This window comes from Lagopus leucura, unplaced genomic scaffold (genome assembly GCF_019238085.1).
Source record: "Lagopus leucura isolate 7727_CA_CO unplaced genomic scaffold, USGS_WTPT01 Super-Scaffold_810, whole genome shotgun sequence".
NCBI classification, from domain to species: Eukaryota; Metazoa; Chordata; class Aves; order Galliformes; family Phasianidae; genus Lagopus; species Lagopus leucura.
Genome location: NW_024962261.1, coordinates 9,720,323 through 9,863,176, shown reverse-complemented (window position 1 = coordinate 9,863,176; position 142,854 = coordinate 9,720,323). Strand labels below are relative to the sequence as shown.

The window sequence follows — 142,854 nt, the reverse complement described above, 5'->3', positions numbered from 1 at the left end:
TTATCTTAATGGCAGGTTTTTCTGTGGAATATCCATTTTAAAAAGTTGTTTTTAATGCTATTTCCAGTCTGATGAAACTTAAAAAAAAAACCCACAAAAGAGGAAAAAAAAAAACCAACAAAAAAACCCCCACAACAGTAAAAGCATTTCTGCAGTACTTTACAAATAATCATCTGTACCATTATTTGTATTCTTGTAGTACCCATTAAATCAAGCCCTCATTGTGCCAGCTGCTGTGTGTAATAGGACAGTCCCAGTCTGGCCGAGAGGGGATGGATTGGGTAGGAAAGTAGGAAATGCATGTGTACAGGAAATTGGGCTCTGAAGTGGCATCGAAGAGTTTCCTGGTACCTGAGACATGCAGTTCTATACTCTATCTGTTGACTTACCTTGGATAGCCCCTACTTTCATATGTCTTTTCCTCCTGAAATAACAGAACAGAATAAATAGCCATGGCAAAGGAGAACTGCATTAATCTATCTTCAAAGTATCAGGAAAACATTTTAAAAACATATTCACATGCTTTTTATTCTGCTTCCCAGAGATGTTCTCACATGGATCAAATACTTATAAAACCTGTGATTCACTTTTTTCTCACAAAAGGAAATTAAAAGCTTGGTCATACAAGTAGTCCAGGCAGCTCTAATAGAGTGCTAACTCCTGATGTGAATAAACTGCAGTGCTCTATTATGTATGCACAATCAGAGCCCTCTTACAACATCATAAACTACAAATCTGTGCTAGCCAAACATGTTTTAGACTCAAAGGCAAGATCTGAGACATAAATTCTTGTTGCTTAGCTACCAAAGTTCTCCATTAAAAACAAAACAAGCAATTCCAGCAAAAACAAAAAACCCTATGCAGTGTCTGTCAGTCAGTCCTTGGCACTTGTGTCACCTGCACCCCAAGTATTCAGGAGACTGACTAAAACCGTGAAATATGAAAATGGCTTCTGAGGTCCAATGGCAGAAGATGCGCAGAAATAGCTCATGAGTCTTCCATTCCCTGCAGAAGCAGCACTGTGATACTGCAAAAAGCATCATGAGCTGTTCTCTAATGCTCCCTCTGCTGATACCAGAAACCGTAACTTGCTGAAGTGCAGCGCAAAATGTGAGTGAGAATAAAATATCCTGAAAAGTATCAGCCATTCACCCTCTTTGAGTCACAAGCCTGTCTCCCCCAAAGCTCCAGTTCCTGTTGTTAGCGAGAGGGAGCACTAGAGAACAACTCGTGGTGCTTTATTTCCTGTGGATATAAAAGCTGCTTGGATGATCCCAATGGAAGGTGACAGACAAACCTGCTGAAGCAGGTCCTGTGGCAAAACTGAATGTAACCACACCCACACATGTCCTCCAAGTAGGACTAATGAACCATGGCAGACACACATCAAGTTGGTGATGCTAACACTAGCAGACGGAGATTTTTAACTGAACTCTGAATAATGCCATGCTTGCCGTGAGGGCTGCAAAAGGATTACATTTAGCTAAATGCAAGTGGACATAGAGAGTGATAGGAATTTGCTTGAGGGTATTGACTTGTTCATTCAGGTGAAGGAAATGATAATAATCTATTTTATTTTAGTATCCATAGGCGTTCTGAGACTTACCTGCATGTAGGACAAACCTAATCACATGCCTGAGTCTTGTGAAATAGTCCAATCACATGCTGGGGCAGAAAAGAAGAAAACAAATGCATAGGAACTCAAGCTTGCTGCTCATGGGAACTCTGGAGTTTATGGTAAAGCGCCTCTTCTTCCACCCACCTTGAAATGCATACAGAGGCACTGGACCTGTTCTGGCATTCCTCTGTCCTGGCAGCTGCAAAAGGCTGTGCTGGAAAAGAGAAAGTTATGCACTGTAAAAGAAATCCCAGAATGAATGTGTGTGAAACAGAAAGGTGTAGAGAGGCCATAGCTAGATCAGATCTGACCCCATTATTTTTTCTTCTTTTATTTCTTTTTTTTTTTTTTTAATTACAATAAGAATTTCTAAACTCATCTCAGCATCAGGGCAGTGCAGTGGTGTCTGCTATGCTTTCCACACTTCTAATTCCCTGCCTGCTGCTCTTCCAAGTTTAAAAATCAGCAGCAATCCCCAGCTGTATCAATGCAAATACACTAGCAAGCCAAAGGGCACAGAGGAGACCTTCCCAGCTCAATGTTTGGCTGAGGTGAAGACTAGGATTTAGGTCACAGGACCGTGGGGTGCGACAGGCTGAATAAAGCGGGTGTAACCAGTCTCATCCTCTCATCCTGTTTGGATTCAGCTCCTCTTTCCCCTCTGAGTTTAGCCTTTGGACTACAGCTTAGCCTCAAGCTTACAGTGTTGGAGTGGCAGTGCCTGTGGCACTGCTGTAAACAAGCAGCTTTCAGTTCCCAGAGCAGGACCCAGTCGCTGGCTGCAGGACTTGCTGAAAGGTTCCCTGGCACCACTCCGCCAGGCTAAGCAGCTGAGCCTCCACAAGACAGTTCTTTCAGTCGATCTGTTGGTCTTGTTTGTGTTTCAAAAGGCAATCCTTCCAGTTGGCATGGAAGATCACATGGTGAGAAAAAGCTGTACAGGCTGCAGCTGTTATCTTGGTTTGGTAAGTCTCTGCATCAGAAGTGCTATTGGAAAATGTCCCCAGGAAAATTAGGGTGAAAATCTTGCCTGAGATCTGGAAGTAGAAAACACAGTGATTTAAAAGCCACTCTGTTTCCACACTGCCTTGTGTGCTGCGACTGCAAAGGAGGTGCTTTACAAGCTCTAGGACACTGAAGTAGTTCTAGATTTCACAGCAGAATGGAAGATGAAGACATACCAGCATTGTGCTGGTGGCATCCTGTTGGCCCACCAGTCCCTGGCAGCACTTCTAAACAGGCATTGTGAGGTGGTCCTGCTGATAGACTGAGGAGAACTACAAAGCATGTCCATACCTGGGCTGGGCAGCCATGCATACCTCCGATAGGAAGCACAGAGTGCTGCGGACACTGAAAAGGCCAATAAGCTCTGAGTAAGGTTTTCAGTAACACTGAAACAGCTTTACAACTTGTCCCTTCTTTGCTTGGCAGATTGCTTATGTTTGCACCTAACAACGAGGCCCTGGTTCCAAAGAAAAGCCAGCACGTTTCAGAACCCAGCTGTCTCTTGCCTATTTTGGCATATATTGCCATGCAAACCAGATGCTTTCTTTAGTTGATATCTATTGCAGAAAGAGGAATTTTGCATTTCCCTATTTCTCTGAGTCACGGCAGGAAGATCTGGTTTTGCCGTGCAGCCTCTTGCAGCGCATGCCATAATGAAAGAGCTCTTTGTCGGGTTACTGCAGTTCAGAGCCACTTGCCAAGCAGTGCTGTTCCATCCGCAGCACAGCCGCTGCTCTCCTGACACGAAGGAAGTGCTTCTGCAGCAGAGCACAAGAGAGTACCTGAGAACAGAAGATAACGGATATGAAATAGATAAACAGTCCAAGCATGGGAGGGTAACAGCAGCAGTGGTACTCTCAGAACTGACAGCACTGCTACGTCAATTTATTTACAAGCAGATGGCATCCGGGGTTCCCTTGACAAGAATCAGGAAAGGCCAAGCCAGCTCAGTAAAAATAAGCAGCCTCCTTGCAAATGAGAGCTCCCAGTCCTCTGGGAAGGCCTGGGGAGATCAGAGATGTAGCTCAGGAGCAGACATTTGCATGTTACATCAGTGAGGAAGAAAATGGAAGCATAGCTGCTTCTAAATCAGCAGGCACATAAAGGTCAGGGAACCAGCAAGCTCCCGGCATGCACTGATCCTTAATGTGACACATTTTGTGACTGCCTTGAAGGCCTTTGGTAAGAGCTGAAGATAATGTGGCTGAGCAACTGCAGTTATAGTACTTGAGGGAAAAGGGAGAGTCTTGCTTCCTTCACTTGATTTCTGGGTAGTGCTGAAGTAAATGGGCACCTGGGATGAGCAAAGTCACAGCAACATGACTGGTTCCTTTATACCTCCTCTTCCATTTATTTCAGTTTGGTTCTCCTCCATATTTCTCCCATTGAGTGCTAAGGGAGATGTCCCTGCAGATGCAGGACTGGCAAAAAGAAGCAGCAGATACCTCCAAGAGGCCATTGTAAGCCCTTTCTGCACTGTGCTCGCTTGAGATGGATTGGTGCTCTCTGCAAGTTCTGCATCATGGACCAGGGGTAGGCTGAAGAAAAACTAGTGCAGGTTCTCTCCAGGCTCATACCTGTCAGGTCTCAAATTTTCATAGCAAAACAAGATAAAAATTTTACAGTTCTCCAGAATCAATCTGCCCCTGTGAGCAGTTTGTAGGAATGTATGTTAAATCCAGAAACTGACGACGGTGGTTCCACTGTGCTGAGCTGACCCAGGTGTGGTTTTGGAATCTGGTTCACCCATTTGGATATCACAGAAGACAATGAGTTCCTTTAAATTCTGGTAAAAAGCAGATGACCATTACTGAAAGTGGTGTCTTGCTGCAGAGTTGTCACAACATAGAGAAACTGCTTCTGACATAAAAAGGGGACTGTGTGAAAACAGGGCTGTGGAAAGGAGGGATATGTTTCCCCCAAGGTAAGAGGTGCTCAGCTTCATCCAATTGGGTAAGGAGTATTTTTGCTACTACAGCTGTGTTGTTACTTCTAAGCATGGTGAGAGATTACAGCGCCTTTCTCACATTTGCCGCGTGTACAGGAGCTGCAGACCTGCAAGAGCTTATCCGAAGCACATGTGGCAGATGCATGACTCATCCGGTTTTTGCTACAGAATTAGTTCTGTGCATGGCTTGTGTCAGCCTGTTCTGTGAAACCACTTCCTTAATTTACTTTGTCTAGATGTCATGGCTTAATCACTTAGTGTTGAAACCAATCTGGGGTTACAATAAGTCATTCACCTTATGTCTGAATGCAGGCTGTATGCGCAGAATAAATTAGAGGTAAATTTTCAGCCTCGCATCCATATGACTTCATCAGGAATAATATTCCATGTTGCAGAATACATTCACATTATGTAGGACAGGTTTGTTTAACAGCTTAGCACTAAGAAGTTCCAGAGAAATAAAATTGCCATGTTCTCCACGCAGCTCAATCCCCACTGATCCATGGGCACTGGCATGGCTGGGTAAAGGCATGGAGCTGTGTCAGGGGAGGATTGGAAGGGTTAGGAAAAGGTTCTTCCCCAGAGGATGGTGGGTATGGAACAGGCTCCCCAGGGCAGTGGGAATGGTCCCGAGCTACCAGAGTTCAAGGAATGTTTGGACACTGCTCTCAGACATGGGGTTTGTATTTTGGGTGGCCCTGTGTCAAGGCAGTGGTTGGACTCGATGATTCTTGTGGGTTTCTTCCAACTCGGGATATTCTGTAATTTTGTGATTCTCTTCTCATAATGCAGGGGATGAGGAAGATAACTTCTTCCTCAAGCCTAGCACTGCTGAGAGGCCTAAATTTTCCCTTCGTGAAGTATTCTCCTGAGCACATACTTTCTCATGCTTTTCCAAACACTGTCCTGTAGTTGCCTGGCTCCACTGTCAATGTGAAGGACACTAACATGGGTGTAGCTCATTCTCACATTCCAAGGGCCTTCCCAGCACCAAAACTTGGATAAAAGCCCTTTGTGTAAATAAGATCTTGTGGTATGACCGACTTGCAAGTACTGTGAAGGAGCAGGCTGGGAAAGAAAGAAAAGCCCTAAGAGGCATTTAGCAGCCTGTGATTTGGTTCCTAGGCTCAGAGGCACAGCTTTGGCCTGAGGGCACTGGGACCCCAGGAAGGGGCTTGAGGCAAAATTAGGACCTGAGAAAGATGGCTGACCTGTGGTAAACCGAGCAGCTGGCCTTTGCATATGTGGTGAGAAAGCAGGAAGAACTTGTGGCCTGTAAAGCCCATGGTCTTGCAACAGCTGTGGGCAATCTGTGACAGATCCAGTACAAGCACATAAAACACAGTCAACTAACCCAAGCTTTCAAAGAGTTTACCTTCAGGTGCCAAAGCGAGCAAGCATCAGCTTATGGAGCAAGTCTTATTTTTCCAAAGGAATGAATCAACAATTTCTGCAGATCATCTGGAGGCTGACTCAACTCTGGTCCTCCGTGAAAGGGCTTGAAAGGGGCTGATATGTCTGTAAATAGTGGCCTTCTTTAAAAGAACAGATTTGGGACTGGGTGGGCAAGGTGGGGGTATGGGTAGGACAGTGAGTACATGGCACATTAGTGACACTTTCACATGCACAGTGCTGTTCTCCTGACCTGTGTGGTTCCTTCAGCTTGACCCACGGACTATCCAGTAGTGATTATTTGCCTCTATTTGTGCCGGGGAGGTTCAGGTTGAATATTAGGAAAAAATTATCCACAAGAACAGCGATGCCCAGATTGGTGGTGGAGTCACCGTCCCTGGAGGTGTCCAAGAACTGTGTGGATGTGGCACTGAGGGATGTGGGCATGGCGGGATGGGCTGGTGGATAGATGTGGTGGCCATAACAATTCTATGATCTCAGTCACTTAATTGTCAGTGGTATTTTCTCACAGTTTCTACACAGTTTCTCACATTTTCTACACTGCTGAGTAGGACTAGCCTTTGTCTCCACAAAGAATACTCAGAAAGCCTGTTTTCAGAAAATTCCAGTACCTGATTGCACATATTGCTCTGTTGTCCTGTTCCAGCCTCCAATAGCAGGCAGAAAGAGCAGCAATGTTCCACTTCAGAAGTACAGTTTATAACACTGCAGTTCCTAACAGCTGGATTTTTAATACCATATGAGGAGAGAAAGCTCCTCTGTTACCCACTCTGGTGAGAATTCAGCCATGGGTCCACGCAGCACAGCAAAGAGGGTGTTTGGAGAGGAAACTGTGGTGCACACAGCACATAACAGCCCAACACAGAACAGCAATGCATGGAAATGTCTTCCATTCACCACTCAAGCTGAGCTCAGCATCAGCCTCCACACCGTTAGGATGAACTGTGAACACATGAAGCCAGAACGTATTCGTAAGCAGTTCTGCTCAGTCTCCATCTGTGTTGAGGGCGCTGTGTGACAGCAGTGATGTTTTCTCAAGGATGCCATTATCCGGCTGCTTTCACAAACACGGAGGTTTTGAAATAATACATTCTTCCCAACTCGCTCCATATGAGATGCTCTGAAGGTTCACATCAAACATATTTGTCCTTCTCCGTTAGGACACACCGGCATCCTCTCTGCACTGCTCTCTGTTCTGTTCTATTTTGCTCTGTTCTGTTCTGTTCAGGCTGAGGGAGAGCAGTTCTGTGACATTAGATGCATTTACATGCAGTGGTGGGCTGCTCCAACCACCTGTGCCTGGAATGGCCACTCTTGAGCCAAAGCATTGGCACAGATTTCAAGAGATAACAGCTGAGTGCACAGGGGGCTCTTAGTGAGGGACAGAGGGGATGAATGCAGACAGTTTCGCTGCACTTAGAGGAGGAAATGGATGCAGCTCATGTTCATGCAGTTCAGACACAGAGCTGGGACATGCTGTACTGAGCACTGTGTTTTCTCTATGTTATTGTTGTAGTTGCCACACTTACTGCAGCCTATGGCAGATCAGTTGAGCCAGGTGATGTCCTCAGATTCAGTAAAATCAATGTTTTGAGATTAAATCTACTGATCTCCTGTTCACAAGAGACGGAAGTGGTGATATGGTTTTCATTAGTGCAGTCCTGTGTGAAGCACTTGCAGAGCTCCTGGCACCACACTTCTGCTCCACCACAATGGCTGCCACCCCCACCTCTTAACCACGGTGTGTAGGAATGAGATTCCAGAGAAGGGAGAGGGGATGAGTATGGGGACACAGCTCTGCTTCTGCCGCAGCCGCAGAGCCTCAGGGAGCGGAGGAGACATCACGAGGATGCAGCAGCACTCACTGATCATCCCGAGGGAGAGACAGCTGCAACTCCCCGGGCTGTATTAATGGTACCGGGGCTGCTCTGCAAGTAATGCCTCCGATTGTATTACGCTGGCTTAGTTAATGGTAGTTACTGTGTGGGAAAACAGCGTTCTGCAGCCGAGAATTTGTTCTACCAAATAATGGGGTTGTGCTTTTGGTGTCTCTTGAAGTTTCCGTGGAAATAAACAAGAGGCATTACTTTTGGAGCGACCACTGCGGAACCTTCCCCCCACCCCCGCCCGCCTCGGGCCAGCAGCCGCGGGAGGGTGGAGGTGGGGGGGAGAGAGGGGGAGGAAGGAAGCGGATCCGCGCATGCGCGGGGCGCAGCGGCTCTTCCTCAGGGCGTTGACACAGAGTTACCTCTCACCTACTTCCCGGCGCCGCGTCCCGGCGGGGTAACTAGCGGTCAGGCGGCGCGCATGCGCAGTGACGGAATGCAGCGGGAGCAAGGCGGCCACTCGCCCTTCCCCCCTCCGAAGCCCCCATAGCACGCGTGGCCCTGCTGCAGACCCGAGCTCCCCCAGCCTCGGGAGGGCCGCGGAGGTTGCAGCCCGGTTGGCGGCGTCTGTCGGTGCCGTGGACCCGGCTGGAGGGGGTGCGGCGTGCTGCCGCGCCGGGGTTACTGCCGGTCATCGTCCCCGGCGCGCTCCCGTAGCGCGCTCCCGCTGCCGGCGGCTTCACGCGGGCGGCGGTGGGAGGGTGCGCTGCCGGATTACTGTGGAGCTATGTTGGATTCAGAGGATCGAGGAACAAAGTCATGGAATCGTTGGAGTTGGCAAAGACCTCTAAGATCACCAAATCCTACCATCATCCCATCCCCACCGTGCCTGCCGACCACGTCCCTCAGTGCCACATCCACACGGTTCTTGAACACCCCCAGAGACGGTGACTGCACCACCTCCCTGGGCAGCCTGTGCCACTGCAGCATCGCTCTTTTGGAGAAGAACTTTTCTAATCCAGCCTGAAATGCAGCCTGGACACAGGGCTTGTGCTGGTGCAGTGGGAGTTTCAGCAAGGAAGGACTAATTCTGAGGAGAACTTTGAGCTCGGGCCAGGCACAGAGCTCAGGAGGGATTTGGGAAGCCTCCAGGCCAGCACCAAAATGCTTCTTCTGAGCTGGGGCAGTGCATGATGAGGGAAGGAAGGCAGCTGGAGTGTGTTCTCTGGCCATTTTCTGTAGAAGCAAAGTGAAATTTGCACACTCGCTTTGGAAGAGCTGTGTAGGTTGCTGGTAGTGCTGTTCCTGGCACACATGAAGCTCACACAGCAATTTTTGAAAGAGAAGAAGTGTAGAGAATGTCAGTGCAATATACAAAGCCTGACCTGCAGGACACAGCTGCTATGTGAACGTTGTCTTTGAGTCAATAGAGATGCAAGCCACCCAGGCTTCATAACAGCCATCTGTATTCCAGATATTCATCACATGGCTGTTGCCCATCCAAATGGGTCAGCAGTGACCTGAACCCACTGGGAAACTGATGGTTTGGGTCGTCCTAGGTTGGTCCTTGGGTTGTCTGTTTGTTATATGTGGGTTGACCCTGGGTGGTCCTTGGGCTATCCTTTGGTTGTCACTGAGTTGTCCTCAGGTTGGCCTTGGGTGGTCTTGGATGGTGTTTCGGTTGGCCTTGGGTTGTTGTTGATGTTGTACCTTAATTTTAGGAATGTTTTTAGTATGTTTAACAGCAGGATAGGCCCCCAAAGTAATCCTCCCACTGAATAGCAGAGACCAAAACTGAAGGAGATTCAGTCTTGCAAGAATAATAAGATCCGTGTTTGCTTTCTACTGCTCCATAAAAGCAATTGAAATACAGCATAACTGTTGTTAAATAGCTGCAAAAGAGGTGACAGAAACACTTTCAGAGACTGTGCTTTGCTCCTACTTAGCTTCTTAATCTATAGCGCACACTGACATAAATTACAGAGCATTGTACAGCAATGTAAAATCAAAGCAGTAGAGGATTTAGGAGGAATGTTTATTTGCTATTAGGAGCAGCTTTCCCCACGTAATATCTTGTGATTTGCTATAAAGTTAACTGCTTTCGTTGTTGTTTTTCCCCTCTTTGTTTTTCTGCGTTTTCCCTGGATCCACCGCCCTCCCCTTTCAGACTTTCTCCTGTTTCCAAAGCACTGATGGATTTCTTTCTCTCAGCATTCTGCTGCTTACAGGCTGCTAGGTTGAGTTGCTTACTGATCATCCCTGTGCTGGACAAAGGCACAAGTCAAAGGGAAATATTTAGATTGCAATGGGAAGCAAAAGGGAAGTTGGAGCTATCATTTATCACCTTTACAGCTTTAAAGATACTTTTCCTTCCTCTCTGCCCCCCATCAGATTGCCCACACCTGTTGATGTGGATTTTCCACTCATATTTGTTATCTTTCACTTCAGGTATATTTAAGGGAAATGGCACAATTGCTGTTTTCTGAGTACAGAACTGTCTGGGGGCTCATTATCCATACCAGTGGATCCTTTGGCTTCCTCACCTGCCTGTGAGCTGTGGGAAGCTGGAGATGAAGTACGCTGAAGAAACACTGTTGAAGACAGTTTTACAAATGCATTTTATTACTTGCACAAGAAACTCTCGACAGGGGCCAAGTGCTTTTTTCAGCAAGTTTGCTGGTGAGAACCAAGAGGAATCCACGCAAAATAAAGTCCATGATGAGAATTAAATTTTCTAAGCACTTTCTGTGCTCCCGTTCCCCTCTTCCTGGTTGTTTCCTGTCACTCTAGCCCAATGTCCTCTCAGCTGCAGCCGCAAAGAAAACTGTGCTCAGGGCAGCAGTGTCTCCTCTCCTTCCCTGCCTCATGCTGTCTGCATTTGCTAGCAGCACTCCTGTCCTGCTGTGTGTTAAGATAGCTTTACAATAACTTGCCACCTGGAATCCTGAGAGGACTGTTCTTTAGAAGGGTATTTTCTGCCCTAGGTAGAAAGCCCATGCTTTTGCAGCGCTTCAACAAGACAGGTCATGTCTTTCCAGCTGGGAAACTAAACTGGGGCCTGCTGTAAACTAAGTTCCTTTAAAAATAGCATGGGGATCCAAGTGAATTTCCTTGGAAGTGTAATTGGAGCTTTGTTTAATGGAATTTTCACTATCTGGCCCACGAAGTCAAGAACTCGTCTTGTATGTCGAGATGTCCTCACAAGTCCAATACACTCAAGACAGCAGCTAGGAACTTCAAGTGTTCATTTCTGTCTTCCCTTTTGGAATCAGAAAGCATATCTGTAAGGAACTAGAGTTATTTCATCTCACACTAGGGAGTTTTTGGTCAGATTTGTTTTCCTCATTAGCAGGAATATCGCAGAATCATAGAATCATAGAATGGTTTGTGTTGGAAGGGACTTTTCGGATCATCTAGTTCTACTGGGACACCTCCCAGTAGATCAGATTGTTCAAAGCACCATCCAGCCTGGCCTTGAATGCTTCCAGGCAGGTGGTTGTTATGGTCAAGTTAAGACTTCGGCCATCTAGCAGGGATTTCATGAGTAGAGTTCCAGAAAGATTTAACCAAATTGTACATGTGATGAAGAAGATGGCTATTAAGGGAATTATGTGAATTAAGGGAATTAATTTATCGCGAGATGTTCACAGCATGCACAGCGAGCATACACAGTGGGCCAGGTGTGTAATAATGTTTCTATGCTTCAGGAACTGTCTTCATACTCGGTTTTAAATAGAACTTAGAGGACTATTTGCCAAGTTACTGGCTAGAAGTCTTACACATTACTGCAGTACAAACATCAAAATGTAGGAATTGTCACAGGCAGTAAATGATAATGATAGTAAATGCTTTGTGTCAGCTGGAGATAAGGTCCTGAAGCAAACTATCACTAAGAATGCAAAGTCAAAAAGAGGAGAAGTGGAAATTAGTTGTCGTACCACAAGCTTCTCTCTCCAAGCAATACTGACTTCTGAGCTTCTTTGTTTTCAAGTGGATGTTCAACATATCTTAAAGTAAGTGGTGAACATTTCTGTGTGTGAGAGAAACCTCGTATTTTTCTCCTTCTAAATTCTTGCTAAATAATCAGCCTGTGTCCCACAGTGTGCACACAGGTACTGAGAGGCTCACACCCATGCAACCACATGCACTTGATTGCAAGGAGAGGGGATTTCAAGCCATCTCTGGTGGTCCTGCCCAGTACTGCTTGGGGATTGTCAGCGCAGTGGTCAGCACTGTATGTGTCTGAAACAGCATTCAGCAGCAGAAGTTTGGCTGTGAAAAGTGTTCTAGCAAGGCTGTGCATCTTTCTTTTATTTTTTCCATTCCAAAACAGTACCACAGAGCGTTGAGCATAATGAACAAAATGAATTCTCTGGCACCAACAGTTCCTTACAGCTTACGGATCTACGCTGCATCTAAACAGCCTTGTGCTGCGAACAAAAGCTTTCCTATTGGAGAAGTAACTCCCTTCAACTTCAAGAACTGCGCTGAACTCAATAATCTCTTCCTGTTCAACATCTGAGGAATTGAGAGGTTTAATATTAAAAAGAAAACAAACACCAAGATATCTACGGCAGGGCAATTTAGAAGCAGATAGTTCTATGTTGAATCAAACGTGGAACAGAGCCTTCTTATCTGGGGAAGTGAGCAAATTAAATTTTTGTTAGTGAGAGCATGATTATTGCTTTCCATCACATGCTGCTTATTTCATTTTCCCTTCAGAGCCTGTAACATGCTCTGGGCACTGTGGAAATAACAATTCTTTCTGTGCAACAGAAGCACATTCCTTTCTTTACGTGTAATTATCTGTTAGCAATAACTTACAGTTTTCTGCCTGGGTCTGAGTTTTGGCTTTATAACTGCAGCTTGTTGAAGAGACGAAGTAGCACGTAGACAATAAATGCAGCTATCTAGGAGTTAGAAACATACAGGAAATCACTGGGAAATTTCTACAAGAACTTTCTACAAGAATATTTTCCTGAATAATCCTTCTGATTGCCATAACAAATCACAAATGTGACATTTTAGTGTGGAATTGAATAAAACTCTAAATCATATGGCTGAATCCCTTGTTCCTGGACTTCACACCAGAGCCTGCACTACAATGCAGGCTGAATCAAGCAGCCCCATGCCTTCCCTTTGTTTGCCTGATTTCTATCATGGTGATTCTCCTGTGAACTCACTGCAGCTTCTCATATCCTACCAGAGGTTGCATTAAGTTCAGCCATTTCCAAGGGAAATAGTGGAGAAGGGAGATGGAGGGAGAATGCCCATACCTCAGACACACGCTTTGAATTTATAAGATTTATGGGCTTAATGTTCCTTCCTCCTTTTTCTATTCAGTTGACATGGGGAGGAATACATGTCGTTCCAGCTTTTACATGACCTCATCGTACAGCCCATGAATCCTAAGCATGCTGCTTGGTGCAGTCTGGGGTAGGTGTTGTCCAGGAGGACTGCTTTATGTTTTCAAGTTGGTGCCATTCAGTGAGTGTGCAGTACATGCATTTTTCCAGACATGATATTAACAGTAGCCAAGATACAAACCCCAGTGCAAACAGGCTCTGTGTTGGACTGCAAAACTGCACACACATTAGAGAGATGCTCTAATCATGAGTAATTGTTGAAATTCTCTACTTATTATTACTTGAGAATTTCTTTGAATTGGTCTCTAACCTGACAGGAGGAGTCACAGCCAAGAGTGGAAGGAAAGTTTAGAATTGTGTACCCCCCCGGGGACATCTGGGTCATTTTGCAGGGTGCAATGATAAGTCCTTCTTCTGGAGGGAAAAAGAAGAGGATTTTGTGGGAGTCTTCCGCTATCAGGGAAACCTGTCTCATCCTGACTTGCTTTTCCCGTGATCACTGACTTCTGGCTGTGGATATGGGTGACACTGGTTACAAATGGTATCTGTCAGGCTAATTCACTGCTGACAAAAAGTTTTACTTCTGGTTTGTTAGTATCCATACACACTTTGAAAGAGATGTTATGTTTTAACCATAGTTTTACACCATTAGGGTATCTTGAATTAAGTGATGCCCATATCTTCAGTGGCAGTTACCCTTAGCATTTTACAGCCTGACAGTTTTGGTCCATACACACACCAGACAAAAGCAATTAGGTCCTTTGGTTTGCATATCTCTGCTCAAGTCAGGAAACATTCAACCCATTTCTGCCGCTGTGCTGTCAGAATAACAACAGAAAAGGTTGTTAGAGGTAAACAAAAAATCCCACCACGTGTCCTTTCATTTCTTAATTTCTTCCCATAACTTATTTGGAAGAGTTTCTTCACATTATTTTTAAATTTCCTTTGTTGAGCCTATGCAAAGTGTTCACTGGAGCAAGAGGGGGCTAAGGGTTTTTTGTAAAGAAGAGACCCAAACTTCACGTTTTACACAGTGCTGGGTGATCAGCACTCTGTGCAAAGCTCAGTTTGTGTATGGCTTTTGTGGCAGAAAAAAAATTGTGTGTTGTACGTCGTAATTTGTAACTGACAGCTCCTTCAGACAGTCTTCCTGCATCTAAAATTACATGAAAATCCTGGAAGCACAGGAGCTCAGCCTGACATATACACTCATGTGATGGATATGCAGGGACAAAAAATGTGATGCCAAAGTTTCTGCTAATTTAAAAAAGCTGTGACCTAATATTGTATACATTTATTTGGATTTATCTTCAGCTGGAAAGGGGATATTCTCAGAGTACACTGCTATGTCTCAAAACAACCACCCTCCTACTGAGAAGTGCTTCTGCTTTGTGGCCTGGTTTCACGAAGGCTTAACTTTCTTTCTTCGTCAGTGCTAATAAACAGCAGGGAAGGGTAGAAAAGTAGAGGAGAAAGAACTGTATGTTAAATAGGGCAGAGTTAGGAAGATCTGATGGGGAAAACATCTTGGTTGAAAATAGAAGAGCCAGGCCAGTAAGAAGAGGCTTGTTGGTAAAGACCTCTTGGGATAAGTTTTAGGAGAAGGATAGAAGACAAGAGGATTTTTCAGTGCAGTACAGAAAAGGAAATGAAATATCAGGGAAGTTTCATTTTCCTTTTAAAACGTGATTGTTTGTTAACAGCTGTTACAGTAAAAGGAGAAGTGACCTGGCAAAAACTCTTTAAATGTTACAGAATCAGAGAGTGTAGGGATTGGAAGGGACCTCTGGAGATCATCGAGTCCAACCCCTGCTGATGCAGGTTCCCTATAGCAGATTGCACAGGAAAGTGTCCAGGTCAGTTTTGAGCATCTCCAGAGGAGGAATTTCCACAGTATCGCTGGGCAATGCGTCCCAGTCTCTGCCAGTCCAGCTCTGTCACCCTCACAGTGAAGAAGTTCTTTCTTATGTTTGTGGGTAACTTCCTGTGTTCCAGCTTGTGCCCACCGCCAAAAGGAGACTGGCTCAGTCCACTGGACACCCACCCTTCAGATATTGATAAGTGTTGATAAGATCCCCCCTCAAGCTTCTCCAGGTTGAACAGTCCCAGATCTCTCAGCCTTTCCTCGTACAGGAGATGCTTCAGACCCTTTAATGGACTCCCTCTCGTAGTTCTCTGCCTTTCTTGAACTGGTGAGCCCAGATTTGGACACTGGTGCTCCAGATGTGTCCTCACCAGGGCAAAGTAGAGAGGGAGGATCACTTCCCTGATCTTGCTAATGACACTAGGGCTATGCTATAGTTAGAAACAATGTGTTAGCTGGCAGTCTCCGTGAAGACTCTAAAGACAAGACCTAGCAAAAATATACTGGCTTACATGCAGGTGTAATAATCTCTACAGCAGCTTAAGCTGCAGGCCCAGAACGATGGCTTTTGGGACTGTTTTTGGCTTGATTTCTGTTCTAGAGGCATGGTGTTTGTTCTCTACTGTGGCCAATCTTCTTGTGGTTTTATACAAGAAAATCAAACGCAAGTGGGAAAACAATTACATGAGCCTTTATTCAAAGACCAATACAAGGCACATATGAATGAAGATAGCCTTTATCCTGGCATTTCATCAGTTTTGAGTGCTTGACTTTTCCACCATCACAGTTTTCCAGTGAGGACTTGTGTGAGCATATTTGTGTGATGCAGTGAGATCCTTTGCCCAGGAGATGAGGAGTTAAACCTCTCAGCCAGTAAAGCACTGGACAGCCCTTCAATGAATAAATAATTCCTGGGCATATATTCTCTCAAAGTTTGGCCAAATGGTAGTTTACTTCATGCACACTGTGTGTGTCCATGTTGTAAATTTGTTTTTTTTCCTTACAGTGTAGAGCAGCTCTAAGTCATGTTGAGTTTGAAGTGGTGATACAATGGCACATGGAAAAGGAGGGATGTTTTGCAGTAATTAGTCGTATTTAAAACATGTCCCAGCAATTCAGCAATCTGAAAAAGCAAACTTCCTGTCTGTATGTGCCAGGCTTTCATCATGCTCTTGCACTGGTGTAACCTAGCTGGGAGCATCACATATGCCCTAGTTTATTCCATGACAGATCTCAGCTCAGTGAGAGCAGGGAATGTTAGTACAGGCTGGGGATGGTGAGAAATAAAGGTTGTCTTCTTATGGGAAGAAGTAGGGAGGAAAGGATGAGAGCAGATGAGGTTTGAACTGATATTAACACTAAAACACAGTACTTATTCTGACAGTATTTTTCTTTCATTCCAGCATGGAAGCTCATCGATAACTCCTTTTTACTATAGTTTTTCCTTGGGACAAATATGGATAAAATGGTTTAGAACCCAGTCTTGTCAGAGAGAAAGAGACGTAACAGTGCACTCCAACTAGATTCTCACCCTTGTATAACTTACATACTTTCATTAAAACCAGCAGATGAGGATTCATCCATTTGCTTAAAACTCATTGTGTTTGGGAGTAATTAATTAAGCTTGTGAGAATTTGAAGAGTGCAAACTTCGCTATGAAGAGCAGTGTGATTTCAGTCACCCTGATGCTGCCTTGCAGTCTGGTTGAAGGTGTGCAGGACTTAGGTGCGATTTTCATGTGGTAGAGGGGTGCTTCTCACATAAGTTTTCCTAACAGAAGAGTTTGGCAACATTTTCCTTTAGTACTTGCATGCAGGGCCCTGGTCTAATGCAGTTCCATATAAATTGTTAGTGTTCCTGGAACTGCTCTAACTGGAATCTTTGATTAGCAGAAAGTACAGCCATCTTGACCTGTGATTACATAAAAAGCTGAAATGAAGTGTCCCCTCCTTCCTTTTACCATCTGCTCTTGAACTGATGTGGGAGGAAAGATGAGGACTGATTATGTCCTATTCGTTACTGAGTACTCTCCTTTATTCTGCATTTATATAGAGCTGAAAAAAAGGCTTTGACTGTAGCCAGTCTCCACTGATAGAAATAATCACTCATCTTATACACAGCAGTAGGGAGGAACTTGAGTCAAAGGTGAGTGACAGTGATTTGTGAAAGTGCCAGCAGTGGGGTCATTCTATGTATTGGTTTGCAATGCCTCTCTTCTATACCATTATTTTGATGTAGTCTTGCATTCAGCCTCTACTTCATGGTCATACGCAGCCCTGAGTCAGTCTGCACATCTTAAAGAACTGGGAAAGGCTGGCCATCTGCCGTGTACTGCTGCTGCCAAGATTCCTTGGAATATTAACAGCGAGACAAAGCCTAGCTGCCGGCAGTCTCCATCTAGGAAGCACCAGGGAGCACAAATGAAAAGATGCAAATACAGAAACGGACTCTGCAAATCAATGCCAGGAACAAAAAACTGAAAGGGACGTGATTCTGAGATTCTCAGGAAAGTATGATTCAAATAGATTAGGTTTACATATGTGGTTCTGATAATGCATGGTACGGAAGGCAACATGCAGTTAGGTGGGAGCCTATTACTGTTGATATGTAAAGGCATGGGTTAAAACTAGAGTTTAGTTTCTCTTTTTCATAAAATCAGCTTTGCTTTTTCCTTGATTGTCTTCGATTGTCTTCACTGCTTTTCCTCAGCAAATGGCTTAGGTGCACAGGCCCACATACTCTCAAATCTTAGACGCATGCCAGAAAAATGACTAGTAAGAATGTTCTCTGAAAGCGCAGTATAAATTGCAAGGGGATATGTTAACTGTGTCTGTCCCACTCCTTTCACTTGCCAATTCCAAGGAGAAAAACTCCACGCTTGAAACATCTTTTTGTGCATGTAACCTATCAAACAGGAAGCATATCTACGGACAGCGGTGAGTCATTCAAGTCTCCAGAGCCTGTTCCACTTGGTAGAGGAGCCAACAACTCCTGCCCTGCTGGGATGTCTTGAGACCTGAAATGCAGAAGCTTGCACAGAGCACTAGTAGTGGTTATCGTATGGGCAGTACACTCACTCTGTCATTTCCAAGATGGCTTATACTGTGCAAAAGGAAAAAGCGCCTGAAAATTCCTCACCAGTGGACTTCTTCCAAGCAGCTACAGCATGATGGGATCTCCTGTGAGAGCAGGGCTCCAGCAATGCTTTATAGGGCCCCCAAGCCCTTCTGCAGCTTCCCTGTGGCAGAGCACTGCGGTGTGTGCAGCTGAGCACACTTGCAGCCCAGATCTGTGCAGGTATGCTTTACAGCTCTGTTCCTTCCCTTCATGGGGAGAGCAGTGTGGAAGATGGTGCGAAAATCCCTTTGGAAGTCAGTTTTTCCACCTAGGATCAACGAAAATTTAAGCTTTTCTTAACAGGATTCTGCATTAAAATGCCATGGGTTATCATCCAGGAAATTAAAGGTGTATCAGAGTAAAGATATCATGTAAATCAAAATGGATTCCTGCTTCCTGCTGCCATTCACTGGTAGGTTGTGCTCAGTTTGTAAGTTGGTGTGTAAGAGAGGTTATGTTCCAGCTGCAGCCCACAGGGACACACCTGCACTGGGGCAAGAGCAGATAAGCTGCTTAATGCAGACAGGATCCTTAATTCTTAAAACTGACCCAAAGAAACCCCTGAAAGAACATTTAGTTTTTTTTCCCTCTGGATGGAATTTGTTCTTGTGTAGGCAGGAGGAGAATGCATCCACAAATCACTGCTGTTTTTTTTGTCCATGTGTAATGAGCTTTGTGGTCAGAGAGAACTGATGAAAACATTGATAATTATGCTTTGATTTATGGTTGGTACAAAACTGAAATGTTTGTATGTTTTATGTGTTTGTTTAAAGACTTAGATTTTTTTTTCCTAGTTCTTCCTAGCTTTTATTCATTGTCTTTTAACTTCAACTGAAAGAATGGTAGCAAGAGCAAGGGAAAGAAAGAACGAAAATAGAGTACTTTTGTGTTATAGTTTAGGTTAAGAAAGTATTTGTTTTTTATTCTGTAGACAGCAGATGTTTTCATTTTTATTTTGATAGGCCAATTCTGGAGACAGAAGAGTCTAAATGACTTTACCAGTTAGCTCTCCAACCGTTGCTCCATCCATGCAGTCTCAGATTTCTCAGCTATAACGCCCTTCAGCTCGTGTTGCTACATATGATCTGCTATGCAGGAATCCATCTTGGGCACAGTATTTCTTTATTTACGCAATGTTACTTGCATACATCTCTCTTCTCTTCCCACTGCTCGTATGCCTGAACTGTAATTGCATAGAGAGGAGTTTGCATAAGCTTTCTGCCTGTAGAGATTTATTTATCATGAATACTGAAGCATATACAAACAGACCATTAATACGTCCTTCAAACAGTACCCTAATTATTGTGTGCAATGTTTAGAAGTAAACAAGGATAACTGGTAAGGTGTTGTAACTACAGACCTGTCACTGCTGTGTCCCAAAGACATTTTAGAGAGTACTGGCAACTTTGAAGGTAGTGTGTGAGGAGCTGACTCAGTCGTCCATTAAAAAGGACAACAAAGTAGGAAAATCAAAACTGAAAGACAAACCCCAAAATTTCAAAGGCAGTCTTTGAGAAAATTTGAGTGGATTATTTAAAGTTGCTTCAGAAACTTGGGCAGCCACTTAGCTAACTTGTGGAGTCCAAGAGCAGCTTTACCTCCATGTAGAACATGCAGTTGGACTGCACCAAATCTCTGTCAGAGATAAACAGGGAAAGCCTAATCAATAGAGGGTGAATCTGAAGAAGGCTGAACTTCTTCTGTGGAAGGAATCTATTGACGATAAGCATTTATTGTAAACGAGATCTCACCTATTTGTTAATAGACATCCATATAGTTCCTTGGCTTTTTAAGACCAAAAAGTGGTTATGTGGAAAGGAAAAGAACAATGATCACATATGCCTAGTTCTCAGTGAAAAATTATTTGCAGAGAAACTGTATATTTGCAGGGGAAATATTGTAGTACTCAGTTAATGAACCCAGTGTATTTACAGGAAATACAATCCTGCATGAATGGGTGAGACCTGGAACCCCTCAGATTAATCTCCAGTGACTGCAACCAGATCTCTTACAGCATATGAACACTGACATACGTCTACAAAGATATATCGGCTCCTAACTCCCTATGATTATAGCAACATGTAATGACTGACCTACTAGAAGCACTAATGGAAAAAATGTTTTTACAGAAATGAGATAGTGTATGTTTCCTATATGGTTTTTCTGATGGCAGCTTCTTAGGAGTTAGTACCATTTTGGACTCCTGCACTGCGAGAACTTGGCAAGGTGATATGTATTTTAATAATAATTAAGAAAAAAAAAAATCTACCAAAACTTAAAATGCTTGTTGATCTGGTGGTAAACTGTGGGAGGGCTTTAAATGATAGCATATGTGTTAAATTTGCCTTGCAGCTACTTGTATCTTCCCCTTCCTTTAGTGTGCCATATGCACCAGCCTTCTATTCTTTTACATAGCTCTTTGGCAATTAATATTTTTGGGTGGATTAACCAAAATTGACGTGATTAGGAATCATTTGCACAGCAGATTTCTTTTTGGTAGGCTACAGTGATTCCTTATCCCATGCATGAACAAAGAGCAGTCCTGGAAATCTCAGTCAAAACATTTGTCCCTGATCATCTGGGATACCAAAGTCAGAGTTTTAATACTGGACAGTAGACAGCATTTCACACTTGGGCACACCATGTGGGGATAAAGAGGAAAACTATCTGGGATAATAAGAGAGTATGTGGATCATGTTCTAGAGCCCTTCTGGAAATGTGCCATAGATGTTCCTCCAGCAGCCTCCAGGAAGGTTGCTGGTATCTTGACCAGCAACTGCACAGTTGCTTGTACAAATACGAAAAGCAAGTTAGAAACAGCACTTGCAGCAATAGGACTAGTCCCTACAGCTACCCACTCACTCAGTAACAGAGAGGGGTGCTCAACACAAGCTTAAGCTCAACTATTCCCTCTTGCTACAGATGCTATTGAGAGAATTAAGAGGCAAGGGGGGATAAATACCTTTCTATTCAGATTCAGACCAAACAATCAGGAACTGACTCTTCTCAGAGCCAAGAAGGAGACAGTGTCTGCAGCACATGTTGGCTACACCCTAGATCCGGCCCCGGATGCCTGCAAGTAGCTAGAGTATGCAGAGGTCAAGCCTGCTGCCTTGATAAAAGAGCTCAGAACATTCAGAAAGTGAGGCTACTTCAAAAGGGCAAAATATAATGTCAGAACTTAAAAGTGGCCCTGTTTTTGTTTTTTTTTTAATGTGGAAGCACAGTGCAGAGTGCTCAGCCCACGCTGAGCAAGCACATAATCTAGTGAGAGGAAAACAAGTTAGGCTGTACAAAGCAGACTGCAATGTCTGTCAGTAAGTGTGGAAGTCAGCTGGACATTCTGAGCAGCTCTGGAAAGATATGGGTTTGAATAGAGATCCTTCATTCTCCAATGTGACTTCAGCTTGATGTCCAGGGAAGTGGCTGAATTGAAAAAACTCCTTTAAGGCTCAATTGCAGGAGGTGCTTCTCCAGATGGATGAACAGAAGTAAAAGGTAGCCTCCACTCTGTCTCTGAGAACAGTTGCCCCTGGAAAAGGAGGGGTAGGAGAGGTGTCTCTTGTCTCTTGGAAAGCAAGACCCCTGCGGGATGGCATGGATGCTCAAAAGTTTGCTAAAACTGGGTACTTATGGGCACTTAAAGGCAGAGGTGTGAAAAGGGGAGGAAACAGGTCTGACAAAAAATGTGATTTCTTCTTCAAGGGTGCTGAACTTCATAGCAAGCAAGAATTCTGTTCCCTTCACAAAGACATGAAGACACTGTCAGGTTAAGGAGTGAGGCACTTTTTCAGCTCCACGCTGCAGGTTTGATGGGAACAGAGCAAGCTGGAAGAGGCTGTTGTGAGCCTAAAAGCACGACTCTTCTTGGGTGGAGGCCAAGGGGCTTGCTAGCCTATATATTGAAGTTCAGCAAAATAAAACCTGCCAGGGTCTGAGGATGGCCTGTTCTGTGTATAAGTCCTTTGAAAGGACCAGAGCCAAGGTATGGCGTGCGTTCCTCCATGGCCTTTTGTTGCTGAAGCGGGCAGAATGGGTATGGGGCAGACCCTCCTCCCTTTCCTTCTGGTTCACAAGGTGGGTTTCAACACTTGACAGTGCCCTTCCTTCTCTTCTTGAGTTTGTTATCTAGTGAAGGAAAAACCTCACTTCCTGAGACTAAACTCCCCACCACGAGGACTTGCAGTGAGTGCTGTGGTCTGCAGCTCCAGATCATGGGAAATGTGGTAATCAGGGACTAACCTGTCTCCACTTACAGCTTAGAGGGAGCACCGGTGGCTTCTGCCATCAAATTCCCAAATGCACATCTCCACTGGCTTATGGAGGTGCCCTAATACATCCTCCCTATATAAAGGGCAGAATCTCTTACAGCTCCAGTTCAGGAATCCTTATCAGGCAAACAGTTCACTGAGCTTCCTGAGCACTGATTTAAATAAAGATTTTTGATCATCCAATTCTTTATCTCTCTACAACTAATATGAAATAGCATTTGGCTGGCCACAAGGAAACATTTGAAAGTAACCACTTTAACTTATATTTCAAGGGCTAAGTTGCTGAAGTTTAAACCAGTTCATTGATTTCACATAAGTTAAGATTTGTCCATCAATTTCGAAGCCATATGTCATCCTTTTATTCAGCTTTCTTTGCATTTGACTTGGTCCTGTATCTGCTAGACTTCACTTCTGTTTTGTGATGGAGCTTGGCTTCCTTGTTCTATCCACTGAGGATGTTACTAGAATGAACATTTTTCCCTGGGTTGAAGCACAGAAATTTTCAAGCATGGGCTTTGTTCACATTGCATTTTTATGCTGTCCATAACTAACCATTCAATTGCATTAATTACACAGAAACACTAGCTTGTACAGGCCAGACTGTCCCTATGGAAGTTGTATGGCGATGTACACGTAAAGCCCTCTGAAGCATTTTTCTGAAGGAATAGCATTTGTTTGAAATGTGGACAGTTGCACAAAGGAATACTGAAACGTTAACAGAAAAATGTACACATGCTGCTTGCCATTATAAGGTGTACCTCTGGGGAATATGAGAAAGGAATAAACTTAGTATAAAATTAGAATCGCTGTGTCAGGTATATTTTAGTTGGCATCACTATATATTTTCTTTGCTCTTCAAACTATAGGTTAGACCTGTGATTTGGGAAAATCAGCTTGTTTTTGGCAAACTGAAAGATTTTTACCACTAAGTATTTGGCCGCATGTATATTTTACATCCAAAATGTAGTAATTTTGTTAAGAGTGAATCTCACGCTTCTTTACTGTGTATACAGATAACTATAGATGTAATTTTGCACGTGCTTGTATTTAATGCTAAGCACTTATGAGAAATGGCAAAGCTGTGTTTGTGGGAATGGGACCTCTTCTTAAAATAACAGCAGTAATTTGGCAACTAACCTTTGCCAGAGACAGTTTTTAAATCACCCTTCTTCAACACAAAATATGTTGCATTAAGAAATGTTACTCATACTACTTCAGTTGTGACTTGGATTTGTCTGAGATTCAATATATTTACGTTGTACTAAAAAGATTTAGAAATATCTTATTAATTACTGAAAGCAGATCGAAACATACGTTTATACAGAAGGATAGAGAGAAGGTTCTGTCCTCCATCAGGCACTGGAACAGCCTGCAGCGTACTTTGTTCAGAGGGCACAGTCTTCCCAGGTTCAGCACTTGATATGGTACAGATAAGCACCTCAAGGCTTCCTCCCTGCATGGTGGAGAACAGACAGGTCATTAAGCCTTTGCAGGTGCTTTTCCTTCTTTCCAGCTGGAACGGTGTGTCTTGTAGACTGAATATTGCCTCATTTTGTGTTAATAAGATGAGGGGAAAAATGAGAGCATAGCAGGATGCACTGAAAAGCCTGATGCAGTCATTTGTACTTACTGGACTGTAAATCAGGCTAGAGTGACTAACTCCCATGTTAGGAAGTATAAATTGAAGATGAGATGCTCAGTGAGAGTTTAATTTGCTATAAAATAATAACAGTGCAGCTATTTCTTACTAAAAATTAGGAGTCTCTTTCCAGGAAGGCCTTATGAAAACTGTCACCTCAGCTGACTCAGATACTGCTAATCAAGGGAAAGAATAAAACAACACAGAATAGATGCTTGAAATGCTGACTAACCTTCACTGTGTACCCCAGAAAACAACACAGAAGATTCTGGAAGCTAATGTTGTGCTCAAGAAGAGGAGATCAAAACTCTTCAAAAAGTACGCTTTTTAAACAGACATCCTACTAATCTGTTATCTTCCCTCCTTCCTGAACTAAGCCTTAACTAGTTCACCTGGATTTAAAAGATTTCCAGGTGAGATGTTTCATCTCAACAGCTGGCTGCAAAGGGTGTATCAAACAGTGGCATTCTTTATTTCTGAGCTCTGCCTTAGAGCTCTTGTGTTCACAGCAAGGCAGTTCTTGGTGTGACTGGCTGAATCGTCTGTCTCCTCTAGCATCTAGGTGGCAGAGCCATCAGTCTTGCAGGCTCAACAATTGTGTTTTGCCTTGTAGAAGTTACCAGTAAGGAGGAACAACTTCCCCTCAGCAAGAACACAGCATGTTCTCAAATTTTCAGTTCCACCCCTTCATTCCACTACAAGTTATCTTTTCCATGAAGAACAATTTTCAAGTTCTTTGATTTCTTGTTGTGCCCCTCTGTAGCCTTTTCCTTGCACCCAACCTTGGACCAAGTATGAACTGCCTCTTCCGGACCTGCAAAAAGAAGATTGCAGTGAAAGTGAGTGAGAAAACTAGCCTCTGGAAAAGAACAGGTCATGTGTGATCTGGAAAGGCATGTCATGGGAGCTGTGCTTTGGGCAATATTGGCACGCTCTGAAATGGCTGATGATGGGCCCTCAAAGGTCTGCTGGCTGTGGAGGACCCATAGAGAAGCTGAAGAGCAGTGGAAGGCAAGGAGTGGTGGAGGAAGTTGAGTAGAAAACAAGGGGCAGTAGAAAGAAACAGTTGCACAGAGCCTAATGTCCCTCATTGCCTCATGGAAAGAATTGAGAAGGACTGAACATAACATTAATGGAAAGCAAAAGGTATTGGGGCTGGAGAGCAAGTAAGAGTGGTGTTTAATTGGAACAGGATTTGTGGAAAGGTCAGGAGGGTGTTCCCCAAAGTGTTTAATTGTTTATAGTGACTTGACTCTGCTGTCAGACAACCAAGAAAATGTAAATTTGATAAATGCTGTCCAGTGGCACACAAAGATGCTTTTGGACCAGGTATTTAGCAAACTCAATTAAGTACTCCATTTTCTTCCAATGCTTTACTGGAAGATGGATATCTAAATGCTTTAACAGTTGACACAGATGCTGATTTCCAAAATTAAAGGAAGTCATCCTTTCTGATGATGTTCAAAACACCAACTCACTTTCCCTGGAAGAATCTGATTTAAGGAGCCACCATCACCAGGACAATTTCCAGTCCGTTTTCAGCACTCATATGAGCAGTAAGGCCACTAAGTGTTTTGAAAGCCCTACCCAGTGTGCTCCACTCTGTTTCAAATGCTTCATTGCATGGGATGAGTCCTAACATCCTGCTGATAATTAAAGTAACTATACGCTTCCTCCCTGTGTTCTGAGCAAATATGCTGAAATTATGCTACAATTTAAAGCTATGATCCAGTAAATGTTTGGAAAAAGTGCAAAGATTGAAAGCTATAGTATATAGTGAAATCTGTAAGCTGCACTTACCGATTAAAGACCTACAGATTAAAGACCTAGTGCTTGTTTCAGTTTTGTAACCAGGTGAATGCATAGCCAGTATATGTCTCTTTCGATCAGTGCAGTTGGGCAGCAGCTGCACTGGGGAACTTCGGATCAGAAATGGGGTCTAGTTTTGTGTTTCCAGTCCAAAGCTCCTCATTATGATGGTGGTTGAGGGAAGGAGCATCGGTTGCTGTTGAAATGAATGTCAGCTTCCATTCAGTGCAGAAGGACATGCATTGTTAGTCTGAATATTTTCTGCTGTATAAGACATTCCAGTGAATAGCATTACTTCAGATCACAGTCAGTCCAAGATCTCTGGAGGTTGATGTCAGGTATTCCTATTTCTGTGCTCCTCTAAGAACATGCAGTTTCCTCAGTAACCGTGGATCATCCAGGTTGCTCGTAATGAGGCAGAGCATTAACAACAGCATGTTCAATAACAGAATTGACTTCACTGTGGATGAGCAATGGCAGTGCATTATGTCCTCAGAGGGAACCATAATTGTCTGTCTTTTGTGCATTGTTGTCATTCATAGAGTGTCTTATGCAATGGAAATGCACTTCTATGCTTTCATAGATTGCAGAGCAGAGCTTCCGAGTGCCCTTGACATGTACTGAGCAGAAACTTTAGAGTGGGTCCAATGAAGGTTGCTGTTTTTCTGGGAAAAGAGCCCAGCTGGGAGGACAAGGAACCTTGAAATTGGTAATTGCATATGCTGCTTCTCAGGTGGCCATTTGTGTGTTCGTGATTGGAGCAGGTGCAGTTGGGCAGTGCGAATGTTTAAGCTGGGATCAGCTTGTTTTTTTAAAGTTTGTGAACTTACTTTGTCCAAGAACTGCCTCAGAAACTGACTCTTGATGGATGAAAAATCAAGCATCCACTTTCATGGTTCCTTGCTGTTTCCTGACCAAGTGACACGGACCAGAAGTTCTGCTTCTCCTGAAACTGCTGTTGCTGGTAGTGATGTGTTAGCTGGGCACCTGAGGATGCAACCAGTGCCCACCTCGTGCTGTCTGGGGGCACCTGATGCAGGGGCCAGTGCAGGTGAGGAGCTGAGTCTGGTGAGAGCACAGGGCTCTCCCTTGGCCTTTGTCCTCCCTTTCTCTTTGAATGTTAGCAAAAATTCCTTCTCCCAGAGAGCGGTGCTGCAGTGGCACGGGCTGCCCAGGGAGGTGGTGGAGTCACCGTCCCTGAGGGTGTTCAAGAACTGTGTGGATGTGGCACCGAGGGCATGGTGGAATGGGCTGCTTGTTGGACTTGGTGATCTTAGTGGCCTTTCCAACTCTAATGATTCTGTGATTTCCACAGACCGGTTAGCAGCCGGCCGCGATGTGCGGGAGCCGCACTGACCCCAGCCCAGCAGTAACCATAGGGGGTGCCGTGCAACCCATGCCTTGCCGTGCGTCCCCCAAGCAGCGTGCGGTGTGAGGCGGGCACAGCACCGCCGTTTGTTTTCGGCTGCAGCGAGCACACCCACATGCAAATCGACGCGACTCCGCCTCCCAAACATTGGCGGCGTCCCTTGCTGCGGGAGGAGAGTGAAAAAAAAGAAGGAAAAAGACGAAGGAGACGGGAAAAACAAAAAGTGGAACGTGGAAGGTCGGGGGGAAAGAAAGAAAGAAAGAGGAAAATAGAGAAGAGGGAGAAAAGGGGAAAGGAAAAACGATTCCAGGCGCTGCCCGGCTGTGGAAGGGGCGGGTGGTAACGCCCCGCCTCGGGCTGCCCCGCGCCGCCCTATAAAGACACGTCGAGGGACGCGGGTGCTCGGGAGCGGGGCCGGCGTCGGGGCCGGTGTCTGCTCGGTGCGTGGCAGAGCTGAGCTCGGTAGAAGTGGAGCGAAGCGAGGCGAGGCGGCTCGGCTCGGTGCGGGACCGAGGGCGGCTGCCCAGGGCTCCCCGGCCCGGAGGTAGGCTCGGCACAGCACGGCAGCGGTTGCGTTGGGTTAGCGGCACCGCTCGTCCGCGCTCCGCCTGGAGCAGCGTCACGGGGCAGGGGGGAAAAAGCGATTAACTTTTTTTTAATTCTTTTTTTTTTCTTTTTTTTTTTTTTTCTTTTTTTTTTTTTCCCCCTTAGTGTACGTAACTTTACTGGGAACGCCTTGAGGGGCGGTAGGGGATCGGTAGAGGGCTGATGCGTTTTGTTTGTTCCCCCCCTTCTCCCTCCAGAGTGTGTGTTTATAATTTTGTCGTTATTTTATTCTAGCTGATCCGAACAGAGCAGCTCTGTCTTGGCAGCGCTCGCGTAGGGCGGCTCCAGCGACCCGCCGCCCGCCCCAGCGCTGGCGGGTGCCGGAGACTAGCGGGGGGCTCCGATCCCCTTTGCACCTACGCAGAAATCGATGTCGCTGAGCGGGGAGTGGGGAGCGGGTGTGTAAAAATAATAACAATTCGATCCCGCTGCTTTTGTGATGGGCAGGAGGCACGACTGCATGCAACAGATCTCACCTCTGCGTGCCAGGCTGTTGAGAAGCTTGAACTGCTTCGTTACAGCCTATCGTCAGCCCCCTGCAAAGCGCTACTGCTTGGTTTTGGGCGTGCGTGACCGCTCGGATTCTTAGGTCCATCAAGAAAGATACTCTGATTATAAACTGAAAGTTCCTATTAAGCGCTATTTCTGTCTGTCTTAAACTATTCATCGCATGCCCCTCTCCCCCCCCCCCCCCCCCTCCCCGAGCTGTTAGGCATGGAGACTTCATGGCTGTGTAGATCAATTTGGAGGATCAAAGGCTGAGCTTTAATCTGTTGGAATAGATGTTACTGGAGCCTGAGAGATGTAAACCTGTGCTTACGCGCCTAGCTGAATTTGAGCTGGTTTTGAAAATTACTGGTATAGATTAATACACTAAGGTGCAGTTAGGAGGCAGCATGCAGAGATATGTCCGTGCTTGTACAGCAGGGAACAGCCGTGTCTTGGGCATGCTCCATTAACAACAGATGGCCACGCTTGCTGTCTTGAGGCTTTTCCTAAGTGAGCAATCCTGCTGAATTTTGAAGAGGAGTAATGTAATTAGACACATGGTGCGGGTGCTTTCTGTTTGTTGTGCCACGGACTGGAAGCAGTGTTGTGTGCCGAGATGTTCTTGTGCAGCACAGTGTGGTTCTGCCACGTCCCTGCAGGCTGAGGAGCTCAGCCTGGTGTGGTCTGCTTGGCCAGCAAGGAGCCCGCTGCCTTCACTAGCAGTGCTTCACTGCCTTGTTTGTCTGGCACTTGTAGTTTGGGTGGGTTGGTTATGGGGCAAGTGTTACAGGTCCGCTCATTCCAAACTGTGGGTAGAGGATTGCCTGGAAAATTTTTTTGATTCTGCCTGGAAAGCAGAAGTTGCATGGTAGAACTCAAATTGAACTTTAGAATCATTGAAGCATTAAGGTTGGTAAAGACTTCTGAGGTCATCTAGTCCAACTGGCCGCCTACCACTAATATTGCACACTAAGCTGTGTCCATAAGTACCATATCTACACACTTCTTGAAAACCTTCATTCTCCCACCTCCTTGGGATTACGGAGAGGGAGAGCTGTTAAGTCTTGCTGATGTTAGCATTATCGTAAAGACTCCTAGGGGAAGAGGGGCAGAGGCCACCATGGACCTCTAACAGCTGGATAGTGGAAGCCTTAAGGGCCCCAGGCTTCAATACTTTTGTTTAACTTTGGAAGTTGGGAATATCTCATGCTAGAAGATGATAAAAATATGTTTGTTGGAGGTGTTCTGTGGGGTATTTGCTATTTTTGAGAGATTGTGGCTGTCCATGTTTGCAATTGCAGTGTTGTGTCTGGCCCCAACTGCTCGCAGTAACTTCCCCTTGATGCATTATTATTGAAGCTCACGTGCCTGAATAGTATTTTGTGTGAAACAAGCACCTCAGGTGCCGTTCTTTGTAAGACTGTGGCGTTTGCAGGAGTCTTGGCAACGTTTGGCTATCAGTCTTGGCTTTCCTCCAAACTGAGCAGCGGTACAGGCAGGCATGGTGAGAGCCTCCTGGTGGTCTCCTTACCCAGTGGGACTGGGGTATGCTTATAGATGAGTTTGTCATGGGCTGATGCTGGCCAACCTGTTTGGTAATGCCAGTTTTGTCTTCGGAAACCTCTTCAGCTCGATTCTGCTGATGTGAGCAGAGATCTGGTCTGGCCTCTCTCCATCCTGTATCACAGGGTGAGTGGGACTGGTCCCTGGTGAGGTGCTGAACTGCTGAAGTTGGAAAGACTTGAGCTTATTTTCAAAGATAGAAAAAGGACAATGTTACTGTGGCCTTTGTTCTGGAAATAGCCTGTTCTCTACTTCCTGGGCCTCACCCTCACCATGTGAGCCTAAAGCAGTCCACAGATGCTGTAATAACACCTCTGTGGCTTGAGGAAAGCAGCTCTGGACCTTCTGTGTAAGTGACGTACACAGTGTCTCATGTGTGAATCAGGTGTGATAGGTACAACTCGGGATGTGGGTTCTCCCTTGCCTGCCTCCCTGCAGAGCTTGCTGGCAGAGGGGGGCCTGGAGAACCAGGGCAGGAGCAAGGCCAGTCCCCAGCCTGTCCTCTTGCTGGATGGGATGAGCTCTACTTCTGTTTATCAATGCAGGCTGCACCAGGCAGGTACAGTGCTCCTTAGGGTGTGGTTTCTTCAGAACTTTAATCTGGTGTAATTGGGGGTTGCTGCTGAGCTGCTAATGGCCCTACTTCACCTCCTCCAAGAGCTGGGTCTCTGTCTGTCCATGTTTTGTTCTCTGGGCTGATGCTAAAGTTCACCAACCCAGGGTGACCAAGCTTAAAATTAACTTTTCTTTCTGAACTTCCAGATGAGGGAGTTCTTTCACTGAGGGATGGAAGGGTTGAAAACATTTTTAGCTAGGTGATTCTTTAGCATCCTGTGCTCAGATTGTGGGTTCGTGAATGCTGGTGCTGGCACAAAGATGGTGACAGGAGTGGAACAGAAGGGGAATCAGACTACTAATTTGTTTAAGTAATCTTGGAGCAGGAACCGTGGTGTCTGTGTAGGTCTCCTAGGCTGGGTGGCGCTCCAAATCCTGAAATAAGATTCTTTCTCCAGGTCTAACATGGTAGAAAGTTGCTGAATTGTTGTCTTTGAGATTATCATTTTTGTATCTGCTGAATATTTGAATCCTGAATTCTTGAAAGTTTGCTATGCAGTTATCTAGAACAGTTGTGGTTACTAAGGATAAGGATTATAAATACCGTGATAAGACTCTACTTGTGGTGTTGAGATGTTCGTCTTAACAACTCAAAACATTTCGTATTCTGTTGCTGTATGTCCTATAATGCTGCTGGCTATAGGAGGCCTGTACAGATCAGCTCAGAAGAATTAGCATGAATTGAACCACTGACCAGAATACCCTCTTTCTCTTCATTTTTCGGGTCTCCTTTTCTAATGAAAGGTAACAGTAAAGCCAGACCTGTCTTTTTTTATCGCTTGTCTTAGGGCAGGAAAGATGTGAGTTTGCCTCAAGGAGTGAGGGTGAGACAGAGTAGGATGGAAAGCTGTTGATGCAGCTTTTCTCAGACAACAAACTAATGCTGTAGGGAAAAATAGGAGCATTCAGATCTTAAGATTTATTGAGTTATTAGTGAAAGGGCTTGATCATGGATTATAAGAAGAATGTACATCAGTCTGAATGGTATAAACATCCATATACAAGCTGACCTTTTTCCTCTTCTGTTATTTTCTGGAGGAGTATTGCTTAGCAGAGCTCTATCTAATCCAATAAGAGATCCGTTTGTGTTGTGCTAACTTTGTTAGGGAATGATTGTCCTTAGCCAGAAAGAGGAGAGCAGGAGAGCCTTTCCAAGACTGTTCTGGTTTGAGCTAGATAGCAAGGTCAGTCTTTTGGAAAGAGCAAACAAAGCCAGAGCCTCTGACCACACGGTTCAGAGATCATTCTGGAGGTCTGTCTTCCTTTCTATCAGGCAGAAGGCAGGCAGTGTTGCATGGAAGATAAAGAAGTGGCCCAAACCAGCCACCACCCTGTTTTCTTGGCTCTGAAATTTTCTGAAACAATCTGAAATTTTATTTGCCCATTTCCCAGTGAAAGGCTATTACTGGAAGCTGGAAGTCAAGCTGTGCAATTAATATTCATTAGCATTCTTGGCTGTTAGTTTAGTAATAGCCAAAATTAAGCTATGTGTAAGGTCTCAGAGCAACAGTGGTGGCGGTCAAGGTGACCAACAAGACCCAGGGACCAGGATAACCTGTTTTCTAGCAGCAGCACCTGTCTCATGATGACATGCTTCTGTTCCCTGATTCAATGTTGTTATAAATATGAGATCATAAAAGCTTATATTCCACAATGAAAAAGTGAAAGTGTTTTTTTTTTTTCTTCTCAGCTGCAGCATTTTTATTTTTTGGTAAAGACTATTAGCTGAGTTGGTCACGTCAGCAACCAGATTTAAAGCCCAGCTTTTTAGATGTTGCTGCTGCATTTGCAGGTGCATTCTTATGCCTTCAGAAGAAACAAACAAATTATTATACATATATTTTCTCTGAGAGATGTATTTGTGGGGAATATGTTTATGGATATGTCATTGGCTCTTTTTCTCTTCCCTGTATTGTAATTATGCTGCCATAACAGGAGTCCAGTATAATTGCTAGTGGAAAGCAGAATTTAGAATCAAGTTTGATTGGATTTAAAAACAACAACAACAACAACAAAAAACCAACAAATCTCCCTTTGCTCACACAATAAAACAGCAGCAAGCTTTGGTGTGTGCAGTATGGACATTTCTTTCTGGTGGAGTCAAAGTTCAAAATCTAGTTCTCTTCTAGGTGAACTAGGTGAATTTGAACAGACAAATTTGGTTTTAAACCAAATTTGTTAAACTAAATTGATCTTGCATTTCAGAATTTATGCTATCACTGAGTAATGTACTTTTTATCTAATTCATTTGTTTTAAAGTATTTTTGATATTTTAATTGTTCTTTACTCTGCTAAATTGGAGTAGCAGTTCCTACAACCTTGCTTACCAGGTCTCACAAACCTATGGAGATATTCCTTCTAAGAAAGTAGTAGGTATATTTGGAGGAATTTGGATTTATTTCCTCCAGAAATAAATATATATATATAATACATGTATATATTCACTTGTATACCAGCTGTCACCAGATTTCTTCAGATCTTGTTTTTCCCTTGTTTTTTTCTTTTTTTTTTTTTTTCCCATCCCCCCATTACTGTGTCTTCCAGAGCTTTGTTCACAGCTCTTTTAACATTAGTCTTAGTCTTCACCACTGTAGCTGTCTTCCCAGTTGTGTTCACATGTAAAACCAGACATAACTTCTGTCGAGTGGATTCTCTGTGGGAATGTGCTCTGAATCCAGTGAAACTTTCTCTGCATCATTTAGGACTTCATAAGCTCAACAGAAAATGTATGGCTTGGAACTTACATCCATTAACAACTTGCAGAATTGTTTTGTTTACACTTCTCTTACAAGCTTACTCTCTTCCTTCTGGTATTTAGTGCCACTTCTGCACCCTCCCAAAGCATTTTCCATTCTGAGTGCTTTTGCCTGAAATTGAGTAGACCAGTTCTTCACTTTTGTGCTTAGTCCCTTGATATTGTTGGAGCAATCTAGTGGATCTCCATCCTGAAGCCCACATGAAGAAGTGTAGCTTAGGTTTGAACAGATTGTCACCATTAGCTCATTCCATCAGCATGTGTGATGTTAAAATAACCACACTGTAGCTTATTTCACATTTGTTCACTAGCTTGTTGACCCTTATGGGAGTATGAGTTGAACGATTGGAAGTGAACAATATAATCTGTGTGGAACAACTTGTTTCTTGTGGATTAGGCAAAGAGAGAGGTTTGCACACAGCATTCTGGCAGCACACCCAGCTAGGTGCCCAGTGCCACACCTGTCACAACAGGTGTGCTGCTTTCATTCTTACTGTGCATGTCAATTATTTTTGTTTTGTTCTATGAGTAACATTAGAGATAAGTGGTTATTGAATCTTATCATTTGCCAAGATTGAGCAGAAATTTATTTCTCTTTAAAGTGAGCAGTCATTACTTTCAAAAGCACCTGGATTCCTGTTTACTCCTGTGTTGCAATACTAGCTTTTAGGTCTGTGCAGTTAGGTGGTTAGCAGCATGAGAGCTGAAGCTGTGTTTGGGTCTGCCTATTGTAGAGTTTCAAGGATTAAACTCTACTCACACTGACATAAAATACAGCCTTTGCCAACTTTCTTCTGACAACATCATTTCCTTGCATTGTGCTGCAGGCTTTTTCTTGGCTGAGGCTTTTCTGCATAGTTGAGGGGTATTTCTGTCGTTTTATCTTCCATAACCTGTATCTATGAGACATGTGTCAGTGCAGTTGTGTAGATATCAGGCTTCACAGTGAGCTTATTCCTTATGGCAGAGAGTCTTAAATACACCAGAAGGATATTTCACACAGCAAAAGCCATATTGTGTTCTGTTTTGTTTTTGGACACGTGCTGGTTCATGACGTGCTGGTCCCAGATGGCAAAAACTGAGAAGAGAATAACAGTAAAATTTCCTTGGATGGAGCAGACATACATCTCAAATTACAGTACCAATCTTTGCTGGGTTGCTTACATCCTTACCTTCCCCCAGGACTGAAGAACAAGCTAGAAAAATAAAATATAGGTAAAGGCACTCTTTGGCAAATCAAACAACCCAAAAAACTTACAGAAGTGATGGCAAAGCTGTGAGGCATGGTACCCTGGCTCCGGAGATGATACAAGCACCCCAGTGATGTCCCAGCCATTCCATGATGGGAATGTGCATTGCCTACCGGTGTACACAGTCGTAAGCCAGATCTATGGCTGATTCACATAGATGAAGTAATTCAGTGATCAGGGTGCATGGAGCGGGGGATGGTGGTCAAAAGTTTTTCTAGCTAACACCCTCTGAGCTCATGGATTTCCTTTCCCAAAAGCTGAGAAGGGTGATGACTTTCTTGAGGGAGCTCTGTGTTTCTTCTGTCCTTGGAGGCAGCTGCCAAGCAGAAAACCGTCTTCTGTAAAGTGAAATGCTTAATCCTTTTTCATGTTTGAGAAGATAATGTCCATAAACAGGATGCATCAGCAGGAGAAAAAAGTGGCTGATGCTGTGCAACAGAGCTTTTTGCCAACTGTGCCGACAGTACTACAGTTGCTCAGAGATCAAAGCCTAATGGCATGGAATTGAGCTTGAATGTCACAATCATTATTTTAGCAGGTTGTTCTATTACTTCCAGATTCCACAGCAGAGAAAAGCTCATTCTTTGGGATTAAAAAACAAAAACACCCAACAACAGCAACCAAAAAAAAAAAAAAAACCACAGAACCAAGCAAATACGGACTATGGATCTTGGACATGGGCCGTGATAAAGTAAATCATCTTTTTTTGTGTGTGTGTGAGAGAAGTAGAGATGCTTACTGTAATAGGAATATCAGAATGTTTCATGTGTTTCAAAGTCTTCCAGTGGAATTTAGTGGTGTTTTTTTTTTTTTTTTAATATTGAAATAATTGGCTGCATTTCTTCTTAAGTGTTATATTTGACATTTGAGTAATTCCTCTTGCTGAAGTGCGTGACACAATCTCTTGCCCATGCCCTTCTTTGAATCAGTCCAGCTGTGGCACATGCAAGCTCAAGTTTTTCTATTGCAATGGAGCGCACGTGTTTTCACCATTTCACCTTCTGAACGTGCTAGAATTAATGAGAACCAGTTGTTGTGGTCATTCTGGTAGGAAGGCATGCTCCAGTGTGAACTGGGACAGGTTTTCAAAGCAGCTTGGCATGTTCTGTCACAAGGGAAGTTTCTAAACATCGTCCCTTTCTGAAAATGAGGCACTGCTGACTGGAAAAATGTAGTCCTATTTGTATTAAGGAGTACCTGTAGGCTGGTGCTCAGGTCTTTGGGAAACTATCTCTTGTGGTTTATTTCTGATGCATTGCTATGCATCCACCTGTGCCCCACAAATGCATTCTGGGGCCTACGCTTTGTCAGAAGGAGGAGATGAGAGCTGTTGAAGAGCTCGGGGCCAGCATTTTTAGTGCTCTTGATACTCATTCTGGGTATGACTTTCGAAATGGTCTCTGCTCTGCTATTTATAGCTGGGCTTTCAGAGATACTCAGCACAGAATATGCTGACTTTTTAAAAAATCAGAGTGCTTGTTCGTGGTGCCTGGACTAGATACCATTAGAAGCCCCTTGCCCAAATGCTTGGGATGCCAGATTTCTGTCCCTAACATCATGTTGTATTAGTTCCAGTTCTTGTCAGAGTAAGATCTGGGCTTTCTTCTCTTGTAATTCCTACTGCAACAGGCAAAGCCTAGCGCTGGGCTCTTTTATGTGACTAATTGTTTTAATAGCAGCAGTTAAAGCAGATTATGAGTAGCTATTTTCTTGTCATGTTGTGCTTAAAAGGAGCAGTCATTTTCTTCCAGCTGTCTCTAACCTTCTGTGAAGCACAGCCCCCTTAAATGAAGAGAATTCATCTGTTCAGTGTTATGTAGCTGTGAGTATGGTGCTGTAAGGATCCTGTGACTAAGTGAGATGCAGTGCCTGCATTTTGTTTGGGCGCTGGTGGAATTTCAAGAAAACGTTCCATCAGCTTCCCAATATTTTGGCACTGTGCCTAATGTTAGGGAGTTGTAGAAAGCTTGGCACACTCATCAGGAGGAAAAATGAGTCAAACTGGTTGTGGATTACCATGAAGCTAAATCTGAAAGTGCTTCTGTCATACAAATCATTGTTATTTTATAGGGCAGATGGCCACAATAAAAACAATGTGCTAGTTGTTTGCAGTATTAGTAGGTGTTGAAGAACAAGGCCAGAATGTGTTTGCTACCAAACCTAAGGCCAGGTAGTCAATCTGTGTAAGGTGATGTAAATTAGTCAAGGTCCGTGCCAAGGACTGCCAACCAAATATTGTTGTTTGTAGTCTTGCCTGCTGACCCGGAAGATTTCCAATCATATCGTTAGTAACAAGCAGTTGGTGTAAACATGATCTGGGTGATTTTGAAGAGGAAAGCCCTTCTCACTGAATGAACTCTTAGGTAGGATAGTAAACTTGGCCTGATATTCGTCTGGCAAATGGGGAAAAAAATGGAAGTCCTCTGTGGGGAGGTTACGAAAGAATTGCTTTTTTCAGTGTCTGTGTGGCCTCCCTGATAATGATCTTGCATCCCAGGCATCAGGCTGCAGGTTCAAAGCTCACACCTCCTCTGCTGACCCTGCATTGCTCGTTATTGCTGCAGAATCTAGCAGTGCTTAAACCAGGAGACAAGTGTGTAGCATCTACTGGTTGTGCTTTTATCTTTGCCTTTGCTTTGCTTGGCACTCCAGGTGAGTTGTTTGAACGTGCTGCTAATGCTTTTGAAGGCATCTTTTTGTAACTTAGTTCAGAATGTTGGATTTAGAAGGTAACTTTAAAAGGTCAGTGTTGTTATTCCTAGAAAAGTATTATTGTTAGGGTACAGCTTCCCTTCTTCTCTGAAGCTCCAGTAGATTTTGAGATTTTTGATTTCTTGAGAAACTTAGAGACTTGAATGTCAATTTTGCTCCTATTAGTCTTGCAGACTTTACCTGAGTTGTTCTGATTGTAAAATGGGCTCTACTCTTAATTCTTCATGCACTGTCTGTTTCTGCTGTGGAGATTATCTCTAATTAGGTCCATAACAGTGGGATAAGTGATTGTTTGCATTTGTCCTCAGTCACTCTTTGTCAAGCATAATCTCAACTGCTCTGGGACTAATGCTCCTTTTCCACCTCCTATTTATTGAAGTTTAGAGAAAAGTGCTTTTTTCTTTCTGGAAATCATGGAGGTTTAAAACAAAGGTTTCTTTCTAATATTTGTCTTGCTGCTTATTCCTTCTTACAGCCTGAGGCTGTAAGAAATAAAAGTGGATGTATGAGTCTCCTGACCACAGCTACTAGTTGGAAAGAAACTATAAGCTGAGATCCAAGTATTCTGCAAGAAAGCAGCCGGGATGTTAGACCCTGATTTGGGTGATGTAGTTCAACTCCTGGCGCTAATCAGTACCTGTACTCCCAAAATGCCCAGACAATTCTCTGACAGTTTGTCTTGTTTGGATCAAATTGTCAATTTGAGGCACACACTTCTCTCTCGCCTTCTGTCATGGTGACCTGATCTCAGTTGGTGGCATATGGAGCACTGGGAGGGACTTTGCTCTTGGATCTGGGCTTTGCAGAGTTGAGGTGGCTCATGACACTGTTTGCTCCATGAAGTGCAGCTTGGTTCTACATAAAGGAAATAAAGTCATTTCTCAGCCTTCACCAAAAGGACTGTGTTTCTGCTCACAGCCAGTGCTCTTTTCCTCAGCTGTCCCATTTCTTTTGAAGAGTGGCTGTTTGATTTGGTAGATATATAAAGAAAGGCTGTTGGTGTTAAGCAGATGTACAGTTTTTCATTTGAGGTTGTGTGTGTAATGTGCTACGCCATGTTTGCTTGCAGTAGAGGGACAGTAATGGCTGTAGTAGATGTATGTTGCACCCAGCAAACAATGTTTTGTTTGTTTGTTTGTTTGTTTTTCTGTCAGAAGACATTATCTCTAGATATCAGATTAGTATTCTCCATGGCTGCTTGGTCTATGGAGAGCTGCCAGTGGTCGTAGCTTTTGTAATGTGGAAATCTGGCCAAGAGAATGGGGTGGAAGGCTTCTAACTGCTTTCATAGCAGCCTGTGAGTCTTTTTAAAGTAGTACAAGGTTTTAGCTCTGCTGACCAGGGCTTGGTTTAAGTCATTGCTGGAGATTCACAGGTTCTGTATCCTTTTGCCAGAATCCTGAAATGTTCCAGTCCCATAAGGTTCGGTAGGTTTGCTTTGTTCCCTGTATAAATAGTGATTTCTTCTCCAGGGGAAAGGTTTTTTTGCCCCCAGAAGAAAGCAAACAGCTGCATTGTTTGCAGAAAGCTGCTTTTGAAAGCTGTTTTATGTTTATTTAGTACAGACACCAGGCATGGGGGTGGGGAATTGGTTCTCTTCCACTTGACCTTTTTTTCCTCTTAAAATCTACAGCTGTAAAAATACATAGCTTTGTGTTTAAGACTGATTGGGTCTGGGGATTCTCAGTGTACCAGCTAATGGACTTTTCAGCAGCCGTTTTAGTCTTGATGATTGTGATGGTGCTTATCTAGACAAGGTTGGTCAAAGTGTTTCACTGTCAGCATTTTCAGAATTCATCTCTTCATGTATTTTTCTCCTAAAGTGATTTTTGAATTGCACACTCAGATGGAGTCGTAGACTTATAGGTCTGGAATTCACAGGGAGTTTCTGCGGTGGGGAGAAAAGCCATCTGCAGGGACAGTCCATGGGACAAGCACATGGAGACAACTCTGTCCAAAGATCTGGGGGAGTATTTGGATGCTGCTTTTGCTCAATGGCACCTGTGAATTGAGAAAATTTGGAATGCTTAGAAAAATAGCGTGTTATGTATATGAAGATCTGAGCGGCATGCTGGTAGGGCATGCTAGGAAGCTTGTGTACTAGTTTATTTGCTGGTTAGATGTGAGATGGCCTCATGGTCCTTTTAATTGGCTGTCTGTTCAACTGAGTTCTTGTTGCTCTATCTGCATGTTGCACAGGGCATGTGTCTGGATTCAGTAGGTTGCTGTAAGCATCCATTATGCCTGATCTACTAGACAGCTACCAGGTGTATCTCAAAGATGTGGGCAATTTGAGTCTCTCCTGGTATCCTCCATTTTGTCTAAGCTATGCAGCTGTGTTGAGGAGGTGGAGGAATGCTGAAGCAGATCTAAACAAGAACGGTTTTCTGAGTGATGAATAGAAGTAAACCTCTTGCCTCTAAGCTTACGACTGCTGTTGTAAATGCACTGGAAAACAGGAAGTGTTCACACAGTGGAAAAGGTTGGCTGTGCAAGTTGGATATCTACAGCAAAGACCTTTATGCAGCTAGGTTGCACTACCTATTACAGCTTAAGAAATTGTTCCAGCTTTCACATTGCTTATAAAAATGAGTGGGTTTTTCTGTTTGGGTTTTCTTTTTTTGGTGGTAGGTTCAGTCTTGGCAGGTATAAATCCCTCTCTTCAATGGAGGTGTTGTTTCCTGAGATGTAAGGTACTTGTATTGCTGTGGCAAATTCATGCAGCTTTTCTTGTGCTAGACAGAAATATTACTGCTTTTTTAGAGGGTGAGAGTGATCCATGGTGCTCACTGCTGGCTAAAAAAATTTTCCTTAGGTGTGATACAGAAGGAAAACTAGCTGGTATCTGTGGACTTTAGAACAGCAACTACTAAACAGTGAGTTGGGTTTCCCTGTTGTGTTATACATCCTAGATGAGCCTGAAGTGAAATACTGGTGGACTTCAGATCCAGCTGAGCTGAGACAGTTGGGTCTGCCACTGTTTTCTGTGTTTCTGGTTTGTAATCCTTGCTTTCCGACTGGTAGAAGAACATTTGAAATGTCACTAACCCATTTTTGCCTGGGATTTAGTTTGAGCAGCTTTACCTGAGGCATTAGTAATTCAGGTGAACCTAGTTAACTTGTATCAGCAGTGAACCAAATGTGACAGCCTCTGATACAGATCAAAATTGGAGACAGATACAAGCATCAGCAAAACCTGGGTAACCCCATCTGCAAGAGACCCTGGAACTTGAATGTCTCTGAAGCTGTAAAACCAGCGTGGCTGGAAGAAGTGGAACTGGGCGCACTTTGGGTTCAGTTTTTGTGCTCTCAGTGAACATCTGGTGGTAGGACTTGTCTCTTTGGTTTATGTAGAGACTTAGCTTGTCGTGTCAACACATGGGACAGGTTTTACAATCATCAGGTACAGTCCTTACAAACGGATATTTTTGCCTTATTTAAAACTTGTGTGCAGACAAACTGGCCTTGCTTGAAAGCCAGCACATTTGTTTTGTTCTCTGTAATGTTTAGCTGAACTTTATAGAGAGCTGAAATCCAAGCAGGCACAGCCAAGTCTTCCTAGTTGCACAGGTTTCTGCTGATCAGCTGAGGGGGTGTTAAATGATCAATATGTGCCCTTATGTCACTGCAAAGCACAGTATGAGCCCTATGAAGTCTATAAAGCATTTTTTCCACATTTTGGATCTTGGGGACTGCCTGCAATTGCAAATAACTAACATTTGGATTTCACCTGGCATGGATAAAGCCTGCTACCCTGTAACTAGCTCAGACAGCCCTAAACTGCTTCAAATTCTATTCCGCTGTCTCTATGAAGAGTATTAAAGTGAAAGAGTTGAACGTAATTCCATTGAGAAGCCAAAGGTCTCTGCTGCTCCCTGCAAGATCCTTCCTGCTGTCTTCCTGGTGGAATTTGGTCTTTAGCTGTATCTGGTACAAAACACTGGGAAGTAGTTTGTTGCAGATCATTAATTGTATTACAGAGTGGCATTTTTATGTTGTTGATATGCTATTAGTTGTTACAGTACCTCACTCGAGTGCATCTGGGAGTTCACTGTCTACCAGGTAGATGTGCACGCAGCTGGAACGTGTTAATGTCAGGAGTTCCAGCCAGAAGGAAGCACAGGGTAGGGGGAGGAAAGCTCTCCTGCCAGATCAGCTGGGCATCTCTCCATGAAGAGCAGCATCTGCAAGTACTGTTCACTGCAGTGAATTATAGCAGGGAGCCCCTATTGGCTGTATGCTCAGCTGCCTGTGTAGAGACATGAGGTTCAATTTGTGGGTTTTGTAGGTTACTGTTCTGTTACTGTACTGTCTGTTACTGTTCTTGCTCCCTTATTGTGGTGTGAAAAACACTGCTGTGCTGTTGTGATCCTACAGTGTTATTTTCTGTGGAATTCAGCATGGTGACTTTAATTATTTCATTTGTAGTGTTTGGGAAACTTTCATGTAGCAGAGACCTATGCTATACGACAACTTTTTAATTTGCTGTTGTAATAATGGATGTAGTTGTGGGTAAAACTTAAAAGCTGCAAATACTCATTAACTCAAAGCTGGCATCCAGAATTGCTATATCTAATCTAATCTTGTTCCAGTGTGAGAATGGGCAGAGCATTTCCTGAAGAAGGCTTAAGTTCATAGTGTGTTTGTGGGTTTTGAAAACATTTTCAATGCAGTTTGCAGTCAGGCATGCAACTCTGAATAATAGGTCTGTGATAATGGTATGTGGGACATGAGAATCAAAAGCATGTGTTCCCACTTCAGCAGATGTTAGGGGGAATGGTTATCTGGTAGTGTGCTTGGATTGGTTGCTAGCTGTCCTGTTAACACTGAGCCTGTCAACAGAATGTATTCAGGAGCATAAATCAGAATTAATTCGCTGTGAATTAGTTAAATCCCTGCATGGACACTTACTCAGAAGGAAAGTACTCTTAATCTGAAGTGGCTTAATCTCAAAAGGAAATTAAGCTATTCCAAATGAATTCTGAAATAATAATAATAATAATAATAAAAGATTTAATGGCTTTCAATCTACTGTAAGCTCATCTTTGTATATGGGCCTTCCTGAAAGTCTTTGTGTACCCAAGCTTATGCTGTGTTATTATTAAAAACCACCAAAGAAGCTAATGTGTTTCTGAATCCTTTTTACGTTCTCATACATTTGCAAGATGCATACTGAATGCGCACTGCTCACAACAGCTGTGGAGACCAGGTGTCTGCAAGACCCTACACTGACTCAACAGCAATTGTCCATTCACTTTATCCAAATATGAATGGCTTCAGGGTCACTTGCTTCCAAGGAGATGCACTTTTCTCCCTTGCATGTTAAGTGTGTAGCATTTTCTTCTACAAGCAAATGTATTAGTTGGAATGCCAAACAAAGACATACCTAATTTGGCAACATGTTTTTCACCATTAGAAAAGTAAATATGGAGAGAAGCTTTTTGCTTTAAATCTGAGCTGACTTGAACCTATGAGACTTGACTAGAGTGCACAGAGAAAGAGAGCAGATGTATGGGAAATACAGTGAGGGGCTGGCTGCAAGGCTTCATGAACTCACGGAGCACAGCCTATGCCTTTTTCTGTCTTGTTGCCTTTTCTCATCTCACATAATTTCTCCCTTTGAACTCTTGCTTTCTAGTTAATGCCCAGCCACAACATCCTTGCTGTGTACTGTTGCTGCTGCACAAAGGGAGGAAGGCATTGTTGAAAAATGATGGCGTTTTGGACGCAGCTGGGATTGCTGCTATGGAAGAACTTCACCTACAGAAGAAGACAGACTGTAAGTATTAGCCAAAGTGTTTTTTGGTCTAAGTTACAGCATTGTGGCTTGCTTGTCAAGTGAAATAAGGGAAAACTTCCTGTGTATTAGTGTTTCAAATCTTAGAGGATCCTGGCAAAACAGCTGATCTGCATTTTCAGAGAGCTGACTCAAATCCTTAGCAGATAGAAGTGAGGGGGTTTGGAGTTGTTCCTGAATGCTGGTGTGTCAGAGTACTGAAATACTTCTACGACCTGGCAGGGAGGGATGTAAGTCCAGTGCCTCTGTTGTGACCTGCCTGCTCCTCAGGAAGAGTACTGTCAGGCTGTGGTTCTGTGACATGGACTCTAAACACTTTTGACTGCTGTAAGCTGCAACAACAGCAGAGAAATTCAGCCACTTCGTAATGTGGCCAAAGGTCTAATGGTTGTTTTCCCAGTGCTGGGACCTCTGCTAGAGGCAACAGCAAGCATTTTTGATCTCTAATCAAGGAGAGGCACACAAGCCTGTTGTGAAACTTTTCAGCAGAAGGCTTACTTTAAGTGGTTGGCATGAGACATGCTCTCACATTTGTGTAGAGACAAATCCAGGCAACTGACACTTTGCTTCCAAGGAGCATTCTGATTAGCCTCAATGCTGGCCTCACCATCTGTTAATCAGTATGGAACATAGCTGTTACAGTAAGCAGTAAGCAGCAGGAGTCTCTCCGTGTGGAGACAGGAACAGCAAAGCGTGGATCCAGTGCATTCTCCTCAAGGCCTTCGGTCTTAACATTAAAGAGACCTCACAAGATGCTGTAACTTCTGCACACAGTTAAAGCCAAAGAAGGCACAGTCCCTCTAGGGGTTTCAGGGGTAACTGTTACACTGGGCCATGTTCTGTGGAACAGGACTGTGTAGAGGAGCTGTCCCATTAGATCTGACCTTGAGAAGGCATGAGCGGAGAATGTGAAGGGAACGTTAGCTACTGAGGTGGTGAGTGGAAAGTGGTGTCTCTGATAAGCTTTCTGAACCCTGCAAATGTCAGGGTATTTGCCAGCTGTCTGGGGCTGGGTTGCTTTAGAAACTGAGAGTCACAAGGGAGAGACGGCTATCATATTCGCTGGTGGAGATGGAAGCAGTCTCTGAAGTCATTGCTGAAATGTCTGAGACTTGTCACTGAATTTGTGTCCTGCGAATTCAGAGCTGAATGTGTCCCATTCTTAAAGTGCTCAAATAAAACCAGAGAAAGGATTGTTTGGGTTTTTTTGTTTGTTTGTTTTTTAACCTCAATGTCTCTGGTTACAGGGCTGTCAAGGGTGGTGGGGAGTTCTATGCAAGTGGCATGTTTTTGTCCTTATCCAACCAAGAGCCTTGGTCTTCCAGGACAAGGCAGCCCATCTTATAAGCTGTGTGCCACATCAGCCGTAAGGAGTGATGCTGCTTGCTCTCTTGTATTGGGGGGGGTGATTAATATCCTAACCTTGTGAACTGCTTCATGATTTATAAGAATGTTGCAATGGATCGGAGGAAGTAATCTCAACAGTGGCTACAGCTCTTTAAAGTACATACTTTTCTCAATTACTCTAAAAGCCTATGTATCCTAGGCTCTTAAAGCTGAGAATACTTTCTTCTCCCCCTGGTACTAGCAGTCTTACTCTTGTCCTCTCCCATACTGGCTTTATGAACTTTGGGAATCCATAGAGATTGATGGAGCCTGTGTGGCAATGCATGAACTGGTTCTACCAGGAGGAGATTTCAGAGGAGCTGAGTGCTCTGCTGAGGAAGATGGCTTTTTTTCTCTGAGTCCTCTGAAATTAATGCATCTAGTCTGAAAGTTATTTGAAGCAGTCTGGCGTAGCACGTCCTGCCAAGTAGCTGTAGGGTGGGCAATAGAAGTTCATTCAGATTTTCAGCAATGCCACAAAAATGCAGAAGGCATCTACTTGTAAGCAGAAAGAGACCTTTCTGTTGGTACTTCTGTCATGATCTTGGATCTGTTTGGCTATTTTTTGGTACTTCTGGCACCTTCTGTATCAGTTTCCTATTGAGTAGCCCGAAGGCTACTGCATACAGTCTGTACTGTATTATTAGTCAATTCATAGCAAAGGCAGCCTATCATCACATGTTTTTGTAATTTGTCTCCAGAGTTTTGCTCTAATGTTTTTAATTTGAGCTTCATCTGCAGGTATCAAAAGGGAAGGCCCATTAAACAAAGACAGGGAATTACAATAACATCTCTTCTAGCCATGCTGGTCTCATGGTTGAGAAGTTGTCATCTATTAGCAGACCAGCATCCTGAGTTTTCTGGCAGTGCTGCTCAGACATTTGTACTTACTGAAGGTGTAGCCCAGAAATAATTTGATTCCTCTTGTTTTTCCCACAAGAATTCTGATTTCTTTTGCTTCTGACTGAACTCTCTCTTCTGCTGCAGTGAGTTTGGGCTATGTTGCGAAAGCTGGGTCCAAAGCTCAGCCTGACGTGTGCAATTCAAGCGTTACTTTGTACTGGATTACTTCCAACAGTGTTGGAGTGGGGGGAAGGGGGTACACAGGGGGAGAGCAGGGAAAGAATCATGTGCAGGGTTCACTGTTGTGAAAACGCACTGTCTTCTTCCTGCTGTCTTGCAAGTGAGGAGACCTCTCAAGCTTGCATGGCAAGGCTGATTACCAGCTGGTAGCTCCTTGCATTGAAGCTGGACCGTGACGATGAGGACACTGGCGGGAAATGAAATGGGATTAGTTCTTGCTCAACTGATTTCCTGTTGACAAAGTATTGATCTCAATATTTAATGGTATCTTCCATTACCAGCCAACTGATACAGATTGGACATGCTTCAGGAACTAGTCTCAGTTAAGTTATGAGTAGCTTATTCTGGCCCAGGTGCTGCTGTCTGCAGAGGTCGTGTTCCTCCCTTTCTTCCAAGGGGGGCAGGGGCAGCGGAGAGGTGATGCTTGGATTCACTGTTCACCATGCTGGTCTAGTGGCTGCAGTAAGTGAGGAGACTCAATTTTCATTATGTCTTTAGTGTGAGCCTGGGTCAGGCACATCCCTTTTGGTGTTGGTGTGTCCATCTTTACAAAGGCAGCAACATATGAAGAGTGGTGGTGTAATTACTGCTGTGGGAAGTCTAGGAAGTGGTAGGGAAAGGAAGCTTCTGTCCTTTAGGAATGAAAGGAAGAGGCTTTGTTTTTTTGTTGAATAGTGTAAAGGGCTGTCCAGAGGTCCAAGCTCTCTACTGAAGTTCTACATATGCATTAAGTTTGACCCCACGTTTCAACAGTTTCTGGCTGTGTCTCGTGGAGCAGCATTTCAGTGCAGCTGTGATAAATTGGTTTTCAGCTGCAAATATGCAGCTGATCCAGTCCAAATGGCCTCCCTCGTCTGTTCTCCTTTTGCCTGTGAGTTGGGAAGGCTGGAAGTGTGTGTGCAGGCATATGCAGAGGTGTACAGCACTTTGCATGCAGCATACACGTGGTCGCTTTCTGGGTTATGCAATTAGCCATTTCTGGCTGTGCAGCAGAGGAGCTGGGGTGGATGTTTCTCTGTGCAAGCCAAGGCTGAGGCCAGTGCTTTGTCTCTGCAGCTGCAGGAGAGAGGCTGCTTGGGCACCCTGGGCAGCCTCTGCAAACCGAGCTGGTATCAATCTGCCTCCAGCGTAGCGTGGTGACATGTATAAGATGCCTGCTCCTTACCAGCAGATAGGGTAACACATAGGGCTGTAGGGCATACCAGAGCACAGCCACGAGAGCCGGCAGAGGGAATGGCTTGTGCTGCTTCTTGGCCTGTTGGTGTCCTAGTGCTGAGCATCTCTGGCCTCTGGGAGTCAGACAAATGGTTTGGTACTCAGAGGTGCAGCTTGCTGCTGTTAGTGGCTGTGTGCCTGCCACTGTCATTGCCCATTATAAAAATGGAGGCATTTTTTTGTTAGCATGATTTCAGTGGAGTTTCTTATCCAATGATCACAGTATGTGCACAAGAATGGTGGGAACTGGTAGCCCAAATTCATCCTGTGCATCTGATACCATTGCCAGAAGCGCTGGTGAGAATGACATTCAGTTTTCATTTCTGGTCATGGTTGCCATTGGGCTGGATATCAGCCATTGGGGTATCTGTGAAGATACATAAATGGTTTCCTTTGCTGGACTGTGGCATTAGTTTTGACGTTTGATTTTGTGGTGTGAGATTTATTCAAGATACAGTAGTCAAGAAATCTCACCTTTAAATTTTCCTGGAGTGCTCTGTGTTAAATGTCAATAGACTAGTTTCAGCTGTTAACAGCGTAGAGTAGGAAAACACATTTGTGAGGGGACTATCTCCTCCACAGGGTTGCAGATCTTATCCCATTTGGCTTGGTAAGAAAAACGGGTATCTTATTAAAAGATGCTTTTTTCCAGAGAGGGTGAAAAGATTTCTCTTTACTTGACCAAGAAAACACTTTTTTCCTTCTCTCAAGGGGGAAAAGTGCAAGATGTTGCAGCATTTAAAAAAAAGCAACTGTGTTTTCCTAGTATCAGGCTTACCTAGAGTGCATTTAGGCAGTTTTTCTGGAATGGGAAAGAAAGGGATAGCAGGTGAAGCTATGTGTTGTTGCTTATATCTCAGAAGCTCTGAGTTCAATTATTGCTTTGTCTATGTTCTTCTGTAGGATATAGCACTATTAGTGATTTTCCCTGTGCTTCAATTTCCTAAAATATATATATATATATATATTTTTAATAGTAAAACCTTTTCTTCTATCCTTATCTGATTACTTCAACAACTGAGTTCTTTCTGTCTTGAACTATGAGTACTCCAGTGTTTGCAGTGTTTACCTGTCTTGGAGAGTATAAATACATTAGAACCAAGCAGTAATTGGTGTAAGCTTAGTAGCTTTGCTCTCTTGATAACAATATATTTATCTAGCAGAGAAATTAAAGGATTTAGTGTAGCTATGCACTGGCACAATATTCATCCCTAATATTAGGGTAACAGCTGAGATGTTTATTGTGAAGATGGAATAGAAGTGCTTCCCACTAGCTCTAAAATACGAGGCCAGAAAACCAGCTGATTTCTGGGAAGAGTCATAGGGAGATTTCCTTCAGATTTCTTTCGGATTTCTTTCTTTCAAGGGATAAGGAGAACTAAAAAAAAGCCAAAAATAACCCTTGTTAAATGCATCAAATTTAGTCTTGCAACTCGCCTGTATCAACAACAAACAAAAAACCTGTAACTTTTCACTGTTCTCTGAAGTTGTAGGAACAAACTTTTTGGTCCTGGAATGCATAACCAAAGGGGTGTGAGAATGTGCTTGCAAAACTATGCTGTCTTAGAAGTGGGTTGTACTGGAAACTCTATTCTGCCCTGTATTTTGGATATGACATTTTAATGCTTTGTTGTTTCCAGTTCCAGCTGCTGATCGAAGTTGCTTGGCCTCTGTTTATCTTCTTCATCCTGATCTCTGTAAGACTTTCATATCCGCCCTACGAACAACATGAATGTAAGTACCAAACACAGCAGCTGCACAGAGAATGGTTGTTATTTCAAGGCTAGAAAGCAGCAGTGCCAACTGGCAGGAGACAAAGATCAGGGGTAATGGTTGCATACCTCTTTGTAATCTTCAGAGAAGTTTTAGTGGCTGCTTTCCTTCAATCTTGGGAACTGAAGCATGTTCTGACAAGTTAATGTTCCTCGATGACTGTATTTTGCTGCTGTTTTTCTTGCCCTTGCTGTTTTTGCATATATAATGTATTAGCCAAGGAATTGCTGTGGAAATGTGACAAGGCTGCAAAACCCACACAGAACCTAAGCTTTATTTCTCATTCTTGTTCTGCATGTGACTGTATAAAAAGAAAGTGGTGTTCAAATCTCTAAGAAAGCAATCTCATTTTCAGACAGTAACGTGGGCTAATGTATTACATAAAAGAACAGAAGAGCAATTCCACTCCTAACTGTACAGTGTCAACTTTCTATTCAGTAGATTGAGCAGTCGCACATTTATGGGAAAAACTGTTGTAGTTTTCTCTTATAAATGGGTTTTTTCCATCATAAATGGGTACATTTCAGCTTTTCTGTCAAAGGAAGCTTATTCTTGCTCTGCAGATGACTGTGGTGGTAGCCATTTGATTTAGGAAGCAGAACTCATTGAAGCAATATGCTTAATCTTAAATGCGATTGGTAGTGATTTCATGTTTCAATTAGCTGACTATGGAAGAGCTCTTTGTTTATCTTTCCTTTGCCTGATTACTACAAGGTAAAGGCTAAGGGTCAGCGCAGCATGTTTCTGGAGGGCACTCTGGATTGTTTCATTCTTAAAATAGGTAAAGAACTAGCTCTTATAGCACTTAACCCTGTGGTTTTTTGAAAGTATCTGGGATATTTTATGTTGCTTACTGGGCTTTAAAGCTAGCTTTTCAAAGTTTAAGTGCTAATAATGTCTGCAACTTCCTGATGTGGTTTGGACACTGCTGGTCTTGCTCACTACCTAACTCTCTTTGTTTTGTGGCTGGCAGGGTAATTGAAATTTCTCTAAATGCAATCTTGTACTTTCGTGCTAGAAATTCAAATTACCTCTCCTGACTGTTACAGTAGAACTAGAAGAAATGACTGCACAAAGGATGTGGAGCTTGAGAGAAACAATACACATTTGCTCGTTTGGTACAAAGAACTGCAGCAGTCTCTTGCTAGCTTGTACCAGTCTCTTGGTACTTGCCAGCTTTGGCTGTGCTGGATGTAAACTCAACCCTAGCAAGATCTGTTTTTTTTTTTTTTCAGCTGTTCAGAGTGAGTGTAATATGGGATTGGGACTGTTAGTTGTTAGCCTCTTTGTACATCCTTTGGTCTGGCACCTGTTGTCAGAAGAATTTTAATTATCTCTCACCTGTATTCCTTTTTCCTTCCCATTTTTATTGACTAAAGTTTTATTTGTCTTCTCCCTCTGTTGGCATCAACAGTAGTAGAGTGGTGAGTATCTACTAACTTAAATTCACGCTTTCTGGTTAATTCCTCCCCTGTTCTCAAAAGCTTTCAGAAAAATGGAAACTAAATTCTTTCATTTAAGTCTGGATTGGTTTGACTGATTATTCACTCACTGACAGATATGGATATGTTGTGTAGTAGAACTTTTCTTTTGCTGGGTGTGAGCAGAGATGCTGGAAAGAAGCCTTGAGTTCATGATGGACCCTGTGGCAACATTGCATGCCTTTAGGGGAACTGGATTGTTATCTGTGGTGACAGTACTGTGTGCTGTTACAAAATGGCTTACAAGTGAGGCTTAATCATAGCAGTAACAGAGCTTCATGCAAGTGCTTTGCAACCTCCAGACAGCCTAGTTATTTTAGTGGTACAGTTTGTTTAATGAACTGATAAGAATTTCAGCTCTCTTTCAGCAGAACCTGGGGTTGCGCCATTTTTCTAATCTGACTTACCAGACAGGACTTTTCTTTCCCTGCTCATATGAGTAACCTTTTTCTGAAAACTTTAAAGATGGATAGGTGGCTCTCACCAGATCAGCCAGAGAAGACATTTCAAACTGTGATAACTGCCTGTCGTCACTTTCATGTCATTAGGGTTTTGTTTCAATGTAGTGTATAAGTATCTTTATCAAGAGGAACTTCTAGTGAGGCTGCTGCTGTGTCTTGTTGAGCTTGACTTTTCCATTCCTGTGAACCCTTCAAGACGTTCAAAATGCACTTCATTTGGAAGAAAAAAAGAAAAAAAAAAGACCAATATATAGAAGAGCTAGATGTGATACAATTGGAAAGGTTGTTCTGATAAATTGTGCCTTCTGACTAACACAGCTGTCTTAGAACAAGGTAATTCCTGCTTTACTCTTCTTTAGGAAACTGCATTTACATGCTTCACTGAGTTTAGAAAAATTACCATGAATTCTTGTTTTCATGTTGCTTTTAGTTTTATTTTTTAATCCATGTAAAATTTTATCCATGTGAAGTAAAAGGCATGGAGAAGAGAGAAAGTATTTCTTTGAGAAATTTTAGGAAAATAATCCAAATGTTTGAGCATTTTTCCTTTCATACCCTCCCCATACTCTTCTTACAAAAACAGAAATGAAGCAAAAGCCAGATAATTCAGGTAAATAGTGTTTCTGTTTTGAAAAGAATACTAGGAACTAGTAGTCCCTTTGGTACTGGAAACAGTGAACCTTTGGTTTCCTCATCTTTCTCCTGGACAGAGTCCTTGCCTTTCTCCAGGGAGGGCTGACAATCTGCCTGTCCTCTCCCCACTGCTGTCTTCTCCACCATCTGTACTGTCCAGCCTTGTTGAGTTTGAGCAGCTCTAACTTCTCATCCTTGGAGGACTTGGTACTGCTGTTGCTGTGGGGGTAGCCAGCTACCTCCCCATCTGACTGCAAGCATGTGAGGATGAAACAGGCACAATAGTGTAAGGTTTTGGGAGCAGTGGATGGGGAATGTGAGTCTCAAAGTCTTGAGGAGCTGTCTTATATGAGAGATAGTGAGGAACAATGTAACATCCCTTCTACTCCCTGGGTGGGGTAAGAAAGCAGGTTCATTTGCGGAAAGCAGAGTGATAAGTCATCTCAGAAGCAGGATTATATGATAGAAGCCTTTCTTCTGGAGTCCATGCGATTCACAGATACAAATGTCATACTGGTGGAGTTCTGCCATGGGCAGTTCATTACTGCTTTAACTCTCACCAGATTTTGTAATGTAAACAGGATGTGAATGTTGAAATATGACTTAAGTAGGTCTTCAATAGCAAGAGTTGAAAACTTGTAATTGGTAGGCAGGTGTATAAGTGTTGGAACTCTGAAACTCAAACTGTTATGGGAGAGCAGTGACATACTTATCTAGGTAAACCAACACAGGCAACTCACAAGTGCTGACCTTGTGCTTTTGCACTTACGATGCATGCAAGTGAGGAGAGAATTTTGAAAACAAAATAACCAGAAATAATGGTGCAATGTTCCTAACAAAGTGTAATTTTTATGTGGAGGAGGTAGGTTTGTGCAGAGAAGTTAACATCAACTCAACCTTTTTGAAGTTGACCATTATGCTCTCTTAAAAGCAGTGTGAGGCAGTAAGCTGGACAGAATTGCCATTGCCCTTCTCTACTACATAGTGTTATGTCTGTCATGTGTATTGTGTCTGTCTCCTAACTGTTGTGTTTTGGTTTTAGGTCACTTCCCAAACAAAGCTATGCCCTCAGCAGGAACATTGCCCTGGATACAGGGGATCATCTGCAATGCCAACAACCCTTGTTTCCGCTACCCAACACCAGGGGAATCCCCTGGTATTGTTGGAAACTTCAATGCGTCCATGTGAGTCTGCCTGCTTTTTCCTTATCTCTTTTCTCTGGGGAGCATATGGGAAGGGCATGTTTTGAAGTCACCAGTTCTCTGTGTAGCCCTGTGCTGTTGAGAGCCAAGTCTGTTGTCTTAGTGATCATTGTGAATTCAGTCCACAAAAAGGTGAGATGCAAGGTCTGTTTTTCAGAGAGCCCTTTTCCCTGGCCAACAAACCTCTGAGATGAATGGTGTAGGAGTGAGAAACAGGATCTGATGGGACTCTCCTTCTTGTTTATTGCTGGCTAATGTATTACGGGAAGCTCCACTTACGGTCAGCATTGTTACACCCTGCCTTGTTTGCTGAATTTGTACTGTCAGGCCTGCTGAAGCTGATGCAGAACAAAAAGTGCCTTCAACCCGGAAAAACACTTGAAAAGGGATAATGGCATATTTAAAATATTGAGCTTTTGTGTGGAAGCAGTTAACAAGCAGCAGGAGGCCCTATCCATCCTAGTCTGAACTGCTTTCAGATGCTTGGAGGTTACTGACCTAACTTGTTTGACCCTGCTTTAGCAGTCATCTTTAATAAGGCTCCTTAATTTTCCCAGGAATCATCACCAAAGAAAGGGTTTGTTGTAGTGGAGAGAGCAGTGTCACAAGTGAAGGGACTGAAGTTTAAAACTGGGACATGAAATTTTGTCTGTGAATACTGGCTTACAGAGCTGATGACCGCTGCTTTTTTTTTGTTGTTGTTTGTTTGTTTGTTTTCCACCAGTGTTTCCCGCCTATTTTCAGATGCCAAAAGGTTACTCTTGTACAGCCAACAGGACACAAGCATAAAGGATGTCCAGACAGTCTTGGCAAAACTGCGGAAACTGGGAAACTTCTCTGGCTTAGGTAATGGCACAGCAGAAGGAGTCACCTACATCTGATGTTTTTTGTCTAGTTAATTCTGCACATGTGTACATTCAGCATCTCTGCCCATGACAGGGAGACTGGAAGGTCCCCTCCAAACTAAGCCATTCTATGATTTCTGAAATGTGCAAGAACAGGAAGGTGCATGCTTATAACTGGTTGCTCATCAGTCTCTTTCCCATCTCTCAGAAGTAGCTTAAACCTCTCCAAGTTAGAGCTTTGTGTGCTCTTTAGATTATTTTGTGGAAGAGAAATGATGCCAAGGATCGCAGCTATTTTGGGTGTGATTTTACAGTCCTAAAACTTGTTGAAGTGAATTAAAATGCTTTCTTTCTTAAAGAACTTTAAGTAGTGGGTGTTTTGGAAAACACTACTTACTTTACTGTTTTGTCAGTGAAGCAGCAAACCCCTTATGGCTGGAATTTACCCCTTTACTACATAAGCTGATTAAGTTGGTGATGGAGGGCAAATAAACAGAAGCCAATGCTGGCTTATGGTTTGCAGACTGAAAGCTGACTATTACCACTGTCAGATGACAATTAAATCTTCATTTCCCTTCTTGGTTTTTAGTTTCCCTGGGACAATTTGGAGTGGGATACTTTATTCTCTGCTATTGCCCAATAAGATTTTGAATTATAAATTCCAAAGAAAGTGTTTTGTCTTGAAGGTTCTTTAATATGTGTCATAAAAACTGAAGATCTTTGTTTTCAGCTGACATAGGAAGATCTGCCATGTTTTCTTATCTGTCCAAATGAAAAGATGGCTAGTGTGAGATCACACAGAAAGCTTGCAGCAGATCTGGGACTTGCAGCATCTTTACCCAGTCTTGGGGAATGTAACTGGTTTCTCATTATTGCTAAGTTTCTCTGACGTGGCAACATGCTAGAATTTTTTGGGGTACTTTTCTCTGAAAGATTATTTTTCTTGGCTAATTTGTTGGTGCTGCATGCTTCTTTCAGAAGCAATGGAAATGAATGATTTAGAAAAAAAATACTTAGTGGAGCACAGCCACTGAGTGCTTTCATCTACAGTGAAAGCAGTCAGTGGCATTTCAGAGCTTTGTGCAAGTTGTCCCTCGTTTTACCATTATAGTGCTCTTTTCATCTGGGCATGACTCATGCTCCATGAAGGACAATACCTGGTGGGCTGTGAATAGTTTCACGTGTCTAATGTGATCTGAGCATACTTTTAAGACTGAGGTATCCTTTTTATGTTCTTTCCTGTGTTTCTCAGTACATTGTGAGTCACTTTGAAATTGTCTTGTTACTGACAGGTTGCCAGATGTATGCTGGCTGTACGTACAGGCGGGTGTGCAAAGGCTTTGTCGTGGATCAACAACTCTCTCCCCTTCAGGGCTGTGAAGAATCCTGATGTGATCAGATGTGCAGGTGTTGGTGTGAGCTACTGCCTTACTTTCAGCATTACTTGTTGTTTACTAACGTGTAAACAGCACACTTCATAGCAGGACTCAAAATCTGCAGTGCCAGGCAGCACCATCATTTTTTTTTTTTTCACCTGAGTTTGGGGGGAGGAAAGGATATGTGGTGAACACAGGGATGAACCTGAACACAGACGATAATAAACATAATCAAAATCAGCTACAGTGACTGTATTCCTGAAGGAGAGATTGAAAGCACTTTAAAAGGGACTTGTCAAACCCTTGGTTTATCTCTGTGGTATTCTGGCAACAGCAAAAGTTGTCACCAGTGTCTGCATTGCTGTCTGCAAGTTAGATCTATCAAGGAGAGAAGATAATGGTGTTTTGTACTGAAACATGCAGTGAGCATCAAATATGGACATCTGTAAGAACATGATCAAATCTGTAAGCTGAAGCTCTCATTGCTGGGAAGGCTTGAGGGGGAGGAGTGATTGCAAGAAACATTTCTCACAGGCAGTATTGTACAGGAGAAAAGTCAGAATGCTTGTGTTTCTTTATACTACAAAGACTAGGGTACTGACTGCAAAAAAACAAGCGTCTGACAAGTCATCAAAGATCCTATTACTGTAATAAAGTAATTCAAATTTGTAGCTTAAAAAATCCTATATCAAGCTCTGTGTCATTAGGGTGACAGACTGTCCATTGTTAGTATGGCTTGTAGGGAACAAAGCTTGTTTGTCCTTCTCATGATATGCTCATTTACAAAGCCTCCAGCCAGGAGGTCCCTTCTGCCCACTCTTAGGCTGGCTGATTCACTCTCTGGCAGCATGCATAAGACAGCACCCCTAATCTTAAAAGTGTCTGTGTTTATCCTTAGCAATGCTTAGATCCCTGTTGTGCTGCTCTTCACAGAAAGGTGTGAGGAATGGCTTAAATCCCTTCCTCTCTGAGATACTTCCCCCACTAAGCAAAACTTAAGCAGACTGGAGTGGTGAATGTCAGATGAGAGCATGCTTCCAAAACTGAAGGGATGCCCTAAGTAATTAAAAGCCTTCCGGTGTACAGGAGTAAAACTCCTTTGCCTACTTTTGTTAAGTCATTTCCTGCAATTAGTAGGAAGGCTGATTACCTGATGAGTTGATCTTTTTTTTTTTTTTTGAATTTGTAATACCTGGATGTATACAAGTATAACTTTGCAGCTTGAATTTTCCCAATGAGATTAACAATATGCTCCGTTGTGACAGGGACTCACCTGCAATCTCTGCAGCTCCCTCTTCTTTTAGGCTGGTTTGATGTCCATCTTCCACACGCTCCCATTGCTGCTTGAAGCTTTGAAAAAAGCTTCATGATCACCATGTAGGCAGTCTCTGGGTCTATTTCTTTCAGATGTTTGAATTGGTGAAAAGAGAGTTTGTCAAAGTCCTTTGTCTTCAAACTTGTTTTCAAAAACAACTTTCATAAACTAATGTCCAAATGGGGACTGTTGGTGTTTAAACTGAAATGAAGCAGATTCTGAAGGCCTGGGAAGGGATCTTGCTTTAACATAACATGGCACTTACACAGGTGCCAGGAAGTCAGGAGGAGCCTTGGTTAAACACACAAGGTAGGACCCGGAGATTTTCTTAGGCAGTGCTTTGCACTCATGCCAACAGCCTTTGTGTCTGTTGTTTCTTAGTGTGATGAGAGGTGATCCCTCGGAGCAGGTTAGTCTTCCAGGAGCTAGAGAAATGGTCTGCTCTGCTCCAGAGCTTTTCAGTTAAGAAAGGAGGGTGGGCTCAGTTGGAAACAGCCAATGCTGTCTGTACAACACCTTTTCTTGCCAAGAGAAAACGCTAACCAGTGATGAGAGGGACTTCAGCACCTGCAGCTGCATGGGGACTCCGTTCATGGCTGCTTTCAGCAAGCCATGAAATCTATGTGGATGCACACACATACTGCAGCACAGTCGATTTTGCGGTCAGATGCCAATGCCCTCTCCTTGTTAGCAGTTGTTACGTTTCTGTCCAAGAATGTCACCAAGGTCTTCAACATAAATATGATAAGGTGAACTACAGATCAGAACAGAGAGTCAAAGACCTTGGTGACTGCTCCTCCAAGAGCATGACATGGCTGTTGGGATTGCAGCCTACCATAGGCTTGGCACACTGGAAATAGGCACTGGCTTTGTAACTGTCCTCAGCACTGCTTTAGTGGAGGATAAAGTGGTACAATAAGCATTCCTTCTGTTCTGGAAGATGGAGGTACTGCTTGCTTTTGGCTCTGAGGCATCCATTCTTTTTATCCTCTTCCTTACAATGCTTCCAAACATTTTGCTTAGCAATGCCATGAGATAATAAAAATCAAAAGGTAAAGTTAAAGGCATCTTCTGTGGTTGTTGCTAGCAGTTACATATAGAAGGCTGTTTAGCTGGTGTTTACTTCATTGACTCTTAGTTTTCAGTAATCCCAAAGGACACGTTTTTATTTTCCTTGAATCCAACCCAACTAAACAGTAAGGGAGCAATGAAGTAGGCAGGGGGAAACAAACATTGCCTAAGAAATTGCATCAGATCTTGGGCTGTTATTCTACACGTGCCCTCCCTTTCCTGGTTGTTTGCTAGATTACTGTCACCCACAGTTTAGGAGAAACGTCAGCTGGATGGCATCATCTGCTGATGTTGCGCCTTGATGTCTCTAAGACCTGTACAGACAGATGTACAGGCTGATGGGTCTGCGGGAGGTCTGGTCAGGGCTAGTGGTGCTGCTTCTGTTTCAACAGGTAAAGAGTGATGAAGGGTGTGGGCTAAACAGTGGCCTTGGGAGAGGCTTTCTGGTGGTATGTGACCTGCTGTATGATTATTAGGATGCTCAGGGAAACAGGATGTTCTGCATTATCTACTAGATGACTTTGAGGTGATAGATAGCTCCCTCTTCAGTGTCTTCTCCCTAATAAATATAACTCCACACCCTCAAGCTAAACATTTGAATCTGTTCTTCCACCTTCTTGCATCTCCATAAGTAAGCAAGTTCCCTCCTTGATTTATTTGGAAGGATCCTAGCAAAAACCAGCCAGGCTAGAATGAGGACTAACAAACCGTATGTCTGGCTTTTGTGCCCAGAAATACAAGTGGTTGCAGGGTAGCATTCCTGGTATCTCATGGTAGGTTGTAAATACACAATTGGGTGGTCTGATACTGCGCTCCATTAGCGGCACATGGATCCTTGCTTTTCCTTCAGGCTGGGGAAATGCCATAAAAATATTGCCCTGTGGTACCGGTGGAGCAATCATAACTCTCAGGGATGTTCTAGGAAGTCCAGTTGTTGAACATGGTTTACTTTAAATGTGTTTTCGGTATGTGTTACTTCGTGTTAACCCTCAGCAGAGCACCCTGGGAGGTTTTTGGCAGTCTCCATGCTGCTGCTCTCAGCTCAAGGCGTGCAGCCAGCAAGGGCAGCCCAGATCTGTTTGGAAACAGAGGTAATTCTACTTTGGTCAGGTGCAGTCTGTCAGCATGGAGCGCATGGAAGAAACTGCCAGCATTGGATACTCAAATTGTTCTTCATGTGCCATGTGGATTAGTTAGTTAGAAGACTCAGATGCGTACAGCAGTTTTCCCATTTCTACCTCCTTACCTTTTTTTTCACATCTCTGAGTCTCTCAGCAGGTACATATGTGAGTGTCCTTAGATATATATTTTTTTCCTTCTTTGAGGTGAATTGGAATTGTGCAGGCAACTGTGAATCTGGTAGGAAAACCTTCCCAAAGCCTTGGAAGAGCAGTTGAAGTCCCTTACTACAGGTAGTGAGTGAAGCCTCTGTGTCAATCCAGAGAGTTCATTTTCTCTGTTCTAAACTCCAGCAGGTAGGCTAGCAGTCGAGAGGTACCAAGACTGAAAAGACTTCTTACAGCATTATTCATCCCAAATTTTGCATTCTGTAGTTAGCTGTGCAACTTTTTTGTTAGAGACGTGGCATAGTATTTGCTGAACTACATGTTGGCTCACTTATCACTCCACTGAAGTCTGCTTGTGCTTTTCTTAATATTTCAGAGGTGAAGATGAGATTAAAGTAATAAAATATTGCTGGTAGAAGTTTGGGTATGAAGGTCTACTCTACAGTTTAACTATTATTAAGAGCATCATTCTTGCTTCCTACATGAACTTACAGAGATTTTTATTGGTAACAGCATTGTGGTTACATGACTGTGCCTACAGGTTGGGATGGGTAATCAGATACAGAATAGTATGCATTGGTGTCTTGTGTTTCTGCAGAACTGGGCTTTGTTGCCTGATTTTGGTCTGAACTTCCCTTCAGCTGAGATGTTATTGTAGTGAGAGGCATAGGTAGAATATCTGTATGTGTGAATGTAAGAGGGAAACATTAAAGAACCTTTGGAAGTGGAATTCAGAATGTCCAGTCAGCATTACATTATGTCTGGCCTTCCTGTAAATGATGCACTGTAAATGATGAGCTTGAGTAAAATAATTCAGAATCCTGTGACAGAAAACAATGTTCCATGTTAAAAAAAAAACATACAAGGAAAATCACAAGGATGTCAGCATTGGTCTATGTTGGCAGAGGGCTGCACTAGCATTTTGGTTGCTTTAAGGCTCACTATCCTGATGGTGCCAGCTTATAATTTGTCTGCACCATAACCACCAGTGCCCATAGTTAAAATTTGCCACAGTGCTTTTACAACAGACTAAAAAAAAATTTAAAACATCATTATACTTTAAAGGCACTGTGTTTATCTTATCATTAATTTGTCTATATAGAGTAGTGATAAAACCAGAATTGCTTATCATGCTTTTCACAGCATGTTTGGTATCAGCTGCAGAAGCAAGACAGCAGGAGATTTCTGAGCAGTTTCTTCAGTCTCCTAAAACTCTCTTAAGCCTGTTTTTTCAATGGTGACTGCTATCCATACCCTGCAAATAAAATCAAATGTTAAATAAACAGTTGCATCTTTCATGCTATCCTATTATCTCACTCACATGTAGAAATAACCTTATCAGCAAAGCTTTCTAATAAAGTATGTTGCTGAAAATGCATTCTCAGTGCTAACTCCACTTTGTGTTTATATTCTCCGTTCTCCATCTGAGAATTTCTGGGTTTGTTCTCAGTGACTCCTGATCTCGGTAGACTGCCTAATTTGTAGAAGATTGTGTTTGTAGCCAAACTGAGATTGGATGAGAGAAGGAGCAACAGAGCGCTAACAGCAAGCACAGTATGAAAGCAGTCTCTTGGGTTCAGCTATTCTCAGGGCATTTCCATAGACTCTCACATGAAAGTGGCTGTCAGGAAATTGCCACAGCTGGAAAAATCCCTGATCTTCTTGGTATCTGACTTGGTACTGAGGATGGAGCATGTGATTTTGATCAGACCTACTGTATCTCCAAAGTTAATATTTAATTCTGAAGCCTGTTCAGGTAGTAATACATTTAATCTTCAGTGTGCACTGCAAACATTTATTATCGAATTCTACAGCATCCCTATGAGTTAAGTAAATAAACAGCTGCCAAGGAAATGGAGTTCTCCTTTTGCAAGATAGTAACATGTGACATAGTTTTAAATGTAGTCAAGGTGCAGTAAACGATGCTAGCTTGGAAATACTGTTGATGTTGAATCAAGGTTCATTTTTATCCAGGCAACATCACTGTTTGATCACTTTCTGTGAAAGTCCATAAAAAATAAATTTCTGTAGGCTGCCTTTTTCATGAGCATTCTGTTTGATTTACTTATTTTTGTTCTAAAATAAGTGACTGTCAGTGTTGGGATTCTGACTAAAATCAAACGTCATATTCTATCTCCAGCTGCCAAACTTCTTTGTTGCTTCAACAAACAGCAATATTGTTTATCTTCAGTCCTAACTTTCTTAGTGCAGCTACATATTATCAAGTAGTGATTGCATTTTCTGGGAGATTAATTTCTAGTTCAGGTTGTGTTTTCTGCTTGTATCACACTTTGCAAGTTACTTGTTCACAGAGTTGGAAAAATCCTTTGAAATGGAGTGAAATTGCTGCAGAATACAAAGACGGTACACGTTTTTATGTTAACTGAATTTTAGTAATTAAGTGAGCTTGTTAAAACTGAGTATTGCTTGTGCCTCTGTGGAATGAGATTCCTTAGCTGAGGAAAAATAAGCTCCACTGCAGGCTTTGCCCTGGTTTTTTTTCATTGGCATTACTGAGGTTCATGTGAACGATATTTGGGCTGACCTGTGACATATATCCTCTATAAACAACCAAAGTTTCTTCTCCTTTCTGTTCAGCTTCAATTTTAAGGATGATGCAATAAAAGACCCAATTATAACATCCTTTCCTGTTGGTTTCCTAGCTTGACTGCTCTTCTAAAAAGGTAACTTTCTAGAGGCAAATATGCTTGAAAATTATATTTCTGTTGACAGTGGTAGAGGGTTTGCATGAGTACAGTCAGTGCAATCAGAACTTAACAAGCATGACCTGTTACACCTCAAGACCTCTCTTCCATGCAGTTCTCTATGTATTTTAGCATATTCCCCTTAAACCTAGTTGGACCACATCTGAGGCTGACTGAGCACACGCATATCAGAAGTGGATTTGTTGATGGGGCAAAGATAGTTTATGGTGAAAATAGCAGCATCTCAATCTGGATTCTTATTCTGATTTGTATCAACCAGATACTTAGTAAAGAACCAGCTGTTATCTAACTAATAAAGTGGCACTTCAGAACATAAAAAAGAAAAAGCCACCACCAAAGCCCTTTGTCACGCTCAGCCAAGGTGTGTACATGAAAGAAGGGTGCCCCAACAGTTGTTCTTGTAGTACATGCACAGGTGTGTGACATCGTCAGCAGTCATCAGATACCTCTGCTCATCTATGTTATTCCCTTCTCTCTTCACACACTTGCTTACTGCCCAGCTAGTTGGGAAAACATTAATTAGGGTGCTGTAAAGCCAGGAAACAGAAATCAAGACAGTGGATCAATTCTTTAAGCTCGCAATTGTCTTCATCTTCATCCATGCTTCCTTTCTTTTCACATTATTTTGTACTAGTAGCTGGTGAAAGTAAAAGAAATAATTTTATTAAGATGTCCATGTAGGTAATGCTCAAGGTTCCTGTATCAGAACACATTTTTCTTCCACTTGATTGGGCAGGTCATGGATTCTGAAATGTATAGGACTGTGCTTCTAAAGCAACAAGTTGCACTGCTCTATGCTGTGTTTACTTGTAATGTTCTTGTCCTCTGCATGAAACAGGTGGCAGTAATGTACTCCATGATGCATTTTAAATAGGCAGGATACCAGTACTGAAGAGAGAAAATGGTCAGTATATGTTCCATCAAGAATGACGCTAAACTGAAGAATAAGCTCCTCAGGCTACACAGGCAAGGTCATTTCTGAGCTTGCTGATGCTGATATAAGTAGCAATGCAGCATAGTACCTCAGATACAATAGACGTGATCTCTGGCTAAGACTTGGTGTGTGAATTTGGGCAGGCCACTTCCACTGTGCGTCTGCTTTTCAAACTGTGTTTTTCAAAGGCTGAAAAAGTTGGGTTTTTTTTTAGCTATTTTGAAATGCTACTGCTCAACGATCAGGACCTGAATGGTTGCAAAGGTTTCCCTAAACTTGTCAGAGAACATATTTTCTTGTTCCAGTGCTGAAGCTTGATTCTATTTTCCTTTGGACTTGAACCTTAAAAACAAAGCTGAGCTATGTTATGACTAGCTTTCTGATGTTCATCTAAATTGAAACGCAGGGAATAGTCGTGAGGGTTGAGGTCTTTTAGACATAGGCATATGTTCAGAATAAGTAGATGGTGCTCCTGCTTAAATTAACTGAATTATGGTGATTGGCTGATGCTTCTAAATCTTCAGTATTTTGTCTCTCTTTTGGATTGGTTTGAGTCTGGGAAGCAGTTTGTTCTGGAGCTAGCTTTTGCTGTTGTATGCTTGCTTGAGGAGCATGAGGACTTTGCCCTCAATCTAGAAGTTATGTCGTTTCCCGACAGTAGGGAAAACAAGATGCACTGTGATCTGCTGACATCAGACCTGGTATCATGTTAAGCCAGATATGAGCTGAGTTTCCCCAAATCTGTTCTGAGAGCAAGGAAGGGAGCTGTGGCAGGATGCAGCTTTACACTCAGAGAAGGTGTGGCTTTTTTCTTCTTTCTTACCGTGTAAAGCCAAGCAGTGGCCTTGCAAGATGGCCAGGCTGCTTTGATCCTGGGCAGCTTTTCCTGTTATTTTGCTTACAGTTCACCAGTACCCATACAGGTTTTGTAAGGAATGTCTTTCAAACTGTGCACCTGGTTTCTGGGCTGCTGCTGTTTGGAGTAGTGTGGTGTTGCTTGGGTGATTCTGCCTGCTGCTCTGTATCAGCTGTTCTGATACAGGTATTTTCTGTCTTTGAGTAGCAGTCTTCCAGATGCTTGCTCACGTATCCAACTCATGAAAATCCTTCCACTATTAGTAATGGTCATCTGATTAAAATGTCCAGTTCTGCTCTTTCCTATGACTTGAATTTCCACTGAATTTGAGGTCACTTGCCCAAGTATAAGCAATGCTGGACTGGGTTCTTGTTGGTCACAGCTAGTACTTCTACTTAGATCCATGATTTTTAATAGCATAATTTTACACCACGCATTCTTACAGCAGTTTGCCACTAGCATACTGGTCTTTGTTTTGTTTTGTTGTTTTTTTTTCTTCTGAATGTGACCATTCCGTTTGTTTTGCAGTCTGTATTTATTGATTTCAATGTATTTTATTGTGTCTCTGAGTTGATGTTTCAGAGTATTCAAAATCTGCATGTTATCTAGGGCATAATGTTCCTAGTGCAGTCAAAATCTAAGCCTTATTTTTAGCAACCAACCCTTACCTTCTGGCTCTTTAGAAGCACTTCTGTGGCATTGCCAAGTATGTATTTTTTACTTCTGAGCTGGATTTGAACGTCAGAAACCTTCTCCATAGCCTGAAACATGTTCTATATATCACTTTTGAACATTTGTTTGTTGTAATAATGAAGCATCATATCTGGTCAGACCTGAGGTATGTTATCAGGGTTGACAAGCCAGTTCATAGGTTGGGAGATGTGTAGCTTATCCTTATTTTGTGAAAAATAGCAAGAGAATTTTCAACCTGTTTTAAGTGACGTGTGATTCGGAGCTTTGCTTACAATCTGCTTCTGAAAACAGTGAATGTATTTGACTTTTCTTAAAGCCTGCTTCATTTATTGTGCTGTTTGAAGCCCAAGTAGTTGTGGTTTTGTTTTGTTTTGTTTTCAGTAGGCAAGCTGTTGTCTGTGCTGATAACACAGCAGGGTGATAGGCAAGAATATCTTCTGTGGTATTATGTAAGACCTGGAGAGCGTGGGAGCTGGTGTGCATCCCTTCCTAGAAGCTTTGGAGGCTGCATTTGTTCACAGAACTGCTCCTGAGCACCACGTGGCTTTTCACTTCTTCACTGTTGGAGAGGCTTTCTATTCCATTTTTGTCACACAAGAGGGTTTTTGGGACTTCAGGTAGTACCTAAGCAAAGATACAGCTTTGTGTTTCTTGCTGACTTTCCATATAAGTTTGAAGCTACCTTAAACTGTCTCTGCATTCTTGAAGCTGACATGCCCTGAATAAAAGCTAACCAATCTCTTGTATCAGTGCAGTGTGTCAGCTGTGCTTTCTATCAGAGCGGTTGTGCTGGCTGCTTTTTTAAAGCCCTTCTAAGCAAAAATGCTACCTTAAAGGGGAATGGAGTTGGCTCCAGAGCAGCCTGCAGGCCCAAGTTGCATGCTGACCTCCCAGTACTTCTCTTAATGTGCAGCGGTGTTTTGTCCAGTGTTTACATTTGGCTCATGGTGAGCAAAGCAACAACCTTCTACTGAAGGTGCCAAAGATGGCCTGAGAGAGTGCTGTGTCAGGAGTTCCCGATCAGCAAGTTCAACAAATCAAAAGATCATCCTGCTCACATCTTCCAATTCCCTGTTCCCTGTTTCTCCTCCTGATCTTCTTCTAAACTCTGTGGCTGTTTTACTACACCATAAAAATGAGCTTGAAATCTCTCCTTGTGCCAGAGATAGACATGCTGCAGCAATGGGACTTGTGTCTTGATGACAGTAAAATAGCATGACTGGTGGACCTCAAGCAAGGTGAACCTCTGGCAGGGGGAACTACTCTGATGTGCCTGTTAGCTTTGGTTATCCAATCACTTTTCAGTTCTCCATACTCACCTCCTCTGACAATTTTCATCACAACAAGCAGGAAGGACGAGAATAGTGAGCCCCCTCTACACTGCAGAGCAGGAAAGCGAGTACCTGTGGAACAGTGCATACCTTTATTCCAGGAGACATCCTAGCTGCTGGAGATGGACAGGAAGTTGCCACCTTTCCATACACTTCACCAGAGGAGTTTGACATAACAGAAACATCAAAATACAAGACTTTTGTTAAATGAATGCTCTCTTGGGTGTCAGTGAATGTCTCCACAGACAGCACTGTTATGTTTCTGATGGACAAGGCAGAGACTTATAGCCTACTACGAAAACACATCAAGCCATGGCTGCAGAGGGAACATCACTTTGATTGCAAGCAAATTGGACTTGTGTTTTCACACGGGAAGATTCTGCACAATAGGCCTGCTGAGCTGCTTGACTTCTTATCAACAAACCAGGACACTGCCTTCTAACTTGTCCAGAGGGCAGTTTTTGCTCCTGTCAGTCTCAGTAGAGATACAGGCAGTTCTGAGAGCTATTCCCACAACATAGGGTGAAGAATGCCTGCAAGAAAAGGAAAATTTAAACCATAGTAGCTGCTTTTAAAAAAAACAGTGTGTGTGTATATATATATATATATATGTGTGTGTGTGTGTGTATATCATATGTCACTTGATTATGCTTTCCAGATGTGCTGCTTGAAGCTAGGGTTATGAGGGTGGATGAAAATTTGCTATCTTGCCAAAGCACAACAGTAGGTCATTTGGAAGCTCTACTTTTCACAGTGGGCTGTTGGCTCAGTGGGGTATAACACTATAAAAGACTCATTTATTAGGAGATCATGATTTCCTTAGGATGAGCATCAATTCATGCGTCATTCAGGTTTCAGTTACACTGTTATTTTGTTCAGAAGCCTCTTTTTATGGGAAGTAGCCTCAGATAGTTCTGGTGTATAAATCAGTGGTGGGTAATGAGTGTGAAAACCAGATGAGGCATACAAGTGCACCTGTCACTTATTTTCTGAGGAATACTTTCTGTATTTTCTATGGAAAAAATTAACATGAAATTGCATTGCATTAAAACTCTGAGGAGATGCTCTACAGCTCTCGCTCTATAGAATAGTAGTTTTGTCCCAGCAGGGAACCAGGTACTGTGATCTGAACCTTCTTCCCTCACTGATTTCTTCTTTGTGTACTTGCAGAAGCCTGTTGTCCCTAATAATGCTAAGGCTTTATTAGATGAGAAATGAAGGGCCATAGTTTCATAAAAGCTTCTCTGTTGTCTTGATGCTTGGATGTAAGGAGCACAGACTTAGCCAAAGAGTAGTAGACCTGCAAACTGCAATGGATACACACCAAATAGCATAATTGTTTTCTGCCCTGAATGTTCTGTGAGTAGAAACTGAAATCCCCTGAAGATAAATAGGCACGCTTGTAGATGAAACACACTGCCATGCTTTCTTTTTAGTTTCTAAATTAAATGGCACAAATCCCCTTTTTCCTCTTCCTTCTCCCAGTTTTGTGTATGGACTTGCAGCCTCTGAAGCTGGGAAGTAAACAGGATATCTGACTATCAGACTGTTTTCAGTCGGTTCAAGTCAGTTTTAAAAACTGGTTGAAAATCTGGCTTATTGTAGATCATAAGCAAAGACCCTTTCAGCACAAAACTCACAAATTGAAGTCAGACCTGGTGAGCTTTGTACTTTACAGCTCATTGAGAGATGTTGAAATAACATTTGTGTGCCTTTTATTTTTAGAAGGCAGTGTTCAGGATATGAAAACTGTAGCCACAATTTCCGTGAGGTTTTTCTGCCCTATTGTTTCATTTTTAAAAGACACTGCATCATTACATTTCTGAAGGCAGATATGAGCCCACTGCACTTCCAAGAGAAGCAAGAAAGAATTGGAGGGACATTTAGGTGAACACTCCTGCTCTCTAACCTATATCCACTTTTTTTTTTTTTTGTCTTTCTTGTCTGCAGATGTTCTCAGTATTGCTGGAAGTAGTAGCAGTTTGCTGTGGGACTAGTCATGGTCATATAAATACTAAGAGCAGCAATTTAAAATTGGTTATTCACTTTATCTTCTCTTGCCCTCCTCTTCCACATCAACTGTGTTAAGAGCCTCTAAAAGTAGCTGGTGATGTGTTTCCAGGGTGAGGAAAGTAAAAACCTCTGACTCTGGAGAATGTGTGAACCACAGTCACCTTCTTCACTTCACAATCATTGCAGTTCTGATCTGCAAGGATGTTAGACTGTTTTATCCATGATGTTTCTCATGATCTCACGTAGCAGTGACTTGCTATTATTTATAGTGAACATCTTTTGTTTTCCACCTTAATATAAACAGTAATGTAGCCAAATGTGGAGGTTCTGTTCTTCTTCTCAAGTTCATGTAGATGTACTGAGCCTCTTTTTCTGTTATCGTCACACTTATTTGTTTCTGAAGCTAGAAACAACCAGCCTAGCTCTGTGCACAGAAGTGAAGGTACATAAAGAGCTGAGCTGTTGGGAAACACTCTTGAACTCAGCCCTTTGCATTCATTTGAAACAACTGACTTGCCCTGTATTTCATGAAGCCTGCATTTGTGAAATGCTGCCATGTGTGATTGTCTAATCCTGACCTGTGATTTCAGAGAGGAAGGGTGGTTTTGTGGTTAAGGCACAAGACTGCCAGCTCTGGAGACTTCTGCTGGAGACTTCCTTGCGTGACTGAGGGGAGACGCTTCTTCCTGCCCTGCATGGGAAGTGGTCTGTCTTCCTGCTTGTTTCATGTGTATGGTCACTATCTCCTGCTTTGCTGCTGCACAATACCTGAGTTGGAGCTAGTCAGAACAAAAGCATGTCAGTACTACTAGGCATGCTGGTGTGAAGGTGCTAATTCATGGTTTATAAGCACAGGCCTTGTTTGTTTTCTTTGCTGTCAGCTTTTTTTCCTTTGGGGTCAGGATTGCAATTGCAAACATAGTCTATTGTGAATACCATCTATCTCACAATTTCTTCACTGTGAGACAGTGACATTGATTGCCATCCCACCAGAGAGATGGTTGACGTCAGATCTGATTGTGTTTGAGCACAGTGGCTCAGTCTGACCTCAGTTTGTACCCACTTTTGTGCCTGGGGCTCATCTTGTTTTGTGGGACCTGGGGATCTTAACAGGAGACTGTACCGTGTGGTGGTGGTGGGGAGAGCCTGCGGGACTGGTTTTCTCTTGTAGGTGATGAGAGGTTGTCCTTTCATGGCAGCACAGCATGGGGGATGTCTTTCTTATGTGCCCCATGAGTGCTACAGCTGCATTGCTCTGTGTTGGCTGGGTTTCAGTAGCCAACCAGACAAGTGCTTTTTGTCAATCTCTAGTGGGAGAGAAGATGTATGGGTTAAATCATGTTTGAACTGACACATTTTGCCTCACATTTTTTTGAGTAACTTGATAGTGTGTCTCAGCTTTTACATCAGGAAAGTATTACAGTAGTCATCCTTTGATTGTAAAGTGTGTTTTTCTACTCCAAGCTTTTGCATTATTAGGTAAGCTTAGTATTAGCCTTCAAAAGACTTATCTGTTTCTTTTGTTTACTATTTTTAGCGTGGTTCTTTTAACTAATGCTCTTATGTTTCCTTAGGCCCTAGCGGGTGAGCAACCTTGTGGGAGAATGATTGTTTTCAAGAGGAAATCTCTATTAACTCTCATATTTTTTAAACATCCAGGGCAGGAACTTAGACTGATGCCAGTGACTGTTGCTTTTGCGTGGCTTCACGTGCAGGTCATTATGCATGCCTCCACGTCTGAGAGTGATTGCATGAGATATGGAGCCACGAGCACTAGAAGTGGGATTGGATACGGTGAGGGAGGATGTGGGGATGGCTGGCTGTTTGCTGTGGGTGGTGCAGCGTGACCGTGGTGTTGGGGTTTGGTCCTTTGGTCTTGCAGAGCTCCCATGTGTTGTCTCAGGAGGACAAGGGTTATGACATGGGATCATGCCCAGCCAGCTGGAAGCTAAGTATTGTCCTGCAAGCTGTTCTGATCACTTCACATGCTGGTAACTTTATGTTCTGTTCCCGTCATGTTTTTTTCCAAACGATGATGATAACTCCTTCAGGCATTTGTAGGAGTTTCCTTAGAAGGCAGCTTTAATTTTCAGCAAATTGTAGTGCTGAGCAAATCTGGAAATACTTGGCATGATAAAAAGGAAAGGAAAAAATGCCTAGTTAAGTCTGGATTGGTTAATTACAGCTGTGGAAGATGGCAGGTCGTTCATTCCCATCACAATTGTGGAGAGGCCAGCAGCAGTCGTGGTGCTGCTCACGTTGCTTGCCTGCAGACACCTACTGCTTGCTTTCACAGGACAGGCTCAGCATCCCTGCTTTCTCCTCTCAAAAAGTAAACAACCAGCAAGGAAGATATGGAAAAGTAGGAAGATTATTGCTTTGCTGCCTTTGTTTTTAAAAGTGAATGGCCCCTTTAAGAGGAGCACGAAAATGTGCTCTGATCAAGGACAGAATAAATAAAAAAGCTTGCAAACATCTGATCTTCCCATGCCAGGGTGCTTTCAGCCAGCTACCCCTTTGTCCCAACAGTTTCCGAACTGCGGATGATCTCACCAAAAAAAAACAAACAAGGCCCAGAAGTGTTCGGGGAACTCAGTGCCCTTAGGAAACAGCCGAGGAATCAGGGCTGGGGGTGATGTTTCTTTCGGCCTCGGTGAGCAATCCGGGGAGCAGAATGCTGTGGTCCCTACAGCGGCAGCTGGTTTCCGTGTGAGGCTGCTCTGCGGAGAGGGCGGGGGAGAGAGAAGCCTTCGTCCCAGAGTAACCTCTGCATCGCCTCGGTGGAGGGCGGTGGCGGCGGTGGCAGCTCGCACGGAACAAGACGACAGGACGTTTGTAACCGGAGATGTGGATGAGGGAGCAATGACCGCCAGTAACCCCACGTGCTACGCTGCCAGAGCTGAGTGCCTAGCAGCCTGTCTCACTGCCTGGCCTGCATCAGCCCGGGCCCTGGCATGCGGCAGTGACCTTGGCTCCATGGATGGCAGCCAGCTCCTCGCGAGGGTTCTTCCGCAGGGTGGGTTTTCATGCAGGTATTGCCAGCCCAGTGGAGTGAAAAGCACAGCAGGAGGGAAAAAAATGCGGTGTGTAATGGCAGCTGATGTTCCTGCCAGAGGGGCTGCCTGCGTGACTTCCCTGTCAGGGCATGCTCTCTGCTGCTGTTTGCCATGGGTTCTTGTCTCTCTTCCTCCAGCAGAAAAAGCAGCATAACACCCAGCTGGCAGGCTTGGCATCTCCTGGATATCCTCACCCCAGTAAATCCCACGAGGCCTCCTCTTTCAGCTCTTCTGGCATAGGTGCTTTCCTCATCCCAGCTTATTTAAGCATGGTGAAGAAAGGGCTGGTCTCTTGAAAGAATGAAACAGCATGAGGGGCAGTTGCTTAAGCTGTAGGTTTGTGAACTTTAATACTGTACATGGATTATAATTTCCAGATGATTCCCCTCTGCTGCGGGGGAGGTACAAATTTGTTTTAAAGCTTAAAGCTCCAGTGCCAGTGGCTTCAGAAGGTGAGGCCTTGGAGAAATAAAGCAAAATAAGAAAATGCTTGCAGAAATGCTGACAGAATGGTTGTTTCTTAAATTTGCATGTGTTCCCATATTATCTGTTTTCTTTGTATCTGAATATGTTAGACTGTGACATAGTTTATTGTAGAGTACAAATAGTAGTTGTGTAGAGTGCATCCAGTAGTTACTATTAGCATTAAATATTAGCATTAAACACAGGTCAGTAAATCCCTCCAAGGTCCATGAACCAGCTGGTTCCTGCATTCAATCACAACATAGGGATTAAGAGAAGCTCCATCTTTGTACAAGGCTAACACTGGAATAGGTTTCACCCCAGAGCAGGGGGACAGGTTGGTCTGCTCCATTGCTTCTGTTTCTGATCAGCATGCATGCAAATTGATTCCACACAGTAAACAAAATTGATCTTAAAAATTCCTTTTATATTTTTTTAGATAGAGGCATTATAGTTTGACATCTCTAAAAATTACCGTTCTTTACAGAGCATTTGCAAGCAGCTCCTGCTTTCTCTGTGCTATTGTTTATGTAATCCCCTCTCCCCTATTTGTCAGCTTTTGCTTTTCCTGTCCAATGCTCTCACATTGATTTCCTTTTGGCTTTGCACTGACTAAAATGTTGCTTTGTTGTGTCACCTTGCAGACATGAAGCTTCGGGATTTCCTGGTTGAAAATGAGACGTTCTCAGACTTTCTCCATCGTAATGTGTCCATGCCATCTTCTGCAGTAGAGGAGCTACTGAATGCAGAGGTCAATCTCCAGAAGGTAAAAAGCACTTTCAACCACTATTATAATGGTTACTATATTGTTTGTTTAATTGTTGTGCTGAGAATCCACAGCGCAGGACCTCTCTGTGCTAGGTGTTGTACAAAAACAGAGGAATGTAATCCTCATTTCTCTCCTCCTCCTCCTCCTAATGCTCAACTTACTGTCTTATTTTTGTAAACTGTAAAAGGACTCTAAGACCCATATGAAAGTATTTTGATCAGCATTAGAAAGTAGCCTCGTATCCCTCAGGTTAAATGGAATTTCCTCTTTCCCGTTTCTTTTTTTTTTCCCCCCCACCCAGTGAAACATTAGTTGTGTCAGTAGTGCTGCTGGAACTGTTCTTCTTTGATTAGAAATAAAAAAAAGTGCTTGTTTTTGTTCTGCTGCTGAGCATGGACTGGATTATGGTTTGTGTGCCACTCTGCCATGGATTCCTGTGCAGCAGAGGGAAGTATGTTTTTTGTTCTGTGACCAACTCTTCAAGAAAGACAATATGTTGTATAGCACATGTGATCTCATGTGAAACTCTTTTGTTATTCTTAGATTGTTATTCTAGACATAGGCTGCTGTGACTGGACTGGAGGCCCTGTCTATCACTGTCAAGCTCAGAGTATTTTTTTTACTAGCCTGCATGAATTGGTCCACCTCTTGCCAGCATCCTTTCTGCTGCAGGAATCAGATCTGGTTGCTTCAGATTTCAAAAGAAGACCTGTGGTCCTCTTAAGTCACTGTGACTGCAGGAGGAGAAGGAAAACCATCCAGTGTGCTTCCCAGCTCCAGACCAGATCTCTTCTTTGAAATGGAGTGATGAATAGTTCTTTCAAACTTTGTTTTCATGTAGTTACAGATCTTGCCTGCTTGCACATATTGTCTCACCCTTCAGTGGCTTCTGTCAAGCCATCTGCTTCAGCACAGTTTGACAGCTAAACATAAAAGTTATAGATAAGTTGTACTAAGAGGAGTGGAAAAATTTTTTACCTGTTCTAAATAACAGGTTTTGTTTTATTTGAAACAAATTTGGTTGAAATTCATAGTAAATTAAAACATGGTATGGATGGTTCTGGAAAAGAGTGACCAAAAGAGTTGAACTGGTTAGGTACTCATTCTCCCTCAAGTGATGGAAAAGCAAACAGATTTTTTAGCAGGCAGAAATGCTTGCTCTGATCTTGCACCATGTGACTGCCATTTTGATTGTGCTAGTACTGGTAAAACTGACAAAAATATGAACAGTGACTGAGGATGGTAGAAGGATTTGTTCCTCCTCGTTTTGGACTCATGTTGTGCTGGTGGAGATTCAGATTGGACATTAGGAAAAACATCTTTGAAAGAGTGATCAGGTGTTGAGACAGGCTCTAGAACAGTCTGCCTAGGGAGTGGTGGAGTTATTACTCCTGTAGGTGTTCAGGAAACATTTAGATGTTGCAGTAAGGAACATGGTTCAGTGGAAAATATTGATGTTGGCGAATGGTTGGACTGGATGATTTTGGAGGTCTTTTCCAACCTTGGTGATTCTACAGTTCTGTAGTTTTCTGAGTGAACGCTGAGACACGTTGATTTTCTGTATGACCACTCAGGGAAGTTGTTTTTCATTGAGCCCACATCTCCTGAAACTCATCCCAGTTCCATAGAAATATCCTCTCTTGAGCATGATTATGAAGTGATACTAATAATGCTGGCATAAAAAAAAAAAAAAGGTCTGTTTCAGAAGGCTATTGTCTTGCATTGTCTTGATGCAGGAACTATTCTGTTTATTCACCCCAGTGTACAGCGTAGAAACATCCTATTTTTGGCATCTGGATGCAGACTAAAGTTAAAAGTTTGCATAAGTGTTGCGTTAGAAATTTCAATCTCATCTGCTTGTTTTCTGAACATAGTGCACTTTTTTTCTCCTGGATTGTTGGTGCCCTTTTGGTTTTGAAAGACAAGAAAATTCTCAGACTTACCCAGCATGATTCAGGAATTGTTAACTCTTCTGGGATGTAAATCAATTCTCTTTATTTGTTGCTGGAGGTTGGGCAATTCGTGTTGGGTATTACAGAAGAACAGAAGATATGAACCATAAAGCTGTTGTTCACAGCGTGTTCACAATAAAATTAACTCCATCTAGCCCCAAGGCAAACAAATAATCTTTTCAAAATAAGATTCCAGATTTTCCGTGTGTTCATCATCTTTATGAAGTGTGTATCTGTTTGCCAGGTACATATTTTTTTGTTCAGCAAATCCAGATGCTGTACTGACCTTTGTAAAGTAACAAACTTGGCTATCAGGGCTGAAAGGTACTTGTGATTATTCAGAACAATTTAATGCATTTTCTTCACAAACAAGGTGATTCCTTGCAGATGAGTAAAACTTATCCACTAGCAATCAATCACCTTAAATAAAAATATGCCTTAAAAAAAGACTCTAGGATCTTATCTCTTGTTTTTTTGCAGTCGCTAGAATAATTCTTATTTTGGTAGTAGATTATCTGCCCCAAAACATTGCAAAATGCTTATCTTGGCTATTAGTAAAGAGATGTATCAGAGCTACAGGAGAAGGTGATCCTGATCCTGACCACACAGAAAATGTGACTGGCAAATACATATAGCTAAGGATTTTGGAACATAGGTCTGTTGCCCTTCACATATATTTGCCAGACTTGTGTCTTGACACAAGCCTTTTTTTTTTTGTCTCTATGGCTCACTTCCCAGAAGACTGAAGATTGGGAAATGCATGTGCCATTGGTTGCAGGAGATGGCTGCTGTGGAGGACAGGATTACTGTTGCTCTGTGCACGTGTGCAGGAATGTGGAGAAAGACCTGCCTCCTCCAGCATTTTTTCTCCATGTACTATGAAGGGAAACATGTTTTTCTTGGAATTTAGAGTTGCGTATGGGTCAAGGTCTTGCAACTTGTAGAGAAAAATGCCCTCTTCCCTCTATCTGGAATTGTTACGATGAATGGTTAGTTCTGTAGAGGTGATAACCAGCTTTGTGCAATGAAACCTGCACGTGGGGAGATTCATGTGCATTTCTTGCTTTTCTAGGTCATAGTGTCTGGTTACCGAATGCAACTACGAGATCTCTGCAATAGCTCAGCGCTGTCTGAATTTCTTACAATCCAAAATCGCTCAGTGGCCATGGACTCTGAAGCCTTCCTTTGCACATTACCAAAGGAAACACTCCATGCAGCTGAGCAATCCTTCCGTGCTAACCTGAATCCTTTGAAGCCTCTTCAGGTGAGTCTGCTGGTCACACTTCTGAGAATGCAGTCATTGACACTGTGATATTTTCAAGGGGTTTCAATCTGGGAATTTATCACTGTATTTTCAGAGTGAATTCTTTGTTGGTATGAGAAAGAAGAACTGTAGTCTTTAACTCTGAAGCTTGAATTTCCTGCCCCTTCTGTTGCAGTGTTATTTGCGTAGTGTAAATGCATGTAAACTATATTTAATTTGTCAAGAGGAGAATATTTATGTTGTGTAGTAACATACAAATGCTTGATTGTCACTGTGTTTTGGTCAAATGTAGTATCTCAGCTGAAGTTACCACAAATGTTACACCAACTCCTGATGAGTACCGAAAATTCATCTCTGCAATTACCAATGGGTCACTGAGTGCAGAAGTTCTAGCCAGTAGCAGGCCACAACCTCTGAGCAGATTTAATTCAAAGAAAGAGTCAGCTTTTAAGTACTGTTTGAAAAGTTGAACAATTAAATGGATTTTGGAGCAAGTGCTTCAAAACTCATTGAATTTCAAGAAAACACATAATTTATGGGGTATTTGGAGTTTGGAGCAGAATTAGCTGTTTATCCAAAGCACAGAAAGGATGCTTTATATTAGGTCCACAATATCTGGACAAAGGCAAAAGTTTTTAGAGGTTAGCGGTGAAAGTATCAGAGGGAAGGGACCACAGAACTCAGTCGTAAACAAACACTTTCTTGTCTGTACTGGAAGAAATAAACTTCAGCTGTGGGAGTTTTCCAGGTTCGATGAGCCTTTCAGATCAGAAAGTCATGTACCACTTGTTTGGCTTTGTCCCCAGTCAAAGAGAGATCATTAACAAGTACTGGAGTCACGTTACTGATCAGTGCAGTACACTGTGGTCATCTACCTTTCTCTGCAGCTCATTTTCTGTTTTCCATATGTCCTTCATCCACATTTGTTCTTTCTTTCTAGAAGATCAAAAGTATTGAGAGATGGGGTAACCATATTGAAATCGTTCCTGAAACAAAAATGAGCTATTTTGAAAATTGATGGCTATAAGCATTTTCTTATGTACAGTTATATGTATATTTGTGCATGTACTTTAAATCATTCAGAGATTTTTAAGACTGAGTGGAATAAAAGTTGCCAGTTAGTACCACTCAGCAGTGATCTTCTGGGCCCTCCAGAAGACTGAGCATCACTTTTCTCATTTTTGAAAGTCTTTACATTTTACAAAAGCAGATACACAACTTATCTGTGTCTCTGTTATTACATCTGTATTGTTTACTGCTGAAAGAAAACAGTTATAAGCAGCTGTGATTGTGTCTCCTGGCAACAGCCATGTAGATAAAAGACAATATGTGCAAATTCGGCTGACTTCTGAGAAGCTTGTTCATGATCTCGGCTTCACAAAAGCCCAAGCCATGAAGCCAGCAGTAAACCTGTTGTGAATTGTACACTATCTTATAAAGGTCCATAGTTTTCTTCAGAGAAGTCTAACAGGCTAGTAAAATCTACTGTAATGCCTTAGTGAAATAAGACCAACAGGCTTCAAAATGGCAAAATGAATAAAATATTACTAGGATCATGTCAACGCATTTGAAACTTAGTGGCTTTAAAGGCTAAAAAAACTGCTTTGACCTGCAGTAACATCTTGGAACAAAGAATGGACTTTTTGTTCTTAAACAAAGAATGCTTTTGATTAATAGATTATCATTAAAGGCACTGGGGGTCAAATCTTGGAAAAGCATACTGAAGCTAGCATGCACTCTATCCACTGCAGAGCCTTCAAACCAAAAGTAGCAAGTTGATTGTCCCAGAGATTTGTTTTTAATTTTTTGCTTAATCTCTTCGATGTTAGTAAGTGAAAGTAAGGGCCAAGTCAGATGCAAGTAGTACAGAAATTTAGAGGTTGTTTTGTGGCTCATGAGACATGATCTCTACTGGTTTTTGAAGAGTCAGAGAAAAAGCATCTTAAAATAATAGGTTGATACTGTTAGGGTGATGGGGACTTTCAACAACATACAAGAATTCTATAAATGTGGTACTGAGGTCTTCAACAGTAACACTCAATTTTTTCCACTTAAATATCTGGACAGTAGACTGGCTGTAGTTTCTTGAACACTTCATCCGGAAAACTCAAGGCAGCATCCACGTGTTTGTTCTTGCCTATCTACATTCCTCTTTGCTGTTCTCTCTGCAAGACCGTGCAGCAAATTGCATTAGGGAATCAGTTCTGGATTATAAGTGACTAACATGACTGTGGTGAAGGATGAAGAAGGGGTTGGTACAAGACTGGGAGCCCGGTAGTTGGAGTGTGCGTGTTTGGATTGAGACCCCTATGCCATCATTTGCTTCTACCATCCGTAAGCATTCTATGCACTTGCAGCCTGAGGGAGAAGTAAGTGTTCAGGTAACTCATAGCAAGACAGTAATTATTGGCAAATTTTGAACAGAGCACAGTTTTAAAAAGAAAATTACTACAGCTGCACAGTGAATTGCATGAGCCCTGAATGTCACAGCAGTGCAAAGAAAGTTTTAAAAAATAGGCAAAATCTGAACATTTGTCTTTGCATACCTCCTCATCTCTTCTATCCAGAACAGCCTGAACTTTGCACAAATTGGACTAGTACAGTAAAGATAAAGGACTTCCAATTAAAACTGTACATGAAGCTTTCTAGCTCTGCAGTTCATCCTCTGTGTGACTTTCATTTAGCTGGCTCTCTTGGGTAAAAATACAAAGTCAAGATGGCATAGGCTTTGGAGGTTCAGGTGTGCCTCCTTGTTCTCTGTTACATAAGGACTTATTTGGGCTGGGCTGTTTTGGTGGAAACATGGAATTAAATTAGGAAGTAATCACAGACCCGCATGGCAGAGGATCCACTTCACTTCTGGATGGACTATTCACTCCACTGGAAGCAACACGTGTTTATAAAAGCCAAATTCAGTTTTCCAGGACTCATGTGCCAGTTTTCATCCATGAAGACCTTGTTCCCAACATAAGAACTGAAGACCTTAGGACACTGTGTAAAGGATGATTGCAAGCTTGTCTTCTTGAGGTTTGTCTTCCACTGGATGTGCTCAGTGAAAATGAATTGAGGCAGGATAAGCTATTTGGGGAAAAAACAGAGAAATAGAACCCCTAATACCATGTATGCAGTTTTTCTTTTCAACTTTCTCTCTGTGCTTGACCAGCAAGTTATCCTGTGGAAGAACTCTGCAATTTGGGGAAGGTTACAGGATCCCATACTTACCAAGAATGGTGTCAATAAGTCAGAGGTATTCCAACAGACTGATGTTGTTCTGGGAAAGGGCTCTTAGAGCATAAAATTACTTGTCTGTGCAACAGCTTTTACCTTCTCAAACCTGTCCAGTTTTGTAAACAACTTGAGGGGAGGAAGTTAAGTGACAGAGACAATTGAAACTGCTCCTGTGGGATTTCATCTCTGCAGTGCTTCTCGAGAAGGGCTTCATTGCATTCACTTCCAGTGGTTTGCAATAAGTCATAAATATGTTGTGGCTCGTGTACTGTACTGGTCCTGGAAGGAGTATGGGTGAGCACATGAAAATCCAGTTGTTCTTTTCCCTTCATAATGCAGTTGGTATTTTGTCATATGATTAGCGTGAACTAAGCATCGAATAATAAGTGCATTTCAGTTGAGAAAATGGCTTTAGAAAATGTAAATACATGCTGTAGTTGAGCTTGTGGCTTTCCTTGCTCTTTTGAGTGTTTTCAGTCGAGCACAATGACATCATCATTTCAAGCAGCTGTACTTTCGGACTTCCACTCCCAGGAAACAAAAGCAGAAACATAAAGCATGTGATTTTTCTGCAAAGTTCAGTGTTAAGTTTCCACTAAGATCAGCGTAAAACTGTGGTAACTATTTCAAAGCAAACACAGCAGAGTGGTGTTGCTGAACAAAGGCATTTAGGTGTTGTGATGTAACAAATAACTGGATTATGTTATGACCTTTTGACACTTTGAATACAGATGTATTCTCCTGCATATTAAACAGTTGCGTATCGCTTTGAGCAGGAGAGGACAGGTATATTCAGTGCTTCTCTTGATTTTGCAATCAACTGTAGTTACCTGAAGTATTTCCCTAATTTGAGTCCTGTAAGTGCACACATGCAAGCACAGAATTAAGTCAATGCAGTGTGTAACTCCAGAGTACTGAGAGATTTGCATGCCCTAAAGGACAGGTCTAGATGAAGGCAAGACTTACCAGCTGCTAGCACAGTAATTGTATGGGGGCAGTTCTGTTCAAAACCTGTAAGAATGTTCTTTCTGCCATGTGCCTAGAGAAGACAGGTGATGTTTTCCAGCTTTTCATAATGACATCAACATGTCATTACCCCCACACTGTTTTAGTGCAGCCACCTAGTAAATACACTGTCACAGTGGGAGTGATCTTACTTTAAATGTACTGAATTTAGAGGGCACTTTTGAATGTGAAGACTACTGAGAGCCACTACAAAAAGTTATTTTCCAGAGAAACTGATGACATTTGTCATATCGTTAGCGTATTTAAAAACTCCTTGAGTGTCATAATTCACACAAGTCTTGCATACTGGATAGGACTAAGATTCTGTTCAGCTCTGTTTCCCTTGAATGCCACTCCAGCAGTGCTACTTCCTCAGTTACTACTAGAATCTTAATGTTCAGTAGTTTTGGTAAGCTTTTTTTCTTTATGAAGTTTTCTCAGTCTTTTTCAAAACCATGTTAACTTTTTTCTTCAGCACTGCATAACATCTGCATAATTTCTCCATTTTGGCTGAGTTGTCTATGAAGTAGTTCTATTGGTTTGTTTTAAACTGATCTTCAGAATGGAAGTCCTCTATTCCTGTATGATGAGGCATGGTGAACCATCATCTCCTATTCACACTCTCCATCCCACTTGTAATTCTGCAGACCTCTGTCATATCCTGTATCTGTCATTACAGTTTCTTTTGGAAGAACTGTGGGCTGTTGTTCTTCCTTCAGAAGCCATTTGTATCTTAATTGTGCTTGCAGTCCTTTTCTGTACTTGTATTCTTTTAGAGGTGGAGGATCCAAAATGGCACTTAGTTCCTGAGAAATAGGAATGGATTGTGGATTTATATTTATGTTGACCTGTATTATCATTCTATGCTTAAGATCTCATTCTAATTTTAAAATCTCTTTTTTGAGTGACAGTAGGTATCCAGGGATATTTCAAGGTAGAACTGTCTCCTCTGCATGTACTTTACTTTGCAGCACTGAATTTTATTTGGCATATTATAACAGCATGTCAACATGAATCCTTTCACTAATCCTTTGCAATTCACTTTTGACTTTCACTACTCTGAACCAATTAGTATCATCAGAAAACTCTTCCTCATCTGCCCTATCCCCGAATCATCATAAACAGCACAAATTCCTTGCAGAGCTGGATGAGGTGAATGGAGCTGACCAGGCTTGTCTACTGCATGAATCTAGGATGTTCTCCCTCATCTCATTGCTAAAGTGGTAATGTAGCTACACAGCTTTGATTATTTGCTAGCTATACTCCTTCAAAAAAGTCTTGAAGGTCTTAGCCTGCAGGAATTTGAACTACTTCTCTTCTAGCTGGATTGGGTTATGGTTCATCTGAACCTTAATGCCTGTGTTCAGTGAAAGTTATTGAGAGCCTCCCTGAATTTACAGCTTCCTTTGAAGCAGGCTTGAACTGAGCACTCACCTGTTAGCTAGGTATAAATACCTCAGCAGCAGATCAGTGGAACAGTGCCATTTGCACCAGCTGACACTTACCAGCTTACTACCCTTCAACATATCAGCTAGAACATATGAACATCTCCAGACTTTGCTTCCAGAGATTGCCATGGGGAAGATATGAAAATAGAAGGCTTCAGCCCAGAAGATTTCTGCTAAAATCAAGGGTCTCCACTATTCCTTTGTGTCACAGTGCTGTAACCTTAGCATGCTTTTCAAATGTCGTTATGAATGTGAAATCTTAGAAAATCATTTTAATCCTCTTTTCTCTGAAAAAAAGGATTGTGTCCATGTTATTAGGCTAGAAGATCTTGATGCTTCTCTTGCATGAAATGTTTCACATACGTGGTTGTGCTTTAACATACAGAAATATAGTAGAAAGAACGAGAGATAAACCCAGGCATATCAGTTATATGGAGAGCAATTGTAAAGAAAGAGCTGTCTTCAGTGGGTCCCCTAAGGCAAGGAAATCCTAGAGCAGTGCAGTTTCAAAAAGGTGTGCTATCCATCTTTGGAAACTTACGACTATTTCTCTTTTGGTGGTGTACTGGTGGCAGTTACTTTACAAAACCAGGTTCTTTTAAAATATATCCTTGATTTAGTCTGAAAATATCAAGGCTTGATGGGAGGATTTAGGTGATTAATATTATCTGAAGGTAAAATGTACTGTGTGGCAAGATTTCTGAGCATCTGAGCTGGGGAGTCCCACTGAAATCTCTTGTCTACCAATTGGTATTTCCCTCCCTTTTTATATACTTGATTTCCCCTTCCTAGGACTGGTTTACAGGATTTCAGGTCAGTTGGCATATTGCCTTATAGGCTGTCCTTGTTCTCTGACCTGAAATAAAAGCCATCATTTATGCTGTAAGCATATATACATACACGTAGCATCCTACTGGGATGGCTATGGCTATCATGGTATCTATGTGCCCAGGCTGTGGGGAATGGAACAGGTGTCTCTGTTGCATTATGGAGCACTGAAGCCTGTGACAGCTTAAGTTCAAGGTTGCACAGAAAGCCAGCTCACTGTTTTCCCCATCAATCACTTTGCCTTGTAAACATTCCTTACCACCTTTCTTTACAAGGGTGTTTACAGTGATTCAATTTCCTTACTGCTGGCTGCTAGTGACTTCCACTTTCTTTTTCTCTCTTCTTGCAGAGACAATTTTTCTTTAATTCCTCCTTGCGGGATCTGTCAGAAACTGTGGAGGCTTTGAGGGACAGCCTGGGAAAGCTTGTCAAGGAGGTAAGTAGCTTTTTTGTGTCAGAAGAATACCTCAAGATGTCCTAACCTGTCGTCAGGTACAAGGAGTGCGCTTCTCCTTGGTGCAGTCAAAAACAGTCAAATCCCTTGCTGTTTTCTATGTATTCTATTGGGTCCTCCCAGGGGTGCAGGAATTAAGTTTTCTGTGAGGCTTACTTTCTCAGCAGTTACCTTTGCAATGTATCTGCTGACTAGCAGCGCTTTGCAAAACTGCACTGAGAGGTTTGTCTCCTTTCTGTTTTTTTCAGTCAGTTGCAAGCCATGCCAGGGTTTGTTACTGGCCTCTGGGTTTTTTGAGAATATGGTGTGTGGAAGAAGTGATGTATGTAATTTAGCAGCTACAGGGTGCTCTTTGCCATTTGTCTTCAGAGAAGTAGTATTTTGGGGCAGAGGCTATGTTCTGCTATTTGTGGGACACCCAATGCAATGGCATCACAACACTGGCAGAGAAAGGCTCCAGCAAAACACTGGTTTGCAGAGGCATAGTGTCATTGTAGAGACTATATTTGTTTTTGCAGGTGAAACGATGGATTAAGACAAAAGCCCTGCATGCCTAGTGTGAGTCAGAAGTCCAAAACCATTTTTTATTTTCAGAGCCAGAAGCATATCTTAGTTGCTTTTGGTTGGCTCTGACTTTGAATCTGAAGTACTGCTACTAGGCAAAAACATTCTTTCCCTCTAGCAGAAATCGCAACCATCTAAACCAAACTATGCCTCCTCCTCCCCTCCGCGAGCTTTCCAGCCTGTGTCAAGCCAGCAGCGCGCAGCGAACGGCAGTAACCCCGCGTGCATGTGGAGGAGCAGGTCACTCAGGGTTAGCGTGCAGCCCTCCCACGGAGGGTTGGCTGCGGAGCCAGCACCATGCCCGCCAGCAGTCACTGGCACGTGTCCCACGCCAGCTCAGAACCTGCTGCTGGCTCTCAGCTGCTAGGAAATTAAGGTGATTCCAGGACCATCTTCAGTTAAGACCACGGCAGAGCTCTTGCCGGGGTGAGGGGGAAGGCTGCCCTTCAGAGTTTGGTTACAGCTGTTTCCCGTTACGTCACTTAAGCTTGCCTTGTGTTGCTTTTTTTTTTTTTTTTTTTTTTTTGCCTGGGATAAAAATAATTGAAACCATGTGATACTCAGCTTGCTGATGTGGCTGAAAATGTCCTAGGATAGCGTGCCTTTTGCTTGGCAGCTGTTTTGGGTAGGTCTACCTTTTATTCTGCCCCATTACTGTGCAAACAAAGGCATCATTTTCCTTGGCGTACTGTGTGAGCTGCTCCAGATGGCTTGACCGAAAGTTACTCCTTATTGTCTGGCAGGCTGATTTCTGCATGAAAAAGAGGGACTCACTCGCTTGTTTCATGGGGCAGCAGCTTGAGGGGGTGGAGAGAGCTATTGTTTGTGCCACGTCTAGAAGCCTTTCTAGCAAGGAATTTTAATTAGGGACTGGTCTGAAGAAAATATTCGTCTCTTTATGTGAGGACTGGTTAGATCTTTGTCACTCTGCTCCTTAAATCAACCCAGGAGAGCAGATTAAACTCTGAGAGCAAGGGCAACTGTGAGGAAACACCCAGCCAGCTCTGATGTCTGGGAGAAGTAGTTCAGTAACGTTTCCAGTGGCATGAACAGAGCAGCTCTGTATATTTAGTATGAGATTGCTAGTGCCAAAGATGAAACAAAGCTGCTTGCTCAGACTTTGTTTTGAAAATTACACACAAAAGTACCTTCATTAAAGCAATCCCTCTGCTGGGTAGTTAACACTCAGTGGCAATTAACTATGCTTTCTATTTCTGTACTTTTTCTTATCCTAAGGAGTTGATGGCACTTTAGCTAAAGCCGCTGACTTTTTACTGAGGAAGAATTGTCTGCTCTGCCTAAAATACCAGAAGCTCTCCAAGGGCTCCTGGTAAAGAAAGGGTCACCTTTTTCTCTCAGAGAGTGGTCAGGCACTGGAATGACTGCCCAGGGAGGTGGTGGAATGACTGTCCCTGGCAGTGTTCAAGAGGCGCCTGGATGAGGAGCTGCGAGATACGGCTTAGTGCTTGTGGTAGCAGTGGTAATGAAAAGATGGTTGGACTAGATGATCTTGTAGGTCGTTTCCAACCTTGTGATTCTATGATTTGAATTGGAGACTCAAAGTGTCACACCTGAAGCGTGGCCTTGGCCTTTCTTGGTTAGAAAACATCAAATCCAAAATCCACGTGAGCATATTTAACTGCAACTGTTGGCTCAGGTTTTTTTCTGTCATGTCCTTGATGTTAGCATCCTGCCAGTCATTCTGAACCTGTGGAGCCAAACTGATTGGCACTGGGGTACAGACAAAGACAGGAGCGAATAGTGAGGAGATGAAAGGATGCCTGAAGCGAGTCTGGACACAAGCACCAAATCCCCAGGTTCTGGCTGTTCTCACAGCTGTCTTTCATCATATCAATGTGTCATGTGTTTTTCGGCAGCTAAAAATAGAGACTCCTTGTGTATGTGACACAAAACAGCTTTTGTTAAGCATGAAGAATTTTTGTCCAGATGTTGGCACATATGAAACATACACAGTACTACAGATGAACACAAAGAGTCAGGCTTACCTACAGCGTAAGGCCAGAAATACTGGCTCTGTTTACATTTGGTGGAGTGAGATTGATCTGTTATGAGACACCATTGCTTTCTGGGTTGTCACTGGCTGGCTTTGCCAGCTGTCCTAGATTTTGAATATCTGCATTTTATTTAAATTAAGGTGTCTAAACCAAGGCACAGTCAGCAAAATTAGCAACAGGGCTTTGAGTGACTCTGAAGACAGAGCAATTGGGCCATCAGAAGTTGTTTCCAAGATGCATCTGAAGAGTAATTGCAAATAGGTGTCTCACCAGCTCTGCTTGCCCTTATTAGTGCATGTAGCTATTCTGGGCCACACAGCAAGAGCATCACAGTTCATGTCACCTGATATTCAGTAGCAGACAAGAAATCAGATCAAATGCTGGAAAAGATTTAGGTAAGAATAGAGAACCACCTGTGGAGTATGTTACCACAACACCGTGTAAATCCATGGGTTGCCTTGTGTTCAGTATGGAGTACTGACGTAGGTACTTTGCTTCTGGAAAGCAGCAGAAGAACTGGCAGTTCAGAAAAGGACAATGGAGACATGAAGAAGTGGAATCACTTCCATGTACAGAACAAGAAATATGTGGGGACTCACCAGCCTGTTAAAGAGATGAGCTGGGGACAGGACAGAGATGTATAGAGTTGAGAAGAGAAAAAGAGTAGAAATATTCACTCTGTGCCAGCGCAAAAAGTATGGCACTGAATGAAGCTAACAACAGCCAAGTTTAGGAGAGGGAGAGGAGGTTCTTTCCAGTGATGTGCTAGATGCTAAATATTTGCAAACATTCATGTTTACCGTGCATTAGCAAATAGACAAATTCTCTGAGATGAAAATACTGGAATCTGGAAGGTTACCTCAGGAAGTATCTGTTCTTTGCCCTGCCTATTTCCTGACATCCGCTTGCTGTCACCATCACAGAGATTCTGAGCTAAATAGACTTTGAGTGTGTGTGGGCACACCTCTGTTTTCTTACATCCCCTGCCAGTCTGAGAATGGAAGTTCAGGGTATCATAAAAACACTGTTTGTGGACTTGCATTGACTTTTTCCTTGTGGTTAGCCAGGCCATATCCCTGAGTATGGAGATGTTAATACAATGTCTGAGGCCAATGCCTGCTGCTTTTGTTCAGGACAGCTTCTTCAGGTTGTTTCTGTGCCAGATAAATGAGTCCCATACTGTGCATCTTCCTAGCTATGAGTGTGTTTCATCTCTGTGCCAGGTGTCATGCAAACAGGACTAGAGAAGGCTTCTCACTGTGGTTGACTGCATACGGTGTGGAGAAAAGGCTTACACTGCAATCAGATCTGAGGCTGCAAGCTGGGCTTGTTTTCAGGGTTTTCTGTAAATGCAGTTGACAGAGGAGAGAGAGGTACTGGGGCAGGGGCAGCATTACTGACCTAGGAGGTCAAACTTTCTGCCTGGTGTATATCAGGGGAGGCTTGCTGACCTCGGTGGCATTGTGCCAAGTGATGCCACCAGCAATCCAGGGCTTGCAGCTCAATGAGGCTGGGTCTGATTAGCTGCACTTGCTCCATGTTATTTCCTTATTCCCTTTTCTGCCTCACTCCACCCTGGATTGAAGGGACCCTGCTGGAATGTGAGCTGTTGTGCAACCACATTCGAAGTAACTTCGATGTGAGAGCTCAGGGAGAGCAGGAATCGCGCAGAAAATTGTGTGAGAAAACTTAGAATAAAGAAGAGAGTTTACATTTTCCCACTGTAATGGAGGGAAAAATGCTTTCCCTGGTCTCTCCTTTTTAGTACTGCATCCAGTAAGGTTGAAGAACAGATGGGTAATTTGAAGGAAAATGACAGGATTTTTTCCCTTCAGTAATCCAGTTCCTATCCCCATTTCCATTCTTCTCCCCCTTATTCTCCAGCTGCTGAGCATGAAGAGTTGGAGTGACATGAGACAAGAGGTGATGTTCCTGACCAATGTGAATGCCTCAAACTCCTCTACACAGATCTACCAGGCTGTGTCACGTATTGTGTGTGGCCACCCTGAAGGTGGAGGGCTCAAGATTAAATCGCTCAACTGGTATGAGGACAACAATTACAAAGCACTTTTTGGAGGCAACAGCACTGAAGATGATGTAACTAATTTCTATGATAACTCCACAAGTAAGTGTAACCCTGTCATGGCAAAACATCCCATCTACTCCATGGCTGCAATGACTACTATTTTCCAAACTTGCACTGATGAAAGCAAGTGATCTTGAGGGTCAGCATATACCCTATTGTTTCAGAAGACTATATATGTGCTGTCTGAGCAGCCAGCTGTTGCTCTCTGCATGTACTCTTAAGGACAGGGAGGGTATCAAGATGCAGGGGATTCTCAAGGGTCTTGTGTAGAATCCAGAAAGGCTGTTTGGACACCTTCTGTGAAATGGGGTCCACTGTCACATGCAGCCTTTGAAAATGTGTCATTTTTCTATGCAGATTTTGCCTCTGTCATGCAATGAATGGATTTCATAAGCTGTGCATGTTATTGGTAGAGACTGTGCAGATTCTCTGCACTTGCTGAGCAAACTGTGAAAGTTTAGGGTGAAAAGGGCATTTTGTGGGTTTGTGCAGCAGCAGCAGAAGTTTTTTGTTCTGCTGTTCTGCTGTCAGCAGAACTTTAAAGTGCACACAAATGGGGCATGTGCCTCCTGCAGTTGTCACAGTGCTTCTCAGCTGCTCACCCCTTCCTCTCCTCCTCAGCACCCTATTGCAATGAGCTGATGAAGAATCTGGAATCCAGCCCACTTTCCAGAATTATTTGGAGGGCTTTGAAGCCTTTGCTGATTGGGAAGGTCTTGTACACTCCAGACACACCAGCCATAAGGAAGATCATGGCTGAGGTAACTCTAACTCTGTCCTCTGATATGTAGTGTGAGATATGTGCTCTGACTGTACAGCTAAGCTGCTCTGTGTTAAATTCAGTCCAAATGCAAGCCTAGAAAGGATTGTCCACAAAGCACAGTGTCCCTAGTCTCTCACCTCCCATGCATTTGCTGTCAAAGGCTCAAGGAGAAAAAGCCAGGCTGAAATCTGTTTCTGCATCTTGCTGGAAATATTTCTAGTGGTGCTTTTTGATTTCTCACAGACTTTGCAACTCTAATGTGGGATATGGGACTGGGAAGGACATTGGTAAACTATGAGGGGTCTTCTCCACTGCCTGCTTAACAGCTGATCCTTAATCATTTCTGATAGTGGCTTACCTAATGTTCTCTCTAATTCCCCAAACATCCTCAGACCCTCTTTTATTAAATGGGAAGAGGCTGCCTCTGTGTGCCCTTCATCTCCAAGCAGGAAACATTCTCCACCAAGCCTTAAGCCTACTCAGTCACAGGCACTTCTCTTAGTATTTTTCCTTCCCTGTGCACAAGATTTTTCTTACTCCCATCCTTGCTGAAGCTGAATTGCTGTTTGAGTATAAGCAACACTCAGTACTTGGTAGGTCAGCACACCCTTTCAGCCGCAGTGGATCTGAGCCACGTTTTGGAAATAACCTTCCTCTCTTCTTTGCCAACAGGTGAACAGGACATTCCAGGAGCTGGGAGTGTTTCGTGACCTCGGGGGGATGTGGGAGGAGATAAGCCCAAAGATCTGGACATTTATGGAAAGTAGTCAGGAAATGGATCTGATTCGGGTCAGTATGCTGTTCTTACCAGAAACACAAGCATCGTTTTCTGCAGTCAGTGATAAAATATTTATTGTAGATAATGCTTCTTTGTTGATAGTATGCATGTGACCCTCTTTTTGAAACAAGCTGTGACTGTACCATTCTTGTGTTGTGCTGAGCGCTCCTCCATTTAACAACTTTCCACAGTCAGGAGCAGAGTGTGTTTAACAGCTGTTTCTAACCTACCTCTGTGGGGAAATGTGTTGTTTCTTCCACACTGTTGCTCTGATGTTCTATAAATATCTGGCCGATGGTATTTTTGTAAACTGTGGACCTGTGGAGTTGGTGACAGGTTCAGCTGCCAATGCTGTGCACTCCTCTGTGAAAAATGCTCTCTACAGCAGCTGCTCTCATGATAGCAACAAAGTGAGCTACCGTATGCCTAGATCAGATCCTAGAAAGTGTTGTGTGGCCTCAGGCTCTACTGGGTGCAGTGAGATTTGAATGATTATTGTTCCAGAACTGAACCTAGATGCCTGGTGATCATCTGGCACAAACCTTGTGAAAACTTTTTTTGGGTTAGCATAGTACACTTTAGTAATAGTTGGGTGTCACAGGGAAAGAGGAAACATCACCCTATGACTTATCGCTTCACAATATGCCACGCTTACAAGATCATGAACAAGGGGTTGAGAGTCTTCTTTGGATTTGACATGCTTTCTGCTTGCCTGTTGGCTCCCCAGAGCATTGCGGTTGGTGTAAAGTATGTATTATTTGTTAAAAGTACAAGAAGCTGTGTTCACACTCCTTCCCTCAGTTGTAATTCTGAGGAGTGAGTCTTTGCACTTCTGTGCTGGGTGGGTATTACACAAAGATCTCTCTAGGTCTTAAGCCTTGAAGTTCATTCTTACTTTATTCCAATCGTGATGATGGGCAGAATTGTCTCTGACTGGTCCCATTGCAATTCCCCTTGAATGGGACATACTAGGGATAACAGTGACATCATTTTCCTTACTCCTGTGCCTCTGCTAGATTTATGAAATTTAGTTCTGTAGATGCTGGCATCAAGAGAGGTGAGAATCAAACCCAAACTGTTTGCTGAAGGGTGTGGTCACAGAGTCAGGATTCAGTTACTGGTTTGCAATTGCATCAATATTCCTACTTGTTTGAGGGTTTTATTGATTTAATTTTTTCAAATGAGTCCAGACTTGACTGATAACATTGGTTTTTTTTTTTGTTTGTTGTTACAGTGGTACGGGTCTCTTTGCAGTTGCCTGCTGCAGCTGATGGATTCAGCAGTACCCAGGCAGCATACTGCTAGGTTTAGAGATGCAGCATGGGTCACTTGTACATGGATAGGCTAAAACATACAGCAGCCTGTTTAGGGCTGCTCTTATCTGTTGTTTGCAAGTCCCTGAGGCTGCTGTACTGCTGGGTGATTGTCAGTTCCTAGCTTTCTGGACTGTGGAAATGGTTGGGTATGTTTCATTCTGTAGAAGTAGGGGAAATTGCTTTTCTCACTGATCTCCGGCATTTGCAGCCTGATGCTAACTCCAGGGAGAACAACATGTGCCCCCATCTCAAGCTGATGTTCATTTTTGTTGCTGCTTCAGGGATGATGAGGCTGAGCCTCTTGGCTGCAAGTGTGGTGCCCTCACTGCAAGTCAGAGTGGAGTGAGAGCCTCCAGAGATGAGTGCAAAGAAGGGAGCTCGTGTGGCCTATCCTGTTTGTTCGGATTTCCTCTTTGTATGCTCTTCTCTGTCAGCTTGGCCTGATCTGTTTTCCCAATTTGTGATTCTGTTTTTGTAACCATGTGACCTGGTGCCTTCTGGCTCCTTACTAACAGCTGCTCATGGGGAAGCTCCCTCACCTCTCCATTTTCTTCTTTACTCTGGCAAAAAATTCAATTTCCTGTTTTTATTGGTTACAGTTTTTAGTTTTCTGTATTGTGCTGACTTTTTTCCTCTCCTTTAGTTCAGCTGTAGTCCTTACAGTTAGTGCTGCCTTCCTATATGCTGTTACATTGCTGCTGACAGGTCTCAGTTCTGCTTCAGTGCCAAGCGCTCCAGCTCAGACTTCAGAGTGTTGCATATACGTATGGTGGGACCATAGCTCATCCTCTGAGAAACTGGGAGCTAAAACAGATAAAAACATCACTATTCACAGTGGGAGAGCTGAGAGGCAGGTCATCATTGCTGTTGGAGGCTGTTTTAGCTGGTGTCAGTGACACAACAGAAAAACAAATAAGAAAGCCACCTGGCCTTTGGTGCTGGTATTTCTGTTTAGCAGCTGAAGGATTCAGCCCCTCTGTGCCTTCCCCATCTCCATCCCAGTGGGGAGCAGAGACTTGCTCAAAGAGGCGAGCAGAGCTTGGCAATCACTGGTCAGCCAAACGCATCTCTGAAGATATTTCTTGATTCTCTGTAACTTGCCTTTGAAAACCGGTTGGTTTTCAAAGAGTGTGAGAAGTGGGGAAAGCACGGATGGGGCTTTTTTTCTGCTTCAGCTCTCTCCTGCCCGATGAGCCCGGTTCAAGGCTGCCACCTAGGGCAGAGCAGGGCCTGGGCGTCTCAGGGTTGTGCGTGGCTCTCTGCTGCCCTCTCCATGGAAAAGGCGAGGCAGGACATTGAGCAAGCCAGCCTGCAAAGCGTGCCTAACAGCTTGTTCGTGGCGTGCAAGACCAAGAGGTACCCAGAGCTGTCGGCCCCCGGAGGCTGACCTACTCCGGAGAAATACTCTGGAGAAATAGACTCACACTATGAAATAAGGGTATGAGTAGCAGTGCAAGGAGACAAAGCAGACAGCAAAAATTAGACTACCTGTCTGCTGGGACACCTCCAGTGTAATGTCAAGGCTTCCTGTACTTTTTCAAAAGACAGTAATAATCGTTTTCATGACAAGATGGGAGATCCAACAGTAATTCTTAACATAACTATTTCCCCTTTGACCAAACCAACTACAGACGCTGCTGAAAAGCAAGGATCTCTGGGACCTGCACTTGCCAGCTTCCAACTGGACAGTGGAGGATGTTGCCCATTTCCTGTCAAAGCATCCAGAAGAGTTTGAGACAGATAATGGAATGGTGTACACCTGGGTGGATGCTTTCAATGAGACAGATAGAGCTATTCAGACCATCTCCCGCTTCATGGAGGTAAGATTGTGCTGTGGTGTGGCAGGGAGCTGGGGACAGCTGCAGCTGGAATTCTGCTCACTGGGAAGGGTGGCTCCAGGGAAGGGAAGGTCAGTGCTTGTCAGTCCCTGTTCTGAAAATTACCAGTCTTGGTGGGGCTGAGTGCACAGTGTGTTAGAAAATACCATTTATTCAGGTATCTTAATATAGATGTGGGAACCTAACTTTAGAGTTTGTTCTTGAAGCTCTTGCTTTGGCTGTGGCATGTGGTTTCCCACTCTGTTGTTACTGAGCAACTGAAAATGGCTGCATGTATCAGCTCGTACTTCTTTTGCTGGGGCCCACAGTGGAGCTAGCAGCTGAAGCTGAGGAAGATGTAGCTTATAATGAAACTTATCTGCTTGTTCTTCAGTCACCTTGGCAGAGGAGTGCAAAAAGAAACAGAACTTGGTGTGTTAGAAGCCTGGTCCAAAGGCTTTGGTAATCTCTCCACTGACTTTTTAGAGGCTTTGAGTCACACCTTGATTATTGTTAACAGAGGAAAATAATATGAAAGTGGATGTTTGGGTTGGATCCTGTAGCTACCATTATAATGCTTCCTAACTGCTTGTCCAGAAAAGACCTTTGGATTATATGCCAGTGACACTTGTTTGCCTGGTGGGTGACCAGTAAGCAGTATAAGATGACATCTCTAGCAACTTGTTGGGCTAGTGTGAACCATTGCAAAGTAGTTCAGCACTGCAGCCTTTTCTTGGGTGTGGCATTGTATTACAGAGTTCTTCTTTCTCCTTCCTACAGTATGTTCTGGTTTAACCTGATCCTGTAAACACTTCCAAATCTGTCCCTTTCTAGTGTGTCAACTTGGACAAACTGGAGCCTGTGGCCACAGAAGTCCGGCTTATAAATAAGTCTTTGGAGCTTCTGGATGAAAGGAGGTTCTGGGCTGGTGTTGTCTTCACTGAAATAGCTCCTAACAGCACAGAGCTCCCTCAGCACGTGAAATACAAAATACGCATGGACATTGACAATGTGGAAAGGACCAACAAGATTAAGGATGGGTGAGACATGACAGGCTGCTTTGCGAAGAATTTCTTACAGGGTGTGATGATTTCTAACTGAAACATCTTTTTCTCTTGGCAGGTACTGGGATCCTGGTCCCCGTGCTGACCCCTTTGAGGACATGCGCTATGTGTGGGGAGGTTTTACCTACTTGCAGGACGTGGTAGAGCAGGCCATCATCAGGGTGCAAACAGGCACAGAAAAGAAGACAGGAGTTTATGTGCAGCAGATGCCTTATCCATGTTATGTGGATGACATGTATGTATACAGGCTGCTTCAGAAGCTTACAGGATCATTCTGGGTTGGGAGGCATGGGCTTTAGTCACTCTTCAGGCATGACTTACTGTGTTATTAGTGTGGGAGCAGATCTCATCTTCCCTAATCAGTGGGCTTCTGGAATTTGGGCTTTGGTATGGTACACTGAGGATTTAGGATATGTCGTGACTTATAGACAGTTCAGAGTAGTCCCCAGGAAAAGCAGCTCTTTACACCGGCTCCAGGGAGTTGGAACTACAAGTGGCTCCTGCTTGGGGCCAGTGTTGTGCTGTAGACCCATCAGCCTCACACTGTTGTGAGACACTGATGCTGTGTCATAATCTGCGTGGACTTAGGCTGCTTTGTGCAGTGAAGCCTTATCAATTGCTATACTTCGCTAGCCCTTGAGAGGTACCCACAGTCACACTAGTGTTTCTCACTTTGTTCTCCTGGCCCCTTTCCTTCTTGTTCTCAGATTTCTGCGTGTCATGAGCCGTTCTATGCCTCTCTTCATGACTCTGGCCTGGATCTACTCAGTGGCTGTGATAATTAAGGGCATTGTGTATGAGAAAGAAGCCCGGCTAAAGGAAACGATGAGGATTATGGGCCTTGACAATGGCATCCTTTGGCTAAGCTGGTTCATTAGCAGCCTCATCCCTCTCCTCATGAGTGCGGGTTTGCTGGTGCTGATCCTCAAGGTGAGCTCCCTAGTTTGATCTCTGACAGCAGAATCCAGAGCACTGGTATACAGTGGCCTCTGTTGGCACACTGGGGAGGAGGTGGTGGATGCTGGCTGGTCAGCAACTGTTGTGCAAATTGCAGCAAGTCTAGAGTCCTCTTAGCAAGTAGTGCTGTGGGTCTCCTTGTACTAGAGCCATATCAGAAAGCCCTTTCAATGCCTGATGTACCTGTTGTTCTGTTCCAGATGGGGAATCTGCTACCCTACAGTGACCCTAGTGTGGTGTTCGTTTTCCTCTCAATCTTTGGCATTGTGACCATCCTGCAGTGCTTTCTTATCAGCACCGTGTTCTCCAGGGCTAACCTGGCAGCTGCCTGTGGAGGCATTGTGTATTTCACACTATACCTACCCTATGTGCTGTGTGTTGCCTGGCAGGACTATGTCAGCTTCTCACTCAAGATCTTTGCGGTAAGTCTTAAGGAGACTGTCCAGGGCACTGGGCCTCTACCACTGTGGCACTGAATCACTCTTAGTTGGACACTAACAAGTAGTGGGTAGGGAGCAATGGGAAGGTGATTTACCTTGTAAGAGTCTACCAAAGTTGGGTGAAGAAACAATAGAACTGGCAGGGAGGATTTTGTTGCTTTAGGTAGGAAAGTAATTCTGCTACATTAAGCTCCCTTGGTCTCTCTGTATGCTGTGGTGTTATAGGACTAGATATGCAAGATTGCAGGAGTTATCTGACTTCCTTTTCCTCAGTGCTTCTTATCTGCTTGGGAAGGGTGACCTAGTGGTATCTTGCCTTGTGTGAAAGTCCAAGCGTAATGGAAGGAGTAGGAAAACAAACTAATTTCTAGAGAGCAGTCCACCAGAAGTTTCAAACTTTACTTTCTTGAATAGAACAAAAACAGCTTTGCAGTTCCTCTGTGCAGATCTAGTCATGATCTTCGGACTTTTGACCTTTCCTCTAGGGCCTCTCAACCGTGTCCTTGAGCCCTGCACTAGAGATGAGGTGCCCAGTTATTGAGTAGCTGTGAAAAACATGTGTCTTGTTCGTGCCTCTCATTTGCAGAGTCTGTTGTCACCTGTAGCCTTTGGCTTTGGTTGCGAGTACTTTGCACTGTTTGAAGAACAGGGAGTTGGTGTTCAATGGGACAACTTCTTTGAGAGCCCACTAGAAGAAGATGGCTTTAGCATCACCACATCTGCTGTGATGATGTTGTTTGACACATTCCTCTATGGGGTCATGACCTGGTACATTGAGTCTGTCTTCCCAGGTGAGGTTTGCTTCAGTGAGAAAGGTTATAACTTCACACTTTCATGTCCTACTACTTTGACAAGATGCAAAACAAATGCTTTTTTAAGCAGAGCTGCAGAAAGATCATGGATTAAAATCCCATACCACTAGCACAGACCTGTTGTTGCAGCTTCTATCAGTGACTGTTGCCCCTGTTTCCCACCACAGAAGCTGTGCCCTATTGTGCTGATGGCTAAGCTAGCCCCAGGAAGTTTGGTGCATTTCAGCTCTTCTTTTCTATGAACTCCTAATACTTCAGACACTGCTGGCTGGGTGTGGGAGGGTGGAGAGGGGTGAGCATTGATGATATTAGTTCTAGAATAGAACCTCTAACCCTAAAATGAAAATTCCAGAGAAGAGATTGCGTATACTCTAAAGGCTGGCAGTAAAGATCGTCTTAGCCCTGCCTAGCCTAGAGGCTTGTGGAAGGTGGAATGCTTCCCTTGCTTTGAAAACTAGGATGAAAAAATGACCAGCTGCAGCTGAGTTCTTGTAATGCTTTTCTCTCTTTAGGCCAGTATGGAATTCCCAGACCCTGGTACTTTCCTTTCACAAAATCCTATTGGTTTGGTGAAGAATCCCAGGACAGGCATCACCTTCATCCTGACCAGAAGGGGCCCTCAGAAGGTAAGTACTGGATTTGAAGGAAGCTGCAGGTCTCCTGTTTTGGAGGGAGAGTTTAAGGGCAGATGTACCAGCCTGGCTAAGGTGGAAATTGGTTATCCATTTGTTCTCAGTTTGGGATCAAGTGTTTAGAGAAAGCCAAGATACTTAGCCAAGCAGGTACTCCAGCCTTGGATCTATGAATTCCTCTAGTTTCTGTTGACTGTAGTGACACTGGAGATTCCTGTGCTCCTGGTGCAATCTGTAGAGTGAAAAGAACTAAAAGGATATTATGTGGAATATTTCTGTTACTGAGTAAGAAATGTGGTCAATTACTCACATTGCTCATTTCCATTTGCATGGACCTCCACAGGCTTAGGGGAGTGTGATGTTTCTTAGAACTCCCACACAGTTAAATGATGTTTTTAAAACCCATCATATCCCCTTCTACTTTGCTCTGTTTTCCTTTTAGTCTGCAAGGAGGAAGAGCCCATGCATCTGAGTCTTGGTGTCTCCATTCAGAACCTGGTGAAGGTTTATCGTGATGGCAAGAAGGTTGCTGTGGATGGTCTCACACTGAATTTCTACGAAGGGCAGATCACATCATTTCTGGGACATAATGGAGCAGGGAAAACCACTACCATGTAAGATTAATGTAATACCTTAATCTGGTGGAACTGCCTCTAAATATTACTGTTCCTGTCAGTACGATGTAACTACTGTACAAGTGAAGTGCAGCTCCACTGAAGGTGCTTCACTGATTTGAGAGGAGCTTTGCTGACCTTCTCCAATTGTGCAACTGTTTAGAAGATGCACAGATACAGAGGATTGAAACTGGAGGTCATTCAGGTTGAGGCTGTGCCTGAATGCGTTTGCTGGCAGCATTTTTTAGTAATCTCATTTGTGATTCTGACTTACCAGTGAAAGGAAATGAGTTGAGCTTGAAAGGATGGGAAGCTTTTAGAGGAAAAAAAGATATTTCCTTCAAGCACAACCATGGGGTGTGCTTTGATCACTGCATTAAAACCACTGGAGCCAATTTTTCATCCATTAGTAATATGTATCTCTTGGACTACTTCCCTGATGGGGGAGCTCCCAAAGGCTTTCTCTCATTCTTCACTCATCCGTTGTATCAAGTACAGCAGCCACTTCTTAGTGCTGGAATCTGTTTTTGTTCCTCAGGTCCATCTTGACTGGCTTATTCCCCCCTACTTCTGGTACTGCCTTCATCCTGGGTAAAGATATCCGCTCGGAGCTCAGCACCATCAGGCAAAACTTGGGTGTCTGTCCACAACACAATGTGCTGTTTGACTTGTGAGTAGCATCTATGTGATGCAGGGCTGCTGCTACTGAAAGTTTGGGTTCCTTAGGAAACACTAGTGTTATTTGAGCTAAGACAGCTGTATCTTTAGCTGTGTGAATGGTGACAGACAGCAGGGTGGTGAGATTGGAATAAGAGTGTTCTAATTGTTAGTGGGTTCATATGTGCCTATGAATTGTTAACATGAGGATTCAATCTCGTGTTTCTCCTCTCTTCAAAGAAATCCACTACACTAAAGTTAACTTGGTTTAACACTGCCTGCTGAACTGGGGTGTTATGGTTACTTTGTTGAGCCTTTTAAAAGGAGTATCATTTGCACTACTGCTGAATAGCAGCATTCTAAAATCAAGCCCAGACTTGAACGTACGCAGTCTGTAGCTGCTTTCAACAAACTCAGTCTTAAAAGATGTTTACCTAAGCAAACAAATATGCTTTGTGTAGTGCTAATGCAAGGATGAATTTCAGCTCACATCTGTGCCCTGAATTTGCTCTTGTTCCCTAGGCTGACTGTGGAAGAGCACATCTGGTTCTATGCTCGGCTCAAAGGGTTGCCAGAAAAGAAGGTAAAAGAGGAAATGGAGCAAATGGCAATGGACGTTGGTTTGCCTCACAAATTGAAAGCCAGGACAAGCAAACTCTCTGGTAGGTTCATCAGCTTTTACATTTGTCAGCAGCTCCCTCAGCTTCAGAAAGGCTCTATCAGGGAGGGCCTGATAGAGGCTGCATCACTGGTCTTGTTTGGATCCTCCAATCAGATATACAGGCTACTGCACAATTAGGCATTTGAAAAAATCAGCTATTTATTAAATATCTAATCATCATACATGTTAGTAAACTTAACAATCCTTATCATATTTATGCTATCTAATACTGTAAGAAAACAATCACTTTTTCTGAGTATTCTGTATTTGTTTCAATCTTGACAGGGGGCATTCCCTCATACCATGGAATCTGAATCTATGTACCTGTAATATAGCTACCCATTATATATGTTCTCCAAATGCTAACTAGAATATTTGGGTTTTACAGGCTTAGGTGAAGGTGGTTCAAACCCTAAACTTCAAGTAATTTGACCCCTATTTCATAGAATCCTAAAATGATTTGGGTTGAAAGGAACCTTGAAGATCATCTAATTCCAACCCCTCTGCTAAAGGCAGGGACACCTCCTGGTAGACCTGGTAGCTGAAAGCCCCATCCAGCGTAGGCTTGAATGCTTCCAGGGAGGGGGAATCCACAGCCTCTCTGGGCAACCTGTTTCAGAGTCCCGCCACCCTTACAGCAAAGAATCTCTTCCTAATATCTAGTCTAAATGTACCCTCTTGCTGTTTAAAGCAGTTTCCCCTCATTCTGTTGCTACCTGCCTTCTGAACACCATGCACTTCTTACGTTGGCTTTTTTTTTTCAGTTGATGTCCTTTCCCTTTGTTAGGAATACCAGGATTTGTGTATCAATCTGTCCCAGGTATCTGAGGACTGGAACTGTTTTGTCTCTGACTCAACTATCAACACATTTGGCTTTAGTAAGGGAGAGCAGATTGTCACAGGTTGGATTCATATTGAAGAGTATAATATGAAGTATAGTGTCACTGCTGCCTCTGACACACTCCCACTGGAGAGGAATCTCTTGGGCACCTATTCATTCAGCTCAAGCTTCTAGAGACATGCTCCAGATCCTCAAAATTTCCTCTGAGCGAGGAATGTGGTACTGCCAATGTTAAAATACGTATGATTCATTTATAAAGGGGTTGTAATGTGGTTTCCTGTAGAGAAATTGTGCTCCACTGGGAAAAACTATCCTGATGAATTAATCTTTGTCCTGCAGGTGATGAGACTCTGAAGGCATAAAACAGTATCAGCACTCAGTCTTCTCAGTGCTTTATTTTGCTTTTTCCTGGAGAGCTCAATTTCCACTGTGTTGCTCTCACTTCTGTTCTTTGCATCAGCCTGAACCCCTCTTTCTTGTTGCATTTTTCAGGTGGCATGCAGAGGAAGCTCTCAGTTGCCTTAGCCTTTGTTGGTGGCTCCAAAGTTGTCATTCTGGATGAGCCCACAGCTGGAGTGGATCCTTATTCTCGGAGAGGGATATGGGAACTGCTTCTGAAGTATAGACAAGGTATGTGGGGCTTTTTTGTACTCCTAGTGAAACAGTGTTGTGAAAAGCAAAAGAAAATGAATCTCTGATTCACAACTGTTCCCAAAGTAGCAGTTTGTCTTTGCAAATCCATTGTTGCCTGCACTGAGAAAGGAACAAAGAGTTTGTGGGATAAGCACATTCTGCTCTCACCTGTCCTCATTTTTCATCCAGTTCAGGTCAGAGCTCACTGAACAAAACTCTTCACTGGATTGTCAGGGTACTTAAAGACAAATCCATGCCTTATGTGCAGCACTGTCCTGTTTTACTGTAGCCATGATTGCTGATACGGAGTTAACCTACTTCAGCTGAGTGTGGCAATGATGTGCAAATAGTGGGGAAAATATACTTGTGACATCAGTTGTGACTCTTTTCCATATGACTAACCTTGTTCAAACAAACTACAACTTGGAAACAAACCTCCCATTCACCTTCATGACAAAACCCAGATGGTAATGGCCTTTCTTGGCTTGGAAACACAAGTGTAGTTGACTTGACAGTAGTGCCTTCCTTTGCTTTCTTCCAGGCCGCACTATCATTCTTTCCACACACCACATGGATGAGGCAGACATTCTGGGGGATCGAATTGCTATCATTTCTCATGGCAAGCTCTGCTGCGTTGGTTCTTCTCTTTTCCTGAAGAACCAACTGGGAACAGGCTATTACTTGACCCTTGTCAAGAAAGATGTGGATTCCTCTCTGAGCTCCTGTCGAAACAGCAGCAGCACAGTGTCCTATCTGAAGAAGGTACAGCAAACTCTTCCTGGTTATATTGGTCTTTCATGTGTGAAATTTTAGACTTATAGGAAGCAGCAGTTAAGATTTTACATACCAGAATGTACTGAAGAGAAATCTCTTTAAAAGGTTTGCTTTCTTTCATAGGTACTATGGCAGACCACATCTACTTAAACAGTTGTGTGGAATGCATGCCTCCATTATAGTTTCTTTCAAAGCCATTGTTTCCAAAGCTGTTTGAGAGAGACAGGATAGATGAAATGTGCACTTCTCTAACACTTATGCCTACTGCTGTCACTTCTTGTATGTATTTTAGTGCTGTGTAAAGGAGTTCACTTTCAAACTCTTCTGTAGAGTATCTGGCATGCTGCAACATTTGCTTAGAGTTACAAAGATCATAGCATCCAGACATGCCTATTTTCTAACTAAACTAACATTTCTTACTGGTTATCTCCTCTTTTGTGACCAGGATGACAGCGTCTCCCAGAGCAGCTCTGATGCAGGCCTTGGCAGTGACCATGAAAGTGACACCCTGACGATAGGTGAGGCTTGGAAAAAGAGTATGGTATTCAGTCCCTGTGATAACATTGTTCTTTCTTTGACCTTTAACAATAGCCTTAATTTTGTCCAATTATTGTAGCAATGCAGAGGCTTACTTATCAAGATCACAGACACAGTAATTTTAAATCCATAAATATTGTAACATTTTTGTCTAATAAGCCACTTTGAGTTCATTCTGACTATTGAAGATGGAATAGTTACTACACCTGCCATCAGTATGACTTGTAGGGCTGCCAGTAGCATGTAAAAGATCTCTCAAATTCTTCAAATAAAAGCACAAGCCAGGCTTGGGTCCAAGCCTTTGCTGAATGTAAGAAGAACCCATATTTTCCATAGAAACGAGCTGCTTTCCAAAGTTGTCCCATTTTGCCCCCTTTCCTTCTGACGGGGTTTTTCAGACCGAGCTCTTTTTCCAAGTGATGAACAGAGTAAAAAGATGAACATTACCTTTTCCTTTGTTTCTTCTAGATGTCTCTGCAATTTCAAATCTGATTACAAAACACGTCCCTGAGGCAAGACTGGTTGAGGACATTGGTCATGAGTTAACCTATGTCTTGCCGTACAAAGCTGCTAAAGAGGGAGCTTTTGTTGAGCTGTTCCATGAAATTGATGACCGTCTTTCTGATCTTGGGATTTCCAGCTATGGCATTTCTGAGACCACTTTGGAGGAGGTGAGTGAGCTTAGGCTTCTTTTTTCCACTTGAACTAGGGAAAATGAATCATGGCAAAAGTAAGAAGAAGGCTGTCTTCCTGTAAATATCTGCCTGTTTGTTGTGGAGCAGGCAGCTCTGTGCTCCTCTCCAAAATGGATTCTCTTCTGTACCATTAAGGCGTGTGCATTAAAAATGGAAATGTAATACAGGCAAGCATAGGTCCTTTGTACTCAACTGCACACTGCTGAGATGTTATGTGAAGGTTAGCCCCAGATTGGTTTGTAATGACTGTGTAAACACTTTTGAGGTATTTTTAGGGGTGCTTTATACTGCACTTAGCTGAAAGCATGCATTTTTGATACTCGAGATTGTTCTTTAGAGAAACCCAATAGCTCTAGGCCCTTGTCGGAGGAATGTGTAGGACTGTTACTTGTGACTGTTTTAACTGACAAGTTTAGCACTGAAATCTCTTTCAGACATAGGAAATAGCTTGTATTAAAGATATACTGAGAACTGATTTTGGAAAGGAGAAACAGCTGCTGTGTGGTTTCAGGCTATGCTTCTGAAAGCCAGAGAGGAAGTTCATGCTCCCATAACCCAGGGAATAAACCCTGTATCTGTTCTCATGCTGCACACATCAATCTTGGGCTCTCTCATGGCATTTCCTGAAGGAGTCATCACAGTATTGCTTCCCTTCTAATTTTAACTGACACTTACCATGGTCTTTCAGATCTTCCTCAAAGTGGCTGATGATAGTGGTGTGGATGCAGAAACCTCAGGTGAGTGTTGTTGTTTCCTATGGAGTTGAAGGAGATTTAAGGGGGAGATACTGTCACTTGTTTAAGCACATGGCTGACAAAGTTCAGAAATCACAGCAGTAAGGTCACAGTGGAGGCTTTAGCTTCCTGGGCAGGAAAGAATCTAATGGATGTATCAAATGAGGAGTGTTCCTGGCCTCGGTAACTAGATTTGAACAGGTGAGTGACCTTTACATAGAGGTGTGTCCAGCTTTACAGTGACACATGGTTTGGTGTGACAGTCCTTATTTGTGGCTGAACTGGAACTCTTCTGCAGTGAGATTTTTTTTTAATGACCTAAAACAGCTGTTCTTAGTATGTTTTAAGTGCGTTTGTGTACTGTTGCTTTCTGCCTACTCACTTGGAGAGGTTCTAGTGTTTGAGGTATTGTGAATTTGAGTGACGCCATCTACTCTGAAGAGTAGGAAAAATTACTGACAGGGCCAAATCACAGTGCTGTCTGACTTTTTTCTGAGGGTAGCTCAGTGCTCTTGAGCATTTCCTGAAATACTAATGCTAGTAAACTATAATTGGCGACACATGCATATTAAGCAAGTATTTTCCTTGAGTGAGAGCAGCCTCAAGTTTCCATGGCTAAATAACAGTAAATAAATAAGTGTCCACAGCACTGGAAGAAACTTCTAGGACAGAATGTGAAAGTTGCATAAAGCATATGACCTCGCAGAGTAGCAGTCATGGTTTTAGCTTTTCCTGAGTGGAACCACTCCAACTCAGCTTCTCAGTCCACAGATTGAAGGTCATGTAAAATGAAAATGATATTGCTTTGCTTTTTCTGGTACTAATTGGAGATAAATGGATGCAGTTCAGCTAACCATTACTGCATTATTTTCAGATGGGACATTGCCTGCCAGAAGGAACAGGCGTGCCTTTGGAGACAGACAGAGCTGCCTTCGTCCATTTACAGAAGATGATGCATTTGACCCTAATGATTCAGACATTGATCCAGGTATTGCTGGTTCTCGAGCCTATTTTCTTCTTGTGAACATTCTTTCACATTACAAATAGTGCAGATTACAAGGCTGAGAGTGACAAAGGAGTAGTGTTTTATTTGCCTTCAGAAATCATGGGCAATGCAGTATCCAGCAGTGCCTGTTCCATCCTCCTGTTAAGACTCAGAAAGATAAAGATGTAAATGCTGTTCTATGAATTTCTGTTGCTTTCTCTGCTTGTTGCTCTCTTTTTTGATAAATGAGAGTTGTTGGTCCAGCCTTCACTTTGTTAATTCAGTACAGAAGTTCTGAGGGAATATCTTTGTGGGCTTGCAATTAAGAGTTCTTTCTTGCTTCTTTCTAGCAGAATCCAGAGAGACTGACCTTCTCAGTGGCATGGATGGGAAAGGTTCCTACCAGATGAAGGGCTGGAAGCTCTCCCAGCAACAGTTCGTGGCTCTGTTGTGGAAGAGACTGCTTATTGCCAAGAGAAGCCGGAAGGGCTTCTTTGCTCAGGTAAAATCATCCAACATGTGCAAGGTTCCCTCAAAGGGGACAGCTCTGGACCACATGCTTTGTTAAGGGTTGAAAGCAGAAAGAAAACCTCAGAAGATCCCATCACCAAAACTGGTCTGCACTGACATATCTGAACAAAAAGGGGCTTGTGCAAGTGAAAATCTTACAACCAAATGGTTGCCTGCTATTCTTGCACAGGAAAGATGCGGGTGAGGTTCAGATCCAAAGTCTCTAGCATGTGGAGGCTGAGTTGTTCAGGGCTGAGGATAAACCTTGCCTTGATGTCTAGAGATGCCCTTGGTAAGTCACAGAATCACCAAGGTTGGAAAAGACCTCTAAGATCATCCAGTGCAACCATCCACCCATCATTAATATTTCCCCACTAACCAATGTCCCTTATTACAACGTCTAAATGTTTCTGAAACACCTCCAAGGACAGTGACTTTACCACCAACCTGGGCAGCTCATTCCAGTGCCTGACTGCTCATTCAGAGATTAAACGTTTCGTGACATCCTGAACCTCCCCTGACTCAACTTGGGGGCATTCCCTCTAGTCCTGTAGCAAAGATTTTATTTGGAAGCTGGAAGAGTCTTGAGCAATTGAATTGCTTGAAGCTAATGATGCCTCTGGAATGTTCACCTTAATAAAATAGGCTCACTCTCTGATTGTAATTTCAGATTGTGCTGCCAGCTGTCTTTGTGTGTATTGCTCTCATGTTCAGTCTGATTGTTCCTCCCTTTGGAAAGTATCCCAGCCTGGAATTACAGCCCTGGATGTACGATGAGCAGTATACTTTTATTAGGTATGTTCCTTGTGGCTCAGAATTGATGCTAAATCCTAAAATTCTTTTCTCCTCTGCTGAATTGAATTACTGAGTACTGAATTCCTTATCTGATTGTTTAAACTTGCTTTCTGTGATTAGTGCAGGAGTACATTTTAAAGGTATCATAGTATTTTTTTCTTAAACCTTTTAATACCTGTCCTAACTACTAGCAAGGCCATTTCAATTTCTGCATGGTATTATGAGTCTAGTGATACTGTGCACACACAAAAAACAAAGACGAGTGCCCATAGACCAAGTGTCCTGTATGCTTTGATTTCTACCTATGTTCTTTTCTTGTGGCTTTTCACTGTGTTCTCAGCTTTGCTCTGCTGCTGTTTTTGTTGCATGCCCGTTATCCTACTGACCTGGTGATATTTCTCTGCTGTATCCATAGTAATGATGCTCCAGAAGATGCAGGCACTCAGAAGCTTTTGGATGCCCTTCTCAATAAACCTGGCTTTGGAACACGCTGTATGCAAGGACACTCCATCCCGTAAGTAGAAGTCAGTGCTCCCAGGAGAAGCCAAGCCTTGGCTTCTGGTCATTCAATGGATTAAGCCAGCTTCAGAGTTTGATACTTAAGCATAGCCAGGGCAAGATTTAAACCAAAAGGCCTATATTTGCATTCCCCTTTTTTTCTATTTGGAACCTTCAGGAAAGTTGCTGGCACAGGGCAAGAAAATGAGATCTGAGTGCAAGTCCTCACTGACAGAGAAGGAGCAAAGATGATAGTCTCTCCCTCAAATTACTGTTTGGTTCTGAATTAAGAATAGGACCTAATAGTGTTGCTGTATGCTTTTGACTAGCTATTCACACAGTCCTATTTCTGAGTGCACTACAAACCCTGGTTAACACCCCCACAAATGCCAGCAGACAGCATGGAGAGCCAGCAGCATTTGCATTACTTCCAAGCTCTGACACTGTCTTGCTGCATGGCTTTGGGCAAATAACTGAAGATCTGGGTTGCTTGTGCAGATAGAATATACAACCTGGGATAGTCTGTGCTTAGGCTGGAAGAACCACTGCTCATCATCTTAGGTCAGTGGAGAAGGACGTTGGAACCCTTTGCCCTAAACGTTGACCAGTTGCAGAGAAGTAATTTGTCAGACATAGGAGCTGAATTATTTGGCTGTGGGTTCTAGGAGAAAGCTGCAACTCATCTGCCCTCTGAGGCTGCCTTGAGGGACAGCTATGTTTTGATGTCCCTAGGGCAGAGAAGCCGTCCAAGAAGCAGCTGTTTGCTGTGATCTTCTCTCAGCTCTAAATGCAATGTGTGCTGGGACTGAAGTAAAGCACTCTGTTTGCTGTAAGACTGGGGAGAGTATCCAGTACAACTCAGTATGAGCGGACTCAATCACTTTAACACTAGGATTTGTTAGAACCTGGTCTTTTGTTCTGAGCTGTTTGTTTCAGTGAAATCAAGCATTGTTTGAACTGCAGCCTGCTTCTTGTCCTGAGTACAGTGGCATCTGTTACTTAAATTATTATTAAGCAAAAGCCACCACTGTTGTTTTTAAAAGTGCATTTGCCTTGCTTCTGTCCTACCACAGAGACACTCCTTGCACTGTGGGACAGAAGGAATGGACCACTGCTTCAGTCCCAGACTCAGTCCTGGAAATCTTGAGTGGCAACTGGAGCATGGAGAACCCTTCTCCATCTTGCGAGTGCAGCAATGAGAAGATCAAGAAGATGCTACCTGTGTGTCCCCCTGGTGCAGGCGGGCTGCCACCCCCACAGGTAGGATGGATCTTAGTGGTCCTGATGTGAGAGATGGTTCTGGAGAGCAGAGTGGCTGGGTCTGGTTACTGTGGGCAGCACTGAGCACAGTCTATCTGATTTTGTTGCTTTATTTTCTAATGGGCATTTATCTTTGTTTCCCTGGTGATGCCAGCGAGAACAAGACACTGCTGACATCCTCCAGAATCTCACAGGTCGCAATATATCAGACTATCTAGTGAAGACCTACGCACAGATCATTGGGAAAAGGTAACTGATAAACACATCGTGTCTCCTACATCTGCAACAAATAGAGCTTGCTGTCAATAGGATTCTCCGTAACTCAGACAAATAGTCCTGGGCAGTGCATACTTTCCAGCAGTTGGCCAGACTTACTCAGCTGAAACTATCGTAATCCACACATAGTTCAAGTGTTCTTGCTTTATAGTGATGACATGGCAGCTCTGGGGAGCAGAGATGGCATGTCCTGAGCCTTGCTGGCAGAGTGATGGATAAGTTTGGGTGCATACCCAGAGATGCAGAGTCCTACCCAGGTGGGACGTAGAGTGATAAATGTATGTGCCAGATGTGAGGGTGTACTGCACTCTTCCCTGGCTGTGCCTGAAGCACTAGTAGCAGTTGTCTCTTTTTCCATACATAACATCTGCTTTCTTTTCTCTCCTGGCAGTTTAAAGAACAAAATCTGGGTGAATGAGTTCAGGTGAGTTACTGCTTTTTCTCTAACTTGTATATGTCCACTAGCCACTAAACAGTGTGCTCAGGACAGATTAGCTCTGCTTCATAGTTCATTATATGTGGCTCTCAATTGTTCAATGTCTGGGGGGCACTGTTAAGGATAAGCTGGAACAACCCCGAGGAACATTGCTGAAAAGCCTGCTGCCTTATGTGGAGAGCAGTACCGGCTTGAAAAGATTTGCAATAGCAATATTGTCCCATAGGAGGTACTGTTTTTCCAACCAAGGGAAACAGGAAGATGCCCTGCTTTGCCTGCACAGGTAGCAGGACAGCTGCATTCAATAAAGACTGTCTGTGTCATTGCAGACAGAGCATTGTAGTCATAAGCTGAGTATTTAACCTCAGAAATAAGGAGCAGGAGACAGCAGGGCTCAACAGCTGTGTGGAAAGATTATACTTCGCTCTTTTTGTAAGACTGGAGACATTTGCCTCAGTTATGGTGCAAAAAAAGGAGACAACAAGAGAGGGAGAAGTGGTCTTTTCTGGAGCTGAATGTGCAGTTTGGTCTGTGCTTCAACTCCATCTGTGCTCCTAGGTATGGAGGCTTTTCCTTGGGAGCCAGAAGTTCTCATGTGCTTCCTCCAAGCAATGAAGTCACTGATGCCATTAAACAGGTGAAGAAGATCTTGGAGCTAGCACAGGTGAGTAGCTGTTTCCATAAATCCAGATTGCACTCATGACAAAATTCTGTTATTTGGGAGATGACTTGAAAACTGTAAGAGGAGAAGAGTGTGTATGTTAGTTAGAATTCCAGTGGCTTCTGCCCATCAGCTCTGAGGTGACGTTTTCCAGTCTGAGTGTTTGAGAGCAGCAAAAGGCTCAGGACCACACTTATCTGACACTTGCGCAACCTTTCCTTTTAAAGAACAGGTTCTCCCTGACACCAGCTGAAAGCCAATGGAAGTAACAGTGGAAATAACGGCCACCTGCAAGTGTTTTTTGGCAGGATGGGGAGGGCTGTCTTAAGGGAATTAATAAGTTGCTGCTAGCTCTTTTAAAACCTCATTTCAGTGCTTCTGTGCTGAGTCTGTCCTACCTCAGAAAATAATCTGGGCCACTGCTTTCTTCTGAGACTGCCTCTAAGCTCCATTGTCTCTGGAGGCTACCTGCAGTCTTGGTTAATATTTGTCCCTGGGGCAGAAGAGAAAAAAACAACAACAACAAAAAAAAGAACAGGCCTAAGGCTGACCTCTGCTACTGGGATTGCAGAAAGGTATAGGGGAAGAAGAAAGCTGTGCTTTCTTAGCCTTCTTACCACCTCTGTCTTTGAAGATTCTGGCTGCAGATTTGAAAGAATACTGTTAGAGCTGTGAAAAACCTAGTCTGATTCCCAGAGTCCAGGACAACAGGGAAGGTACTATTAAAGAAGAAGTAACTGTCTTTTTACTGTTTTACAGGGGAGTTCTGGCGATCGGTTTCTCAACAACTTGGCAAGTTTCATGAAAGGACTGGACACAAAGAACAATGTGAAGGTAAATCAGCCACCCTCACTGCTCTGCCTTCTGTTTTAAGCTCTGATAACCTTGGGTTATTTTTAAGTAGCCAAGCCCCAGCAGTTTGCCATAGGCAATTGTGCAGACTAGAGCTCTGTACATTTCAGTTATTTGCTAGTGGAGAAAATACAGATTTTATTATTCTTGGTTTCCCTGAAATCTGTTTCTACTTTGAAGTCAGAAGTCCAAAAGTCAGAAGTCCGAAAGGAGTTCTGTGCAGAATCAGTGCTTTTGTTTCGAGGGGCGTACTTTTCCTTCCAGAAGCTTCTGATGGTTATTGGTCAAACTATATGTGCAGTCCCTGAGCAAAGTACCTGGAAATAGATAGAAAGAAATTATAAGATAGAAATTAAAAGATAGAGCTTCAAGAGGGAAAACTGGTATACCTGATGCCTTTCTGACACTGATGTGGTATCTTGCAGGTGTGGTTCAACAACAAGGGTTGGCATGCCATTGCCTCCTTCCTGAATGTGATCAACAATGCCATTCTTCGGGCCAACCTGCAGCAAGGCAAAAACCCTAGTGCTTATGGGATCACCGCCTTCAATCACCCACTCAACTTGACTAAGCAACAGCTCTCTGAAGTGGCCCTGTAAGTCCTAATGTGAATACAGTTGGGTTTGGGATAATCAGCTGGTGATTACTGGAACCTGGCGATGCGAGAAATGCTGTAGTGTCATTGATGGGCAAGTCAGTAGCTGATGGCACTGAGATTTTACTATGTTGGCCGTAACGCCTGCATTCTGGACAAGCTGCAGCATGTGCTATTAAGCACTTGCTCATAAACCAGCACTACTTTTTGACTCTAGTTTAACTCCTTACTACTCAAGGAGGATGAGTAACCAAAACATAGGAGTCAGCACCAGTTAAGTAAGGAATATAGAAGTTGCTTATTCTTATTATGTAGCTTGTAGTAAATATGATTGGGTGTCAATGTATAAGTAAATATCTGTGATTCTGTGATATGAAACAGCCTATCACCACTGCTGTTTCACGCTGTTTTCACTCTGCTGTGTTCTCTGATCTGCAGTAGTTTCTCTCCAAAGAGTCTGTAGGCAGCCAAGTTTCACAGAGAGAAAAGAAATTTTTTTTGTATGAATGTGGTTTCTCAGTGCTGTGCAAGCTTTCTGTGTCTGTGTACCTAAAACTGAGCTTTTGAGAATAAATGAAGTCCTCTCATTTTCTCCTTCTTGACTCAGCGTGGATATGGTCATTCTTTTGTCCTTCAGTACGACTATTTGACTACGATTGATAGATGCTGTTTAGTTTTGCTCACTGTCTCAGCCTTGGGGTCTTAGACCAAATTACTGAGATACTGACAAGTTCTTCACTATTACTAACTGTCTGAACCAGAACTCATAAACCGTGTGCAAACTTTCAGCACAGCAGTGGCTGATGACAGAGATACCTTTGAACATTGAAACGAAACCATGCAGAAGCAACAACAAATCCTGACGTTAATAAATACATTGTGTGGGAATACATTGTGTGGGAATACATTATGTGGGAAACAAAGTTATGTAGGACAGTGGTGAGGAAAGGAGAAGGACTACTGTGTTGATGTGACCAAACCTTCTGCAGGTTGTGGTACTGTTTTTGATACACTGACAGCCTGTTCATATTGCCTTCACTGTACAGATGGAGAGCATCTCTGCAGTTAACATGGCCTGGTATGGTCATCCTTTACCCTGCAAAATGAGAACAGCAAAAGGAGAATGAATTTCTGCATTGCCCACATGAACTGCCTCATTTTGTCTCAAGGGAGACAGCACCAGCATACAAACACTTTGCTTTCCTTCTTTTTGTCCAGGATGACCACGTCTGTGGATGTCCTAGTCTCCATCTGTGTGATCTTTGCCATGTCCTTTGTTCCTGCCAGCTTTGTGGTGTTCCTTATCCAGGAGCGCGTCAGCAAGGCTAAGCACTTGCAGTTTATCAGTGGTGTGAAGCCTGTGATCTACTGGCTGGCCAACTTTGTCTGGGATATGGTAAGGGCTGGACTGTACTCCATGGCTGTTCTAAACTGTCCTCCATCCTGTGGTTGCAAGGTGTCTGCTGAAGTGTGGAGTGTAGCTAGGGCCAGTAGGCACTACATTAATTCATCATGTGATAACTGTTCTGCCTTTGACTTCTGCCTTTGCTCTCTTGGGCACTAGTGCACCTAGATGGGACAAAAAAGGCTGAACTGAGGATGGGAGGGCAACCATAAGCTCCACCATTAGGCATCAGTGACATTTTTAATGTCACTTGAAAATATGTGACCCAGAATGTTGGCTTGCATAGCCCCTTGCTCTGCTCATTCAAGGTAGCCTTTTCAATCTGTTATGTCCAGAACCTGTGAGAGTCTTATCAGCTACTTCTAGAGGACCAAGAAGTGTGAATTCTTGTATACCACACTGTTGCTTACACGTGTAATGCTGCTATGAATTTCCTCTTGTGAGTACACTTGGGAACTCTGAAGGATGTTGAAGAACACTGGTGCAGAGCAGAAAGATGAGTTAGTTTTTGTCATCTGGAAATGAATCTAAAGCTGTATTTTTCACCTTCCAGTGCAACTACATCGTTCCAGCCACACTCGTCATCATCATCTTCATCTGCTTCCAACAGAAGTCCTATGTATCCTCTTCCAACTTGCCTGTGCTCGCTCTTCTTCTGTTTCTCTATGGGTAAGGGATTCCTTCTCTGCAGGATGATGAGGGAAACATTTAAGTTTGGAAATTACTTACCTGATGTTGTTGCCTTTTGTCTTGCAGTTGGTCTATCACTCCTCTGATGTATCCAGCCTCCTTTGTGTTCAAAATCCCCAGCACAGCATATGTTGTGCTGACCAGTGTGAATCTCTTCATTGGCATCAATGGTAGTGTGGCCACCTTTGTCCTGGAACTCTTCACCAACAACGTAAGTCTTCCCAGAAGCTCTTCACTGTCTTGTGCTGATGTAGAGCAGAATTCCACATTGGTGCCATGTTGCCCTGACAAACTCCCAGCTTGTTACCCTTACTGCAGTGTTGTAAATGTGTTTAAATATGTTTAATTTGAATTTCTTACATGTTCTTCATTGGGGGGCAGTTTCTATTGCAGGGCATTTCAAGCACTCTGGTTAGTTGTCCTCAGTTTTGCTTTCAGAAATAAATATCTCACTGACTTCCCTTTTGCATCTCACTTCAGTTTTTTCCAAGGCCAGATGCCTAATGGGGAAGGTCCAAGTGTCTCTCATGCCTGTATGTAACACAAGATGCCTTAGCAGGCCCTGTTTGACACCTTAGTGGAAAGTACCTCTAAGGGAGCCCTGTTGGATTAACTTGTTGATTGCACCACCTGCCTGTGGGCATGAGGCAGCACTCCTTGATGGTGATCCCTTTTGCTATAAGGCCTATTTTATCTCATAGAAACATGCACTTTCTTAAAGATAAGTGCCTGGCAGAACAGTAAAGTAACCACTCATTGGGACAGGGGGCAATGTGCACTAACTGGAACACAGGAAGTTCCATACGAGCATGAGAAAGAACTCTGTTCTGAGGGTGACAGAGCCCAGAGAGGTTGTGAAATCTTTTTCTCTGGAGATATTCAAAACCCATCTGGATGCTTTCCTATGTAATCTATTGTAGGGAACCTGCTTTAGCAGGAGGTTGGACTTAATGATCTCCAGAGGTCACTTCCAACACCTCCAATTCTGTGATTCTGTTGTCAGTCTGACCTATGAACTAAACCACCTGGAAAAAGATCACAGCATCCAGTATTGGCTATGGAGGGGCTACCTACAGCCAGTGAGATCACCAGTGTGTGTAACTGCAAGTTTCCCACCTTCTCAACCTGTAGACTTTCTGCATGTTGCCTTTTGCAGGCCTTGCCTTTTAGACTGAACATTTGGAGAAATCTCTTATTTGGTGTAGATTGCTTGCTTTAATAGCATCTTGAGCAAAGCAGGAACACTGACTGTCTGGAAGAGCTGTGGGGCTGTCTCTTGGCAGAATATTTCTAATCCCTGTTTTTTTGTGGGATTGCAATGCTGCCAGCTGGCTGCAGGTGGTCATTCACAGCATGACATCATATCCAGCAGGTGGTGGCTTTTCTCTGCTCAGGCAACTCACTGGAACTTAATTTTGTCTTAACAGAAGCTGAACAACATCAATGACATCTTGAAGTCTGTCTTTCTCATCTTCCCTCACTTCTGCCTGGGGCGGGGTCTCATTGACATGGTGAAAAATCAGGCTATGGCAGATGCTCTGGAGAGGTTTGGTAAGTGAAATTGTGAGTGCCTGCTCTGGACTAACACCCTTTGTTCTTCTGACTTTTCAGGAGTTCAGAGTACACAGTTTGCAGCACAGAGCTTATCAGAGCTGGCAGGTATTCTCAGCTGTCCTCTTCAAGCTGTTTCAAACACCAAAGAAATCAGGCACATGGATCCCAGAACTTTGAGTTAGAGTCCAGATGCATGGGGGGAAGATCGCTGGGCTAAGTGGAAGGAGTGGCTAGCATTCTGAGAGCTGTTGTGGTTTATTTTTTTCTGGAATGCAGATGAGAGGTGTGAGTCAGTTGCCTTGTGCTTCTTGAGAATATGGGCCAGCTCTTCTTTGGTAGACCACATTCTTAGCGTCCAGTCAACTTCTCCCAAGAGAGCATGCTCAGACCCAACTTTGCTACAGTGAGAGATGTTTACACAGTCACAACTTGTATAGCTTGTCCCCAGTCTCCTCTAGCTGATTGCTCTCAGTTCTCCCACTGCCTGAATTGATGAGCTCTACAGGAAGAAATGGTATCAATCTCCTGTTGCTCTGGAAAGGTGACTGTGCTTGTCTTCTCATCTTGGCAGGCGAGAATCGTTTCGTGTCCCCTCTGTCGTGGGACCTGGTGGGAAGGAACCTGTTTGCCATGGCAGTGGAGGGTGTAGTCTTCTTCCTCATTACTGTGCTCATCCAGTACAGATTCTTCATCAAACCCAGGTAGGTTGTCTGCTTCACTTTCCCACGGCAAGCAAGTAAAGTTTTCCTTGGTATTTGCCATGAAGTGGGGAGAAAGATTAAGATCCATTATCTTCTCCCGAGGCTTTACCATGTTACTCTCTACAGGCCTGTCTATGCCAAGTTACCTCCTGTGAATGAAGAAGATGAAGATGTAAACAGAGAAAGGCAGAGAATAATAAGCGGAGGAGGACAGAGTGACATACTGGAAATCAAGGAGCTGACCAAGGTAACGGGTTTTGCATTTCTAAGACCCGTTTGTGCAAAACTGTGCAGTTTACCAGGAGTCTCATTAAGAAAAGTCTGATGGAATCAAAAGGGAAGAATATTTGTAGTGTTAAATATGTGCAGGTCTAGTTATTGTTTTCATTTACATTGTTGTTTTTTTTTCTGGTTTCAGATTTACAGAATGAAACGAAAACCAGCAGTTGACAGGATATGTGTTGGAATCCCTCCTGGAGAGGTAGGCTTATTTTGTCATTCATACTGCTTCAGTATTTTTCAGCTATCTAAGAGCAACACACAACACATAGTAGAGTGAAATTAGAAGCAGGTGGTGTTCAAATTACACGAAAGCGAATGGCCTGGAAGTTGAAGCAGTTTATGTCTCAGTCTCTCTCTGCCTTTGAAGATGGTAGAGAACTCTGCAACCTTTTAGGGCTAGAGGTCAAAGCATGGCACTCTCTAAAGCTTAGCACAGACACACTAAACTGGCACTGCACCAAGATAATGCTATAGCTGATGCTTTTTCCCAGCGTGAAGATTTACACTGAAAATGAAAGCCCAGTTTATTCAGAAAATGCACTGACTTCTTCCAGGTTATCTTGAGAGTCAAGGCTGTTGCCTCCAGACTTCTCAGTGATGAAAACTATAGGGCTGGATCCTGTTCTCAGTGCTTATTTGCTTTTTTATATCCCAAGTGCTTTGGACTTCTGGGAGTAAATGGTGCTGGCAAGTCATCCACTTTCAAGATGCTAACTGGTGATACAGATGTGACAGGAGGAGAAGCTTTTCTCAAAGGAAACAGGTAAAAGATGATACATCTTTCACTGCTCTGTCTTAAAGAAGCATCTTTGCTGCTTCCTCCTTCAACTTTCTTGGTCTTTGTTCCACTTCCAACAAATCTAAATGCTACCCCACTTTTTTCTATCTCAACTCTTGGGCCTTGGCCTTTTGCTGAGTCTGCTAAAGTACTGCAGCCATTTAGCACAGTGGATTTAGTCTGGTAGTTGCTTCTGAGTACCTACTCTACCATGTTTCAATGTCATATTTATAAAAAGAAAAGAAAGAGTTTGGTGAAGACAGACTTCAGGAGTCGTTATTAGTCCAGTGATTCCAGACCCATTGATCCACCTTCCTCTTTTTATCATCTCAATGTTGTGTACTTGTAAAATCATAACTAATGGTGTTCTTATTTTATAGTATCCTGTCGAACATCCAAGAAGTCCATCAGAACATGGGCTACTGTCCACAGTTTGATGCTATTAATGAACTGCTGACAGGGCGAGAACACTTGGAGTTCTTTGCACTCCTCAGAGGTGTTCCTGAGAAAGAAGTTTGCAAGGTAAATGAAACACCGCAGAACTACCCCAGTGACAAACTGTTGCTGATTCCACAGCTGCTTCCTCATATCCCACAGTACACATAGTATTATAGTGATCTGCTTCTTTCTGAGTGATCACACTGTATCATTAAATTGCTCCTGTTTCAGCATTCACACACAGGCTTACACTAACAGTGTAAGTCAATTAGCAACAGTTTTACAGTAGCATACAGCACACTTCTCAATTTCAGTTCCTTGGGTTGGCAGCAGCTTTCACCATTTGTGTCTTGGATTCTGTAGAACTGTTTCCAGATCCAGTGTCCAAAGTATGCCCATACAGCCCTGAGAGCAGCGGCAAGTGAAAACTGCAAGCTGCTTTGAGGTTGCGGGCTCCTCTATTCTGCGCTCCAAGCACAGGGACCTGCTTCTAGTTATGGTGCAAATAGTAACTGAATCTCTTCGCTAAACACTTTTTAGTTCTTAAACTAAAGCAACAAGTGGCTGACCGTTGCAGTGTATGTACTACTGAATAACGAATCAGATCCTCCCAATATATCTGAAGGGCTGAAATGCACTGTAGTGCCAATTGCTGTGTGTCAGGAGAAACGGTGTCCTTGCTGCAAGCCCATAGCAACTAAAAAGCTAGATAAAGCATATACTGCTGAGACCACTACACTAGTAGTTAGCAGGACTAGGCTGATGCTGAACTGCATAGTCACTTCTGGCGTGGGCACTGACTGCCCAGTGCAGTGGGCACAGCTTCAAGCTGCAGTAGTTCCAGGAGTGTTTGAACACTGCCCTCACTCACAGGGTTTGGATTTTGTGTGATCCTGTGAGGCCAGGAGTTGAATTTGATGATCTTTGTGGGTCCCTGCCAACTCAAGACATTCTGTGATTCTGTGAATCTATGCTAACTAGGCTGCAGCTGTCTGATTGTCTGGGCCCTAAGGGGCTGGTATTTATACACCTTGATCTGAGGGTGAATGGGGTGTTCCAAAACCTGGAGCTATGCCAGATTAAAGCCTTGAGTGAGTGGCCCTTCTGAAAAATCATCTTAAAGCCAAAGCTTGTAAGGAAAATCTCACTGTGTAGATGTTGCTGTGAATGACTCATGAAGATACTGTTCTCTTGTAGGTTGGCGAATGGGCAATTCGGAAACTGGGCCTTGTGAAATATGGAGAAAAATATGCGGGCAACTACAGTGGAGGGAACAGGCGCAAGCTCTCCACAGCAATAGCCCTCATTGGAGGGCCACCTGTGGTATTCCTGGTGAGTCTGCAACCTTAACTTATTAATGTTTTCCTCTAAAAACAGAAAAACTGGGCTCAGATGAAGACTGCCTATTTTGTGACCAACAAAGTCTAAAAATGTCATCAGTCGCCTAAATATAAGCAAAGAACACAGGGAACCTTTATTTGGGACTGCTTGAGCCTATTTGAATGTATACTCAAACTATAATGTGTCTCATGGTTTCTATTCATGAAAAATCAGTGGAGAAGTGGAGATCTCAAACATGATGCCAAACAGTTAAAGCATCTTCACCACTTGCACAAATATTTTTACATGCAGAACATTACGGCCCTCCAGCATTTTCTAGCTCAATTTAAACTTGAACTGAATTTAGCTTGTTTTAGAACTGACTTTTTTGATATGTTACAATTGCAGAATAAATAGTGCTTCTCAGTTCTTCAAATTTTAAATTAGCAAACGTGCTTTTGAGCACAAGTTGTTTTCCCATTTTAAAAAATGTATCGAATCCCTTACTGTCATCTTTCGCAGTACACATAATCAGAATGGTGAGGTCATTTCAGAGATGAGGTATTTGTTGGCAGCATGGAACAGCATATCCTATTTTTTGTATGCATTTTGCAGGATGAGCCAACAACAGGGATGGATCCCAAAGCACGCCGTTTCTTGTGGAACTGTGCTCTGAGTGTTATCAAAGAGGGAAGATCGGTGGTTCTTACATCTCACAGGCAAGTATCAACCCTTGTATCATACTGCAGGTATCATACTGCAGCTATTGCATCTGCTGGGGCTGGATGCAAAGCTTGGCCCAGCTGCTTGGCCCTCCAACACTCCTTCCAGCGCTAAGGAATTTAATTCTTTCTACAGCATGGAAGAGTGTGAAGCGCTGTGCACTCGAATGGCGATAATGGTCAATGGGCGATTCAGGTGTCTGGGCAGCGTCCAGCATCTAAAGAACAGGTAGCTATTTTGTTATCATTTACATCACAGAGTTGTCTGCGTTTTTAGAGCGATACAGTCAGACTTAATTCCTCATGCAGCATTCCCACTGATTTTCTGGCTCTGGGAAAAGATGCTGAATTCTAAGCTGTACTTCTGTTTCAGTGCCACTTATATGAACTCCTCTGCTGGCCTTCTTGTGTACAGGTTTGGAGATGGTTATACCATAGTGGTGCGAATTGCAGGGGCTAACCCAGACTTGAAGCCAGTTGAGGAATTCTTTGGGCACGCCTTTCCTGGAAGTGTCTTGAAGGAGAAGCATCGCAATATGCTGCAGTACCAACTTCCCTCTTCGCAGTCTTCACTGGCCAGAATATTCAGTATCCTCTCCCAGAACAAAAAGAGACTCCACATAGAAGACTACTCTGTTTCTCAGACCACACTTGACCAAGTAAGTTTTTAGTAGCCTGTGTGCCAAAACCATGATTCTGGTGAGGTAGGAATAAATGAGTCAACTTACCTTAAGGCTGAGTGAACTGGGTCTGTTCAGCCTTGAGAAAAGAAGACTGAGAGGGGACCTGATCCAGGTCTATAAATATCTAAGGTGTGGGGGGCAGAATGGTGAGGCCGGACTTTTTTCAATGGTGAGTGGAGACAGGACAAGGGGAAACGGCTGGAAACTGCAGCATAGGAAGTTCTGCACAAACATGCGCAAGAACTTCTTTACAGTGAGGTGACGGAGCACTGGAACAGGCTGCCCAGGGAGGTGGTGGAGTCTCCTTCTCTGGAGATGTTCAAGACCTGCCTGGATGCCTACCTGTGCGACCTGCTGTAGGGAACCTGCTTTGGCAGGGGGTTGGACTCGATGATCTCTGGAGGTCCCTTCCAACCCCTACAATTCTGTGATTCAGTGATACCTGACCTATCTTGTAAGGGCATTTCAGCAAGCTAGGTACAGAATTCCAGGACTGGTCCAGAATGGGCTCAGTATATAGAATGCTTTAAATTAGTGAAAATCCAGAGTAAGTGTGTGACATGCCTTTTTCTTGCAGGTATTCGTAAATTTTGCTAAGGACCAAAGTGACGATGACCACACCAAGGACCTGTCATTGCACAAAAACCAGACTCTGGTAGACATTGCAATCCTTAATTCCTTTCTGCAAGACGAGAAGGTAAAAGAAAGTTGCGTGTGAGCCAATTTCAGCCAGGAAATAATGAGCAGAATGCAAATTTCCTTTGCCTGGGGATAGGTTACTCCCAAAGAAGCTAGAGGGAGAGAAACTGGACACTGTACTGATAACCATTCAATGCAATGCAATTCAATGCAATGAAAACAAAATTCCATTTTAGGGGCAGTGCCTCATGGAGTCGTCTTGTACTGTTCTCAAGTGAAAGACTTGAATTTAGCTCATTACAGTACAACTCTGTGAAGCTGTGGTAAAGCACCCACCAGATGCTGTGGACTTTCAACCACACTGCATCTTGTCCTGTACAGTATCTTTGTGTTAGGGTTGCAAAAACAGTTCATTAAGGAATAATGGCCAGTGGTTATTTATTGATATATTAAAGACATGTATGTTTTACTCTTGAAAACATGCATGTCAGGAGTGGGAATTTCCTGGTGCTACGTCCATTGCTGGCAATGAATGCACCAAGACAGTCAGTGGCAAGAGAAGTCACCAGCATTGTGACCTTTGTTTGTGAAAGCATACCTGACCAGCTGCTTTTCCTAGGCTGGTGTAGGTCAGTTGGTGACATCTGGGGTCACGAAGCAGTGCTGTGCAGATGGGATGGCAAGACATGGGCCATTGTGTCTGTGCATCTACTTCAGAGTGGAGATATGCAGAACTGTGAACCCTACAAATGCACAGGATTGTCCCACCAGCATCACAACCATTAACCTACTCTGACTGGGTTTTCTTGTAGTTAAGTACTCTCCTGCTCCTTTGAGGTACTGCAGCAGCTGCATGAACACCTGGCAGAAGGGAGTGGGTGAGAAAGCAGACCACAGCAGCAAACTCAGTAGTTGTACCAGCTGCTAATACCAAGAGCAAATTCTAAATCATGATATGCCACTCAGATATGTAATGTCCGCTCTTTAACCCCTGCTTTGCAACAGAAAGGTACCCATCATCTATAGTTACTGCTTAGCAAAAGAGTGTTGCCATTTCTGGCTTTGCCAGATAAAACTAGAAATGTAGATTATTTTTTTTTTAACAGTATTATTTATATGACTTTGAATAGGTTGGTAGCATAATTAGGGATTGAAAGTGCTTTCAGTTGATCTTTGTAACCCAAGTATTTCTTTATGCCTGCAATGCTGTGCTTTCGTTCTCTATTCAGCAACAGCTCCATTCGTGATGCAGGCAGGTTTCACTCTCTTGCAATTAGCCACTATCTGTACTATGAGTTGTTCACGTAAAATTTTCTGTCATGGAAGCTGGTATAATATTAGATTAATGTGCAAGTTTCTGCTTCCATTGTGCAGTGTAGTGTCAGTTGGCAGGCGATCCCTAACTGGAGCACACACTCTTACTTCATGTGAGAAACTGCGAGTAGGAGAGCCACAAATGACAGCAATCAAGTTGTAAAGTTTTACAAGGCCAGAATAATGGTAGAGGAAAGATTACATGGTGAGAACAAGCAGTTCTTGTTCATCTTGTACAACAGCCATTGGAGAGTACGCTTTTGTTAATAAACTTATGTGCCCTTCTGTCTCGCTTTTGCATTCAGAAATAGGTTCAGTAATGTGGTATGAACCCAAGCATAGTTCCTGGGCAATTCCTGTGTGTCATGCCTCTGCCTTAAGTACCTGTGCAAGTTCTGCACTCAATTTTAATGCTCCACCATGAATGCATCATGGACCATTTTCTTCTTTGAATGCCCATAGCAGCACAACAGTGGTGAAGAGGCTGGAGTGAGCCTTAAGAAGGTTGAGTACATATTTCTAGGTGTACTTGATAACACTGACCAATTCAGCATTTTTAATGCACAGACAGTTAAATATTTAGCACAAGTCCCCTGTCCCTGCTGCGCCCTACTTTTGGATAACATAATAGCTTACTACATGTTCTGCTGAAGTGCCTTTTTCATACTAATTATTTTTTATCTGTCTATTACATTGCTACGGGGATAGAAAGGAGAGTGATGGGGATTGGTATACCTCACATAAAACATGCTTTGTTTTTACCTTTGTGGCACCCTTACCCCCATGAGGATGTCTGCACCAAACTTCTATGTGCAGAACTATTACCAAGCAGCTGAGCTACAGCCATGACTTTTGAACAGCAGGCTGCTCATATGTTAAGCCATCAGTGAGACAAATGGCATGTAGTGAATACTTACCACTGCTAGAAATCATTATTGCAAATCAGAATTAAGTGAAAATCTCAGCATAGAGACAGAAGTGAAGGGCTTAAGTTTTGCAGTGCACGGATCTAGTGCATGTAGAACTACAGCGAGTTCTAGGAGGATTCATATTTGGTCTTAAAAGAGGTGTATTTTGCTCTTTGCAACTGCTCATATTAAATGACTAATTTTGCAGGAAACAACGGTGTCTTTTTTAGCTAAGCTGGCCAAAAAGAGATTCTTGGTTCCTGTGTCCTGTGAGCGTCTTGCTCATAGTCTCTCACAGGTAGAAGTTTGATATCTGTGACAAAAAGAAAGACGTGGATGTTACCTGAACTGTTTCACAGCTCTAGTCCATCTTGTTTGTTATTTGTAGTCATACTGAACAGACAGCATAAAACAGCTCTTGTGCAGATTTGTCATGGATAACCTCAGACAACCATTTGCCTATTCTTATAGTTCTGCATAAGGAAAAATCACTCGAGTCATGTACAGTATGATTGTCAACCACTCTGGATAATGGAACTGCACTGAGGTGTTAATTTATTTTAAACTGTGTTACTGATGAAATATTGCACCCTTCTTTATAGTACATTTGTATTTCAGTACGGAGTTGTTACACTTTTCCCCCATGGTTAAACCACCACTTTGTGCTTATCTTTGCCTCCTGAACTGTAGTTGGTCCTTCATTCCAAGCACTTTATGCTATCTGTAATGGGATCTATTTTTGCACTGGAATATCTGTTAACTTTGCAAAAATCGAGTGAGATTTCACAACTGAAATTTCTGAGTTAAATCCTTACGTGGACATTTTCATTAAAGGAAAAAAAAAAGTATCTATATTTGTATTTGCTAATAACTGTTATGTGAAGTATTAAGAGGCACTCTAATTGCCTTGTATTAAGTAAAAAATAAAGCTGTTCTGGAATCCTTGGTCTGCAAAGTGTCATTTATGCATGTACTTTTTTGAAGAGTGCTGTTCAGAAGTTCATGTGGCCCCGTTTGCGTTTGGTGTGAACTTTGATGCATAATGTATGAGCAGGTTCCAGCATCACTGCAGATTAACATGGGGCACGTGTTTTTCAGGTAGGTAAGTGAGGTGGTCCACGATTTGAAAGGCAAGCACTGCTTCAAGCTTCTACATTTACTTAAATAAAAAAGGTCTCTAACAAATCCAGCAGAAGATAATCTGTGCAACTGTCAAATTCAGCTACAGAGCTTGTAGGCATCGCAGACCTATCTGTATGTTAAACCCAAAGTCAGGTACCTGCCCCAGAATGTTTCTGTCACAGAGATGCAGCCATATTGATAACTGCTCTTTGCTATAAATATTCAACACCTAATTTCACTGCCAAGGCAAAATGTTGTGTTTGAGCATAAAGGTTTGAAATACCCTTAATCTTAGCTAACATCAGATTAAAGGACAGCCCCTCAGCAGGGGGTGCTTTCATACCAGTATACACACAGTGTAACCAACTTCACAGCCTGTGCAGCCTCTGTTCTGCTGCTACACGATGTAGCAAATCAAAAAACACCTTAAGGGCTCCACGACCACGATGCCCAAAATGCAAAGCCTGCAGAAGCCTGTACTTGCAGAATGGCTTTTACTGGAGGTCCAAAACAGGAAGAGCTTGACTGGTAAACACCATAACTTTCGCTTTATACAAATTTATTTGGTTTTCAACAGTCTGGCAGACTGTATTTCAAAGATGCATAGATGAGGTGAATTTGAGATACACAAGTTTAGCACTCTGAAGAAGTATTAAAATAAGCAAAACTGCAGTTGTTAAAGAAGTGTTTACAGGATATAAAATTAAAGGGTTGGGGTTAGGAAAGACTCAATCAGAACACCACCTAACCAGCTACACTGTAGCACCTGCTTGACACAATTCCAGGCACAATGAAGTTTTACATTTCTAAGAATTAATACAAAGCATCCCAATGAGAAGCTTGATTAAAATGTAATTGTGTTATGAGGATGCATGGGGGCACTCCTTGAGCCAGTACGTAATACGATTGATGCAATGATTACAAAAGTCACCTGCCCTGAGCTGTAACCTTGGAAAACCTCTAACTGGGCCCTAGCAGCTATGCAGAAAAATAGTGAAAAGTGAAGGGGTTAAATTAAAGATCTGTAAAGTTAAGTTTCATGTTGGAAGTGATACGACCTGAATTCTGCTTCTACAGACATCAGACCATCACCGTAAACTATAGGGGTGCAGAATTTTACTGTGCTGGTGATCAGCATTTTGCATCCACTCTGAAGAAAATCCATACAGTTTGTGAGGGTATGACTGTGATGATCCATGCAATGGTTCTTGCCAATGGTGCATCCATCTCAGCTTTTCCACCGTCATTCATTAGGCTACTTCAGTGGTGAGCATGCCAGAGGAGTCAGGAGCATATTCTGCTGGGATTCCAAGAATCTGACACTGTCCCGTACTGAAATTAAATGCACGTTTAATTAAGAAAGAAATCCAGTGAATAATAATACTTTTCTCAGCATGCATGCAAGTAACACTACTGAGTTCTCTAAACCCATCATCTCTTACCAGCTGCTACCACTCTGGCATCTTCATGGGCCCTGTGCCTTCCCGCTGCCCGGTGATCTGGGCTCTCATTCCACCAGATCACATGGACTGAAAAGTACAAATAAAGTCAGCTTGTCGCTGTTGCTGTTATGCTGTAATGCAGTATGCAAGTCCTTGCTGTTCACCCTCGTGTGTTAGATGCCTTGTAATGAGCAGAAACAGTTCACCAAGCAAGAATGTGTTGAGATGATCCTTTGCTGAGCCTTTAAAAGATTTGACTCTAACAACAGATCAGAGAATATTTTAAAATTGCACCACTTGGCTTAAACATATAACAGAATACACAAAGCTGGGTTCAAGGATTGTTTACAGGACTTCCATGATCCACAGCAACATTTTTTATCAGGCCATCCAACCCTGAACCAGGACAAGAAGTTTTTCACCTTCCCTCCCATTCCTATACCAAAGTCTGTATTAGAAACCAAGAAGTAGTGTTACCTGTGTTAAGTAACCCATACTCTGTGTGGAAAACACCAATTAGCTTGGTGTAGCCTGTGTTGATATGAGCATTGATTGCAGCTTGAAATGCCTCACCCCACAGAGCTGGCCCACCAGGCTTCATTTGAAAAGTAACCCATTCATACACACCTAGAGGAAAAGACAAAAGAAGACCTCAAGGAAGGAAATTAAATATCATTTTTCAGTCTTTTCACAGCCATGCTTTCATTACTGTGAAACCAGTACTGGTAACCTTGCTACTAGAGGAGAGAAGGCCACGAATTTGCCTCCTGCCCAGCCTGCACAGCACCTCAAAAAGAATCACAGGAGCACAACTGGGTGTACACAGAAACACCAGGACCCAGCAGTACAGAAGGACTCCCACACACCCCAGTAGAAAGATTTTCCTAAGTCAGTGTATAGTCAATACTCCTAGTATCACAGTTGCTAAAAAGAGAAACAAAATATATAAAGACAGGAAGTCTACAACCAAGCTATGATCTACTAACTATGCTTGCCTTCTGTGTACCTTAGAAAGCAGATTTGGGGGGTTCGGTTATTTAAACTATTGTGGACAAGGAGTTGCAACAAAATAAAGTGACAAATGAGACAAACCTCTGTGAAACAGAAAAACATTTTTTTTTTAATGTTTCTGGGAAGCATCCTCTCACTGATGGTGGACAAACCAAGCCAGGATGATCACTCAGAGCACTACTGTGTGGTGGTCATTTTGCATTTTTGTTTGTTAGTTCACACTTTGTTTCAAATCTTACAGCTCCAGATAGTTTTTTTAATACACAAGCGCTTGTTACATAAAGGGTCATAAAGTCGTGTAATACCTGGTTTAAACTTTAAGCCATGTTTTGTAATCAGTCAGTATCTGTAGCTTTAATCAGAAAAAAAAGATAAGCTCACCCCCTTCCTTTGGAGGTTTCCCAAGCTGACACCAGGGTACCAGATAAGCAACTTCATTGTGCTGCTTTTCTATCAGGGGAAGAGCTGGAGAGATGAATTGTCCCTGCCACTCCTTGTCATTGGCTAGTGCCTGCCGGACAGCTGTTCTGTGGGCAAAATTATCTGTAAGACAGAAAGAAAAAAAAAAAGAAAATTTATTACCACATCGGCCAGTAAGAGAAAAATACAGCATCTGAGATTGGAAAGAACCTCAAGAAAAATCAGCGTCTTGAAATCAAGAGAAAAATGCAACAATTATTCTTAGCTATTAAACAGAAGTTAAGAAGAGGGATGATGAAAACAAGGAGAAAGAATGCTATCACACCTAACATATATGTATGTAACATACATATATACATATATGTTATGGAATAGGAAACAAAAATAATGGGATTTTTCCTTAGTTTCCCATCTTAAATGTTTCTGATAAACTATTTTTCAACAAAAAGAAATGAAAGAACAAAGTAAAAATTCCTGAGAAGCAGGAGAACATCTTCTGAACCACAGATGCATGTAAACTCACTCCTGTCTGCACATAGCAACTCCCTTCCCCCTGAGGACAGAAGGATGAGCCACCACTTTAAGAAGGCACTGTGAAAATATTTCATTTCAAAGAGCAGACTGCTACCTTTGTAAAAAAGAGTTCTGAGTATACAGGTAAGCCCCCCCTACAGATACACAAAGAAATGACAGGAGTGTGCCTTCCCATGTCTCCATAAACCCTTGGGTTCAGAGAACACAGCCAGCACACCCTTTCTCAGCTTTTTTTTCATGGTTCAGCAGCACCTTCCAGCTCAGAAAGTTGATGACTACAGTGTCAGAAGCCTGTTGCTCTCAATGCAGAAGCAGCAACACAGCACTCCACGCATGTGGGATGATCACACTTGCGGAGCAGCCTTCCAGCTCAGCACAGTGTAGCTTCAGGAGTTCAACCACACAAACTGCATGCTGTTTTGTTTTATAGAGCTGATGCTATGCTGTACTAGAATTTGTAAGCGATTATACATACATATAAACAAACACAGGCATTTGCATAAATATGGTCTGCACTTACAGAATTTGCATATGCATAATGTAAAGGGAGGATATAAGAAAGAAGGGGACAGAATCATTAGAAGGGACTGCTGTGATAGGACAAGTGGAAATGGTTTTAAAGTAAAAGGGAAGATTTATATTGACTGTAAACAAGTTTTTATACAATAAGAGTGATCAGGCACTGCAACAGGTTTCCCAGAGAGGTGGTGGATGCCCCATCTCTGGAGACACTCAGGGTCAGGCTGCGCGGGGAGCTGAGCACCTGATCCAAGTATAGCTGTCCATATTAACTGCAGAGGAGTTGAACTAGATGGCGCTTCCAACTCAAGTGATTTTATAACTCTGTGATCCTATTGAGGAAGTCTCAATTCTTTTCCCATCTGTTCTGAGACTCGGAAGATGTGTTGTTCAGGAGCTGGCCCTACCTGAGAGGAACCTACTATAAACAAAGCACTCTTATGCAGCTCATCTCATGCTGGCTTTCTATGTTAGAAGAGCGTTTCAGTGTTGTTTGGCTTGAGAGCGGGAATGATAATGTTGAATCTCTATGGATAAGGATCAGGGTAAGGGCCAACAAGGCAGACATCCTAGTGGGGGTCTGTTATAGACCTCCTAACCAGGATGAAGAGACAGATGAGGTGTTCTACAAGCAGCTGGCAGAAGTTATGCAATTGCCAGCCCTTGTTCTCTTGGGAGACTTCAACTTTCCTGATACATGTTGGAAATACAGTGTAGTGCAGAAGGAGCAGCCTAGGGGGTTCCAGATTGTACAGAAGCTGGTAAGAGAGCCTACCAGGGACGGTGTCCCACTACATCTGCTGTTCACAGAGAAGGACTGGTGGGAGACTGATAGATGAGGAGTTTGGGAGCTGCCTTGGGCAGAATGACCATGAAATGGTAGAGTCAGGGTGTGGGGGTGGAAACAAAACTTCTACCTTGGACTTCTGGGGGGCAGACTTTGAACTATTCAGGATCGTGGTAAGGAGGGTCCCTTGGGATTCAATCATGAAGAGAAGGTGGTTCCAGGAAGGCTGGTTGCTCTTCAAGAAGGAAGTCTTAAAGGCACAGGAGCAGGTTGTCCCTCTGTGCCATATAATGAGCCAGCAGGGAAGAACACCAGTGTGGATGAACAGGGAGATTTTCCTCAGTCTCCAGAATAGAGAATCTACCTCCTGTGGAAGAAGGGACGGGCAATCAGGGAGAGCACAAAGAATTTGTTAAGATGTGCAGGGAGAAAACTAGAAAGGAAAATGCCCAGCTTGAACTCAGCTTGGCTACCGAGCTAAAAGAGAACAAAAAACATTTTTACAAATATATTAACAGTAACAGGGCTAAGGAGAATCTCCATCCTTTACCAGATGTAGCAGGCAATGTGACTGACAAGGATAATAAAAAAGCTGAAGTTCTCAATGCCTTCTTTACGTCTGTCTTTAAAAGTCAGACCAATCATCCCTGGGGTACTCTACCCTGACCTGGAAGTCTGGGATGGGGAGCAGAATAAACTCCCCATGATTCAGGTGGAAGCAGTTAAGAGACTTACTACTCCACCTGAACTGCTATAAGTCCACGGGGATCCTCGAGAATACATTAGAGGGTGCTGAGGAAGCTGGCAGAGATGACAGTCAAGCTGCTTTCTACCATCTATTGGCATTCCTGGTCAACTGAGAGGTCTCAGAAGAATGGAGGCTTTCCAGTGTGACACCTATCTACAAGAAGGGTCATAAGGGGAAACCAGGCAACTGCAAGCCTGTCAGCCTGACCTCAGTCAGGAAAGGTTATGGTGCAGATCATCTTGAGTGAGATCACACAGCACATGCAGAACAACCAGGGGATGAAGCTCAGACAGCATGGGTTCATGAAAGGCAGGTTCCGCCTGACCAACCTGATCTCCTTCTATGATCAAGTGACCCACTTGGTGGATGAGGGACAGAGTCTACCTAGACCAGTTTGTGGCTTGGACAGGTACACTCTTTGCTGGGCCCAGAGAGTGATGGTGAATGGAATTAAAGCCAGATGGTGACTGGTCACAAGTGGCGTTTCCTAAGGGATCAGTACTGGGGCCTGTCCTGTTCAATATCTTTACTGATGACCTGGGTGATGGCATTGAGTGCACCCTCAGTAAGTTTGCAGATGACACCAGGTCTCTGGGATGTGTTGATCTGCCTTGAGGTAGGAAGGCCCTACAGTGTGATCGGGACAGGCTGGATCACTGGGCTGAGGCCAATGGGATGAAGTTCAATAAGAACAAGTGCCAGGTCCTGCACTTTGGCCACAAGAACCCCAGGCAACGCTACAGGCTTGGGGCAGAGTGGCTGGAAGAATGTGGAAAAAATGGACCTGGGCATGTTGGTCAACACCTGGCTGAATGTGAGTCAGTAGTGTGGCCAACAAGGCCAATGGCTTCCTGCCTTGTAGAAATAGCTAGTAGGAGTGGGGAAGTGATCATCCCACTGTGCTCTTCACTGGTGAGGGTGAATCTCAAGTGTTCAATTTTGGGCCCCTCATTACAAGACAGTGAGTCTTTGGAGCATGTTCAGAGAAGAGCAACAAATCTGACGAAGGGTCTGGAGCACAAGTTTTATGGGGGGCGACTAAAGGAACAGGATTTGTTCAGTCTGGACAAGACAAGGCTCAGGGGAGACCTTATCGCTCTCTACAACTCTTCTCTCACATAACTAGTGACAGGTCTAGAGGGAATGGCCTCAAGTTGTGCCAGGGGAGATACAAGGTGGACATCAGGATAAACTTCTCAGAAAGAGTGGTCAGGAGCTAGAATGGCCAGTGCAGGGAGGTGGTGGAGTTGCTATTCCTGGAGGTGTTCAAGAAATGTTCAGATGTTGTATTAAGGGACATGGTTTACTGAGGAAAATAGTATGTGCACAGCTGGACTGGATGATCATGGAGGTCTTTTCCAACACTGGTGATTCTATGATTCTGTACACCTGCTCAGAGGAAAGACCACTTTCAAGAACAGCCGTAATCAATCCACCAGACCAAAACTGCAGTACGGTGGGGATTTTTTCAGCTTTTGTACTCATGGTACTGCCTTCTGACACTCTGAGCAGTGCTGAGCATACCATACTTCCAGACGTGCACAGCTTTGTTCATTGATCCCAGCTCTGCTGTCCAGAATCCCACTAGCTCTGAGTGAGCTGTGCGGAGGTGCAGGCACTTATGAACCAGTTCCACAAACTCCTTCATCTTTGATGGCTTAACATCATACGTGCGAATTTCATAGAAAATGCCATTATTCTGTCTGGGTCCTGTAGCAAGAGATGCGAGTACCTAGAAGAAAATGTTAAGAAAAGTAAGTAGAACTAATTCTCAAATCAGAAAACTATCTTCTGTCTCCCTGCTAGACTGTTTTTGTTTGTTTCACAAAAAGGTGTTGTTTTACTACAAGCTGAGAATGCTTGGAAACCTCTGCTGCAAGAGTATCTTGTGACTTTTTCCTTTGGAAATACTTCCTGTGTGTATTATTCACTGCAATCCTTTCTGGCAGTGCAACAAACCACAATGTGCCCTCTACCTCTCCCATGAACTGTTTAATTATTACCCTGTACCAAAGCAGGAGCTTCCCAGAACTGCTGGGACAGACAGACCCCAGCACAGAAAAGATGCTAAGGAAATCAAAACAGAGCAATGGGCGTAGGATAAGCACTGATCTCACGACTTTCTTAGTGTCATTATTTGCAGGATGTGTTCTTACCATGACAGCATTTGGGTACAAAAGCAAGCCAGGCATCCTGATGATTGCCCTTTGAAATCTGCCTCTTAATATGCCTTCATTACCTTCAGATTCAAGGAGACGAAGCTCCTCCTGGCCCTGTTTGGCCCAGCGCTTGGTCAGACTAAACCAGCGCTAGGGAAGCGTGACTAACTACTTCAGAACGTTTTCGAATCACTGCCTTAGGTCAGAACTGAAAACACAAATTGCCGACGACAGAGGGGAAGCAGAACAGCCCGCTTGGCGCGGGGCTCAGCTTCCCCACCACAGCTCCTCCTCGCACAACGCTGCACGGGAGTCCCGGAGCTCGCTCACTGTCCCAGCCGAACAGACACGGCATCCATCTCCGCGATGAGGAAATAGCAGCACTCGTCCCCGTGTCGGCTTCGGACGCCACCGATGCCGCGCATCGCGCTCCGACTTACGAGCTCTCCATACCGCGCCGCGCACCCCGCGGTCCAGCCCTGCCCCGCCGCCCGCTCGCACTTCCATCCCGACAACCGCGCATCTCTGCTGACCGCCCGCCCTTGCCCGCTCGGCACCGTGCTCCGGAGTGGAAAATGGAGCCCGGCCGGCCGCCCCGCAGCCCCTGCCCCGCCCGGTACCTGAGGACTGCCTCGGGCGAGGCGGGCGGCGGCGGCGAGGGGCCAGCGGAGGGCCGAAGGGGAAAGCATGGCGGCGGCGGGAGGCGGGGCGGCTGGGAGCTGACAGCGCGTGGCTCGCGGGGTGGGACGGGAGGGAGTGGCGGCTGTGCGGAGACAAAGCTCGTCGCGAGGAAGTGCGGTGCTACACCGAGTGGTGTCGTGTCGGCGTGTGTGTGCGCGGTGGAAGGTAATCCTCCCTCTGTGGGTTGGAAGGGCATCCAAAGCCCGCCCAGCCCCAACCCGTGCCGCGGGCAGGGCTGCCCCCCACCAGCTCAGCTGCCCAGGGCCCCATCCAACCTGGCCTTGAGCGCCTCCAGGGATGAGGCACCACGGCTTCTCTGGGCATCTGTGCCAGGGCCTCACCATTCTCTGGGTAAAGAATTTGAGCCTAACATCTAACCCAAATCTCCCTTCTTTTAGTTCAAAGCCGTTCCCCCTTGGCTTTCTGTCACTGTGCTTCCACGAGTCTCCGTGCTACGTGCTGCTCATCACCTCGCTAGCTCTGCTGCTGGGTGAGCAAGCAGTCAGTGGTTTCCTGGCATACGCACAAGGCAGCATTCCTGCATGAGATGTACCCTCTCCGTCTGTTCCCATTAGGCCTGAACATGTAAATAGCCTCTTGTTTCCATCTCCCCAGCTGTTCCATATGAAAATCTGAGAAACATCTTACCAAACTCAACATTCTCCTCCAGGTTTTTCCTGGCCACTTTGTGTTTCTCACCTCACCTAAACAATCTGTACTGTTCGCAAACATTTATTCAGTGGCAACCACTGGAACCAGAGCCATCTCTGCCATTACACCGAGGAGAGTCATGGTTGCGTTCTTTGCACATGGGGATGTGCTTAAGCCACAGTTGTTTGTGTTCAGATGCCCTACCAGACAGGGAATGGAAAATGAGACACCTGTTGTCATGTTTTCCCTCTGCTGGAGAAGGCTGTGTGATAGTGACACTGTGCTTCCCCTCTCTGGGAAGCAGGTCTGCTTGCATTTATCCGCTCCACACCCTAAATATGGGCTGAGTTTTGACACAACTCCTGACTACAGCCCACAGCTGTCCAACCTGGCTTAGGGCCTCATTGGAAGAAGACAAAGGGGAGAGTAAGGGCACTACTCTGCTACATTTTTAAAAGCACTGGAGCCTGATGCTGTTTATCGCAGCCCATTGTGTTAATCTTTATAAGCACCAGGAGGAAGGAAATTCTACTGTATCAAACACAGTCTCCACTCATCCCACAGGTAGCTACATCATGAACTGTGCAGCAGGCTTCAATGCCTCTTTGAATTCAAAGTCCAAAAGAAAGTATTCAAGTATTCCCTGTCCTTTTTAAAGGCATGTTTTTTAAAAGCTTGATTAAAAGATTTTTCCTTTATTTTTTTTCCCCTGTGAAATCTGTAATGATTCCAGTGGAAGAGACATGTTAAAGACAACACATGCCTCAAATCCTCTAATTGCCTTATTTTTTTTGTCCAGTAAAATAGTCTTATTCCAGACCTCTGATTAAAATAAAAAAAAAAAAAAAAAAAACACCACTACCACTACCACAACAACAAAAAACAACCCAATCTTTTTCAACAGCTCTTGAATATTATGTTCAAAGACATTATTACTTGCTTGTGCTTATTAGACCATTGTAATTTTGATTATTCACCTTAGAATATCTCCACAGAATATTTTTAAAACTTGAGAGTGAAATATTCCTTTTAGTTAATCCCCTTTTAGTTAATTATACAAGAAAAAAAACAATGTCTGCTTGCACATTTTCACAGATGGGGCAACATATGGTGGCTTCTCCCACTGTGGGTATTTCAAACACAATGCAGCTGAGAACTGTAAGGTCTGTGCAGGAAAAGAGTTGACATGATTATGCAGATAAAGGTTTACATGGGGAAGACCCAGCTGGGTTGACTTTTGACTTCACAGATATTATCTCAATTAACATTTTCCCCTGTAAAATTAAAGCTGAAAAAGAATGGGGGGGGAGGGGAGGAAGCCAGATTCTCTTCCTCTTTCTTAGGCTACACCTCTCTATTGCTGTTAGTTACTGTTAGTTATTTGCCTTTCTTTCGGTATATAATAAACTCACTTTTGGAGGTGCAAAGTGAGTGTTTCTCCAGGATTTGGCCAAACACAGGTTGCACTTTTATTCTCAAATCATGTTTGCTCATCACATCAGATTTGGCAGAGGAAGATGAATTCTAACACAAGACATCTTCCTGGGGAAAGCAACGTTCATTCATTCCTACCTTGCTATGCCATGCCTTTTCCAGCCCAGAGAAGAAGCAAGGATGTTGTCAGGGTGGGAGAGGCTAATATGTTCTTGGATGGCTTGTTTCCCCCTTGATGACCCAAGATGAATACCAGGAGGCTGCTCTCAGAGAAGCGCATCCCCTCACAGCCTTGCTGCTGTGCCGTGGGAAGCCTGTGCTGCTGGGAAGCCCTGGCTGTCCCACTCATCACTGTTACACCTGTTGCTCAGCTAAACCTGACCCCTTCAATGCCCAGTGCAAGATGAGAGTGCTGCTGATTTAATGTAGGCCTAGTTAATTTGAGTGGAGAACTACCCATGGCAGCGCACAGCAAACATGCAATTTTTAGGCATTCTGTTCTTTGTGTCTCGTTGAAATACCAGCAATACTCCTTAACGACACTGTCCCACACAGCCTGTAGCACAAATACCAGTGGCTGCATTAATGAAAGGAACTCTGTGATGCCTGTTTGGCCTCCCTGGGTTTAAAGACAGCCAGTCGTTTTCTTGTAAGCAAACTCCTCTGCCCTAATTCATATCCTGAGTTTGGAAGTAAGTCCTGGAGAGTTTTTAATCTACAAAAAGACCCCAAAATAATGGATGAGAGTTATGAGCAAGGCTGAATCAACTACTCCAACAACTCAACTCTCCCTTCTACTTTTCTTAATGCAATGCTTAGATAAAGATCTGTTTCCTGTAGAAAAAGTCTTGTTTCACATACCTGTAAAGGTAGTTCCTTCTTTCAGTCTGCAGAAAATAACTTCTTTCAAAGTTTCCTTTGCCTGTAGTTGCTTTGAAATGAGTACTGATTATAGACTTCTTTTTCTGCCCTCATTGCTCTTTCCTGACACCCTAGAAAACTGGCTTATCTTCGTACTGCAGGATGAGAAACACCCCTGTATTACAATGTTTTTTGCCAAAATTCAGTAGGCACTGCTGTTGTTTATGGTAATAAGTTGTAGGTCTATTAATTGCACATTGGAAATCTGCAGCTGTTGCAGTAGTTGTTTGCTACCTCCGCATGTGGCCAGCTTGGTCTCTTTACCACATCACTCCTTCCAACTGCATCCTGAGATGCAGCTGAAACCTGGATGACTTCATCTACCTCTGAGAGAGCTATGGTGAACGCAGGTTGAACGTGCTGAGCAGGATGTAACTTGGTTAAATAAATTGATAGTCTAAGAAGATGAAAACCAGGAACAGAACAGACAAGTTCTGCTGCTGTTCTCCTCAAAGCAATCCCTATAGTATTAGACAACAAGGGCTCTGAGACACATCACAGCATTCCTGGTACTGCAGGAGCAACTGTGGTAGCCTGAATAAACTATAGGTAGGCAGGTATGAACTGAGTGAAAACACAGTGTGAAGAACATTTACAAGTAGGCTTGGCTTACCTGGGTACTCTGAAGTACATCAGCACCCACTCCATTTACAAAAAAGTACTGACTTCTTTTTATCAGCTAACCCATGTGAGACTCATTCTTTCAAAAAACAGAAAAACCAAGAAGTGCTGCAGTCTTTTAATATATACCTTCACTAATATTTCAGAAAATGCTCTGAAATGAAAGCTTCTGTGATTGTTACTGTAGATAGGTATCTCTAACAATTTAGTGTTTTAAAACTGTAGTAAACTAAGTCTTCTTTTAAGTTAGGAAGTGGATAAAATTCTTTGGGAATCTTTGTTTAAAAGTCTGTTGACCAATATTGCTAAAGAAAATTGATAATACGCAAAGTTTCACTCTGAAGGGCAAGTCTTGAATGGCAGTACATATTTCAGTGATTCCATGTAGACCTCTAATGCAGTTATAAAAAAGACAGAATATCTATCCACGTGGAAGCCTGTCATCCATCACACTTTACAACATCTGCCCAGTCTCTAACTTCATATTACATTGGTCACAATATGATAAGATAAACAAGTTAAACAGACTTGTCTGTCAAGTGAAAGAGCTGTGGACTGCAATTCAGTTTGCCTAGGACCAGACAGAGGCAAAAGAAGAACTTGGGTTTTTGAAACTAAGTATTTCTAGTTCAATTTCTGTTCAAATACATGGTCTGTGAAACTAGAACATTTTCCTCATACTGGTGACAGGCAGCTCCAGTAATCACTGCTCACCTCTAGTGAGGACATAGACTTCTGTGGTTTTGCTTTATCCAGCAGGTAGACCCATCTTGACACAGGCAGCAGGACTTACGGGAAAGGCTGAGCAAAAGCCAGTACTGTTTTAAGTTAGAGAAGATTCTACTGAGAGATCACGTGATCCTTCTGCAGGTAATTACAAGAGTGCTTCAAGGCAGTGTAATCTGTTCTCTCTGTCCGTGGTGGATAAGAACCACAGGATGAAATTACAGGAAGGGAAATTTCAATTAGATGTTTTCCACTTCTTAAGACGGTGAAACATTTGCAAAGATTGCCTGGGACAAAGTAGGATACGCAGGTTTGGAAATGTTGGGGATGGTTACATGGTGTTCATGCATTTGCATAGCTGGTATGGGTCAGATTAGCATTTTAAAGTGAACTGTCGACGCAGAGTAATAGTCCATGAGATGTGCAGTGCTCACACTCCCAGGCAGTGACAACAGGGATATGACAGATCTCTTCCCTCTGCTCTGAGGAATTACTCCAAAAACTGGGGAGCATTAACAGTAAAGATACCTTTCTGTAAAATGGTAACCCTTTGTTCAACCCTTTTGTAAGTAATGTATTCACTTACGGCCAACCTTCCTAAGCACCATCAAGCTTTGGGGCAGCAACTTGTTTAACTGTTAATGTGTTGTGCTTTGATTGTCAGGCCAGTTAGCCAGAGAAGAAAATGGAGTCCTCTAGTTAGCACCAGTAGTGTTTCAAAAAGACCCACTGTGTGCTGGTGTTCAGTGACCAATAATGAGTCCGTGATAACAGCGCACGTCAATAATGTGCAACTTCCACCAATGGTAACAAAAAGTGTGATATTTTGCAAAGTCTCATTTCCTGTTGATTTGCTCTTTTGCCTCTGCCCTATGCAATTCTATCAATATTTCCCATTTGTGTTCTATTGGATAGCTCTAGCAAGCAAGAAAAGTGCCTGAATTTGTATACACCACTTGCTAGTCCTGACTGCTGCACAAGGGATGTGCTTTTCCATGTCTCAAAACAAGCATTAATCTAGTTCTGATTTCCATTAACCTAATTTTCCCTGAGACCTCTATCCTACTTCTGTTTGAAATTAGCTATCCAATTCAAAAGGTACTTCAGGAGACAGGCAGATGAACAAACAGATAATGGGTGGCATAATCTCATAAGATCCAATTTCTTAGACAACTGAACTAAAAAGAGTGCTCCTTTATGAGGCTGTTGCTGCCTGTGTATTAGTGAAGTCTGACACTCAAGAGAAAGTCTTAACTTCAAAAAAGAAACAACAACCAGGAGGTCTAATCCAGTACAAGCCCAGGCACACACAGTGAATATTAAAGCCCAACCCAATTGATCTGGTTGGTCTGAGGGAATAGCCTCTGCCCAAAGTTCAGTACTGCTGTCACTACTGCATCAGCAGCCTTTAGGCAAAGGAGATGAAAACAGAGTCTTTGGCAACCTCTTTTTGCAATGTAACCTTGTATATACCATAATTCTTCTTTTAATGTCTTTCAATTCAGAAGACATACTTGGTGAGGTAATTGAAATTCCTTAGGCTTCATGAGGTACCACTGCATGGCTTGAGGCCCATAGCTTTGATATAAAGATTGCCTCTAGCAATGTTCATTTTACATTTCAAAACATATTACCTGCATTTCCTGGAGGGAAAAGGATTCTTGTCATGCCACTATGTGGTACAGTCATTTTGCATCATCACAAGCCTGTAGTATTTGTTTTCTTTGGATATAAAAACATTAATTAAACTAGTCCTTCATTTAAGCAAGTCACTTTATCAATAACGACTTTCCCAATATGTAAAGGAGAAGGATTTTCCTTTGTTTTCTTGGCCATTTCTAGCCTCCAGTATAAACCTGGCTGTATATCATAGGTATGTCTAAAGAATTGTTGCATGACAAGTTCTTTGGAAAAGATGTACTTTTTTATTTGACATATAGGAAACTGATCTTTGTTTCAAGAGAGCAGCTAACATATCAACAAATACTGACTTACGTAAAGAGGTTAAGAGCTCCCATCCAACTCAGATAATCACTTCAAATTCAATTCCAAGATGTGAGTTAGATTTTTAGTTTGAGGTTACTGATGGAAAAGTGTTCCTTACTCAGGCAGTGAGGGAGGAAGGACAAGCCTGAGTGATGCAGTATATTGCGACATATATCTCCTTTCTCCATGCAGTTCCAACAGTTCAGACTCAAGAACATAGGGAAACCTGAGCTCTCCTTGAAGGCTCAGCTGAGCAAGGCTTACTCCTGAGATACTCGTTCTAGCTGACAATTTTGTAGGGACTACGAATGGGTAAACGTGCTGCAGCTCTTGCCTTAGCATTCTGCTTGAACAATGTCTGAAAATGTGAATATAAATCTGGGATATTTGGGTTCCAGTTTTATAATGCACTTACATGCTTGGTGAATATCCTGCATTTAATCATCTTCAGCACATTGGGATTGAGAGGTGCTGTGAAAGACATCTGGTTTATTACTATGTAAAGAAGAGATCTTTCATACTGACTCTAACATTTATTTGCATCTATGCTCTGATCGTGTCATTTAACTGCTTTACCTCAGTTGTTTCATCTGAGAAGTAAGAATGCTGGAGCTTGACCTTTTACCAGGTAATGTAGGAAGACTAATTTGTAAGTGTGTGCCATGGACTTCAGAGGAGTCTGTCAGTATGAAAAAGTACAACTCAGAATTGTTTGTCTTGCACTTGAAAGCACTTGCACAGCACCCAGATCCTGAGCAGAGCTGACTGCTGCTACTGCTGAAGGCAATTCACTGTGCTCAGCAGGATTGGAGTCAGACTAAAAACTTAACACTGACAGTGGAAATCCAACATTTGGGAAGAACCTAACATTTTTAGAACCACAGTAGACTTCAGAGGCCAGTGCAGTCAGTATAGCTTTCCACTGACTCCAACAGGCTTTGAACCTAATTTTCTACCTTCCGCAACTGACTCAGGTACTTCTCATCACCAAGTCTGCCTCTTCATCTTCTACTTTGCTCAGAAAACAGGAATCCAATGTGCTCTTCTCGCCAAGAGGCAAGTCTCTCTCTCTTGCAGCAGAAAAGGAGGAAAACAGAATGTTGCTTTTGCATCAGCTATCAAAAAATGTAGTATCCTAATTAAAAATTTAAATGGAAAAGAATTCTGAAGGAATGGGACACATACTTATGGGATTGAGTGGCTTTTTCTCTGGGGCTGAATTTGGAATTGGATTTGGTCCTGAGATAGTTATAGAATTGTAAAGCTGGTTTTATGGAGCTGTAAAAACTCAGCATGGTGTTGAAGGAGAAAAATTCAAACTCTCAAAAAATGGAGTAAAGAAGGATTTTTGGATTTAAGGGAGCCAGAAGCAGCACATCAGTTTCATCTACAGATTCTGAATCCACATGGAGATGGTGACTCCATCCATATGGATTCGGAAATGACAGACAGTGTCTACCAACACACTTAGCTGTAGAGATAAAACCTGCTTTATGGGAAATCAGATCTCTATGCTAGAGAAATGTTTATGTAATTAATCTCATGCCTTCTGAATTGCAGGTAAGAACTTCCTGAAAGTAAGAGGATTAAAAGAAATAGATGCTATATGGCCTACTAGCCTTGATTTCAGTGCAGCCACCTATGGTGTGGAGGAATATGTATGAAAATCATGAAAACTAATCCTGAGAGCTAGCAGAAGAAAAAGCAGGAAGTGTTTTATCCAGTTACTAATGAAAAATTAAGGTTACTGGTACAAGAGAGTAGGGTAAGTGTAAAGATAATAGCAGTTCATTTGATGAAAAATGTAGAAGAAAAGCTAATGGAAAGTGATGCTTCTTGGCTAGAGCATTCTGTTTGCACAGAGTTGGCCTCACAAGATCTGGCATTGGGCACAACTTCCAGATGGTAGGCAGGATTGAGAGTAGTGTGGGTGGGGACTTCCTCCAGCTTTCCTGCTGCTCACACTGCAAGTGATGTTGAATGTCAAGACTGTATACCCATCCCACTGATGCAGGGTTGATTGCTGGCAGGGGCAGGCTGGGAATAAACAACTTTCTGGGGAGGAAGCAGTAAAAAGCGTATAAATGGTTGCTTGAGAGATAGGGGATGGGAGACTGTGAACATATGTCTACGGAACTGGGACCCTTCTTTAAGGAGGCAGCAGTGGTAAACAGCAGAAGGACGGGAACTGAAGCTCTTGTGCTGGCATCTGCTGTTGGGTGCTGTTAGGAGACCAGGGCTGTGAGGAGCAAGAGATGAGATTTCTATTGAGAAAATGGAGAGGCTAAACATTTAGAGGATGTTTGCTGAACTTGATACATGGGGAGGGAAGAAAGAGTGTGGAAGAGTTTAAAAGGCGATCTAGGTCTTGGTTTGTTATAGGAGCACTATAGGAGACTTATACGAGAAGAGTGGGCAAGGCAGGGTACATGCCTTCTACTAGAACCTCTTTTTCTACATGCAGTTTCTGTAGGTAACTCTAGACATATACTCCCAGTCATCTGATACAAAGATATTGCCTTCCTTCTTACTACATCCTCCCAAGAATGATGTTGTTGGACAAGCTTTCCATCTCTTTATGAGACTCTTTAAGGTTGATGTTAGTCCATGAGGCTCTGCAGGCCCTTGTTTGTCAAGCTGCTTCCAGAAAACCAGCCTTAGAGTGAAGAAAATATTTTGACCTCTCCTTCCCCCCATGCTGACAACAGAACCTTCTAAGATGCAAGCTGGAATCTGTTGCCATAGTGTTGTACCTGAAGACTGATGTGTCTCTGGTGTCACTCTCTGACAGGACACATGATATCCTCAGCTCAGATCTTTTTTGGTTTTGGCTCCTGTTCTCTGCTGTGGGAACTGTGTCTTTGTTGAGAAAACATGTCAAGAATACTGGCTGCAGAAACCTTTCACTTTCAGATGAAGTCATTACCAGTTTGCTCACATTGGATGGGCTTGCTCTGTCTGAGTGAAATGTGCTGTTTTCTGCATGTAAACTTGCATCTATTGTTTGTGTCTCATGTGTTCAATAAACTGAGAGATCAGAGGAGAGATATCAATGTATGCAGTCTTTTCTAGCCATATGTTACCTACATCCACTACCATTTTGTGTAAGGAAGCAGATTTTGTTCCTGTGACTGCATGTCTTCCAGCATGGAAACTGCATTCCTGGAAAGATTTTACAATATCAGATGTGAGGAGGGGAGAGATTTAGGAAGTGGAGAATGGATGTGAACTGTGTAGGAGACTGAAAATGCTGTAAACGTGGTCTTTATCGTACACATTGTTGGGACCTAAGCCAATGCTGTTCTCCTAAGTATGCAGGCAGACACAAGGAAACACTATGTCCCTCACTGGAAAGCTGAGCATGGCTGCTTGACATCTCTCTTGCCTAAGGGGCTCCATTGTGCTCACTGGACCAAAGAAGCAAAATGAGAGGAAAAACCTGCACATGGAAGAATTTCTCATGCCAAGTACAGTCCTGCTACTTATGTTGAGAACAGACAGTGAAATGCAGTGTAGATGGCTAACCCCATTTCTTCTGACTACCTTTCCAACGTAGTGAGGTTGCTTTATTTAGTTGGGTTTAGTAGTTTTATTCTTAATGGTGTTAATTTCCTCTGCAGCTGCAGCATTTCATTTACTGAGCTGCTGCATGAATGTCCCAGCGTTGCAAGCCATAATGATCCTATTTTTTGGAAGACAGTAAACTGTTATGTTTACCTGACTCTGAAGGCTGTTTGCTGCATACCAATGAGGTCATAGCTATAACTGCAGCAATCTTCCTGTTCCTCTGACTCTGGTTTTCCATACACTGGTAGCACTGTTAGAAGGTACTACTTATTCTACCAGAAAAAAAAAAAGATGCCATTAAGCACGTCACACTCATTCCCTCAGCTCTCTGTAGCTCTGTAGCTTGGCATCTGAAGTACAGTCCCAGTCCAGTCTGAATAATCTGTGGCAGGAAAGAAAAAGGCACATGGGGAAAACCGCACAGGGGGATTTTGGAGAATTCCAGTGTCTCAGGAAGCCAAAAACACAAAGCCACAGTATCTTGGCTTGAAATGTAAGTTTCCTTCGATCACAGCATACTACACAGTTGCAGTATTTAGCATCCTTTTTTGGAGGTCAAGACCAGAATGATTTACATAAGACTGACTAAGGTTTCCCTGGAAAGGATGCCATTTTGTAGAATCCAATATGCTATTCTGGAGGGAAAAGAACAGCCTGTGAAAATACCACCTGGAGCGTTTCTCTTCTGTTCGAATGCAGTTTGGTCTCCTCCCCTGTGCATTGCACTGATTGCACTTTTGAACACCTCTGTACTTTCCTTAGTGCCAAAGATTTGTTTAATGTGCTACTGTTGTTCATGCAAAACTTTTTCTTCTCTTGGTTGTTAGTCCAGATATGCTACTTTGCTTTGCCTCTGAGCAAACGTTCAGCATTACCATACTCAGATACAAGGCAGGGAAACCAGAGGGATCTAGGATAGATGGGATTCTGAGTAGAAGGCCCTTTAGAGTAATCATGCTTAGCAAAGTTCTTCCAGAATTATTTTGAGATGGTCTGCGATTGGTAGGTTAGATTAAATAAAGCATATAGACAACGCACTGACATGATGAACATCTGCCTGGGTGCTACAACCTGAGGACGAAAGGGAATGGCTAGAGGGACTGGTTTCAAGCTGCGCCAGGGGAGATTTAGACTAGATGTTAGGAAATACTATTTTTCTGAAAGAGTGGTCAGGCACTGGAATGGGCTGCACAGGGAAGTGGTGGAGTCACCGACCCTGGAAGTGTTCAAGGAACATTTGGATTTTGTGTTGAGGGATATGCTCTAGTAAGTACTATTGGTGATAGGTGGATGGTTGGACTGGATGATCTTGTAGGTCTTTTCCAACCTTGGTGTTTCTGTGATTCTGTGAAAGGTTTCTTCTTCCTTACATCCTTCCTTTGCTTTTCTGCTGCCAGCTCGTGTTTCCTTTGGGACAGAGCTCAGGATTTATGTTTCAGATGTATGGGGTGATGCATGATCTGTACTAGATGGCAGGTGAAAAGACCCTTCCCCCATAACCTCTCCAGGCTGAAGCCTCCCCTTGCCGTATGGATGACAGAGCAAATAAATCAACCTGTGATTCTTTCTTTTACCCATTATATAACAGGTTTGAGGAAGGGAAGGGCTTTTAGTGATTTTAGAATTCTCCCTCATTAACACAGATCCAGCCGTGGATATAATACTGAGATCCTAGGAACTAGCTGAAATTTGCTTTTCCCTGTCCCCAGTGTTGGCGTTCCTGTTGCTGAAGTATGCTGAACTCATGGACCTGGCTCCTTGCTTCCTGCTCAGAAGCAAGATGGAAGGATTTCTCTACTCTAAGGGATGGCTACCTTGCACTCTCAGCCCCGGGAAACAGCCAGAGCAGAGCTGAGGAGGACCTGGAAGCCCAGGGGTAACCAACCACTTCTCTATCACTTCCAGAGCTGGCTGGGAAGAACACTGAAAACCTCAATCTGACTAGGACTGATCCCTGGATTCTGCACCCTGCAGAGCATTCAGAAGGGTTTCCTGGGTCACCAGCATGCATGGGACTGCCACTTGTAGATGGTGCTGCGAGGGAAGGACTTAGTGATCTGCCTCTGTTGTGGTCTCAACGTTCCACATAAATTGCCAGGATCCGTGGTCCTTAGAGGCTCCTGGCTGTTTGCTAGGGAAGCTAAGGAAGCTCTTGTCTGTCATTGGTGACATGATCAGAAGCACAGACATGCTGCAAATCAGCTGATTTTGGGACTCTGCAGAATCTGCTACAGAGAAGGCCAGAAAGAGATGAGGAAGGGAAATGATTTAGAGAGGAATAATAGAGATTATTCCTCTTATCAAGAGATCCAGGAGAGGTCTTACAGAGCAGGGGCATTCATCAGGATTTCCTGTGTTGTCCCATTTGAATGTGGCTATGAAAGAGATTACTAAAGGACAGAGAGAGTAACAAAAGGGGAGATACCTATGTTCTGAAGATTTTCAGAGATAAATGTCAGGTTGGAGATCTGTAAAGAGGACTGATGAGATTTCCATCAAATGTTTTAATTTTGGCCAGCTACAGGGCAAATACCATTATTTGTCTCCACAGGCAGGGAATGTCTGTCATTCCCTTTCTTCCCAAGGAACAGATGAGATGGAGGAGGAAGCAAAGTGAAATCTCTAGAGTAGAGAAGAGATGGAGAATCTGGAAAAAATATGTTTCCCAGAGTCCTGAGTATGGCAAGACTCTAGGGAGTTGTCAACAGAGGAAGAAGCAAAACAAGAATCAGTTAACCCCTGAAAGAGATTTCCAGCAGTCTGGTGTGAAATGCTAGTACAGGTAAGAGAATCTGCAAGGAAAGCACTAGAGGAAGTTCAGTGGCCCTGGCATGGCTTGCAGTATCAGTGCCATAGTAATGCCTGCTAGCCAGCCCATAGGCACACCAACCCATCCCTTGCCATGACTCCACTGTCACTCAGGGCTTTACTGTAATGATTTATTATTACTGTCACTTAAGAAATAACAGAAAGGTTATGCTCTCTTTACACATGCCCAGCTTGTGGACCTTACCTCTATATCTACTGTTTCCCGTGTGCTGGTAGAGCAACTTTTCCACTCTTATGTAAGAGTGAAAGGGTTCTGATGGTTACTCTGTTTTTCTGAGTAAAATAAGAAAAAAAATGTTTTTGCAGCTGTTTCCAGAAAAGACCAGACACGCAGAAGAAAATCCAATAAATGATTAACTCAGTCTTTCCATCTGCGGATAATAGTGTCTCTGGTGTTTTTGTGGTTTTTGTTGTTGTTTTGTTTTGTTTATTGCTAGCCTTTTCTTTCCCCCATGGAAAGAGGCATTTTCTGTTTGATTTGAAATGCAGTGTCCTGAGCTGTTTTCTGGAAACACCTAGATGATGTGTTCCTTCCAGCTTTGAATGAAGAGGAATAAATTGGAAGTTAGTTTCCTGTACTCCTCTCATCTCCTTGTTAGAGAATAATGAGCAAGCGAGCATGTTTATAGCCAAAATATTATATCTGTCCCTTCTGTTGCCTTTGCCTGCCTCTCACAACTGCTTGTCGTGTCCAGTAGTTCCCGGTATCACCTCCAGTTCCCTGCATCCTGCTTGCTCCTGCTGACAACCAGATCACCTGCCTTTTGTCCTCAAACCATGCTTACTATCAGTTCCAACTCACCTGTGCTGCTGTGGAATCCATGGTGCTGGCAGTGACCTTGACTCTGAGATCTGCAGCACCTTAGTCTCTGGAACAGGCTGGACATTCCTGCTGAGCTTGCTACTTTCATCAAAGTTGACTACTGGATTTCTGCCACCCTTTTTTTCTTCCTCTCCTCTCCTCTCCTCTCCTCTCCTCTCCTCTCCTCTCCTCTCCTCTCCTCTCCTCTCCTCTCCTCTCCTCTCCTCTCCTTCCTTTCTCTCTTTCTCTCTTTCCTTCTCTCTTTTTTTTTTTAACCTACATTGGGCTGTGTTAAAATACATGCCACTCGGTCAGGTGGCAATTCAGAGCACTCTGTAGATAGGATGGCCTTCATAAGTGCTTAGCAAGCTACCAGTTTTTGTGCAAGCTTTTTGCTGAAATAATTTTTTGATATAACCAACTGAAATCAAGTTTTTGGAAAAAAAATACTAAGATTTTCCTCATGAATGCACAAAAACCATCCAATTTCCCTGAAAACTGCTTGTCTATAGCAGTGTTTTGGGATTTATTATTGCCTTCATGCCATAAGCGATGATCAGTAGTGTAAGAAATATCACCTTTCCCTGTGCAAATCTCAGGGTGGTTGATGCCAGAACCTATCATCCTCCTTCGCACTGAAGTAAACTTACCCAGATGTCAGCATGACAGAGGCCTGTGGATCATCCTTTTCCAAGCCAGTAAATATTCTCATCTCCCAGCCCAATGGCAGACAGCATATTCCCAGCAGCCCATGTCTGAGTGACTCGGGCCAGGTGCCATGGCCAGAGAGAAAAGGTCAAATTCTTATCAACGGAACACAAATAGGAAAAAAGCAAATCAAAGTGCAGCGGCCACCTATGCATCTAGGGCTGGGCCATGGCCAGCTGTGTTGCACAGAGTAGTGCCAACACACCAAACCCCTCAAAAAAGCATCTTTTGCTTCCAGCTGCCTCCTGGCCAGCACCAACATTACCTCAGCCTGGCCAGAGAGAAGCCAGATGGAGCAAATCGCCTTCTCAGAGAT

General features: G+C 43.3%; 3 protein-coding genes across 5 annotated transcripts in view; 2 read left to right on the top strand and 1 right to left on the bottom strand.

Annotated features, from left to right (window-relative positions):
* Positions 1-27,684: 27,684 nt before the first annotated feature.
* Positions 27,685-119,810, top strand: ABCA1 (ATP binding cassette subfamily A member 1). 3 transcript variants are annotated; one of them, XM_042866134.1, is made up of 50 exons: positions 27,685-27,789; positions 42,874-43,014; positions 48,357-48,450; positions 52,107-52,248; positions 52,991-53,112; positions 70,875-70,996; positions 74,024-74,215; positions 81,074-81,160; positions 85,642-85,882; positions 86,465-86,604; positions 87,279-87,395; positions 90,332-90,520; positions 91,352-91,557; positions 91,640-91,816; positions 92,289-92,511; positions 92,739-92,960; positions 93,565-93,769; positions 94,303-94,416; positions 94,865-95,036; positions 95,575-95,706; positions 96,216-96,355; positions 97,688-97,825; positions 98,370-98,590; positions 99,048-99,120; positions 99,608-99,810; positions 100,523-100,571; positions 101,443-101,556; positions 101,907-102,055; positions 102,734-102,858; positions 103,274-103,372; positions 104,430-104,616; positions 104,771-104,865; positions 105,284-105,316; positions 105,887-105,992; positions 106,749-106,823; positions 107,267-107,436; positions 108,655-108,832; positions 109,395-109,510; positions 109,598-109,742; positions 110,959-111,082; positions 111,657-111,786; positions 111,913-112,033; positions 112,205-112,267; positions 112,725-112,831; positions 113,227-113,368; positions 114,482-114,616; positions 115,220-115,323; positions 115,463-115,555; positions 115,742-115,985; positions 116,587-119,810. In XM_042866134.1, exons 2-50 carry the CDS (start codon positions 42,946-42,948, stop codon positions 116,725-116,727), a joined length of 6,786 nt encoding a protein of 2,261 aa, XP_042722068.1. In that variant the 5' UTR covers positions 27,685-27,789; positions 42,874-42,945; the 3' UTR covers positions 116,728-119,810. The 3 variants fall into 3 exon arrangements, with proteins under 3 accessions (XP_042722068.1, XP_042722066.1, XP_042722067.1); XM_042866132.1 differs by having other exon boundaries at positions 101,904-102,055; XM_042866133.1 differs by lacking the exon at positions 27,685-27,789 and adding an exon at positions 37,088-37,175 and having other exon boundaries at positions 101,904-102,055.
* A 724-nt stretch (positions 119,811-120,534) lies between these two features.
* NIPSNAP3A (nipsnap homolog 3A) lies at positions 120,535-128,331 on the bottom strand. The gene is made up of 6 exons (XM_042866141.1): positions 128,233-128,331; positions 126,978-127,185; positions 122,827-122,988; positions 121,912-122,061; positions 121,435-121,521; positions 120,535-121,324 (listed from the first exon to the last, which is right to left on the bottom strand). Exons 1-6 carry the CDS (start codon positions 128,299-128,301, stop codon positions 121,248-121,250), a joined length of 753 nt encoding a protein of 250 aa, XP_042722075.1. The 5' UTR covers positions 128,302-128,331; the 3' UTR covers positions 120,535-121,247.
* A 12,623-nt stretch (positions 128,332-140,954) lies between these two features.
* PSD3 (pleckstrin and Sec7 domain containing 3) overlaps positions 140,955-142,854 on the top strand; it is a 141,706-nt gene continuing 139,806 nt past the window's right edge. The window contains exon 1 of the mRNA XM_042866136.1: positions 140,955-140,981. Within this exon, the coding sequence (XP_042722070.1) occupies positions 140,970-140,981 (12 nt within the window). The 5' untranslated portion in view covers positions 140,955-140,969. The remainder of the gene's footprint in view (positions 140,982-142,854) is intronic.

What these genes read in the sequence shown, in the direction of transcription:
- ABCA1 (XM_042866132.1), top strand. Translation starts at nt 42,946, where the DNA reads ATGATGGCGTTTTGGACGCAGCTGGGATTGCTGCTATGGAAGAACTTC. An exon ending in CCATGTTATGTGGATGACAT is followed by an intron (nt 91,817 to 92,288) that starts GTATGTATACAG and finishes TCTTGTTCTCAG; the next exon opens with ATTTCTGCGTGTCATGAGCC. An exon ending in CAGCTCTCTGAAGTGGCCCT is followed by an intron (nt 107,437 to 108,654) that starts GTAAGTCCTAAT and finishes CTTTTTGTCCAG; the next exon opens with GATGACCACGTCTGTGGATG.
- NIPSNAP3A (XM_042866141.1), bottom strand. Translation starts at nt 128,301, where the DNA reads ATGCTTTCCCCTTCGGCCCTCCGCTGGCCCCTCGCCGCCGCCGCCCGC. An exon ending in TGTGCACGTCTGGAAGTATG is followed by an intron (nt 122,989 to 126,977) that starts GTATGCTCAGCA and finishes TCTGTCTTACAG; the next exon opens with ATAATTTTGCCCACAGAACA. An exon ending in TGCCAGAGTGGTAGCAGCTG is followed by an intron (nt 121,325 to 121,434) that starts GTAAGAGATGAT and finishes ATTTAATTTCAG; the next exon opens with TACGGGACAGTGTCAGATTC.